At 43.1% G+C, this 122,425-nt stretch overlaps 2 protein-coding genes across 3 annotated transcripts; both read right to left on the bottom strand.

The window, feature by feature from the left end:
- Positions 1 to 18,574: 18,574 nt before the first annotated feature.
- stx3b (syntaxin 3b) lies at positions 18,575 to 108,212 on the bottom strand. 2 transcript variants are annotated; one of them, XM_060927331.1, is made up of 11 exons: positions 107,841 to 108,212; positions 67,620 to 67,694; positions 67,429 to 67,528; positions 49,620 to 49,694; positions 49,327 to 49,397; positions 49,097 to 49,205; positions 48,046 to 48,119; positions 37,320 to 37,454; positions 30,901 to 31,011; positions 26,766 to 26,868; positions 19,443 to 19,529 (listed from the first exon to the last, which is right to left on the bottom strand). In XM_060927331.1, exons 1-10 carry the CDS (start codon positions 107,868 to 107,870, stop codon positions 26,779 to 26,781), a joined length of 870 nt encoding a protein of 289 aa, XP_060783314.1. In that variant the 5' UTR covers positions 107,871 to 108,212; the 3' UTR covers positions 19,443 to 19,529; positions 26,766 to 26,778. The 2 variants fall into 2 exon arrangements, with proteins under 2 accessions (XP_060783315.1, XP_060783314.1); XM_060927332.1 differs by lacking the exon at positions 26,766 to 26,868 and having other exon boundaries at positions 18,575 to 19,529.
- Positions 108,213 to 117,142: 8,930 nt separating this feature from the next.
- Positions 117,143 to 120,936, bottom strand: ran (RAN, member RAS oncogene family). Its single transcript, XM_060927330.1, has 7 exons — positions 120,828 to 120,936; positions 119,932 to 120,009; positions 119,481 to 119,565; positions 119,068 to 119,193; positions 118,781 to 118,968; positions 118,184 to 118,354; positions 117,143 to 118,066 (listed from the first exon to the last, which is right to left on the bottom strand). Exons 2-7 carry the CDS (start codon positions 119,962 to 119,964, stop codon positions 118,022 to 118,024), a joined length of 648 nt encoding a protein of 215 aa, XP_060783313.1. The 5' UTR covers positions 119,965 to 120,009; positions 120,828 to 120,936; the 3' UTR covers positions 117,143 to 118,021.
- Positions 120,937 to 122,425: the final 1,489 nt, after the last annotated feature.

Below are 122,425 nucleotides of genomic sequence, written 5' to 3'. Positions count from 1 at the left end.
CGCGACTCAGCTCGCTTCAGCCCTACTCAGCACCCAAAACTCGCACGGTTTTGGAGTAGGGCTGAAGCGAGCCGAGTGGGGCTAGGGGCGTGAGGAGACACTCCCCTGTGCACTGATTGGTGAGGAGGAGTGTCCTCACATGCCCACACACGCCCCGCGAGCACGCTGGGATCTGTAAACACCGTAAACCCGGAAGAAGAATAATTACGAATTACGAGAATTATGAAGCCTTATGCGCCTCGCCTCATCTATACGCTCTTGCCAGTATCTGTTGGCGTTGTCGGTGACAACAAGCCACAGCACCAAGACCAGCAACACTAACGACTCCATGTCCTCCATGTTTATTGTTTACTATCCGGGTCGTGAGACTACCGGTTAAAAGGTCACTGATGTCACTGTTTGCGCCGCCTAACGACATCACGTGACGTCCACCCACTTTCGCTAACTCCACCCAATGTGTCCACCCACTTCCAGCCAGCACGGTTCAGCGCAGTTGTAGTCGAAATGCAACGCCAACAGCCCCGCTCAGCCCGACTCAGCACCGCACGGCTCAGCCCAACTCAGCCGCGTTGGTAGTGGAAAAGCGGCATTTGTAATCTCATCTCATCTCATCATCTCTAGCCGCTTTATCCTGTTCTACAGGGTCGCAGGCAAGCTGGAGCCTATCCCAGCTGACTACAGGCGAAAGGCGGGGTACACCCTGGACAAGTCGCCAGGTCATCACAGGGCTGACACTTATGCTGTGTTCACACTTATACCGGTACGAAAGTGGTATAACTGTATTGATACAATGTATACCGGTACAGTTTAGTGCATGTGTCCACACTAGCGAGAAATGTTTGCGGTTTTCTTTCACGGTAGTTGAAATGCGCGTGCGCGAAATGTTTCCGTGGTTACCGAGTAACTTCCTTCCGAGAATATATGGCGGATGAAACAACGCATGTGTGCTTTTTGTTGTCAATGTACAGTCTGTATTTCTGGTGGTCATTTATTCAGTCGAATCATATAAAATGCGCGAGGCAGTTGAGAAAGAAACAAACGAATCTCCGTTCTTCACTATTTTATTCAGCGAAGACATCGATTGAGGTGTGTGACTTTGCGCATGCGCATTATGTTTGTATCGATACAGAGCCGCTTCATCTGTCCACACTACAGCGAAGCGCTACAGTACCGATACTGTACCGGTACGAAACCCATACATTTGTGGGTTTCATACTGATACAGTTATACCGCTACAGTACCGGTATAGTTGCTAGTGTGGACAGGTGTTGCGGTACGAAAGTAGTTTCGGATCGGTACAAAATCCCTAGTGTGGACAGAGTAATAGAGACACACAACCATTCACACTCACACCTACGGTCAATTTAGAGTCACCAGTTAACCTAACCTGCATGTCTTTGGACTGTGGGGGAAACCGGAGCACCCGGAGGAAACCCACGCAGACACGGGGAGAACATGCAAACTCCACACAGAAAGGCCCTCGCCGGCTACAGGGCTCGAACCCAGACCTTCTTGCTGTGAAGCGACAGAGCTAACCACTACACCTAAACATACAATTTTCATGTTAAAATCAGAGAAGATAAAAGATTAAAGGCGTACTCACAAAAGGACCTTGTATCACTCCCCCTGCTGCGGTCATACTGGGTTTCATGTTCCATTTCCGAGTATGCTTACATCTTCACGATACAGCTTTACTCGCCGACGACAGTTCACGTTCATCAATAAGGTGAGACCCAGACCCGTTATTAACCCAGATATTCTCCAATGAATTTGAGGATGGAGCTGCCAGGCACACGAAAACGAGGAAGGCCAAAGAGGAGATACATGGATGTGGTGAGAAAGGACATGAAAGTGGCAGGTGTGGTAGAGGACAATGCGCAAGACAGGGAGCAATGGAGATGAAAGATCCACTGTGGCGACCCCTAATCGGGAGCAGCCAGAAGAAGAAGAAGAATCCTCCAGTGAATTCAAAAGTGTACTGTAGCGTTCAAGGTCCACATGGCTAGTGATTATACTGTACACGAGCCCGACTGAACCGCGTCCGAGCACACCTCTTCTAAACAGATCAAATAAACCTCACCCAAGCAATACAGTACAATACAATACACCTTTATTAATTCTCCCAAATGGGTTTTTCAGAATTAATTTACAAGAAGCTTAATATTAAAATATAAAAAGAAAATTACATTCTTAATTACAATAATAATATATATATACACATACATTATATAGTACTAGAATAAATAATATAAAATAATATCTGCATATATACAAAATTAAAATCAAAACGTCTTTTCAGTTCTTGTCTTGCTTGCCTCTTGAAGGAAGCGAGTGTTGTTGCGTTCCTTACTTCCGATGATAATTCATTAAAATAATTTACGGCTCTGAAGACAAAAGCGCGCTGCGCTGTTGGAGTGCGGCACTTACAGTAGGTACATTTAAGAAATCCTTGCGTCTGGTATTATACCTATGAACGTCAGAACGTTTGGTAAGCCTTGTACTTAAGTAGTTAGGTGCCAAGTTATTTGCAAAGCATGCAGCAATCACACTAGTCATACAAACCTGATTTTGGGGATCAAACTTGCTCAGGTGCGGTACGGATCGCTTCGTGCGAGTGCACCCCAATTCAAAGGCCCATGGGTGGGGTCTAGCCTGGGCCCGCCCATCCTAAGTGTGACGCAACATGAGGGCCTGTTGCGAGCTTAGTCTGGCAAGGCAAGCTATCTACAGCTCTTCCAAGCTCCCGAAAAATCGGGAGCCAATCAACTTTGAGCATCTCCAATGGCCCTGGGTAGAGGCGTGTTCAAGGCACTGACGTAGTAGAACTGCGACCGGAAGCCATAGATTGTTAACAGAATCTATGCCGGAAGCGCTTCATTCACTAGAAACATTACAAACATGGAGCAAGTTCTCATTGAAAACGGAGCAAAGAGCAGCCCTGGAGGTATTTATTGAAAGGAAGGACGTTTTCGCCTTGCTCCCGACCAGCTTCGGTAAGAGTTTAATCTACCAGTTAGCCCCGTCGCGTCACATACGTCAGAGGAAAGAGTGATGTGATTGGTTTAAGCTTCGTCACAGCCTTTTCTGGCTTCGACCAGTAGCAAACTGAGGCATTTCAGGGAGACGGGTCAACCACGCACTTTGGGAAACGGTTGGGCTTAATATCTTTGCCAGACCAAATGCTCACAGAGCTTTGAAGTCGCGTTAGCCAGACTAGGTGGGGTCGGTTGTAACATCTAAATTCATTAAGCGTGTGGGAGTTGTCAGTATATTTTTCTTTTATTTTATGCAGTAATGAACTCTTCTAGGGCGGCACGGTGGTGTAGTGGTTAGCGCTGTCACCTCACAGCAAGAAGGTCCGGGTTCAAGCCCTGTCGCCAGCGAGGGCCTTTCTGTGCGGAGTTTGCATGTTCTCCCCGTGTCCGTGTGGGTTTCCTCCGGGTGCTCCGGTTTCCCCCACAGTCCAAAGACATGCAGGTTAGGTTAACTGGTGACTCTAAATTGACCGTAGGTGTGAATGTGAATGTGAATGGTTGTCTGTGTCTATGTGTCAGCCCTGTGATGACCTGGCGACTTGTCCAGGGTGTACCCCGCCTTTCGCCCGTAGTCAGCTGGGATAGGCTCCAGCTTGCCTGCGACCCTGTAGAAGGATAAAGCAGCTAGAGATAATGAGATGAGATGAGATGAACTCTTCTGGTGTTGTACAATGTTTGTCCTAGATTAACACATTTTATCAAAAACCTAACTTCTTAATTGTGTGCATGAATGCTGGCCAACACATGATGCACAAATACATCAATCATATGAATAAGAGTTGATGGTATCTCAGGGCTTTACGCCGCAAAGTTTTCCAGCAAAGGAAACCATTTTCCAAGTAAATTTTGTTTATACACACAACCAGTCAAAAGTTTGGACACACCTTCTATTTCAATGGTTTTTCTTTATTTTTATGAATTAAAGTCACTTCATGTCTTAAAGTAAAGTAATGATGGATGACATTTCTCTTTACTTAGTTGAGCAGTTCTTGACGCAATATGGATTACTACAGTTGCGGAATAGGGATATTTACTGTATTTTTATTATTTACTATTTACTGTTCGATCTCAAACGCATTAAGAAGGCAACAAATTCCACTAATTAACTTTTGACGAGGCACACCTGTTAATTGGAAAGCATTCCAGGTGACTCCCTCATGAAGCCGGTTAAGATGGTGAAATTTTCAAAATGTGCATCCAAAATGAACGCAGTTCCAAATGTTCTCCAGATAAAAAAAAATATATATATTTTCATACCACAAAATCAGACTTTCGCTGAAGAATTCTTTAAAGCTGTGAGATGCTGTACTTCTGCAGGCAGGTGTAGGATGCAACTGAATATTTACAGAATGATACTGCATCAAATTAAAGTTCGTAACTCAGAATTTCCAGCCTCCAACTGTAGGAATAAAACAAAACAAAGCACTCAACTCAGAATTCCTACTTGGAAACTCTGGATGGTCTCCTCAACCCAGAACATGATGTCAGATCATCCTGGCTAGCCTGGGCCCGCCCATCCTAAGCGTGATGCAACACAAGGGCCTGTTGCGAGCTTAGTCTGGCCAGGCAAGCTATCTACAGCTCTTCCAAGCTCCCGAAAAATCAGGAGCCAATCAACTTTGAGCATCTCCAACGGCCCCGGGTAGAGGTGTGTTCAAGGCAGTGACGTAGTAGAACTGCGACCGGAAGCCATAGATTGTTTACAGAATCTATGCCGGAAGCGCTTCATTCACGCTTCCGCATCTATTATGCATAGATGCTGTATTGAAAGCATTCAACGGGAAGTTCTCATTGAAAACGGAGCAAAGAGCAGCCCTGGAGGTATTTATTGAAAGGAAGGACGTTTTCGCCTTGCTCCCGACCGGCTTCGGTAAGAGTTTAATCTACCAGTTAGCCCCGTCGCGTCACATACGTCAGAGGAAAGAGTGATGTGATTGGTTTAAGCTTCGTCACAGCCTTTTCTGGCTTCGACCAGTAGCAAACTGAGGCATTTCAGGGAGGCGGGTCAACCACGCACTTTGGGAAACAGTTGGGCTTAATATCTTGGCCAGACCAATAGCTCGGAGAGCTTTGAAGTCGCATTAGCCAGACTACATCCTGGCCACTCACAGCATCAACGGTAAAGAAAGTAGCACTTACTTATTTTTTATTCTGCTAGTATTTGCTTTAGATCAATCAACATGCAGATATATTCACTTGTTAAATCTAAAACATTGATGATACAGTTAGTTGTTCCGAGGAAGTAGATATACATCAATCCTCAGACTTAGCTAGTTGGTGTTACTAATATGGAGTGTCCAGGTTTTTTTAGGGGAGGTTGCCCACTTCGTAGATTGAACATACAGTGATCAAAAATGAAGTCATTCAGAGTTCCTACTTCTCAGGGTTACCCAATGTTCACACCAAACACGGCGAGAACGTCGATACAACCGAAAGTCCTCCATTTTCTATAAGAGCCAGTGTCTCTCAGTGGCCAGCAGCAGCATGAACATTTGTGGCGCATCTTGGGTGGTAAGGGCGTCAGAATAAAGTTGAAGTCCGGGCAACTTCATTGTAACAAGTTATGACATGGTTCGGTAGCAAACAATTGGAATTTAAAAGTGCTCCCATCTAAAGAATCCTAGAGAACACAGAGGTGTAAATTTTGGTTCTGTTCAAACTGCTCCCAAACACATCCATCCATTATCTGTAGCCGCTTATCCTGTTCTACAGGGTTGCAGGCAAGCTGGAGCCTATCCCAGCTGACTACGGGCGAAAGGTGGGGTACACCCTGGACAAGTCGCCAGGTCATCACAGGGCTGACACAGAGACAAGCAACCATTCACACTCACACCTACGGTCAATTTAGAGCTACCAATTAACCTAACCTGCATGTCTTTGGACTGTGGGGGAAATGAGAGCACCCAGAGGAAACCCACGTGGACACGGGGAGAACATGCAAACTCCGCACAGAAAGGCCCTTGCTGGCTTCCCAAACACAATGGAGGAGAAATTAAGAATTGTGATGGCTGATTTCCCCATCATTTATGATGCGTCTGTTTGCATACAGCAGACCTGGACATTTTACGGCCCACGGGCCGCATCCGGCCCTTTGGTTCATTCTGACCGGCCCGCGTAAGGTTAATTAGAAATTACAAAATAAACGTATTTTCTAATTTTACCTCATGCATGGACTGAATGTGCATTGCTTTTATTTTGAAGTTGTGTTCAACAAAAACACAATGCGCGCGACATGAACATGACATGAAATCCCACGAAACCTAATCCCGTGATAACTACTTCCGTAATTTGTCCAGACCAACCACAAACTTGTACGTCATCCTTCAAACGGTCCAGCCAATCACATAGTGTGACGTCACCAGCAGGCGCCGGAGCTCGAGCCGATCTGTAGATCTGATACCTACACCGAGTCGACGTTGTTGGGAGCAGATCACAAGAAGACTTTAGTCCCCAAAATGTCCGCAAAAAGAAGAAAGGTAGATGCCGAATGCAGGGCTTTCAACAAAACATGGACTGCTAAGTATTTATTTACTGAAGTCAGAGATAAAGCCGTGTGTTTAGTTTGCGGACAGCAGATCGCCGTGTTCAAAGACTACACTTTGAGTCTGCATTACCAGACGAAGCACGCTGAGAAATACCGAAACTTGACTGATGCTGAAATAGCATGGACATCGGAAACTTTGCTGGCTAAGCTAGAAAAGCAGCAAGGCTTTTTTACCATGCGTCACACATCCAGAGATGCAGCAACCAAGACCAGCTTTGTGCTTTCCCACAAAATCGCTAAAACAGTAAGCCATTCTCGGAGGGGGAATTTGTGAAAGAGTGCTTGGTGGACTTGGTGCTTGATATTTGGAGTAGAAAGACAATATTGTGATGTCTTTATTGTGTTTTGGGGTGAATGTGACTAAAAAAAAAGGGTACAAACGTTCACATTTTGTTAACCATTGTTTTGGGAAATTTGATTGAATAAATGACATTTTTTGTAAGGCAACCTCATTTTTTTTATACTCTTACCAGTCTTAGCAGCTTGTAAAAACAATGTTATTTATTGCTTTATATAAAGAAATACAATTAATCTCATCTCATCTCATTATCTCTAGCCGCTTTATCCTTCTACAGGGTCGCAGGCAAGCTGGAGCCTATCCCAGCTGACTACGGGCGAAAGGCGGGGTACACCCTGGACAAGTCGCCAGGTCATCACAGGGCTGACACATAGACACAGACAACCATTCACACTCACATTCACACCTACGGTCAATTTAGAGTCACCAGTTAACCTAACCTGCATGTCTTTGGACTGTGGGGGAAACCGGAGCACCCGGAGGAAACCCACGCGGACACGGGGAGAACATGCAAACTCCACACAGAAAGGCCCTCGCCGGCCCCGGGGCTCGAACCCAGGACCTTCTTGCTGTGAGGCGACAGCGCTAACCACTACACCACCGTGCCGCCCGAAATACAATTAATATTATGCAGAATTTTAGTTCAGCCTTTTGGTCTGGCCCGACACAAAATTTTCTGTTTCTCATGTGGCCCCATGGAAAAAATAAATTGCCCACCCCTGGCATACAGAGACGTACGTACATACAAATAAACAATGAATAAACTGCATGTTGAAATTTGACTTAGGCCTTAGCATCAACACAAAAGTCACACCACCCAAATGGCTTTGAATTAATTTGTTTGTTTATTTTCTCATCAAATATGTAATCACAATCATTCATTATTTTCCTTCAGCAATCACATTTAAACTTTTTTTTTAGGTTAATTTATACCTGTGGCAGCATGGGCGTGGCTGAGCATCAGTCTGTGAATGGAGGGCGGAGTCAGGGAAGGTGAGTGGTCGTATCGCTACACCTGTTGTCAATTAACATGTGTTTGTGTGTCTCCTCCAGTGACCGTGCCCTATAAAAGGAGAGTGAGAAGAGGAGGTCAGAGCCGAGGGCTTGATAGTAGCCTGTGTGGGTGTGAGAGAGTGTTTGAGTTGTGTGCTGAAAAGCAACAAAGATAATAAGTAAGACGCAAACAACCACCTGCCGTGCTCCACCCACATCAGGGTCTCTCTACAGTGGTGCTGAAACCCGGGGATGTTCCCTTCTGCACTCTCCCAGGTTTCAGCACCACTGTAGAGAGACCCTGATGTGGGTGGAGCACAGAAGCATGGCAGGCGGTTGTTTGCGTCTTACTTATTATCTTTATTGTTGCTTTTCAGCACACAACTCAAACTCTCTCTCGCGCACGCACAGGCTACTATCAAGCCCTCGGCACCGACCTCCCCTTCTCACTTTCCTTTTATAGGGTGCGGTCACTGGAGGGGACACACAAGCACACGTTAATTGACAAAAGGTGTAGCGATACGACCACTCACCTTCCCTGACTCCGCCCTCCATTCACAGACTGATGCTCGGCCACACCCCCACTGGTATCTTTTGTGCCAACTGACCACAAGTAGGGTATTGACCCTACTTGTGGTCAGTTGGCACAAAAGATACCAGTTGACATGCTTGCTTGCTTGCTTTATGGCCCCTTTCAATCAAGTTTTCAAGACGAAGTATTCCAAATGAACATCACAGTGTTGGCAATAACTTCGCCTGAGCAAATTTTAACACTCAGCGTTGTGAATGTACCATTAGGGTCAAATGCAGCACGAATATCACCACCAGGTTGTTGCTGATTGGAGTGAGCAATAGTGTTACAACTTACCCTACTCTCCCCTACTGAGGAGGAAGATACAGTGGGGCAAAAACAGTATTTAGTCAGACACCAATTGTGCAAGTTCTCCCACTTAAAAAGATGAGAGAGGCCTGTAATTTTCATCATCGGTACACTTCAAGTATTGCCTCGGTCACAACCGGCCGTATGTGCTCCTACGGCTGGTCTACATGCAAAAAACGCAAGAAACGCACGGAGGGCGCGCGTGTGACATGCTGATTTTCGAGCCGTAGACTGGCTGCAGAGGTTCTTTGTCATGTCAAACAAACTCTACGGGCGCTTACATTTTTTTCAGGTTGCAAGACAAACTTGCGGCCAACGTGCATCTTTCTCCATGAACAAAAAAATCCGCAGCGATTTGGGAAACGCCAAAAATCGCATGGCCAAAAAAATCGTATGTCTGGTTGTGACCTAGGCTTACCGGTATGAGACACAGAATGGGGGGAAAGAACACAGGAAATCACATTGTAGGATTTTTAATGAATTAATTGGTAAATTCTTCGGTAAAATAAGTATTTGGTCACCTACAAACAAGCAAGATTTCTGGCTCTCACAGACCTGTAACTTCTTCTTTAAAGAGGCTCCTCTGTCCTCCACTCGTTACCTGTATTAATGGCACCTGTTTGAACTCGTTATCAGTATAAAAGACACCTGTCCACAACCTCAAACAGTCACACTCCAAACTCCACTATGGCCAAGACCAAAGAGCTGTCAAAGGACACCAGAAACAAAATTGTAAACCTGCAGCAGGCTAGGAAGACTGAATCTTGGTTTGAAGAAATCAACTGTGGGAGCAATTATTAGAAAATGGAAGACATACAAGACCACTGATAATCTCCCTTAATCTGGGGCTCCATGCAAGATCTCACCCCGTGGGGTCAAAATGATCACAAGAACGGTGAGCAAAAATCCCAGAACCACACGGGGGGACCTAGTGAATGACCTGCAGAGAGCTGGGACCAAAGTAACAAAGGCTACCATCAGTAACACACTACGCCGCCAGGGACTCAAATCCTGCAGTGCCAGACGTGTCCCCCTGCTTAAGCCAGTACATGTCCAGGCCCGTCTGAAGTTTGCTAGAGAGCATTTGGATGATCCAGAAGAGGATTCGGAGAATGTCATATGGTCAGATGAAACCAAAATAGAACTTTTTGGTAAAAACTCAACTTGTCGTGTTTGGAGGAGAAAGAATGCTGAGTTGCATCCAAAGAACACCATACCTACTGTGAAGCATGGGGGTGGAAACATCATGCTTTGGGGGCTGTTTTTCTGCAAAGGGACCAGGACGACTGATCCGTGTAAAGGAAAGAATGAATGGGGCCATGTATCGTGAGATTTTGAGTGAAAACCTCCTTCCATCAGCAAGGGCATTGAAGAAGAAACGTGGCTGGGTCTTTCAGCATGACAATGATCCCAAACACACCGCCCGGGCAACGAAGGAGTGGCTTCGTAAGAAGCATTTCAAGGTCCTGGAGTGGCCTAGCCAGTCTCCAGATCTCAACCCCATAGAAAATCTTTGGAGGGAGTTGAAAGTCCGTGTTGCCCAGCGACAGCCCCAAAACATCACTGCTCTAGAGGAGATCTGCATGGAGGAATGGGCCAAAATACCAACAACAGTGTGTGAAAACCTTGTGAAGACTTACAGAAAACGTTTGACCTCTGTCATCACCAACAAAGGGTATATAACAAAGTATTGAGATGAACTTTTGTTATTGACCAAATACTTATTTTCCACCATAATTTGTAAATAAATTCTTTAAAAATCAGACAATGTGATTTTCTGGATTTTTTTTCCCCTCATTCTGTCTCTCATAGTTGAAGTGTACCTATGATAAATTACAGGCCTCTCTCATCTTTTTAAGTGGGAGAACTTGCACAATTGGTGACTGACTAAATACTTTTTTGCCCCACTGTATAAACTTGAGTTTATATTCATGCAAATTTAATAAAAAGTTTCATAATGCACAGAAATGGACAACACACACGCCAAAAACATAGCAACCACATTTGGAGAAAGAACTTCTATATCAGAATAGCCAACAGTTACACATATAAATATACACATTCTAACAACACACACAAGCACATTTTACCAAAAAACATAAAAACTAGCACAACTATTCTTTATGAGAGAGTAGTGGTGTTCTGTTGGATTTATCTTGACTGTCAATTATCATCAAATGCCAATTTTCATTTTGATTATTATTACAGACTGAGACACTTGACTGATACAAGGTTTGATGATGAAAAGGACATTTATACACAAAGCCCAAAGGAGGTGAATAAGGAAGGGAGGAGAAAAACCAAGGAAAAAACAATGTGGGACAGCCTTCCGGTGGAAATCCTGTGATCCTGGGGGGAAAGAAAGAAAGAAAAATAATAATTATAGTGTGTGAACAATGACTCGTACATGTTGTCAATACAAGTGTTATCTAATTAATTCCAAAAAGACATTTGGAAAAAATTATATGCATTTTTAATGTGTGTAGAGGTGAAGATAAATTTGACAGATACAGTATATGATAGTTTTTTGTGCTTTTTTAAAAATTATTATTGATTTCCACTCATTTTGTATTGAACCTATAAAAGAAAATCGTTTTAAAATGGAGTAATTTCTTTTAGGATCCCTATAAAAGGTTATTATGTACATTCACGGTACATTTGTACGGTACATATGGGCTGCAAGCACTGACAGCATTTTACCTGATTCCAAACTTACTAGAAGAAGCTGTAGAGATAGGAAAAGACAACTATCCCCAGGATGATACAACACAACATGATCATCATTTTCTTCTACAAAAGGAAAGCGGATGATTGGAAGAGCCAAAAAGAAGACACAGAGGCAGTGAACAGAAAAATCATGTCGAAAATAAGAATAATTATTCTATCTACATTCACTGGATATGAGCAATCGCGTGCTCTGATTGGTTATTCTACTACTAGGATATCAGCTTATATACCATGGTGGAGCGTGTTGCTGAACCAATCGAGGACGAAATAAAAACACGACTCGAAAACAAAACCCCAAACAATACAAAAAAAAAAAAGCAACAAAACATAGAATGAAAGTACTCCATGGTAAGAACGTATTATTATTCATCCATCCATTATCTGTAGCCGCCTATCCTGTCCTACAGGGTCGCAGGCAAGCCGGAGCCTATCCCAGCTGACTACGGGCGAAAGGCGGGGTACACCCTGGACAAGTCACCAGGTCATCACAGGGCTGACACAGAGACAAACAACCATTCACACTCACATTCACACCTACGGTCAATTTAGGCCAAGTTTACATTAGACCGTATCTGTCTCGTTTTCTTTGCGGATGCACTGTCCGTTTACATTAAAACGCCTGGAAATGCCGGGAAACGGGAATCCACCAGGGTCCACGTATTCAATCCAGATCGTGTCTGGTCCGGTGCTGTGTAAACATTGAGAATACGCGGATACGTTGTGCTGAGCTCTAGCTGGCGTCGTCATTGGACAACGTCACTGTGACATCCACCTTGCTGATTCGCTGGCGTTGGTCATGTGACGCGACTGCCGAAAAACGGCGCGGACTTCCGCCTTGTATCACCTTTCATTAAAGAGTATAAAAGTATGAAAATACTGCAAATACTGATGCAAATACTGCCCATTGTGTAGTTATGATTGTCTTTAGGCTTGCCATCCTTCCACTTGCAAGTGGTAAGTGACGCGCATGCCCGACATGCACTGAGATCACACACACAGCGGCTCAGTCCCGAATCACTGCCCGTGCGCTTCACTCGCGCGCTCTGTGAGCTGCGCAGGGCCGGAGTGCGCACCCTCCAGAGGGCACTCGCTGTTCAGGGCGGAGTGATTTGGAGCGCAGGATGCCTGCGGAGAGCGTATCCGTGTATTGGCGTTGCTGTGTGCACGCTAATCGTTTTAAAAACGTTAATCTGATGATCCGCTGATACGGTCTAATGTAAACCCCACCTTAGTCACCAGTTAACCTAACCTGCATGTCTTTGGACTGTGGGGGAAACCGGAGCACCCGGAGGAAACCCACGCGGACATGGGGAGAACATGCAAACTCCGCACAGAAAGGCCCTCACCAGCCATGGGGCTCGAACCCGGACCTTCTTGCTGTGAGGTGACAGCGCTAACCACTACACCACCGTGCCGCTCACTTATTATTATTATTATTATAGCATTTTTCACAAATTGCTACTGTCATTTCACCAGTTTGTTTACATTGTAAGTAGAAATGATTTTGTCGGACGTTTTGCATAAAAGAATTTGCAAAAAATAAAAATGCTCCGTTTCTCAAAATCCAGTGAATGTGGATAGAATGAAACAGTTATTCCATTCAATCTCGTCGTACACGGCTTAAAGCCGACTCGCTGCTCCGCACCTCGTCGGCTATCAGCTCACGTACAACTTGATTTCACGGAATAACTTAAATATTTACATGTACATGCAATCTGATATAATCTGTTACTTTATCTGGATTCATTTGGAGGTACTGGGAGTAAAGGAAAGGAAGAAAACTGGAGCGCCAACACAAGGGCTGTGTATGTGTGTATAGAAAAAGAACGACAGCAGGAAACACAAACACTTACCTATGGATTAACTGTATTAATGTACATGATCTTACTGGATTTTCTTCCCTGTAATAAGCAAATCAGTGACTATAGTAGGGACAAGAGTCGAGCTTATCGTGCATAATGAGACTCCAGTTCCAACGAAACTACGAAAGGTTTCCATCCTGCTCACACGAGGTGTGTGTCTTGAAAATACCGGGTTTTCCAGGTGTTGAGCAGTGGTGTCGTCTTGCAAACCACACACACTTTGTGCTTTTTTGAACTTGTCTCTGCGACAACACAGCTGCGTCATCTGTTTGTTTAATGGAGTCACTCAAAAACGGCTCAAAATGTGGTCACTTTTCACTTATAAATCATTACTCATCAATTCCGAATGCTGTATGACTTTACAGCAGGGTTTTAGTCACACCCATTACGAACAACAAAAAAAAATACCAGTTTGGAGAAATCTGTTACAGTTGTTTTCCAAAGACTTGTAACCTTCATCCCGTCAGGTCAAGTGTAATGTTGCATTTGACTAGTTGAGTTCGACATCGTAACTCATATAATTCCTAACCTCTGATCAGGAAACCCCCCCCCAAAAAAAAAACGTCCCTCAACTCAGAATTTCTATCCAAGTTCAACAAATGACATCAAATCCGACATATTCGTGCACAGCATCAAACAAAGTAGCATTTCTTTATTTTAAATCCGTGCATCTCAAAAAAACATTTTGAAGATCGTGAAAAAGTTCATTTTTTCCACAATTTAATTCAAAACTGTAAACTTTCACATGTTCTATATTCATTACATAAAATGAAATATTTAAAGCCTTTTTTGTTTTAATTTTGATGATTATGGTTTATAGCTCATGAAAATCAGAAATCCAGTATCTCAAATTATTAGAATATTTCCTAAGATCAATCAAAAAAGTATTTACAATGCAGAAAATGTCCAACTTCTGAAAAGTAATGTTCATTTATACATGCAATACTTGGTTGGGGCTCCTTTATCATGAATTACTGCATCAGTGCGGCATGGTATGGAGGCAATCAGCCTGTGGCACTGCTGAGGTGTTATTGAAGCCTAGCTTGCTTTGATAGCGGTCTTCAGCTCGTCTGTTTTTGGGTCAGGTGTTTCTCATCTTCTTGACAATACTTCATAGATTCTCTCTGGGGTTCAGGTCAGGTGAATTGGGCGGCCAATCAAGCACAGTAATATCATGGTCAGCAAAGCATTTGGTAGTAGTTTTGGCATTGTGGGCAGGTACTAAATCCTGCTGGAAAAGGAAATCAGCATCTCCATAAAGCTGGTCAACAGATGGATATACAGTGGTGCTTGAAAGTTTGTGAACCTTTTAGAAATTTCTATATTTCTGCATAAATATGACCTAAAACATCATCAGGTTTTCACACAAGTCCTAAAAGTAGATAAATACCCCTTTTCCACCAAATCAGTTCCAGGGCTGGTGCTGGTTCACAACTTGTTCAACTTGCAAACCAGCTGAGAATCAGTTTGCTTTTCCATAGCTCAGGGTGCTAAGGGGAGCCACGTCATTACATCACTGTATACGTCAGTTACGTCGCTGTGTTTGCATAAACCTTGGCGCGAACATCGAAGCAACAACAACACGGAGAAGAAGAAGAAAAAGCAGCAACAACAACAATAATGGATGACTGCTGCTTTACTGCATCCATGATATCTTGTCGCTTATTTAAAAATGGCGCTCTCTCGCGGTCTTGCTATTGTTGTTGATCTAAACAACTCCGCCCCCCTGCTGACGTAAGCACTTCTTTCCTCTAGCCCAGCAAAGAGCTGATGCTAGCCTGGAACCGGTTTTTCTGGCCCAGAGCCAGTTCTTTGTCAGTGGAAACAGAAAACCCGGTTCCAAACTAAGCACTGGCCCCGAACCAGCCCTGGAACTGATTTGGTGGAAAAGGAGTAAAAGAGAACCCAGTTAAACAAATGAAACAAAAATATTATACTTGGTAATTTATTTATTGAGGAAAATGATCCAATATTATATCACTGTGAGTGGCAAAAGTATGTGAACCTTTGCTTTCAGTATCTGGTGTGACCCCCGTGTGCAGCAATAACTGCAACTAAACGTTTCCAGTAACTGTTGATCAGTCCTGCACACTGGCTTGGAGGAATTTTAGCCCATTCCTCCGTACAGAACAGCTTCAACTCTGGGATGTTGGTGGGTTTCCTCACATGAACTGCTTGCTTCAGGTCCTTCCACAACATTTCCATTGGATTAAAGGTCAGGACTTTGACTTGGCCATTCCAAAACATTAACTTTATTCTTCTTTAACCATTCTTTGGTAGAACGACTTGTGTGCTTGGGGTCGTTGTCTTGCTGCATGACCCACCTTCTCTTGAGATTCAGTTCATGGACAGATGTCCTGACATTTTCCTTTAGAATTCGCTGGTATAATTCAGAATTCATTGTTCCATCAATGATGGCAAGCCGTCCTGGCCCAGATGCAGCAAAACAGGCCCAAACCATGATAATACCACCACCATGTTTCACAGATGGGATAAGGTTCTTATGCTGGAATGCAGAGTTTTCCTTTCTCCAAACATAACGCTGCTCATTTAAACCAAAAAGTTCTATTTTGGTCTCATGCGTCCACAAAACATTTTTCCAATAGCCTTCTGGCTTGTCCATGTGATCTTTAGCAAACTGCAGATGAGCAGCAATGTTCTTTTTGGAGAGCAGTGGCTTTCTCCTTGCAACCCTGCCATGCACACCATTGTTGTTCAGTGTTCCCCTGATGGTGGACTCATGAATATTAACATTAGCCAATGTGAGAGAGGCCTTCAGTTGCTTAGAAGTTACCCTGGGGTCCTTTGTGACCTCGCCGACTATTACACGCCTTGCTCTTGGAGTGATCTTTGTTGGTCCACCACTGCTGGGGAGGGGAACAATGGTCTTGAATTTCCTCCATTTGTACACAATCTGTGACTGTGGATTGGTGGAGTCCAAACTCTTTTTAGAGATTGTTTTGTAACCTTTTCCAGCCTGATGAGCATCAACAACGCTTTTTCTGAGGTCCTCAGAAATCTCCTTTGTTCGTGCCATGATGCACTTCCACAAACGTGTTGTGAAGATCAGACTTTGATAGATCCTTGTTCTTTAAATAAAACAGGGTGCCCACTCACACCTGATTGTCATCCCATTGATTGAAAACACCTGACTCTAATTTCACCTTCAAATTAACTGCTAATCCTAAAGGTTCACATACTTTTGCCACTCACAGATATGTAATATTGGCTCATTTTCCTCAATAAATAAATGAACAAGAATAATATTTTTGTCTCATTTGTTTAACTGGGTTCTCTTTATCTACTTTTAGGAATTGTGTGAAAACCTGATGTTTTAGGTCATATTTATGCAGAAGTATAGAAAATTCTAAAGGGTTCACAAACTTTCAAGCACCACTGTATGAAGTGCTCTAAAATCTCCTGGTAGATGCTGAGCTGACTTTGGACTTGATAAAATACAGTGGACCAACACCAGCAGATGACATGGCACCCCAGATCATCACAGACTGTGGGAACTTCACACTGGACCTCAAACATCTTGGATTCTGTGCCTCTCCACTCTTCCTCCAGACTCTAGGACCTTGATTTCCAAATGAAATGCAAAATTTACTTTCATCTGAAGAGAACTTTGGACCACTGAGCTGAGCAACAGTTCAGTTCTTTCTCTCCTTAGTCCAAATAAGATGCTTCTGACATTGTCTCTTGTTCAGGAGTGGCTTGATATTAGGAATGCGATAGTTGGAGCCCCTTTCCTGAAGACGTCTGTGCGTGGAGCTCTTGATGCACTGACACCAGCCTCAGTCCACTCCTTGTGAAGATCTCCCAAGTTCTTGAATCAACTTTTCTTGACAATCCTCTCAAGGCTGTAATCATCCCTGTTGCTTGTGCACCTTTTCCAGCCAACCTTTTCAGCAGTGACCTTCTGTGGCTTACTCTCCTTGTGGAGGGTGTCGATGATCGTCTCTTTTGGACAACTGTCAAGTCAGCAGTCTTCCCCATGATTGTTGTTGCATGAACTGAATTCGATCGAGAGATACATGGTATTTATACGGTTTTACCGAAACTCGAAACGAAATCTGACATTTTGAATTAAAAAAAGTACATTTTCACTGGAGGCCATAATTATTAAAATTAAAATAGAAAAACGCTTGAAACATTTTAGTTTACAGGTAATGAGCCTAGAATATATTAAATTTTCACTTTCTTAAATAACTGATGGAAAATATTGAACTTCTTCACAATATCTGAATTGTTTGAGATAGACGAGTATATACACAAGTATTTGCTTTTGATCAAATCAACATACATATTCACTTCATTCTATAAGTATACAATGCGCTGTTTGAGGATGAAAATATAGGTCACTCATTACATTCAAATAGGAAGTACATCAAGGAGTGTGTGTGTGTGTGTGTGTGTGCGCGTGCGTGCGCGTGTGTGTACACACAGATCCCCCCTCCCCCAAAAAAGTGTACACACTACCGTTCAAAAGTTTGGGGTCACCCAGACAATTTTGTTTTCTCCATGAAAAGTCACACTTTTATTTACCACCATAAGTTGTAAAATGAATAGAAAATATAGTCAAGACGTTTTTCTGGCCATTTTGAGCATTTAATCGACCCCACAAATGTGATGCTCCAGAAACTCAATCTGCTCAAAGGAAGGTCAGTTTTATAGCTTCTCTAAAGAGCTCAACTGTTTTCAGCTGTGCTAACATGATTGTACAAGGGTTTTCTAATCCTCCATTAGCCTTCTGAGGCAATGAGCAAACACATTGTACCATTAGAACACTGGAGTGAGAGTTGCTGGAAATGGGCCTCTATACACCTATGGAGATATTGCACCAAAAACCAGACATTTGCAGCTAGAATAGTCATTTACCACATTAGCAATGTATAGAGTGGATTTCTGATTAGTTTAAAGAGATCTTCATTAAAAAGAACAGTGCTTTTTTTTTTCAAATATAAGGAAATTTCAAAGTGACCCCAAACTTTTGAACGGTAGTGTAGGTCAAAATGTCCTGTGATGAGCTCAGACTTCCCATGTTCAAGGCCACTTTGGATTAAAAAAAAAACAAACAAACCACCACCACTGGTCACAAAAAAAAAAAATCAAATTTTGCAATTTTCCTTATGATCACAGAATGAAAGGCAAAAACCATTTGCCTTTAGTGCATCATACAACTCCACCCATTCACTTACTCACTCGCTTATTCATTTACTCCTCCTCCAGCAGTTAAAAATATAAAATCATTTATTACCTCAAGTGACTTTTGTTTTACAGGAAAGTGTGAATATTTAAAAACAAAACTTAATTGCACTTTATCCTTCCCAGTTGTGGGTCTGTTGAAGACTGTACACCCAACCTCACCAACACTCATTAAATTGCTTGTACGTTTCATTATTAAATTCCAGTGAAATGAGACATTCATGATAGTGCAAATTATTAAACATCAGCTACGGACCTTGATCAAAACATGGGACCTTATGAGAGAAATTATCAGGTGAGAAGTGTTGCCAAAACTCTATAAATGACCGCTGTTTCCTGAAAACAAATGTACATCTGGTAAGTACTGCCCCAACTGTGGATTTCCATTCATCATGAGTCAGGGAATCAGGAAGTCACTTTCCAGGCAGGTCATTTTTCACAGAGGTATACGAAATGGCACACATGAAATGGCAAGTTGACTGGATGATGTAAAGATGTTGAAGGAAGAAATAGAAAATAATAAATTATAACATACAGTAAAACCACTTTTGGTTCCATGGATGATTAGTAGAGTCTTTGCTGTCGGGCACACTATCAGAAATGTTAAGGCAAGAAAGTGGAGGTCTATTTCTCTGTACAAGCCATACTTCAACAAAATAGTCCTGCCCATTTATGCAAAACAGATTTGCTTTGCAGGCGGCCCAGCAGTCGAAGTGCTTTACCCGAAAGCACGTTTTCAAACAGCCGTGGTGAGGAATCGTCCAACCGTCAGTGGAGGGCACCGTGACAGACGAGATCTTCTGTCTTACCTCTTGAGCAGGGATGAGAGAGAAAAGAGGGACCAGGAATGCCACGGATGGATTAAATGACTAGAGTGGGAGGGGTCACAGAAATGAGTGTAGTCTCAGAGCGTCTGTGTGAGTATGATGATAATGATGATGACCAAAACCACAGCACAGATCACACCCAAGATGATCATTTTCTACCAGAGAGAGAAGAACAGAGTACAGTCAGTTTTGGCAACTATAATAAAATCACTCTACAACAAATAAAGATTCGAGCAGGTAACCCGTCAAAGCCATAGCAAAGGAAAGGAAGATGCTAATGCAGGAGACAATGCGTGAATTAGGCTTGGGTAATGTCAGTCATTAGTGTAATGAGTAATATAAGGCAGGGGTGTCAAGCATACGGCCGGTTCAAATCCGGCACACAATGGGGAACCCATGTTCTAAATTAAACCTTTTGTGGACCGTAATATTGAAAGATTTGAGAAAAAAAAAAAGGAGCTAGTCTGTAGTTATTCCACTAGGGGGCAAAATAGAGCAATTAACTCCAGACCATAAATTCAACTAATGACAAAATTTGCTGATGGGAAATTTGAAAATCTAAAAATTTGCTGTAATCCAGATTAAAAGCCGTTTCCCAATGTCATATATAAAATCCCAATCCGAAGTCGACTTCAGTTCTGGGCTTTAACGCGATTAAAGGTGGAGACAATATATAGCAAACTAGATAGAACTCGACGCCAATGGCGTCGATGGGGATGCCTCCACCTGGTAGACTACACGCCTTATTAAGCTGTGATTTGGGGATGGACATTTGACCTCACAGTAATCTTGACCTGGTGAAATTACTTGTATCAGCCTTGGAGATATTGTGTTCACAAGGTTTTCGGGCAGACATTTGACCTCACAGTGACCTTGCCCTTAGACCTTTTGATCTCAAAATCTAAGCAGTATATCCTTGTCCCCAAATGCACAAATGGTGAAAGTCTGGTGAAATTCCTTTCATTCGCCTTGGAGATAGTGTTCACAAGGTTTTCAGACAGACATTTGACCTCACAGTGACCTTGACCTTAGACCTTTTGATCTCAAAATCTAAAATCAGTTAATGTTTGTCCCAAAGCGCACAAATGGTGAAAGTTTGGTGAAATTCCTTTCATTAGCCTTTGAGATATCGCGTTCACAAGGTTTCGGGACGGACGCACGTGGACAGACATTTGACCTCACAGTGACCTTGACCTTAGACCTTGTGATCTCGAAATCTAATCAGTTTATCTGTGTCCCCAAATGCACAAATGGTGAAAGTTTGGTGAAATTCCTTTCATTCGCCTTGGAGATATTGTGTTCACAAGGTTTGCGGACAGACATTTGACCTCACAGTGACCTTGACCTTAGACCTTTTGATCTCAAAATCTAATCAGTTCATGTTTGTCCCAAAGCGCACAAATGGTGAAAGTTTGGTGAAATTCCTTTCATTAGCCTTTGAGATATCGCGTTCACAAGGTTTCGGGACGGACACACGGATGGACAACCCGAAAACATAATGCCTCCTACACCTTACGGTGGCGGAGGCATAACCAATGCTTGAAAAACCTCATGTCCGATCGTCCCAGACGACTAAAGTCTGTCCAAGGACGAGTAAAACTTTAATGGTAATCGTCCGATCGGACGACAAAAGTTAGTGCTGGCAACCTAAGCAACATAGGCGCCAAGACAGCAGGGAACCAGTCTAAAGTAGTTCGTCTCGTTTCGCGGGAAATGCATTAAAAAGTTCTATTCATCAACGGAATATAGAAAGTACAAAAAATATTTTGAGGAAATCATTAGAATTTCCTTGGTTTTGGTTATAATTCGTTGAAGTATGCGTGTGTTCGAGTGTACTGGAAAAGCTCGGCTCAGAGGGGTCCACGTAATGATGTTAACTATACCAACTGACTAAGGGCGACGAGGGTCAAGGACATCGCGTGCCAGCAGCGCGGTTGAAGCGGGCAGGTGTCAAATATGGAACTTTTATATCACAATTGGAGTTAATAATAAACAATATCACTGAGTAAATGTTCCTTACCTCTAACCAGTGTGTGTGTGAAACCATTTTGTAATTGTTTTTGATGGTTTCATATATTTTGTAATGATGTAATTTTTATTTTCTAAATATTTATCAACATGCCGCCATTGTGGCACAGGAACCTGTGATTTGGTGGACAGCCGACAAAGGGTGTCTCCCATTGGTTGTAAATCGTGACATAAAAATCGTAAGCACATACAGGACCCGCTGATTGGCTGTTCGCATACTGACGCCAAGTGGAGATGTCCGGCGTCTGTTGTTGTTCTCCGAAGAAAACTACAGCTAAAAAAGCTCTACTCCCGGATTCCTTGGACAGTCTTAGTCAGGAAGAAGCGAAGGATAGATATACGCGGAAATTAGAGTTTATTAGCGGTTATGATCAGTGCAAAATCCCTTGAAACGACTGGAGTGACGGTGCAGATTTGTGGCCTAGCGTTAGCTACATGTTGGAATATACCTTCTTTTTCCCGAAAAGTCCCGACACAGAAGAACAGTTTTAAAAGAAACTACAGAAGCAAGAAACACTTCTTTGTGTAAAGACTTTTTCCCGACATCAGCTTTTGGGAACAGAAAGCATTTACTCTCAAAGGGCTCTGACCTAAACTGTAGGCTAGAGCTTATTCCCACTCGTCCATGTCTCATCAACCCCAAGGACATGTAATTACACAGTTATCTGCACTCTATCATTTATACAGTGATGCTTATTATTGCTAAAACAATATCTGAAGTGTTATTATTTGTAAAACAACAAAATATCTTGCTCTAGACTTTCAAACAATATTGTAACCTTTTATTTTAATTTTATCTAATAGCGGATGGTACAATAATTACAAACACTAACAGAATCAGCACATCCCAGTTGTAGCTGTAGTCATATAGTAACCATAATCACCCTTGTAATAATAATTTCAATAAACGGTTAATGTTCAGTTCCCTTTTCATTTATTCTCGATTCAGAGGCACAGCCGAGTCACACAGGTTGATCAGTGTGTAAAGGACAATAACAATTTTATCCAAAATTGTTTTTCCTGCCTTAGTCGATTTATTTCTTTAGTTCAGTGTGTTTGTGTAGAACTCTCTTGAACTGTAGGCTTATTTCTACAATCTGGTTCCACAGTGACACTTTGCACAGGACTGTGCTCCTTTGATAACAGAAACAAAGCTCCAGCGTTATTATTATACTCATTCAAAACTCTACAGCTTAATCTACCCTAAATTATTCATTCCTTTACTACTAGAACTTTTCTTTCTGAATGTGTGTGCATATATTGGTATTATGGTTTTGTGGATTTATGATAATTATGCTGCTTCACCTATTTAAAAAAAATAAAAAATCAACAGCGTTCTGTCTTCTCCAAAATAAAATAAAGCTCTGGGCAAGTGGAATTGTTTTTCGGGCAAGTATGTTTTGGGTGCTGCTTACCCAAGTAAGGTTGGGAGATTTTTTTTGAGGACCACAAATCCATAAATGTGGGGAAAAACTACTTTCTTAGTAAGGAATTATACATTTAATCAATTTTTGCTTTAAATGTGGACGAATAATAAACACATTTAAGAGGAGCTGACGTTTTATTGGTCTATTAAATTTAACTGTACCATGGCCTGGTCACGAAAACGAGTTGGACACTCCTGATATCATGTAACATGGGCTGCGTTCGAATATGCATACTTCCATACTATCACGATGCAAAAAGCAGTATACAGAGCGTCTGAGTACTCAGCAGGTATGTAACAGCAGTCGAACGGTACCCGGATGATCTACTACATCTGTAGCATGCAAAAGTACCACACTACGCAATCCCATAATTCAGCTGGAGTTTCCAAATAACTGGAGAAGAATTATTCCCTTAGGAAAGAAGATGGCTGTCCTTTGAGAAGCTGGTTGATGCAGCGGTGTATAAATGTATCAGGGATTGTTTAAATTGCAGAAATATATACTAGCATATGTTATTTACCAGCTGGGAGGTCCGTATGGTGAAATACCGTGACCGAGGTCTTGAAAGTACTGACCTAGGCCCTCTGGGCCGAGGTCAGTATTCAAGGCCGAGGTCAAGGTATTTCACCATACGGACCGACCTTAAACTGGTAAATAATATTATTTTATTCTTTACCAAATTCTAACAGAAAACGAGAGCGCCCGAAAGGGAAAACCGAGCCGAGCCGCCATTTTGAATCCTCATTCATGGCTGTAAGGCAAATTGCTTCCTCCTCGGTATACAAGTGCACTTCCATGGCAGGAAAAAAAACTACATTTTGCCGCCTATGTAGTCCCCTATTTATACAAAACAGTCATTCAGGATTCAGCCTTGTTTTTGCTCAGCGTTAGCAACAGTTACAGATTTTTAGCTTTCTCCTGAAATGTTTTCATTTATTTCTTCTTCCTCAGGGTAGTAAAACTCGCTTTCGCTGTGAAGACTGTCGTTATCGCGATCCATGATGTAAAATTAATGCTATTCTCCTGAGAAATGCTGGCAAAAATGTATAAGATTTTTGATAATCTCATAAATAAATCTTATAAAAAAATAAGAGAAATGTTGACAAAAAATTCTACTAAGTTTGTTGTTGCTGTGAACGAGCGAGTCGCCAGAGGTCCGTACCTGCTCGCCAGCCAATCAGAGTGCAGGATTTGATGGAAACTGCACCACGAAAAAAATGTTATTTACCAGCTGGGAGGTCCGTATCATGAAATACCGTGACCGAGGTCTTGCAAGTACTGAGTGAGGCCCTCTGGGCCGAGGTCAGGGTATTTCACCGTATGGACCGACCTTAAGCTGGTAAATAATATTTTTATTTTTGTCTTTACCAAATTCTAACAGAAAACGAGAGTGCCCGAAAGGAAAAACCGAGCCGAGCCGTCATTTTGAATCCTCATTCACGGCTGTAATGCAAATTGCTTCCTCCTCGGTATACAAGTGCACTTCCATGGCAGGAAAAAAACTACATTTTGCCGCCTATGTAGTCCCCTATTTATACAAAATTGAGTCATTCAGGATTCAGCCATGTTCTTGATTGGTATTGGCAGCAGTTACAGGTTTTCGACTTTCTCCTGAAATATTTTTTTATTTCTTCTTCCTCAGGGTAGTAAAACTCGCTTTCGCTATGAACACTGTCGTTATCGCTATCCATGCTGTAAAATTAATGCTATTCTCCTGAGAAATGCGAAAATAAATGTTGACAAAAATTGCTACTATGTTTGTTGTTGCTGTGAACGAGCGAGTTGCCAGAGGTCCGTAACCGGGGTCCGTACCGTAGGATACGGACCCGCTCGCCAGCCAATCAGAGCGCAGGATTTGATGGAAACCAGACCGTGAAAAAAATAAATACATTTAACGTCACAGCATATGTAGGTATACGTCATCTGTGAACATCCGGGTCAGAGGACAGGTAACATGGCGACGGGGTATGTCCAAATTGTCTCCTTACTAATGAAATCACTCGCGTACTAATAGAACGCACTACAGTTACGGTTGGGTAGTAGGTACGTAACCATTAGTATGTACCAAGTATTCGGATGCAGCCATAGTCTTTACGAGTTACATGAACAGTGCTGTTCCAGTTTGCATTTAGCAATAAGTGGGATCATGGGGCTTCATTTATAAAAGGTTAATCATTTACAGCTGCAAAAATGCAAGTGATAACAGGAACTAATCTGTCTCACGGAAGCAGCAAAATATTAAACACAACTATAAATAGATAAACTCTATCACGCTGTTTGTACAAGTGATATAAAAATGCTCATCATTAGCAAATTGCTGTGGAATAAAACACTTCAGTGCATGCTGTTAAGGGAAAATAATAGTAACTCCGTGTTACATCAGTGGGCATCACACCACATCAGCGCTGATTATTTTACTCAAACGGCCCAGCTGGGTCATATTAAACTCCTTATATAATTCATTACTTAACCAGCTAACCAGCATTTAACACTTGTACTATCCGTGTCCCATGATATAAGAATATTTCAGGACACTCAGCGTCAGTAATTCATGGGTTGTGATTAATAAAGGGGAAATATTTAAGCACTTATTAGAAAAGAAGCAATTTTCAAGGTGTTGTATGCGCACACACACTAAACAGACTTGATGTTTTAACCGATGGTGTGTGCGCTAATGAACAGTTACCCAAGCCTTTTAGGCTACATCCACACGACAACGGCAACGAGATGTTATTAAAAAAATATCGCGTCCACATGGGCAACGGATCAGTAAAATATCAGGTACACATGGCAACGCAACGCTCGCTGAAAACGATGCAATACCCATGCCACACCTCTAGGGGTGCTGTAAGACGGTCCCATCGGAGACACTGGAACAATAGAAGTAGTAAGGACGCATGCGCATAAACTATTATGCGCGAGACTTCATATTAGCCACAAAGTCAGAAAAATCTGTTCGTAAAATTACGTTATAATGACCAAATACAATGAAAAGTATTTTTCCAGTCTCACCTGTGAAAGGTAATCCCATGTGATCTCGTTTGGACGGCAAACCTGTTGGTACAGTTAAACGCAGCTAATCTTTATTCTCCGCTTTGACCTATCCAATATGGCGGCGAGGATGACGTATGATTCTACGCGGAAGGCGGCGTCTTTAATGGTCCGGAATAAATTGAATGCTACACGTTGATGGATTAATTTGTTCTTCTACGCCCTTTTTGAGGAATGTATTGTAGGACTTAAACCAACATCTGAAGAGGTGAGATCGCTCCTTTTTTTTCCCTATTTTTGCTGGTGGGATTGACTCTGCCCTAAGGGATATTCTCTCTCTCTCTGCACCATTACACAATAAATATTCACAGTGAAAATATTTTGTAAGCGTGTTTCATGAACCAAGTTATAGGATTTGTTGACAACTCTCATCGAGTTCGTTACACTTCTACCCGGCGTGAAGCACATGTGGTTGTGACGTCATCATAAACAAATCCGTTCTACTCATCCAGACGACTTCGCAACGGCGCCGTTGCCAGATCTTTCCACTCTGGAACCCGTTCTCAAAAGATTTCGTTTTGGGGCACCCAAAACGCCGGTGCCGTGTGGACGCCAGGCCGAAACGATAAACAATTTTATCGGATTCACCTGAATCCGTTGCCGTGTGGACAGGGCCTAAACAGACTTGATGTTTTAACCGATGGTGTGTGCGCTAATGAACAGTTACCCAAGCCTTTTAGAATGCAAGTATGCAGGAAGAAAGCTAGAAAACTAAACACCATCATCTAAAACCTCACTTAATGCAGTAAAACCCTTAAACCCTACCCCCACACACACAAACAAAATCTGCACTACAGCCCACACCCCATTTTTATCTCTCTCTCCCTCACTCACACACACACACACACACACACACACACACACACCTTTCCTATACTTACTCACCAGCTATAGTAACTTACGCCCGTGTAAGTCCTACAGACAGCCCTATTACCAAAGCAACAATGGCAAGAAGTACCAATACAATACACACTATAATCACCACTTTCTGTGAAAACACAAAGAGTTGGGATTAGTTTCATATCCTCTAATTAGTATTATAACTCGTCTCAGGTTGACCACAAAAATGCACATTTCTGACATTTGAACAAAAACAGCATACAAGAGTACGTACAGAGCATGCACACAAGCAAGTCATAATAAAGCACAGTTCGACAAATATGGACACAAAAGCTGCAGATGCTGAAATTCGTAGTTAAAAAGAGTGAAATGTGGAAAGAGAAAAGAATCAGTGTGTGTATGTGTGAATATACTAGTGCATCTCAAAAAATTAGAATACCATGAAAAAGTTCCTTTTTTTTCATAATTTAATTCAAAAAGGTAAACTTTCATATATTCTATATTCATTACATGGAAAGTGAAATATTTAAAGCCTTTTTTGTTTTAATTTTGATGATTATGGCTTATAGCTCATGAAAATCAGAAATCCAGTATCTCAAATTATTAGAATATTCCCTAAGATCAATCAAAAAAAGATTTACAATACAGAAATGTCCAACTTCTGAAAAGTATATTCATTTATACACCCAATACTTGGTTGGGGCTCCTTTACCATGAATTACTGTATCAATGTGGTGTGGCATGGAGGTGATCAGTCTGTGGCACTGCTGAGGTGTTACTGAAGCCCAGGTTGCTTTGATAGTGGCCTTCAGCGTATCTGTATTGTTGGGTCGGGTGTTTCTCATCTTCCTCTTGACAATACCCCATAGATTCTCTATGGGGTTCAGGTCAGGCAAGTTGGCTGGCCAAACACACACAGTAATATCATGGTCAGCAAACCATTTGGTAGTAGTTTTGGCACTGTGGGTAGGTGCTAAGTCCTGCTGGAAAAGGAAATCAGCATCTCCAAAAAGCTCGTCAGCAGATGGAAGCATGAAGTGCTCTAAAATCTCCTGGTAGATGGCTGTGTTGACTTTGGACTTGATAAAATACAGTGAACCAACACCAGCAGATGACATGGCACCCCAAATCATCACAGACTGTGGAAACTTCACACTGGGCTTCAAACACCTTGGATTCTGTGCCTCTCCACTCTTCCTCCAGACTCTAGAACCGTGATTTCCAAATTAAATGCAAAATGTACTTTCATCTGAAAAGAGGACTTTGGACCACTGAGCAACAGTCCATTTCTTTCTCTCCTTAGCCCAGATAAGACACTTCTGACATTGTCTCTGGCTCAGGAGTAGCTTGATATTAGGAATGCGAAAGTTGTATCCCCTTTCTTGAAGATGTCGTCTGTTCGTGATGGGTCTTGATACACTGACACCAGCCTCAGTCCACTCCTTGTGAAGCTCTCCCAAGTTCTTGAATCAACTTTTCTTGACAATCCTCTCAAGACTGCGGCCATCCCTGTTGCTTGTGCACCTTTTCCAGCCGCCCTTTTCAGCAATGACCTTTTGTGGCTTACCCTCCTTGTGGAGGGCATCAGTGATCATCTTCTGGACAACAGTCAAGTCAGCAGTCTTCCCCATGATTGTGGCTGTGTGTACTGAACTAGACCGAGAGATACACTGTGTTCATACTGTTTTACTCAAACTCGAAATGAAATATTCTAATATTTTGAGATTTTTTTATGTTTTTGTACTGTATGCCATACTGATTAAAATTAAAATAGAAAAATGCTTGAAACATTTTAGTTTGTGTAATGAGTCTATAATATATAACATTTTCACTTTCTTAAATAACTGATGGAAAATATTGAACTTTTTCACAATATTCAAATTTTTTGAGCTGCACTAGTATATTTTTTAAGAAGCGTGTAGAGGTTTCTATTTAATTAATTTTTCAATTAAATTTGTTTATTAAATAGCCCAAGTAATCATGTTGCATCATAAACAATATATTACATTAGAGGCACTTGGTAGACACTCTTATCCAGAGCGACGTACAACATACCCAGAGCAGCCTGTGGAGCAGTTGGGGGTTAGGTGTCTTGGCTCCACCTCCTAAAAACTTCTAATTATATATGAAGAGTTTGGTTCCAAAATGCTATATATCCAATTCCATTGTTTCGGGAAAAATCACTTTTTCTGATTACGGGAAGTGATAAAAGGAAAAGCACTGGATCCTGTTTTAAAATGTATTGACGAACTCCTTAATGATAATAAACTTCAAAAATGAAATCCAGAACTAATTAACAGCTTTTAACTGAACCAAGTAACGGTTTTTTTGTCAAGTCGCTACATATCCACGCCACTTTCCCCCAAAATGCTACATATCCCTTTCTATTTAAAGTGCATTTAACCCTGTTATTTCATGACAGATTTTATTTTATAGATTTTTTTTCTATTATTTTATCGAAATTATTCATAATTCAGCATGAAATTGTCCAATAAATGAGAGAAGTGACGAAGCAATTTCCTACTTCATGGGTGCAGCCATCTTAGAAAACTTCACGCCAACGGTGGCCTCTGATTGGCCAAATGGATGTATCTGGTTTTGAGAAAAATCGGTGATGGCGCTTGTCGCGTTTTGGAATGAAAGGCCGTAATTCAGTGTGTAAATCAATGGCGGATATTGTATTTTGGCGAAAACTGAATACGGTACGAGTAAGACATGATAATTGTTGATGGTTTGGTGGCGGGAGTTTCAATTTTTCAAATTTGGCGTTTACCGCATTTTGGAACCAAACTCTTCTTATATTTGTTTGAACTGATGATGTTGGAATCTGCAGTTGTTTCAAAATGGCTCCAAAAGACATTCCTGAGTGTGTAAATCTATGATCCTCTTCCTCAGATCTGCACTGAGCTCCTTGGACTTTCCCACTGTACTGTGTGTTGGTCAATCCAATGAGTGTCAAACAAACTCTTTTTGTTGGCACAGAGAAGCTGCCAGCTGTAATCAATCATGATCACCAACAGGAAGTTCAGAGGCCTTGGCAAGTTCAAAGACATTTTGGAACTTTCAGCACCACTGAATTAACAATCCAAGTGGGCGTATGCAGATTTTTGACACTGTACGTCAAAAAAAAAAAACAAAAAAAACAACAAACTAAAATCAACATGTTAATACAGTAAATGTCGTTAATTAGCTTATTTCTATCATACACAAATATCTGCACTGGAGCGAAACGCAATCTCACTGGTCAAAAAGAATTAAAAGTGAAATATATTAATACACGCTCTGTATTGCTTTTTTTTTTTTTTTAAATCAGTGACGTATTGAAAATTGAAGGACTGAAACTGCAAACTGCGCCCTCTCTGCTTTCTATTTGTAAGAACATTTCATAACATGGGTTGTGCTGCATCATTCTCCACCCTGTGACTCTCACGCCAACTCTATAAACATACAGAAAGAACTCATGACTGTGTCCTAAACAACATCCGGCACACTAAATAGAATGGCTGGATTAAGTTCATAAAATAAGTCGGTACTGAGGGGGTCCGTGAACATGTCCGTGGCTACAGAATATTTCAGAGCCACTTGCTTTTGTAAAAAAAAAAAAAATGTTAGCTTATTTACAGAAAACCTTCATACTGATTCTTGTGTGTGGTCGAGCTGTTGTGAGTTTTAACCACAGGAAGGCGTGCTCCTCTCACTAAACACACTCTGTGTGTTATATTTCTATAGCAACAGTACTCAATGTGCGAACAGGTTTTGACAGAAGGAGTGGGTGGAGAAACGTGCATGTCATTTTAAAGAGCTGTAACAATGTGAGGCTTGGTTCAAACACAATATCATGGTGTTTATTCGCAAAACACGAAGGGATGAGGAGTTTGAGGAACGGCCAGGACAGAGGGGGCGGGGTCAGGTATTTCTCAGCCACTCACGCGCCGCGCCTCCTGCTGAAATTTGGCGGCTTTTTTAGTGTCAGCTACTGCGCGCTCCACAAAGCCTACCGACTGGTCCATGTTGCTCTCAATCCTGTCAATCATTCCACCCTGACAGGTGACGGGCCAAAAATGGAGGAGAGACAGACAGAGAGAGAGAGAGAGAGAGAAGGGGGAGGGGAAAAAATACGAAGAAAGAGACAGCAGGAGCAGTGATGTTATTGTGTGAAAAAGGTGTGTTTGTTCCATACCTTCCGTGCTTTGCTCTGATACCTGACTGCTTTCTTAGTTTCAACCTTTGCTGCTGCAACATGATCCTCTGCTTTTGATACATTTGCCTCAATGTTATCAATGATGTCCCCCTGAAATACAAACACACACGATCAGGAAGAACCACACACACACACTCAACAAAATATATTATTTACCAGCTGGGAGGTCTGTATTGTGAAATACCACGACCGAGGTCTTGAAAGTACCGACCGAGGCCGAGGTCACGGTATTTCACCGTACGGACCGACCTTAAGCTGGTAAATAATATTTTTATTTTTTCTTTACCAAATTCTAACAGAAAACGAGAGCGCCCGAAAGGGAAAACCGAGCCGAGGCGAGCTGCAATTTTGAATCCTCATTCACGGCTGTAATGCAAATGGATTCCTCCTCGGTATACAAGTGCACTTCCATGGCAGGAAAAAAAACTACATTTTGCTGCCCATGTAGTCCGCTATTTATACAAAATTGAGTCATTCAGGATTCAGCCATGTTTTTGCTCGGGGATTAGCAAGTTAGAGGTTTTTAGCTTTCTCCTGAAATGTTTTCTTTTATTTCTTCTTCCTCAGGGTAGTAAAACTCACTTTCGCTGTGAACACTGTCGTTATCGCGATCCATGCTGTAAAATTCATGCTATTTTGAATCCTCATTCACGGCTGTAATGCAAATTGCTTCCTCCTCGGTATACAAGTGCACTTCCATGGCAGGAAAAAAAACTACATTTTGCTGCCTATGTAGTCCCCTATTTATACAAAATTGAGTCATTCAGGATTCAGCCATGTTTTTGCTCGGCGTTAGCAACAGTTACAGGTTTTTAGCTTTCTCCTGAAATGTTTTCTTTTATTTCTTCTTCCTCAGGGTAGTAAAACTCGCTTTTGCTGTGAACACTGTCGTTATCGCCATCAATGCTGTAAAATTAATGCTATTCTCCTGAGAAATGTGAAAATAAATGTTGACGACAAATTGCTACTATGTTTGTTGTTGTTGTGAATGAGCGAGTCACCAGAGGTCCGTATCCGGGGTCCGTAACTGGGGTCCGTACCGTAGGATATGGACCCGCTCGCCAGCCAATCAGAGCGCAGGATTTGGACAGCGAAAAAAATAATATGCATCATCGCTCAATTATTTTTACGCCATTTTGATTGGCTGTGCAAACTGCAAATAACTGCGTACACTGCAAAAAACCAATATCTTAGCAAGTGAAAATATCTTGAAAATAGTTGAAACGATCTAGCATTTCCTATTAGAAGAATACAAGACACCAATTCTGAGATTATTAAACCTAGTTCTAGATTGCAACCGACTTATTCCAAGATGTCTCATCAAATAAAATTATCTGTCCATGCAGCAAGATAATTTCACTAGTATTAAGTAAGTTTCTCCTCAAATTCAGTTTTAAGTTTTTTGCAGTGTACAAACAATGCTCTGCTCTACTCATGCACAGTTACTCTGCACTTTTATCAACGTGGCTCGCTTCCCTAAATTGACAAACAATGAGCTGGCTTCTTGAACTGAAAATAAAAACAGTGAACTTTATCACCAGCATTTAAAAAAAAAAAAATAATTTGAATGATAAAACAATTATTGAACCCCGTTTTCACAAAATGTCATGATTTGATAGTGTGTCTGCCTTCAGCATCGGCAAATAATTGCTTGTTCGCTACGAACAAAATCACGATATTTTTGTTCCACCTTGTCTAATAATTGCTTATTATTCGACATTATTAATATACAACTCTCCCCTTGTGGCTCGGTTCACGTTCAGGCTTTTTCCACTGCACAAAATAGCAGAACATATGGCACCACAAAGCAGTGATTCAGTACCGAAGGTTTCAGTGGTATGTTTTTTCCGTTGCTGCTGAAAGTATAATCAGGAACTAAAGGGACACAAGGCGGTCCTTGTTGCTAACTGGCTACACAGACAGAATAAGAGATCAAACACAATGAAAAATACTGAAAAAAAAAAATCTGGTTCACTGGTGCTAGATTTAGGTTATTAAAATCAAAAGTTCTCCAATTTTAATTCATTAACAACTGACGTCTAATACCTTTAACCATTTCTGGTTATATGTAACGTTGCGGAAATTATAAGGACTGACAAAATCACTGTAGTATATATATATAAGAGGAATACAACACTTCAGACAACACTACCAGGAATTCTGCTTCACTCTATTTGCTGAAGTCATGGATTCCCTGTTTGCACCTTGACACCACCATATGCTCATATTCATTTTGGTTTCCACAATCATTGACTTGTTACCTGAGTGTGATCGCCTGTTCAGTGCTTAATTCTGATTAGTTTGTTTGCTAGTTACACCCTGTTGTGTCAACATCTTGGGGTGCCTTATTTTCCTACCGTAGTTTCTTAGTTCGCATTTCTTGTAACTTTGAGCCTGTTAGTTTGGTGATCATGCACGTGTCTATGATAGCCCTGTCTATCCTCTTTTATTCTATCCACATTCACTGGATATGAGCAATCTAGCGCGCCGATTAGCTACTCTACTACTAGGCTATCACATACATGTCAACCTATATGAAATGTCCGTATTTTATACGGATTTGATTCAATAAATGTAGTATACAGGCGTATAAATAAAGTTATACGGATTCTTTAAAAAAAACTTCAATATTTATTGAGAGCTATAATCAATTCCCACGATGATAAAAGAGCGCATAACATTTACAAACGTACTGTACACCACAGAAAGCACAAACAGCCAGTAAAGAGTCTTATGAAATCGCGCGTTATCTTGTGGTAGCGAGACTTCGTTCCACTTTTGATCATGCGCACACCACATTGCGAGAATCCCGCCAACCGTGAAGTCATAGACATATAAACATAGATGCTGCCTTCTGCGTAGAATCATACGTCATCCTCGCCGCCATATTGGATGTGGCAAAGTGGAGATTCTTCAACCGTCTCTGGTATAGCGTCTAGACGGTAGCCGAGAATAAAGATGCCTCATTCATGTGCTGCGTTTAACTGTACCAACAGGTTTACCGTCCAAACGAGATCACATGGGATTACCTTTCACAGGTGAGACTGGAAAAATACTTTTCATTGTATTTGGTCATTATAACGTAATTTTACAAACAAATTTTCCTGACTTTGTGGCTAATATGAAGTCTCGCGCATAATAGCTGTGCGGTGAAACCTGTCTCCAAACAACGAAGTATTTCCTTCGTAACTACGCTGATAACACTTTGTGTTTTTGTCAAACATTGGAGCTTTGTATTCATTCTGAAGGTTTATTGTTATTAATATTGAATAAAAAGTAACTGGGATATATCATTGTTAATTATCATTCAAATTTTAGGTAAATTATTTTAATTTGCATCTTATACGGATTTTATAAGGGAAATACGGATTTTGGAGGTTGGTTATACAGGTTTGATTGACCAAAGGTTGACATGTATGCTATCAGTTCATATACTGTTAGTCGAAAAAAACAAAATGGCAGAGTGGGTTGCTCAACCAACCGAGGACGAAATAAAAACTACTCGAAAACAAAATCCCAAAAAATTATCAAGTATTTAAAAGAAAGAGAAATAGCTAAAAGAATATTGTTCTCCCCCAAATAGTGCCTGTTACACACTCCAGCCCAGTCGGTGGCAGTAATAAACCTTTAAGTTGGTTTGTCAACTGCCAAAAAAACCCTAAAGAAGAAGCCCCCCCCCCAAAAAAAAAAAAATTTAAATACAAGCAACAAAATATGGAATAAAAGTATTTGACGGTAAGAACGTATCTTTTTTTATTTTCAAGAATTATTACTATTATAGCATTTTTCACAAATTGCTCCTGTCATTTCACCAGTTTGTTTACATTCCAAGCAGAAATTATTTTGTCGGACGTTTGGTCTAAAGCTCATCAAATTTGAAAAAAATAAAATTAAATAAAAATGCTCCGTTTCTGAAAATCCAGTGAACGTGGATAGAATAAAACAGTTATTCCACTCAATCTCATCGTACAAGGCTTATAGCCAACTCATGTATGACTCAATTTCGTGGAATAACTGTTAAGTGATCCCTATACTCTTCTCCGATTATGATACTTGCATTTCCCTTAATAAAGGCCACACTGAGTTTACACACTTGTGCAGGCGTTATGTGCTGTAAAATAAAAAGTTCCTAAAGTCCCACTAGTTCTCTTTTAAGCCTAGGGCTTGTTTTTGAATGTGAAATGGAAACACACTATTCGAAACTCACACATTTGACATTCACAAACTGAACAGGATATGGCACGTGTCAAAAATACAACCACTTACCTCTCAGGTTTTTTTCCCCCTCAGACAGCATTTAATAAGCAAAATAAAACAACTTCATCAACACTATTTTACTGTGTAATAGATTCTAAACAAATCGACTGAGTGCTAATGGTTATTCTATATGTACTACCTCTGGGTGGTAATGAATGTGTTAATACATGCATGTGAGGAATGAAATGAAAAGAAAATGAGAAAAAGGCCATGCGAAAGTCAGGGAAAGGGATCTGGAAAACTCACATTTGGAAAGAAGCTGTATTTCTGGACAGTGGATCAGCGTTAAAGAGCAGGTGACCAATCACAGTGAGGAGCCAGAGAGAAAAGGAAAACTGGGACAAAAAAAAAAACAAAAAAAACAACACACAACCTGGAAGTAGATAAAATGTCCGAGAAGAGGAAAGACAGGAAAAGAAGAGGAGGTAGAAAATGAAAAATAGACATAAAGTCTTTCTGAGGCGGCTGATGAAAGGACGCGTGCATGACTGATACCCCTTTTCCACCAAATCAGTTCCAGGGCTGGTTCGGGGCCAGGGCTGGTGCTGGTTCACAACTCGTTCAACTTACGAACCAGCTGAGAACCAGTTTGCTTTTCCATAGCTCGCGGTGCTAAGGAAAGCCACGTCATTACGTCACTGTATACGTCAGTTACGTCGCTACGTTTGCATAAACCTTGGCGCGAATATTGAAGCAAAAACAACACGGAAGCAGCAGCAACAACAATAATAATAATGGATGACTTCGCGTTTGGCGGCACGGTGGTGTAGTGGTTAGCGCTGTTGCCTCACAGCAAGAAGGTCTGGGTTCAAGCCCCGTGGCCGGCGAGGGCCTTTCTGTGCGGAGTTTGCATGTTCTCCCTGTGTCCATGTGGGTTTCCTCCGGGTGCTCCGGTTTCCCCCACAGTCCAAAGACATGCAGGTTAGGTTAACTGGTGACTCTAAATTGACCGTAGGTGTGAATGTGAGTGTGAATGGTCGTCTGTGTCTATTGCCGCTTTTCCACTACAAACGCGGCTGAGTCGGGCTGAGCCGTGCCGTGCTGAGTCGGGCTGAGCGGGGCTGTTGGAGTTGCATTTCGACTACAACCGCGCTGAACCGTGCTGGCTGGAAGTGGGTGGACACATTGGGTGGAGTTAGCGAAAGTGGGTGGACGTCAGGTGATGTCGTTAAGCAGCGCAAACAGTGACATCAGTGATCTTTTAAGCGGTAGTCTCACGACCCGGAGAGTAAACAATAAACATGGAGGACATGGAGTCGTTAGTGTTGCTGGTCTTGGTGCTGTGGCTTGTTGTCACCGACAACGCGGACAGATACTGGCAAGAGCGTATAGATGAGGCGAGGCGCATAAGGCTTCAGAAATTCTCGTAATTCGTAATTATTCTCCTTCCGGGTTTGCGGTGTTTACAGATCCCAGCGCGCTCGCGGGGCGTGTGTGGGCATGTGAGGACACTCCTCCTCACCAATCAGTGCACAGGGGAGTGTCTGCTCACGCCCCCAACCTCACTTGGCACGGCTTGGCTCGCTTCAGCCCCACTCCAAAACGGTGCGAGTTTTAGGGGCTAAGCAGGGCTGAAGCGAGCTGAGTCGTGCTGGTTTTTGGTAGTCGAAACGCGAGCCGTGTCGGGCTGAAGTGAGCTGAAGCGAGCTGAAGTGAGCTGAAAAAGGGTAGTGGAAAAGGGCCATATGTGTCAGCCCTGTGATGACCTGGCGACTTGTCCAGGGTGTACCCCGCCTTTCGCCCGTAGTCAGCTGGGATAGGCTCCAGCTTGCCTGCGACCCTGTAGAAGGATAAAGCGGCTAGAGATAATGAGATGAGATGAGACTTCGCGTTTGTACAGCTGCTGCTTCTCGTCACTTAAAAATGGCGATCTTTCGCGGTCTTGTTATTGTTGTTGGTTTTAACAACTCCGCCCCCCGCTGACGTAAGCGGTTCTTTCCTCTGGCCCAGCGGAGAGTTGGTGCTAGCCTGGAACCGGTTTTTCTGGCCCCAGAGCCAGTTCTTTGTCAGTGGAAACAGAAAACCCGGTTCCAAACTAAGCACTGGCCCCGAACCAGCCCTGGAACTGCTTTGGTGGAAAAGGGGCAAGAGTAATGTATGAAAAAGGAGTGCATGATGGAGCGATGAACGGAGGAATGTACCTGATTCTCCACGAGCATAGCGATGTCCACGAACATGTCGTGTAGTTCCTTGATGCTGCTCTCCAGCCTCACGATGTCTTTGTGACGAGATTCGATCTCGTTCAGTGCCTGCTTAGAGATTCCCGAGTCTATGATCTAAAACACACATACGGAGCAAAGATTTTAATCTGAAGGTCAGGCTCGTTTTTAATCCAGTTCTGAATTAAAGATGAAAAAAAATTTTTCAAGTGGAAGTATTTTAAATATCTTATGATTCTGATTATAAAACAAAATTATGTGCAAAAATATGATGCAATCGCAATCAAAACTAAATAAATTCGATTATGCTTAAGATATTTTCACTTGCCTCGAGGCTAACATATTTGTTAAATATTTTGAAACCATAGCATTGTTGAAATGTCAAATCTGATTGGTCAGAAGCTGGTTCTTTTTCTGTAACAGCAGCTCTAACCCTAGTTCTGGCTGTAATTCAAATTACAGGATTATCTTAATGCGCTTTCTCAAATACTTCATTTCTATAGTAACAGCTTATTCAAAATGGACGCTGTACATAATGCAAGCCTAATAATAAACACTGATGTTGTTAAAGGTGAAATGCATCACTGATATGCTGAAGATTTCAGTATGGTGATTTTTTTTTTAAAAAACATATCAGAATCACTTTTATTTCCAGGTTATGTGGGGACACACGAGGAATTTGACTCCTGTTTCACTTAGCTCTCATAGTACAAAACAGATAAAAAGCGTATACACAAAACAAACAGAAAAAAAATAGTGCAATAGGTGCATAGTGCAAAGTAATCCAAGTAAGTCAAGTATGGAATAGATAAATATAAAGTATACAGTGTGCACAGAATGACAGTATGACTGTGCAGATATTTTGCAAGTGATATTACTGATATATGAATCTGGATTTTAGCTGTTCATCACAGAGACAGCCTGAGGGAAAAAACTATTCTTGTGTCTGGTTGTTTTTGCATACAGTGATCTATATCGCCTCCCTGAGGGGAAAAAATTAAACAGATTGTGACCAGGGTGTGATGGGTCCGCAGAGATGTTACCTGCCCGTTTCCTGACTCTGGACAGGTACAGGTCTTGGATGGAGGGCAGGTTGACACCAGTAATTTTCTCTGCAGACCTTATTGTCCATTGCAGTCTGTTCTTCTCCTGCTTGGTGACCGATCCAAACCAAACAGTGATGGAAGAGCAAAGAACAGACTGAATGATGGCAGAGTAGAATTGTGTCAGCAGCTCCTTAGGCAGGTTGAGCTTCCCGAGCTGGCGCAGAAAATACAACCTCTGCTGGGCCTTTTTGATGATAGTGACTGTGTTGGTCTCCCACTTCAGGTCCCGGGAGATTGTGGAACCCAGAAACCTGAAGGTTTCAACAGCAGTCACAATGTTATTGGTGATGGGCAGCAGAGTGGGGGGGCTCCTCCTAAAGTCCACTGTCATCTCCACAGTTTTGAGCATGTTCAGTTCCAGATTGTTCTGACCGCACCACCAGACCAGCCGTTCAACCTCCCGTCTGTATGCAGGCTCGTCACCATCTCGGATGAGGCCGATGACCGTTGTATCGTCCGCAAATTTCAGGAGTTTAACAGACGGGTCTCTTGAGGTGCAGTCGTTGGTATAAAGGGAGAAGAGCAGTGGGGAGAGCACACACCCTTGGGGGGCGCCAGTGCTGATAGACCGAGTGCTGGATATGATGCTCCCCATCCTCACCTGCTGCTTCCTGTCAGTCAGGAAGTTTGTAATCCACTGACAGGTGGAGGAGGGCACAGTGAGCTGGGTGAGCTTGGTGTGGAGGATGTCTGGAATAATGGTGTTGAATGCCGAACTGAAGTCCACAAACAGGATCCTGGCATACGTCCCTGCAGTGTCAAGGTGTTGCAGGATGTAGTGTAGACCCATATTTATTGCATCATCTGCTGACCTGTTTGCCCGGTAGGCAAACTGCAGGGGGTCCAGCAGGGGGTCTGTGATGTCCTTCAGGTATGACAACACCAGTCTCTCAAAGGACTTCATGACTACAGATGTGAGGGCAACAGGCCTGTAGTCATTCAGTCCTGTGATATTTGTTTTCTTAGAAACCGGGATTATTGTGGAGCGTTTGAAGCATGAAGGGACTTCACACAGCTCCAGGGATCTATTAAAGATCTGGGTGAAGATGGGAGCCAGCTGGTCAGCACAGACCTTCAGACAAGAGAGTGACACACCATCTGGGCCAGGTGCCTTCCTGATCTTCTGTCTGTGTAAAAGCTGACAGACATCCTCTTCACAGATCTTGAGTGCTGGTGGGGGGTCAGAGGCGGGGGGTGGCAGAATGGCAGGGGGTGTAAATGGGTCTTTAATGACTGAAGGGGGAGAGGTGTGAATGTGTCGAATCTGCAGTAAAACACATTCAGCTCGTCAGCCAGTTGATGGTTCACTGCAGTGTTGGTGGATGGTCTCCTATAGTTAGTAATGTTCTGCAGGCTTCTCCACACTGACGTCGGATCGTTTGCTGAAAGGCTGTTTTTAATCTTATCAGCGTAGCTCCTCTTAGCTGCTTTCACCTCCATTGTCAGTGTTTTTCTGGTCTGATTACACAGAACTCTGTCTCCACTTTTGTAGGCCTCTTCTTTGTTCTGATGAAGTTGCCTGAGTTTTGCAGTGAACCAGGGTTTATTGTTGTATATGCGGAAGGTTTTGGTAGGCACGCACATATCCTCACAAAAACTGATGTAAGATGTCACAGAATCAGTTAGTTCATGCAGGTCTGAGGCTGCAGCCTCAAAAACACTCCAATCAGTGCAGTCAAAGCAGGCTTGTAGTTCCACTTTGGCCTCATCGGACCATCTCCTCACCGTCTTAGGCTACGTTTACATTAGACCGTATCTGTCTCGTTTTCTTCGCGGATGCACTGTCCGTTTACATTAAACCGCCTGAAACGCCGGGAAACGGGAATCCGCCAGCGTCCACGTATTCAATCCAGATCGTGTCCGGTCCAGTGCTGTGTAAACATTCAGAATACGTGGATACGCTGTGCTGAGCTCTAGCTGGTGTCTCATTGGACAACGTCACTGTGACATCCACCTTCCTGATTCGCTGGCGTTGGTCATGTGACGCGACTGCTGAAAAACGCCGCGGACTTCCGCCTTGTATCACCTTTCATTAAAGAGTATAAAAGTATGAAAATACTGCAAATGCTGATGCAAATACTGCCCATTGTGTAGTTATGATTGTCTTTAGGCTTGCCATCCTTCCACTTGCAAGTGGTAAGTGATATGCACTGGGATCACACACACAGCGGCTCAGTCCCGAAAACACTGCTAGTGTGCTTCACTCGCGCGCTCTGTGAGCTGCGCAGGGCCGGAGTGCGCACCCTCCAGAGGGCACTCGCTGTTCAGGGCGGAGTGATTTGGAGCGCAGGATGCCTGCGGAGCCGAGCGTATCCGTGTATTGGTATTGTTGTGTGCACGCAAATCGTGTATTGGTGTTGCTGTGTGCACGCTAATCGTTTTAAAAACGTTAATCTGATGATCCGCTGATAAGGTCTAATGTAAACATGGGCTTAACTACAGGCTTAGCAGATTTCAGCTTCTGCCTGTAGGTTGGGATAAGATGAACCATACAGTGATCAGATGGTCCCAAGGCTGCACGGGGGACAGAGTGGTACGAGTCCTTTAAAACAGTGTAACAATGGTCCAGAGTGTTAGAGTCCCTGGTGGGACACTTAGGCCAAGTTTACATTAGACCGTATCTGTCTCGTTTTCTTCGCGGATGCACTGTCCGTTTACATTAAAACGCCTGGAAACACCGGGAAACGGGAATCCGCCAGGGTCCACGTATTCAGTCTAGATCGTGTCTGGTCCGGTGCCGTGTAAACATTGAGAATACGCGGATACGCTGTGCTGAGCTCTAGCTGGCGTCGTCATTGGACAACGTCACTGTGACATCCACCTTCCTGATTCGCTGGCGTTGGTCATGTGACACGACTGCTGAAAAACGGCGCGGACTTCCGCCTTGTATCACCTTTCATTAAAGAGTATAAAAGTATGAAAATACTGCAAATACTGATGCAAATACTGCCCACTGTGTAGTTATGATTGCCTTTAGACTTGCCATCCTTCCACTTGCAAGTGGTAAGTGATGTGCGCTGGGATCACACACACAGCGGCTCAGTCCCAAATCACTGCTTGTGCACTTCACTCGCGCGCTCTGTGAGCTGCGCAGGGCCGGAGTGCGCACCCTCCAGAGGGCACTCGCTGTTCAGGGCGGAGTGATTTGGAGCGCAGGATGCCTGCGGAGCCGAGCGTATCCGTGTATTGGTGTTGCTGTGTGCACGCGAATTGTGTATTGGTGTTGCTGTGTGCACACTAATCGTTTTAAAAACGTTAATCTGATGATCCGCTGATACGGTCTAATGTAAACCCCACCTTAATGTGCTGTTTATATTTTGGCAGTTCATGGCTGAGGTTTGTTCTGTCCCCCAAAACAATGAGCCAAGAGTCCGGGTGTTTTTTCTCCACATTGTTTATCTGGTCAGCCAGGTGTTGTAACGCCTCATTAATACACGCCTGAGGGGGGATGTAAACTCCAACCAGAATAAACGAGGAAAACTCTCACGGAGCATAAAACGGTTTGCAGTTTATGAATAATGTCGCCAGATGAGGACTGCACGATTTGTTTAGAACCGTGACATCAATACACCAACCTTCGTTAATATAAAAGCAGATTCCGCCTCTCCTCGTTTTCCCCGTGAGCTCCGTTTCGTGGTCCACTCAGTGCAGGTGAAATCCAGGCAGGTGGAGAGAAGAGTCTGGGATGTGCTCACCGAGCCAGGTTTCGGTGAAGCACAAGGCAGCAGATCTGTTAAAATCCGTGTTGATTGTGTTGAGGAGCAGCAGTTCGTCCATCTTGTTGGCCAGAGAGTGGACGTTAGCCAGATGAATAGACGGGAGTGCAGTGCGAAACCCCCGCTGCCTCAGTCTGACGAGCACGCCGGCTTGCTTCCCCCGGTGTCTCCGGCGTCCTCGGCGTAATCCATAGAGAGCTGCTGCTCCTCCAACAAGTAGCTCTGGAAAACTTGCTGGATCGATGAAAACCGATGAAAAAAAACTTGACTGGTGGTTATTCCAACGTTTATAAGTTCTTCTCTGGAGTACGTGACCAGCGAAGGAGCACAAAAAACACAAATACACAAAAACATAGAAAGTACGAGAGAGTGAAGTACCGAGGCAACCATCCGCGGCGCCATTTATGGAAGGAGTCTCCAGCGTCAACACTTTGAAACAGTCAGAAGTTAAATATCGTGAGCTTTACATTACATGGACTCGCTCCGACATACTTAGAGGAACTGTTGTATGTATATTCCAACGCTCATGTTCTGAGGTCGAATGGGAAGAAGCTCCTGGCTGCTCCAAGGACCAACACCAAAAGTTACGGTGATGGAGCATTTTCATCAGCTGGACCAAGACTGTGGAATAAGCTTTCATTGTCCCTTCATAAAGCTGACTCATATGAAACCTTCAAGACTGGTCTAAAGATATTACTTTTTGAACGATATTATTAATTATGAACATTATGACTTTATTATATTTTTTTTATTATTATAACTTACGATTTGAATACTAGTCTTCATTTTAATTCGTTTTCATGATCATTTTTTAATACATGTAAACACTAATATACAAGTTTTTCTTGTTAGAATTTATTATTTGTCCATATCATTATTATTAGAGCATTGAGACTCTGAAATGCTTTGAAATCATTACGAGTACACTACATTAGGTATTTAGCAGACGCTCTTATCCAGAGCGACATACAACATACCCCGAGCAGCCTGGGGAGCACTTGGGGGTTAGGTGCCTTGCTCAAGGGCACTTCAGCCGTTCCTGCTGATCCAGGGAATTGAACCGGCGACCTTTTGGTCCCAAAGCTGCTTCTCTGACCTTTAGGCTATGGCTTCCCCATAATATCTAATTCCCACTGCTGCGATAACAGGGCTAATATTAAACTTTGTCATTACGAAACCATGGCCTAACGGTTAGAGAAACAGCTTTGGGACCAAAAGGTTGCTGGCTTGATTCCCTGGATCAGCAGGAATAGATAGTTTTCACATGACGTCACAGAGTCGGCGATTCCCTGGTGGCGGCCATCTTGGAGGGCAAGCTTACCGTACGGGTCACTGAGCACACATTGTAGCGCGCGAGTTACATTCATTTATATATTATTTACATTTATTTAAAGCTAGCAATGGTGCAAACTTGTTGTATTCACGGCTGTCGTAATAGGTCAGATGATGAAGTCAAGCGGAGCTTTTATGGAATTCCCACTGTACGGGAGCACGAAGGCGAGCAAACAAAGAAACTCAGCATACAAAGGAGAAATCTACGGCTTGCGAGAATCAACCGCAAGGATTATCAGCCTTCCAAACACAGCAAAGTCTGCTCCGATCATTTTATAAGTGGTAAGTTGTTTAAATAAACAATCAATTGTGCTTAAGTTTGTTTTTGGAAACCAAAACATCATGTGAACAATCTCTGGAGAATGCCTAACTGGAACCACTGAGTGTACGTTTACATTGTAATGTACACTTAATATCGCTCGCTTGTCACGTTTCTATTTGAAACTTGTCACTTCACTCACGCAAGGGTCATTTTTGAAAAACATTTTAGGTCTATTCTGTAGTCCTGAGCGGTGTGCAGGACTGCGCAAATGTGCGCAGCTTCCCGATTTAAACTGTTTTTTTCTCATCCTTATACTTCCTGTTTCATGGACTGTAACGGATTTGCTTATTTAGTAATTTTAATACAGAATTTACTTTGAAATTATAATCAGACACTCCAAACCCCCCCCCCCAAAAAAAATCGGATCTGCGTGATTCAGGCGGCATCCGCCAAAAGGCGCGCTGTGAATATATAAAGTTGTATATATCAGACAGCCTTTAAAGTTTGATGAAGTCAGTTTCAGGCTTTGGAGCAGGCTTTGGCAGTTTCAGGCTTTGGCAGCCCTGCATAGTCACTTGAAAATGCATCTTTGTCCACTTCATAGGGGTCAATTCCCCCAATCAAGGCCAGTTTGGCTGCATACCGTGAGATGTGTATCTATATACTTCTGTTTGCTTGAGTTTGCCGACATTGATCTTTATTTTAGAAAACTGACTATATAACTTCATAAATTCGTCCGAGATAATGTAGCCAATAGTGGCGATGGTCTGTTTTGTTTGCCCTCCAAGATGGCGGCTGGGGGGCGTTCCCCGGAATGCCGTGACGTCAGTGAAAACTATCTATAGACCCTTCCCACTGACGTCACCGGAAACCGGAAGTAAACAAACCCTGCGCCATATTGGAAGACCAACAAACTCGTGATTAGGGGGAAATAACGGCAGCGCGCGGAATTTAAACCCACGAGGCACTTGGTTCATCATAAACCTACAATGGTAAACTTTTGTGCTGTGTTAGGGTGTTCTAACAAAGCTGATGGAAAAGGTGAAAAGAAGTCTTTCTACAGAATACCAGCTGTGATTGAGACACAAGCAAACCAAGGAGCTTTCTGCCAGGAGACAGAGAATAAGTGCATTATTGAGTGTCTGTGAGCAAAGGAGAGCCTGAACGTTGCAACCTCCCTATTGGCTGTTTATTGGCTGTTTATAAAAATGTATCAATTGTTGCCCTTCATCGCGGACTCGAGAGACGAGACCTGACGAGTTAGTTCGTTGGTAGCAGAACAAAATGTCTGGACACAAATCGGGTTTTCAGAAAAGGAAAGAAAATAAACGCAGGGTCGAAAATACAAAAAAGGAGGCAGAAAAAGCAAAACGAGTTTTAAGGTAGGACAAATGGTTACTTTTCTGAGGCAGCCCGCCGTGGCTGCCTGCAGGCTTATTTATTATAGCCCATTTAGTTAAAATAGTTGATATAAAATGTTTATAGTTATAGTTATGTGATGGTTGTCCTCAGTGTTCGAACTATGCCGATATTTTCGGGGGTCCCTTTTTTTCCCTGGGGGGTGCTTGCGCTTGTCTCGGAGCGCGGATCTCCAAACATGAGAAGCCTATCTTACGCACATATCACGCGGACTCCACACCTCCACACACGCATCGCGTCTGAAGTCATAACTCATCAGGGGAAATCGTGTCCGCATTGGCATGTTCAAAAAACAACCTCGCGTCAACAATGATACCACACGCAAGAAAAAAAAAAAAAAAAAACAGTCAGGCTACTCAACAACCAACCTGGCAGCAGCAGTCGTCATATCGGTTTATTTTATCTTTGATGTAAACACAACACTTCGGATATGCAAATGCTTCCCGTTACACACGATTGCTATGTCAATAAACATCATTTTGCCAATATTTTAGAGACCCCCCCAACATTTCCCAAATCATGTTTTCAAGGGATCTCATGTCTGTTTTAGGGGATCTCGGATCCCCCGAGTACCCCCGTAGTTCGAACACTGGTTGTCCTGATTTAGACTGGTGTGTTTTTTTTTTTTTTTGGGGGGGTTGCGCGATGTTGCACCCGGGTCCAGATTAGGGCAGAACCGGTCCTGGCTACATTTCAGGTGTAGTTTGTTTTATGTATGTATGTACTTGCATAGATGTGTACTTGGTCTTCCAATATGGCGACTATTGAAATCTCGCGGCGCGGTGACGTCATCCTCTATAGCTGAAGCCCCTTTGGGCAAGGCACCCAACCCCCAACTGCTCCCCGGGCTGCTCTGCTGTACGTCGCTGTGGATAAGGGTGTCTGCTAAATGCCATTAATGTAATGTATAGAACTTGTTACAAAAACAATGTCTGAAAAGGTTTACAGACCTGCAGTGCATTATGGGAATTCCTCAGTGAGTATGAAAGCTTTAAAATAGCGACTATAAAAAGTTTTGTTAAAACAATTTCTGTGTTTTAATGTCCAGGGTAATTTATCGAGCGATGCTTCCGAGGTCTCTGTCCTCAGGTGCTTTTAATGCTCTCTCTGCACACTTGGTAAAGCTTTATTTTTACCTTTTTCCAGTCGCCATATTCCTGACCAATACCTGAAAGAGCTTAATAAGGAAGTTTGCAGCCCTATATGCCTCTCAGCCAGCTTTTTCCCCCTTTCTGACTCACAATAATATCTAAAGAGAAAACAAACCAAACCAACCAGGAAACAGACAGTATCAAATTTCACTCTGATTCAGAAATCAACTTATCAATCTGACTAAAAGGTGTGAAAAATCCTTAAAGGAGAACTGAAGTCATTTTTAAACTTGCTTTATTTCTTAATTAACGTGTTATTCAATTACGTTTTCGGTTTTATTAACCTCATATTGTGACTCGTATTGGCACATTATATTACACTTATCAGCCTTTTCGGTTTTTAGCCATGTTGAATGTAGTTCATATGGTCCACGGCAGGCGTCGCTTATCCGCACGATCTTCACCAGACTTGTGTGAGACTTCAAACGTGAAGTGTCGGCGCCGCCATTTTGAAAACTGTTTACCCAGCGGCCAGATCGCCGTATCATTCCACTTTAGATTAGTTTCAAGATTTGCCAGCTTCATCAGTGATGGAGATTATTCCATACGTCTTCGAACCATTGGTTAAATAAAAAAAATGCTTTCGGACACTAGTCCGCCGTGCTGGTGTTTACGTCATTACTGTCGCACAATTAAAACGTGCCGGATCAGGTGGCTGGTGGGTTTTCAAAATAATAAATACATGCGTGTATTTTTGTGATAAATCCATATTATACTGAGCGCATTTCCCACATTAATCAATACAAAGTACCTGCATCTTTCAGTTCTTTTTTAAAATCAAGGCTGAATGCTTTCTTCTTTGCCGCTGCCTTTTATTAAATCAAATTTGAGACTTTTAAATTTGATTTCTTTCAGCGCGACCGCAATGCATGATGGGATATATTGCTTTGGTTAGTGATCATCGGTTGTACACGACTTTTCGTGATGCATTGTGGGATACTTTGAGTGCACTATATAGGGTGTAAATAATCCTCACTAAGGTTTCGGACAGCACTACAAAATGGCGTCCGCACCATATAGTGGAGAGGCGAAGTGGCCAAGTGGTTAGAGCGCTTGACCGCTAAGCGAACGGTCCCCGGTTCGAGCCTCGCCTCGGACGGTGATCTGGGGCTCGCCTCCTGTGCACCCAGTAGCGAATGGGGACCTGGTGGAAACACTGGGGAAGTTAAAGGCGGTGAGGAAAGGAACTGGCCACCCTACCTCACCATGCCGACGGCCTAGACAGAGTGTGCTCTCTAACAGGCACTCCCCAACGTACGTACGAAAACGTATATGGGACTCTTTGACTTGACTGACTATATAGTGAGTAGGGAGCGATTTCAGACACAGGGAAAACTTCTGGCTTGATTGCATCAGCATTTGAAGGCGGGCACGTGCGTCTTTTGACAACGTTGGCAGATCTTGGTCACTTTGATTTCCGCTGTACGTTTTACTTCCGTCCTATGATGTCTCGCACAGGTCTCAGCGAATCTCGTTTACGGCCATTGCTTTGACATATGGACTGATGTATTACTGAGCATATTTCAAACACTCATAACTTGCTATAGCAGTGACAAAATAGCGATCAAAAATGCATTCCTGTATTTAATAAAATGAGAGAAATAGAATTTTGATAATAAAAAATTTGCCTTCAGTTCCCCTTTAACTCAGTTTCACTGCTAGCGTATCAAACACGCACATGGCAACATATACACACAAAAAAACAAAAACCACACAGTTTACCCCGGCGGTGAAGACCGCTGCATTGCCCCCCTCCAACATTTCCTCCAGCTCCTCATCAGTGGTGACTTTACCAGCTAAAGAGACAGGGAGAGACAGGACAGTGTTCCGTTTCAACTGATAAATGATATTAGCACCATACTTAATTATAAATAAATATGAATGGCATGGACTACTATTATAATGGTGATGTAAAACTAGGGAGGCTAGAAAAATAAATAAAATAGGTGCTGTCAGTTTGACACACTGAAACCACAAAATATGCGAGAGGAAGCAGTTTGAGGTCGTGTAGAAAGCAGTTATGGTTGAGTCATGGCGCTGAAACGGAAAGCTGAAATCACTCCGCGATCTCAACCATACTGCTTAAACACATTCAAAATTAAATTATTTAAATGGCTTCGTATTCTAATACATTGAAATAATCAAGCGCCTATCATTTTGCACAAGTGTATATTTATATCCATATGAGGACAATTTTAATTCTAAGACTAAATACAGATTGTAATTTTGCACTATTATGTACATTTTATATTGTTTTTAGGTGCTTGGTACATTATCAAACCCCTCAGTGTTTCAGAGTAGTTCAGATTCATTCATTCATCATCTCTAGCCGCTTTATCCTTCTACAGGGTCGCAGGCAAGCTGGAGCCTATCCCAGCTGACTACGGGCGAAAGGCGGGGTACACCCTGGACAAGTCGCCAGGTCATCACAGGGCTGCACATAGACACAGACAACCATTCACACTCACATTCACACCTACGGTCAATTTAGAGTCACCAGTTAACCTAACCTGCATGTCTTTGGACTGTGGGGGAAACCAGAGCACCCGGAGGAAACCCACGCGGACACGGGGAGAACATGCAAACTCCGCACAGAAAGGCTCTCGCCGGCCACGGGGCTCGAACCCGGACCTTCTTGCTGTGAGGCGACAGCGCTAACCACTACACCACCGTGCCGCCCCTTTGAATAGTGTTTGAGTTGGGAAATAAATTTGACAACTGTAGCTGTGTGGGCGTTTTAAAGTGTGTGTTTAAGTGTGGGTGTGTGTCTCACTGATCTCTAACTGTCTCTGGATGCGTCCTTTGCTCTTATCTCTGAAGTCCACCTGGGCTTCGTTGTATTTTGTCATTACGTCCACAAACTTCCTGGAGAGAACTGCATGCTGGGAGGAGAAAAAAAAAAAAAGAAAGATGATATTCAGTTGCGTGTGTGTATAATCTGTCTAATCTAATCACACACACACACACGAGTGCATGTTGCGTGGTGGAAGGACTTTCACCAACCTGTGATTTGCGTATTCTCATGTCAGCTGACACTCTTTCCCCTTCGCTTGTTTCAAACTCCCTCTCAATGGCTGAGGGCAAACACACACACACACACACACACACACACACACACAGTTTACTGACATTTGTACCAAGCTTAAGCAGCAGCTCGGTTTCAGCTGCCACATGGATACAAAGCTCTTGTTGTTCTGAATCTATATTGACACACAAAGTGATTTCATATATACATTTCACTTCTGACATTCATCCTGATAAGACACCTCCAGCATGCTGATGGAGCTCAGACTTACTCTTCAGCTTGTTGCGTGCATTGTTGGCCATTTTCTTAATGTCATTGGTAAGAGCCTCCAGGTCATCTTGTGTTTCTGAAACAAAATGAGATCAAATTAAAAGACGAAAACACATTGCAGGAGTCTGCGCAGGTGAGGGGGAGTGAAATACACTTAGCACTGGGCCAGGATGGACACGGTTATGTCCTGTTTTGCTCAAGATTCTTTCTGATTAGGCCCGAGTTACCAAGGTAACAGCTCCCTGTGACAGGGCACCCCCATTATTTAAAAAAAAAAACAAAAAAAAAACACACATTTGTTCATTTATTGATTTATTTCATACAAAACAAGCTACTCATATTTTCATCCACGAACACACTGGGGTGATGTGAATGTGATGTCCTGAATTAATACCACGTGTTGGAGCTAGCATAGATGATAGCTTGAGGGGGCAGGACACTGGGTGCCGTTGCAGTAGGCAGACATCATGATAGAAAAAGCATCCTATAGGTCATAATTAGTCAAAGTCTAAGAGTATGAAGCAAGTATGAAACTTTTTTTTTTTGTGCTCAGAACTACAAGATGTTAGATTACTGAGAACAGCACAGGACGAGCTGTTACAAGAAAACAATCAACAAAGGGTGGTGCCAAAAAAGTGCCATTACGTCACACATACAGTAGAGGAGCATTTTCTTCTTCCTCTTCCTTTTTTTTTTTATTCTTAACAATGACACATTGTGCTTTTACCCATTTTCTAGTTACATGCGGTAGGATGTCTGCGAAAGAAGTTAGTTCCTGTTATCACTTATTTTATTGCTACGATGAAGTTAAAGGGGAACTGAAGGAAAATTTTATCATCATCAAAATTCTATTTCTCATTTTATTAAATATAGTGTAAGACCAAAGCAGGTGGGTGGAGCACAGAAGCACGGCAGGCCAGAACTGAGTTCTCAAAAATTTTTATTTTCCGTGGTATATTTGGCTTTTCAGCTCATTCACACTCTCACACACATGCATTCTGGTCCAGAGAGAGCTCCCTTTCTCTGCTCCCTCACTCCTTTTATAGGGCGCGGTCACTGGGGAAGACACACAAACACAGGTTAATTCGCATCAGGTGCAGTGATTCTGCCACTTACCTTCCCTGACTCCGCCCTCCATTCACAGACCGACGCTTGACCACGCCCCCCCGCTGCCACATACCCCCACCGCCCGACTCAGGCCGGGGAGCCGTCCGGCCTGCAGCTGACTCCCCCCCTTGACAGGAGAGGAAATCCGCCACGACCATCTGCGCCCCCGGCCTGTGGACCACCTTGAACTTAAACGGCTGGAGTGCCAGATACCAACGGGTGATCCACGCGTTGGCATCCTTCATGCGGTGGAGCCACTGGAGGGGTGCGTGGTCCGAACAGAGGGTGAAAGGGCATCCCAGTAGGTAGTAGCGGAGAGCGAGGACCGCCCACTTGATGGCGAGGCACTTCTTTTCTATGGTACTGTACCGGTCCTCACGCACCGACAGCTTCCGGCTGATGTACAGCACTGGACGGTCCTCCCCCTCCCCCTCCTGGGACAGAACAGCCCCCAGCCCTCTGTCCGATGCGTCCGTCTGCAAAACAAAGGGGAGAGAAAAGTCAGGGGAGTGTAACAGTGGCCCCCCACACAGTGCAGCCTTTACCTCAGAGAAAGCCCGCTGGCATTGCTCCGTCCACTTGACCGGATCTGGTGCCCCCTTTTTAGTGAGATCAGTCAGCGGGCTGGTGACGTCCGAATAATTAGGTATAAACCTACGATAGTAGCCAGCGAACCCCAGGAACTGTCTCACCCCCTTTCTGGTCTTGGGCCTCGGGCAGGCTGCAATCGCTGCTGTCTTATTAATTTGGGGACGCACCTGCCCACTGCCCAAGTGGAAGCCCAGATACCGTACTTCCACCCGCCCAATCGCACACTTCTTCGGGTTGGCTGCGAGACCCGCTCGCCTCAGCGACCTAAGGACGGCCCTTAGGTGTCGTGGCTAGTCATTACTATAAATAATGATGTCGTCCAAGTATGCGGCCGTGTAGGTGGCGTGGGGGCGGAGGACCCTATCCATAAGCCCCAAACAGCCGAAAAGGAAGTGTGACGAACTGGTGTAAGCCAAACGGTGTGGAAAAGGCCGTTTTCTCTTAGGATAATGGAGTCAAGGGGATCTGCCAATATCCCTTTGTTTTTTAAGATTTTTTGGGGGGGGCTTTTTTCACCTTTTTTATTATTGGATAGGACAGTGTAGAGACAGGAAATGAGTGGGAAATTGAGAGACGGGGAGGGATCGGGAAATGACCTCGGGCCGGAATCGAACCCGGGTCCCCGGATTTATGGTATGGCGCCTTAGGCTGCTGGGCCATAGAAGGTTCACACTGCACGCTGCATGCTGCACGCTACACGCGTGTAAAGAAAAGTGGACAAACGTAGCATGACTTGCTCTGGGCCATAGAACGGCGTTCACGTTGCACGCTGCACACTTCACGCGTGAAGCGTGAAATGAACATGCATACTTTTTTCTAGGCGTGAAGACGGAAATTCCAGTCAATGCATGCGGTCACCGCCGCGCCAGCCAATCAGAACGGGTCTAGGGAGATAACGCTATGCTTTCAGGGGAAAACTTCAGAAAAAATATAATTGAATGGTATAATTGAAAAATAGTTCTTCATCGGGATTGTCAAGCAGATTATAGAATGTTCGGTGAAATTCACCACGGGTTTCTCTCAGAAGGAAGTGTTCTCGGCTCCAAATTCTGTTCCTTTTTCTCTTCCTCGGTCTCAGTAAAAGCAGAATGAGGCAATCGTCGTCATCCGAAGAGTCCATATTGTTGGTTACTCGGTCAAAGTAGAACAGACGCAACACGTGAACATCCAAGCATGAAGTTTAATGGCCCAGGGTCCGGTTCTTCACGTGAACGTGTAGCGTGCAGCATGCAGCGTGAACCTTCTATGGCCCAGCAGCCTTATCCACCTGAGCCACGACGCCCCCACCAAGAAACCTTTGTCAAATCCAGTGTCGAATAAAAACAAGCCGTGCCTAGTCGATCAAGCAACTCGTCAATATGAGGCATTGGGTACGCATCGAATTTAGACACCGCGTTGACTTTTCTATAGTCCACACAGAACCGGACCGACCCGTCAGCCTTGGGAACCAAGACCACTGGGCTGCTCCAGTCACTGTGGGACTCCTCGACGATGCACATTTCGAGCATGGCCTAGAGTTCTTCCTGAACCACCTTTTTTTTGTGTTCGGGCAGTCTGTAAGGGTGGCTGCGCACTACCATCCCCGGGGGCGTCTCAATGTGGTGTTCTATGAGGTGGGTGTGGCCGGGCAGGGGCGAGAATACATCAGAAAATTCTGTCTGCAACTGGGCGACCTCTGCGAGTTGGGTCGGGGAGAGGTGGTCTCCCCAATGCCTCGTCTTGCACCAGGCTTTGGTGGATTGAGGTCTGATTACAGCTGGAGTCCACCAAAGCCTGATACGTACCCCCTTGGATACTCACCGGTATGAGATACGCTCCGGCCCGATCGAGGGCGGTCCCTGGCGCGTCAGAGATCCGGACCACCGCACCCACCTCCATCGCTGAGCACTGATGCTGGAGGTGCCCCGGCTCCCCGCAGCGCCAGCATACCGGCCCAGGCTCTCCCTCTGCACCGGTGTTTTGGAGCTCACTCACCTGGGGGGGGGGGGGGGGGGACACAGACATGGAAGTAGGAAACAGAAGGGCACCGCAGGTGCAGTGGGCCGGCTGGGGTGGAGCCGGCCCCCGCCTCCACGGTGGGGGAATGGGGCGAGGACGAGAAACTGGGGGGGGGGGGGGGGGGGGAAGAGGAGACACGCTGTCCTGCCGTCAGAACAGCCACCATATGGTCCTCCACCAGCTCGATGGCCTGATCCAGCGACACCGGGCGATGGCACTGGACCCACTCCGCTGTTCCTTCCGAAAGTCGGGCGATGAATTGTTCCAGCGCCACCAGGTCGATGATTCCCTCGGTGTCGCGGTTGTCGGCCCTCAGCCACCGCCGGCAGGCGTCCCGGAGTTGCTGGCCAAATGCGAACAGCTGGCCGATCTCCTCCAGGCGCAGAAATCAAATTAAAAGTCTCAAATCAAATTTGAGACTTGTAATTTGATTTCTTTCAGCGTGACCGCAATGCATGATGGGATATATTGCTTTGGTTAGTGACCATCGTTGTACGCTACTTTTCGTGATGCACTGTGGGATACTTTGAGTGCACTATATAGGGTGTAAATAATCCTCACTAAGGTTTCGGACAGCACTACAAAATGGCATCCACACTATATAGTGCCCTATATAGTGAATTGGGAGCAATTTCGGACACAGGGGTCGTCAAAAGATGTGCGCGCTCTCTTTCGAATGCTGATGTAATCAAGCCGGAAGTTTTGTTTGTTTTGATGGCAATCAGGAAAGTTTGAAAAAAGTAGGCAGTAATAGTCATTTAAACTCGTTTTTGTGCAAGATTTCGTTTGGAAAACAGTTTTCAAAATGGCGGCACTGACACCTGGCTGACACATCACGATTCGAAGTCTCGCACAAGTCTCGTGAAGATCGCGCGGATAAGCGACGCCTGCCGTGGACGAAACGAACTAAATTCAACACGGCTAAAAACCGAATAGGCCGATAAGTATAATATTTAATTGCAATTAGTTGCCAGTACGAGTCGCGATAGAAGGTTACTAAAACCGAAAACGTAATTGAATAACACGTTAATTAAGAAATAAAGCAAGTTGAAAAATGACTTCGGTTCTCCTTTAATAAGAAGTTACTAAGGGGGGAGGGGAATGTTTTCCACCACACGAAAGTCTTTGTTGCAAAGCACTGACACTGGAGACTCCTTCCATAATTTTGAAATAAACGTGTCAAAAAAACGTCACCATATCAATTATTACTGTCCACATTTTTGTTCAGTAACAATGCAAACACTTGTCTGTGTTCGGCACGTAAAATTCAAAACAGTCACTACAGTAGAGTTAGTAACCTCAGTGGACACGGCAAACAATACATTTTTCATGAATATGACCTTTGATTTAAAATAAAATCTCATCAGATGAACATGAAAAGGAAAAGCCAATTTCACTGGAGGCACCTTTAATGGGAATGCACAAATCAACATGAGCTAACTTAGTACAGCCTGAGCGATAAATCGGTGTGCTGATATTATCGGCCAATATGAGCTAACTGCAGATAAACTGGTATCGGCGTTTGTAACGGATGATAAATGAGGACTAAAAAAAAAAAAGCAATGGAGAGACGGAAGATCCTTCAGCCATGTTGTCATTGTATAGTTTGTCAACCAGAGGGCACATGCAACTCCAATGTTGACAATACACACATACTGGAACCAGATATGACAATCAAACAAGTTTACTTTTAAACTGCACTAAGTCATGTCATCTCAGTTTGGGTGAGGACTCTTAAATAACCGCACATAACAAATGTTAGCAAAAATCTTGAACGGGTGTTTGCGGGGAGGAGGAAAAAAAAAGCAGACAATATATCATTATCGGATTTTTATAGTCTCAAATATCAAAGTTGTATTGATCTAGCCAGCTACCTGAAGTGCTATAAACTAAGCGTGGTTTCTTTGGGATCCATTTTCACAAACTGAGCAAATAAAACATTTGGCCACATTGTGTCCGAAATGTCACTTACTCGATATTAATTTCTTATTTATTTATAGAACTGTTGTGTAAAGCTAGCCGCACACTACGCCGATTTTCAGCGTACCGAGCCAACTGAAGTCGCGAGTCAGGCGTAAAGACTAGTTTTCGATGGTACCGACTCATCTCACAGCCGATTCGAAAAACTAATCGGGAGCCAGACTGATCGGCGAGAGTCGCTAGCAATAGCCAATCATATCTTTCGCATATAACACGTGATATTTCGTGATCATGTGACTTCTATCTTTTCGAAAAATGAATGGACTGACAATAATGTCAAACTGAACCGTTGATCAAGGGAGATCTGCGCCCCAACATGCGGTGTGCGCGCGCACTCGGCGCATGCTCAGTTGCGTGAATGTGTCATGCACCGAAAATAAGAGATTTACAAGCCAGGAACGCCTCATGATGCAATACGCAAGAAAAGAAAGAAGATTTACTGCCATTTTACTTTGTATTTGAGTAAAGTGAATAAATAAATGGTCTGTGGAAAATACACTTAATCCTGGGAACTGCGTGCACAGGAGTTTATTTTGTGTTTACTCCCCCCCCAGCTGGCTACTTATTTGTCATGGCTGGCTAGTATGAGCCTTAGTGGAAAGCCCTGGGAATGCAGAAATGTCAAGTTCGATTTTAGATTTACGAACCCGAAAAAAAATGTCGAAAAACCGGCATTAAAAAAATTTCACTCGCACAAACGGCACTCACCCGGCCGGTGGACCGGAAACAGAACATTTTTTAATAATGGCCCAAGATATTAAACTCTGCTTTCTTTCAGTCGTGAGTTAGTCGAGGATATGTGCGTGCCCTGTCGAGAGTCAGCTCTGAAATGGGTCGGTTCGGTACCGCGTGGATCGGCGTAGTGTGCGGCTAGCTTAAAAGGATAGTTCGGGATTTTTGACATGAATCTGTATGGCATCCCCATCAATAGTGTCGTGCAAACACACTGACTTACCCCTGACAGCATCCTGCGAGTCCAGTTCTTGTCCAGTTTTGGTCCAGACGAAAGTAGTCCTGCAAGTTTGTTGGGGTCACGAAAGTAAAACGTTTTTCGTCTCAAAACAGTATGTGTTCAAAAGAGTGATATATTTGCATCACAAAACCGTTGCCAAATAAAGTCAGACCTCGAAATCACTTGGCACTATTTTCTCTCCCTTATTATCACTGCGCGCTGCCGCCAGGTGACAGCCACGGCTGTTTCATTCATTGTTTACTAGTGATGGGAATTTCGGCTCTTTTTCGGGAGCCGGCTCTTTTGGCTCTTCTTACTATAAGGAGCCGGCTCTTTCGGCTCCCAAACGGCTCCTGAGATTTTATTTTTGATTTAAAGGAATACGCCACCCCCAGGTGAAATTGAGTCAGTCCCTGCAGTCCCTAGAGTTGGATGAGTGAGCCAAAGCGTTTTGTAGCCGACCCAGCCATTGTCCTGCTCTATAAACGCCCAGGTTAGCTTAGTTTAGCGTAGTCGCTGTAATCCGGCGTGTCCAGCTAGCATTGTCGTTGCAAAAGTGAATTAAATAACTCAAGATTTTTTATAATTATTTCTCATGACCTGTACATTCACATCGAGTACACAACAATGCAAATTAACACGAAGGGATTTACTAGACCAATTTATATCTGGAACTATTTTCAGCCACAGCACAGGCAAAGCACCGCTGCAGGCGCAAAGACACCGCGCAGCGCCTGAAAACGGGTGCGCAGCGCCTGAAAACCCGTTTTCAGGCGCTGCGCGGTGTCTTTGCGCCTTCCTTTTCCTACCTATTCCTTTAATTGCTGCAATTAACTAGTTAATTCTGATTCTATTTCTCCTCTCAGTTATAATCTGTCCTGCTTTTGAAAAAATCCTCTCTGGGGGGACAGATGCTGCCACTATACACATCCTCCGTGCCATCACGTGTGTAAGCCGTGGATAGAGTGCAGCCTTGGTCTCCCACCAGCTTAGTGGGTCTGCGTTTCGCTGTCACCTGGCGGCAGCGCGCAGTGATAAGAAGGGAGAGAAAATAGTGCCAAGCGATTTCGAGGTCTGACTTTTTATTTGGCAACGGTTTTGTGATGCAAATATATCACTCTTTTGAACACATACTGTTTTGAGACGAAAAACGTTTTACTTTCGTGACCCCAACAAACTTGCCGGACTACTTTCGTCTGGACCAAAACTGGACAAGAACTGGACTCGCAGGATGCTGTCAGGGGTAAGTCAGTGTGTTTGCACGACACTATTGATGGGGATGCCATACAGATTCATGTCAAAAATCCCGAACTATCCCTTTAAAAGCAAAATCGCTCACAATGGTGACGTTATACTGAATATCGGCACATGTACTGAATAACCGCACTCTTGCTCATGTGATACTGTTTGATCAACTAGACTTGCGTGTGATTAAATCATGATGAACTATTTTGATCCACAAAAAAATCCACACACAGTGTACACTCTAAGGTTTTGCACAATAAATTAAAGGAGCAGTGAAGTGAAACTAGGAATGTGAGCTGCTCGGCAAGCAGAGCTATCAGATTTCTAATCAAACAAGACTGTTCAGGAACTGATAATACTGATTGTGAGAAACTGAAAAACTATACTGATATCTGAAAAGAGGCAGCTATTCTGAGAAAAGATGAACACTAAGACCAAAATCAACTGTGAATGATGGCCTGCAGTTCTCACACTGATATGAACTGTTCTATTATTATCATCCCTTGCTACTATTATTATTTCAAGCGACGCTTCTTCCTCCAGTATTGTATTATTCATAGTTTGACAGTATACGGTCATTCATAGTCCTGGGTATGACTTTAAACTGCAACCAGTGGTGAGTCTGAGGTCCAGGAGGACTTGAGTATTAGGGAAAGTGGAGTTATCCTTTAATCACCATTGCTCCCAGGTCCGCTCTGACCCAGAGTGGTAGCACCTGCCTGGGTTCCAGCTATGGGTTAAATAGTATACATCACCAATAAGGCGCTGGCAGCAGGGCGCTTTTCGGTGCAATGTGGCAGATGAACCCAACAGAGTCAATGGTACACCACCACTGGCATGCGGAAGAGCCACTCAAATGGCCAACGGATGGCGTCACTCACTCGGCAAGTCAGTTGTCACTGCGGGGCAACTTCCATACCCGTCAGGTCTGTGGCATTTTTGTGCACCACTTGGCATCACGTCTGGAGGTCCAGAGAGACAACATGATGGGGACACGACATCGTTTGTCTTATCTTTCTGCGCAAGGCGCTTCATTAGGAAAGGAGAATAAGTCTGGTGTGGGCCTCGCGGCCCATCTCCGTTTCTGCACATCCTAATGAAGCAGTCATCGTCGCTCGCGATGGACAGCCGCCGCCGCCAATTCACAGTTTGACTGACTGCTTTGAACTATTATCAGTTTCTAATCTACCATCAAATAAACATGATGTTTATACCATGACTTTTCTACTGACATCGCGTTGAACAGTGTGTTCTCAAACGACTGGACGGTGTGTTGACTGTAAATATCAGCACGGTTGACCAACCGCAGTGGTAACAGTCTGACGAATCGGCTGTGACCTTGCGTGCTCCTTCAGCAACTAGCAGAGCTTTGGATAGCTAAAGTAAACAAGATGTTAGAGTTTTATACCTGACTGAGATGTGTTTCCTTGTCCAAAACCTATATTTACATTTATAATGTTACAAAATAAATAGATTGTCATGGTAATTTCAATCGAGTCAAGTGCATGACATTGTCCTTAAATGCAAATGAGTTTGGTAAAGAATGCACTTTAACAAGAAGACAGAGTCATCTATATCCCCCGCCCTATATACCAACTATATACCAAGTTTCAAGATATTATTTGTCACATTTTTCAAGTTCAGCTGCAGGAAACCAACCCTACCTCTTTACACTGACCCCAGCAGATCATGGCTTAAGCCCACCGGACCTTTGGTCCAGGTGAGCTAAAAATTAAAATTTCTTACATTTCTTAGTATCAAAAGGTACATATACATTACTCAATCAACACATATACCAACTTTCAAGACCATACCACTCAGTTTTCAAGTTCTGCTCTGAAAACAAAACCTACCCCTAAGACCAATCTGATGCCCCTTTTCCACCAAAGCAGTTCCAGGGCTGGTTCGGGCCCAGTGCTTAGTTTGGAACCGGGTTTTCTGTTTCCACTGACAAAGAACTGGCTCTGGGGTCAGAAAAACCGGTTCCAGGCTAGCACCAACTCTCTGCTGGGCCAGAGGAAAGAACCGCTTACGTCAGCGGGGGGGCGGAGTTGTTAAGACCAACAACAATAACAAGACCGCGAAAGATCGCCATTTTTAAGCGACAAGAAGCAGCAGCTGTACAAACGCAAAGTCATCCATTATTATTATTATTGTTGTTGTTGTTGCTGCTGCTTCTTCCATGTTGTTTTTGCTTCGATATTCGCGCCAAGGTTTATGCAAACGTAGTGACGTAACTGACGTATACAGCAACGTAATGACGTGTCTTCCCGAGCTATGGAAAAGTAAACTGGTTCTCAGCTGGCTCGCGAGTTGAACGAGTTGTGAACCAGCACTGGCCCTGAACCAGCCCTGGAACTGATCTGGTGGAAAAGAGGCATGATAGACCAAGTCTGAAATTGTTTCCATGGAAACATGAAAAATTAAAACTTCTCAAATTTCTTCGTATGAAAAGGCACATCTACATCACCTTGTTAACATGTATGCCAAGTTTCAAATCCGTATCATGAATAGTTTTGGATATACGCTCCAGAAACGAACATTGCTCTTAGAAAGTAAATCAAAATCTATTTATGTAAAAATTTGAAAAATATTTTTTTCAAAAATCCAAAATAGCTAAATGCAGCAGTTCACATGTTGATTGATATGTATACAAAATTTCATGAAGATATCTTCGGTAGTTTTAAAGATATGGCCCGGAAACAAAAACGTGACCGGACGGAACCTGTTTCTTTATCCCACGCCAAACTTCATTTGGGCAGGGGATAATAAAAGACAATTGGTGATTAATTCAGTCAGTCAATGAGTTTGCACACACTTGGTAATCTGTTAACGATAAGGAAACTAGCACAAGTCACATTAATCAGTTGATCATTGCATATATTTTTTAACCAGTTTAATTAAAATTACAGTGGTAATATTTCAACTAGCCCTGTGATGACCTGGCGACTTGTCCAGGGTGTACCCCGCCTTTCGCCCGTAGTCAGCTGGGATAGGCTCCAGCTTGCCTGCGACCCTGTAGAACAGGATAAAGCGGCTAGAGATAATGAGATGAGATGAGATGAATATTCCAACTAAATTAAGTGAGGATTTAACTATTCTGGTGGCCGAGTCATGATACATTCATTCATTCATTTTTTAAAATGTACACAATGTGTCCGCCTATTAGTGCATTCCACTTATCCTGGGAAGGCAGGATTCCCAAGTCCCCAAACAGAAATGCCAACTTGAACGTCCCTGAACTCAGATTTCTGACTCGGCGAGTTGAGAGACTCCTCACCAACCCCGACTTCAAAATCCAAGATGGCTGCTCAGTGTATCAACAGTGTGAAAGCTGTAGGAATACACTGTTTATTAGCACTTCTGTCTTATCTGTATCTCATTACTTCGCCAGGGACGGAGTCCACCAGGGGGCGAGGTATTGTTTTCGGTCGGGTTTCTTTGTTAACGATATTACAGGAAAACGGCTGAATCAATCTTCATATACCTTTCAGGATAGATGGGCATTGGTCTCAAATAGAACCTCCAACATTTTGAGAGTCATCCGGTCAAGGTCACCAAAAAAGGTCAAAATCATTTTTGTTGTGGCTACTGCCTCATATAGAGGCACTAGCCACTATGTCATCGTGCTGTAAGAATGTAAGCGTGTAACAGTCGCGCAGTGCGTATTAAAATGGCCGGTGAGTGTATACAATTCGGTTCGCCATTCGAAATAAATGGACTAGACTAAAGAAATCGCTTGCAGACATGTTTATGCTTATTAAGGAGGGAAAGTGTGTTCCACTGAGCTCTAGCACCGGGCCATTTCCGGGAAATAAGAGTTTGGGTCATGGCGACAGCATGTGTATGTCAGCCTCGGTTCAGAGGTTTCAGTATCGAAAACTGTAAGAGGTAAGAGTAGAATAATATAAAGTACAGACACTTGGTATATTTTACTTCTGTGATTTTTAAATTGTTCATTTTTGGATTTCGCTTCATTTTTGTGGCTATTGCCTCATAGAGTAAATATATATGCTATATTTACTGTATGGACATGGGATCAGAAGTCGTCACATGTACCCATAAGGTACCTATTTTTTTCGTGATATTTTCCTTCATATTCATCATAAGTGCTACCGGGCGAGGTTTGTTTTGCCTGGCAACACTTGTTAAATCAGTAGTACCAACAGTACTGTCCAACTTCTATCACCATGTTACTACAGTGTTCGTATGCGCAAAACATCAACTGGTATTGTATAACAATGGCTAACCTGACTACAGCATGCTACTTGCTTGTATTGGTTTTCTGACTTGTACTGGAACGCGGTTAACTCGGGTGTGACATCATTCCCAGTCCCAAATTCCGAGGTAAATTGAACACAGCATATGGGTCTGGGAAGTTGCTATAGCCAAATTCTAGCAAAGAGCCAAAATGATGAAAAATCATGGCAATATATTTGACAAAAATTAGTGTTTTCTGTTTATGGTGTACTTTGACACCTCTACTGTTAAAGGGGACATATTATTAAAAAACAAAAAAAACATTAACTTTTTCAGTGCTTGTGCACATACAGTGGGGCAAAAAAGTAGTCAGTCAGTCACCAATTGTGCAAGTTCTCCCACTTAAAAAGATGAGAGGCCTGTAATTTTCATCATAGGTACACTTCAACTATGAGAGACAAAATGAGAAGAAAAATCCAGAAAATCATGTCTGATTTTTAAAGAATTTATTTGCAAATTATGGTGGAAAATAAGTATTTGGTCAATAACAAAAGTTCATCTCAATACTTTGTTATATACCCTTTGTTGGCGATGACAGAGGTCAAACGTTTTCTGTAAGTCTTCACAAGGTTTTCACACACTGTTGCTGGTATTTTGGCCCATTCCTCTATGCAGATCTCCTCTAGAGCAGTGATGTTTTGGGGCTGTCGCTGGGCAACACGGACTTTCAACTCCCTCCAAAGATTTTCTATGGGGTTGAGATCTGGAGACTGGCTAGGCCACTCCAGGACCTTGAAATGCTTCTTACGAAGCCACTCCTTCGTTGCCCGGGCGGTGTGTTTGGGATCACTGTCATGCTGAAAGACCCAGCCACGTTTCATCTTCAATGCCCTTGCTGATGGAAGGAGGTTTTCACTCAAAATCTCACGATACATGGCCCCATTCATTCTTTCCTTTACATGGATCAGTCGTCCTGGTCCCTTTGCAGAAAAACACCCCCAAAGCATGATGTTTCCACCCCCATGCGTCACAGTAGGTATGGTGTTCTTTGGTTGCAACTCGGCATTCTTTCTCCTCCAAACACGACAAGTTGAGTTTTTACCAAAAAGTTCTATTTTGGTTTCATCTGACCATATGACATTCTCCCAATCCTCTTCTGGATCATCCAAATGCTCTCTAGCAAACTTCAGACGGGCCTGGACATATAACTGGCTTAAGCAGGGGGACACGTCTGGCACTGCAGGATTTGAGTCCCTGGCGGCGTAGTGTGTTACTGATGGCCTTTGTTACTTTGGTCCCAGCTCTCTGCAGGTCATTCACTAGGTCCCCCCGTGTGGTTCTGGGATTTTTGCTCACCGTTCTTGTGATCATTTTGACCCCACGGGGTGAGATCTTGCGTGGAGCCCCAGATCGAGGGAGATTATCAGTGGTCTTGTATGTCTTCCATTTTCTAATAACTGCTCCCACAGTTGATTTCTTCACACCAAGCCGCTTACCTATTGCAGATTCAGTCTTCCCAGCCTGGTGCAGGTCTACAATTTTGTTTCTGGTGTCCTTTGACAGCTCTTTGGTCTTGGCCATAGTGGAGTTTGGAGTGTGACTGTTTGAGGTTGTGGACAGGTGTCTTTTATACTGATAACGAGTTCAAACAGGTGCCATTAATACAGGTAACAAGTGGAGGACAGAGGAGCCTCTTAAAGAAGTTGTTACAGGTCTGTGAGAGCCAGAAATCTTGCTTGTTTGTAGGTGACCAAATACTTATTTTACCGAGGAATTTACCAATTAATTCATTAAAAATCCTACAATGTGATTTCCTGGATTCTTTCCCCCCATTCTGTCTCTCATAGTTGAAGTGTACCTATGATGAAAATTACAGGCCTCTCTCATCTTTTTAAGTGGGAGAACTTGCACAATTGGTGGCTGACTAAATACTTTTTTGCCCCACTGTATATTTGGGTATCTGAAACCTACCAACCCACAACCTCTGAAATGAGACACCCAGTCAGTTTCTTTTGTGCTGCCTATTTCAGAAAATTGTGTTTCAACACGCTGTTCGGATTTGGCTCCGCTTTCTATGTCACAAGTGGAGCTCATTAGAATGATCCCGCCCCCTCACCTGAGCATCTCCACTCATGGCTTTAGAACTGCCTTTGCAAATGAATTCATGAGGAAAGTGCTACCTGATTGGCTGATGGAAGAGAGGGTGGAGTGAGCAGCGGCTCATTATCATTTAAAGGAACAGGCCGTTCCTCAAACCGGCCATTTTGAACAGGGCTATTTAGACAGTGAAAGCTGTGGGACTTTATCCTTGTGGTATTTTGAGCAAAACATGTCACAGACATTTCATTAAAGGGCACATCTTGGGTAAATTCAGGAGCAAGATCAATGTAATTCTCCTATTTTATATTAAACTCTGGTCAAATATGTGTCACATTTTGCATTTTGTGCAATTTTTTTTACCTTGCGCAATACCAGAAATATCCAGTTGAAATCAAGCCATTTGAGGCGAATAAACTTGCCATTTGGATTTCCCGGCAAACGTTGATTTTCGTGACGTCACGTGCGGGACGCCTCCTTCTGAATCCTACGTCAGCGCTGGTTTGTTTATGAGAAAACGACCTGGTGGTTTTCTGCAAATTTCTTCAACGTTATCACGTAATTATTAAAATGGTTAACAGATGTACCGTAGGAGGGTGTAGCAACACCAATCATGATGGGATTAGTACTCATCGTTTTCCAGAAGACCGGACAATGAGAGAGAAATGGGAGTGCTTGGTCTACACAGGCTGTGCACTGAAACCGTGCAAAGCTTACGCAGCCTGCTGGCACTTCCGCAGATAGCGTCACGAATCTGGCTCCAGACTCCCTTTGGATTTTTCCAGACGCGTTTTGTTATTTTATTTTTTTCTGCTGTAGACAGATGGCCTTGTGCAAAATTACCCTTCTGGATGAGTGTGTAAAGGGAAAGACTTTCATATAAAAAAAACCCCCACTAAATTGGTCCAGGATATGCCCTTTAAGACCTCAGGGAGCTGTGTCGACTTGAGAAAAAGAGGTATAATATGTCTTCTTTAAGACGCTATACATATTAAAATTTGCAGAACTTTTAAAAATTAATCAATTTCCTTAATTACTGTATTTTATTTACTTTAGTCTTGCGGAGGCTATCTTCCTGCAAAGATCTCGCTGTGTAAGGAGCCAGATTAACTAGCATGCTGGTAAGAGTCATTCTTCTTAAAGATGAATAAATCCTTACTAGTTAAGTGTGATTTTCCTCACACGGGGGAAAAAATACAGGGCATAAACACGTTCTGTAAATTCAAAGAATAATTAAACCAACTTTTTTTATTTAAAAAAAAAAGTCAGAAATTTAGCATTTTCAGATGAAAAAAAAAAAAAGTCAGAAAAGAGTTAAATAAATATACTTCGGAATGAAATCTTTATATGCAATTTTCTTCCTTTTTAATTTTTGGGTTTAACCAGATTTTTAAAATGCTAGTGGTGGATAAAAATGCAAAAAAGATACACAGGTTTCAGTTCAGGGAAACCTGTAGGTTTTCAAAATCATACTTGTATATCAAACTTTCACCATGTGAAGGGATTTCCTGTATTGCTACACATACAGAACTGAATATACCGGTACAGTGGTGCTTGAAAGTTTGTGAACCCTTTAGAATTGTCTATATTTCTGCATAAATATGACCTAAAACATCATCAGATTTTCACACAAGTCCTAAAAGTAGATAAACAGAACCCAGTTAAACAAATGAGACAAAAATATGATACTTGGTCATTTATTTATTGAGGAAAATGATCAAATATTACATATCTGTGAGTGGCAAAAGTATGTGAAGCTTTGCTTTCAGTATCTGGTGTGACCCCCTTGTGCAGCAATAACTGCAACTAAACGTTTCCAGTAACTGTTGATCAGTCCTGCACACCGGCTTGGAGGAATTTTAGCCCGTTCCTCCGTACAGAACAGCTTCAACTCTGGGATGTTGGTGGGTTTCCTCACATGAACTGCTCACTTCAGTTCCTTCCACAACATTTCGGTTGGATTAAGGTCAGGACTTTGACTTGGCCATTCCAAAACATTAACTTTATTCTTCTTTAACCATTCTTTGGTAGAACGACTTGTGTGCTTAGGGTCGTTGTCTTGCTGCATGACCCACCTTCTCTTGAGATTCAGTTCATGGACAGATGTCCTGACATTTTCCTTTAGAATTCACTGGTATAATTCAGAATTCATTGTTCCATCAATGATGGCAAGCCGTCCTGGCCCAGATGCAGCAAAACAGGCCCAAACCATGATACTACCACCACCATGTTTCACAGATGGGATAAGGTTCTTATGCTGGAATGCAGTGTTTTCCTTTCTCCAAACATAACGCTTCTCATTTAAACCAAAAAGTTCTATTTTGGTCTCATCCATTCACAAAACATTTTTCCAATAGCCTTCAGGCTTGTCCACGTGATCTTTAGCAAACTGCAGACGAGCAGCAATGTTCTTTTTGGACAGCAGTGGCTTTCTCCTTGCAACCCTGCCATGCACACCATGGTTGTTCAGTGTTCTCCTGATGATGGACTCATGAACATTAACATTAGCCAATGTGAGAGAGGCCTTCAGTTGCTTAGAAGTTACCCTGGGGTCCTTTGTGACCTCGCCGACTATTACATCCCTTGCTCTTGGAGTGATCTTTGTTGGTCGACCACTGCTGGGGAGGGTAACAATGGTCTTGAATTTCCTCCATTTGTACACAATCTGTCTGACTGCGAATTGGTGGAGTTCAAACTCTTTAGAGATGGTTTTGTAACCTTTTCCAGCCTGATGAGCATCAACAACGCTTTTTCTGAGGTCCTCAGAAATCTCTTTTGTTCGTGCCATGATACACTTCCACAAACGTGTTGTGAAGATCAGACTTTGATAGATGCCTGTTCTTTAAATAAAACAGGGTGCCCACTCACACCTGATTGTCATCCCATTGATTGAAAACACCTGACTCTAATTTCACCTTCAAATTAACTGCTAATCCTAGAGGTTCACATACTTTTGCCACTCACAGATATGTAATATTGGATCATTTTCCTCAATAAATAAATGAACAAGGATAATATTTTTGTCTCATTTGTTTAACTGGGTTCTCTTTATCTACTTTTAGGACTTGTGTGAAAATCTGATGATGTTTTAGGTCATATTTATGCAGAAATATAGAAAATTCTAAAGGGTTCACAAACTTTCAAGCACCACTGTATTTCTACACTTATGTATTCCTTGTCAATTAGTGAGAAGCACACTTCAGAAGTTAGGGTCCACAGGGAGTCAGCTCTCAAACTGCTTTACTGGTGATATGTTATTTGGATTATTGTGTAATTTCCATTTCAACATCATGCTGGTGTAGAAAAATAAGACACCAGATGAACAGCGTGCCTTCACTGTATCTCCAACTTCCTGAAGATACTGTACTTTGATGTTTACATGATCTCTTAAATAATCTGCTAACTGCTGAAACCCGATGCTGGAACTTTTTGTGAGACACGAAGCTGCAAAACAAAGTGGGCTGAATTTCCGCACTTGTACATGCATTTAAAGTGGTGGACAAAAGAGCAAAATATCAGGAACGAGATTAAAAAAAAAAGGGAACTAAATCAGAAAAGCTATTTGAATATTTGTAACGGAAATGTCACTGAATTACTCTGAAACTGCATTCTGATTCATAGTTCCGTGTGTGTGTCTTACTCTGATCAGATGTCGGCGCAGACAGAATAACGGAATAAAGTTTCTTCACTTCAGCTACGTTTTCATCAATCTTATCGATGCTGTTTCGGATTTCTTCAATCTGAAAAAAAATAAATAAATTACACATCCAGAACAAATGTAGTAAAAACAGACTCTGACCGAAGACGTACTTAAAATGGTCATGACTTTACCTGGGAAAAAAAGTCATCCATGAATGCTGCATTATCCACAGCGATCTCAACATCCTCGTCGTCATGGTCACAAGTCTATAAAAAAGGAAATAGAGGTACACAGGTTTGGTCCATGAGAGATGGTTCATGCTGTCCCCCTGGGATTTTCACTTGCAACAGACTCTCGAGTTTACACAGAGGAGAATGGACAGAGTGGTTCAAAGGTTACTATGGTAACACAAACTCACTCTTTACGACCGTAGTGTGCAGAAAAGCATCTCAGAACACACAACATGCTGGAACCTAGAAGATGATGGGCCACGATAGCTGGCCATGACAACAAATTCCAATCCCTTTAGCCAAAAACAGGAATCTGAGGCTAGACTAGAGAGGACTCGCAGGGATCGAAACGAGAATTTGGGAGCACTGGTCCATTTGGACCAGTGCCTCTCATGCCCTTTTTCCACCAAAGCAGTTCCAGGGCTGGTTCGGGGCCAGTGCTTAGTTTGGAACCGGGTTTTCTGTTTCCACTGACAAAGAACTGGCTCTGGGGCCAGAAAAACCGGTTCCAGGCTAGCACCAACTCTTTGCTGGGCCAGAGGAAAGAACCGCTTACGTCAGCAGGGGGGCGGAGTTGTTAAGACCAACAACAATAACAAGACCGCGAAAGATCGCCATTTTTAAGCGACGAGAAGCAGCAGCTGTACAAACGCGAAGTCATCCATTATAACTGTTGTTGTTGTTGCTGCTTCTTCCGCATTGTTTTTGCTTCGATATTCGCGCAAAGGTTGATGCAAACGTGGCGACGTAACTGACGTATACAGCGACGTAATGACGTGGCTTCCCTTAACCGCGAGCTATGGAAAAGCAAACTGGTTCTCAGCTGGCTCGCAAGTTGAACGAGTTGTGAACCAGCACCGGCCCCGAACCAGCCCTGGAACTGATTTGGTGGAAAAGGGGCATCAGAGGTACTGGTCCGAATGGAGTAGCACTGGTCCGTATTTATAATTAGAAATTTCAAGCCGATTTTATATATTTATTCATATAATACAACCATATTATACATGAGTGATCAATTTCAACTGTCTATAAACTTCTTCCTCAGTCATCTCATTATCATCACAATCTTCGAAACTAAGCATGCACCGATACTGGCATCGGCCCCGATACTCCACTAATATACTCATACTTGTCAAACAGTTGCCGATACCATGAACCGATACCAGTGCCGATCCCATGCGCCGATACCAATGTTCCAATGCTTTTTGTTCCATTCGAGAGAGAAAAAAAAAAACTGAAGCATTGTTGAGCTCAGGCTTGAGCATAATATGATAGGCTATACCATGCGCCGATAGTGTTCCGTGAAGCGCCTTTTGCCAGCGTCTGTTCGAGGAAAAAAAGCCTCTCCCAGGAAAAAAAATTGTAAATTTCAAGCATTGAGCGTAGGCTAATTTCGTCAGAAGACAAAAAAAATTGTTCGACAACAACCCATTTTTCCATGACGAAGATGTGTTTGCGTAGTCATGAAACAGTGCCGTCACAACATCTTTCCCCAACACTGTCATTTTAAACATCTCTCCACACTCCACTCCCTTTCACTGCCATACGCAGATAGGCCTACGCTAAGATCCCCAACGTTGTCCTTTTTTAATGTTGGCTATTCGCCTAGGTAAGGGTTTTGTAGGACAGGCTACTCACTAACAAGCAAATGAAAATCGGATTTTTGTATAGGTGAATCCAACCGGCAGAGTTTTTAAGTACGAGTCCAACCGGGAGAGTTTAAGAGTGAAGAGTGAGAGAGAGAGCTTTAAGAAATGGCTGATTGAGTTTTCCAACTTGTTTCAGTTGAGGGCAACGCTAAGACCAAGGAAATTGACGTCCCATCTACAGGTATGGAGCTCCACGAGCACGGGACGCGATGTTGCGAATGGACAGCAACAGCGTCTGCCTAACAAGTTCTGCGACTGAACAAGAGCGTGCTCGAGGCATTCAACTCTCCTGCAGCACACAGCAGGATGTGCGCACATGCACATGAGAGGAGGGGGGGGGCATATTTTAGTCTGAATTACTGGCGATGGAAATTAAATAATACATCGTCGCCGGCCGCCACTGTTATCTTGTGCGCTCTCTGTGATGTTGCGATGGTCACTGCTCCTCCCTTTCACGCCCTTGTCTTGTTGCTAAATGTAATTGGAGTAGTTTAAGCGCACCACCAGAACAACCCTTAAGTCAACCAAGACCGCAATGTTGCGGAAGGCCGATGATAGAGGGGGTAAGTGACCAGCGGAGTGAAATGATCACGCTGCATGTGGTAACTCACTGCTCTCTCCTCCCTTCATCAACAATCGGTCTTACATGTTGCAAGAGTGCAAGTCTTTCTTGACTTCGAAAGTTGGACATTGTAATCTAATCCAAATAAATAGCAGCCTTTTTCAGAAATTGCAGCAGCTAAATATTTAATTCTTTGTGTAGGCTATTTGCAATGAGTGTAGTTTTCTGGGAGTGAATGTTGCGCGACAATCGAGAGAGGTTGCACACGGAAGCGCAGATAGCCTTGTAGTCCACGTTACACTGCCAGCAGACAGCGCCTCTTCATTTCACGGTAGCGCTTCTTTTGCAACATTGTTATGTAGGCCTAGTAGGCATAGCACATCAGCGTTTAGGTTTTGCAACATTATTGTAACAATGTTGCAAAAGATAAGCGCTACCGTGAAGAGGCGCTGTCTGGCTGTGTGACGTGGACTCAAGGCTACTCTGCGCTTCTGGAGCAGCGGAGATTGTCAATGTGAACCCGTGTGCATGATCACTCCAGTTAGAAAACAACATTCACAGGAAATAGATAAAGTAGGCCTATTAAATATTCAAATGCTGCAATATTTGAAAAATTATATTTTAATAACATCAACAGTATCGGTATCGGTAGTACTTGGTATCGGCAAGTACTGAAATGATAGTACTCATACTCGTATCGGTTTTCACAAATGTGGTATCGGTGCATCTCTATTCGAAACCCTCATCCAGATCATCATCATCAATCGGGTCATACACCACATCATGCTGCGCCTCCTCATCTTCCACCTCCTCATTCTGTCTCTCCTGGGGCTCTACATCTCCTGCCACATACTCCCTCTCATCACCTGCAGGCTGCTCTGGCTCATCATACTTGTTGAGCGATATCTGTTTGTTTTGATAGCTGTCAGAAATGTCAAGCCAAGGACTTTTAAACTTCGCAGGGGTCTAATCTATCTGACCAATAGCGGTTCAAGTTACATTTGTCTTCACGGGCAGCAACGGGAAGAAATGAAACTTCGCGCAGCCATGCTGCATGTAGCGGTGTATACTGCGTAGGGTTGGGCGGTATTACGGTAAGAAGGTATCCCGAGGTATCCAAAAGTACCAACGGTATCGGTCTCATTACCATCATTTTAAAAAAATATATAATATCTAAATAAATATGGAGTACATGAGGTCATAATATAAAATAATAAATTGAAGATCATCCCGAATAACTGTGTGATCGTATTTTCACTAATTCTATCAATTTCCTAAAGAAGTTTTCATCGCGTGCAGGGTTGTTTATGTCGTTACCATGGCAACCCTGCGTGACATTTTGGAGTCTGACAGAAAGCTTCGCAAGAGACCGAGACCGGGGGTGTCATGGCTCAGATGGCTAAGGCACCGTACCATAAATCCGGGGACCCGGGTTCGATTCCGACCCGAGGTTATTTCCCGATCCCGTCTCTCTCTCCCCCGCTCATTTCCTGTCTCTCTATACTGTCCTATCTAAAAAAAAAAAAAAAAAAAAAGAGACTGAGACCGCGGTTGAAAGATGGCAAGTCAAGATAACGAGTTAGTGGCAAAAAAAAAATACAACATCGGCAGTGTGGCAGTATTTTGGTTTCAAACCAAACGAAAAATCTAATATGTCCCCTAAGGCACACCATAGCCTGGGGTACTCCACTTCCACGAGATCTCTCCAATGAGTTGTGTTTTGAGCAGGTTACATGAGTAACAACAAGGTAAAATAATATAACGTATGACATTTGGGATGTGGGTAATAAACGTTTGAAATGTCATCTACTGAAGAAACGGAAGAAAACATCGTAGCGTAAACTGTTAGGTTTCTGGTGGGAATTAGCAATGCGCTTGCTATCTTTGTTGGGTGTGTTAAACCGTATGGATTTAAGTGGAATAATTGTAAGGAGTTATGTGATCAAGACAACGTTTTAAGCAAGGTAAGGCCATTTGATTATTAATTTCCCCGCCATGGCATGACGTGGGCCCATATGATTTTGCCTTGTGCAGCTATCACGCATTTGAATTAGGTTCGCCTCATTTGCGCTGAAGAATGTGGTTTATCGCGCAGTCTAAACGGACTTGGGTGTTGGTTGATTCTTTTTCTTTTTTTATTTCCCATGCTTGAAAGGGTATGATCCTGCTCATCGTGTACTTTTTTTTTGATGGAGTAGGTGAAATAGTGCTGCAAATGGCGTTTCAACGCACACATGTGTAAACGACAGTTGAATGCTATTTTCAAGATGAAGGAAGAGTTGCGTGATGCTTTGAAATATCTCTTAATCCATTCATCAATGCACAAAATTCGCTTTGCTGCTTAATCCATACCACAATGCACACAATTCGCTATGCTGCTTTTAAATAGTACATTTGAGGCATAGGCGCACGTTACACAGTAGACCGAAACAAAATATTTTTTTCTCGGTAATACCGTATACCCCGGGAAAACACAGAGACGGTTTAAAGGTATCAAAATTTGGATACCGCCCAACCCTAATACTGCGCACGCAAACAATATGGCGGCGCCCACGTCTATGCCAACTTGACAAATGTCTCACAAAATCTATTGAAATTATTGTAAAAAACGGTAAAATAGACCAAGTTCTGCTTAAAATGGGCGAGAACCGTTGATAGAAACCATCGAGGCAGTGAGTAGTTTGATATATACAGTTGTGCTCATAAGTTTACATCCCCTGGCAGAATCTATGATTCTTTGACCATTTTTCAGAGAATATGAATGATAACACAAAAACATCTTTTCCACTTATGCTTAGTGGTTGGGTGAAACCATTTATTGTCAAACGACTGTTTTCTCTCTTTTTAAATCATAATGACAACAGAAACTACCCAAATGACCCTGATCAAAAGTTCACATACCCTGGTGATTTTGGCCTGATAACATGCACAGAAGTTGACACAAATGGGTTTGAATGGCTACTAAAGGTAACGTCCTCACCTGTGATCTGTTTGCTTGTAATCAGTGTGTGTGCATAAAAGCTGAGTGAGTTTCTGGGATCCAGACAGACTCCTGCATCTTTCATCCAGCCACTGATGGTTCTGGATTGAGTCATGGGGAAAGCAAAAGAATCATCAACGGATCTACGGGAAAAGGTAGTTGAACTGTATAAAACAGGAAAGGGATACAAAAAAGATATCCACGGAATTGATAATGCCAGTCAGCAGTGTTCAAACTGTGATTAACAAATGGAAAATCAGGGGTTCTGTTAAAACCAAACCACGGTCAAGTAGACCAACAAAAATTTACGCCAAACAGCACAGAGACAACTCTCAAAACTTCTGGAACAAGGTCATTTGGAGTGATGAGACCAAAATTGAACTTTTTGGCCACAACCATAAGCGTTACATTTGGAGAGGTGTCAACAAGGCCTATGATGAAAGGAACACCATTCCTACTGTAAAGCACGGAGGTGGATCGCTGATGTTTTGGGGATGTGTGAGCTACAAAGGCACAGGAAACTTGGTCAAAGTTGAAGGAAAGATGAATGCAGCACGTTATCAACAAATACTGGAGGCAAATTTGCACTCATCAGCCTGGAAGCTGCGCATGGGACGTACTTGGACATTCCAACATGACAATGATCCAAAACACAAAGCCAAGTCGACCTGTCATTGGCTACAGCAGAACAAAGTGAAGGTTCTGGAGTGGCCATCTCAGTCTCCTGACCTCAATATCATTGAGCCACTCTGGGAAGATCTCAAGCGCACAGTTCATGCAAGACAGCCCAGGAATTTACAGGAACTGGAGGCTTTTTGCCAAGAAGAATGGGCAGCTTTACCATCTGAGAAAATAAAGAGCCTCATACACAACTACCACAAAAGACTTCAGGCTGTCATTGATGTTAGAGGGGGCAATACACGGTATTAAGAACTGGGGTATGTAAACTTTTGATCAGGGTCATTTGGATGTTTTTTGTTGTCATTATGATTTAAAAATAGAAAACACAGTTGTTTATCAATAAATGGCTTCACCCAACCACTAACCATGAGTGGGGAAAAAAGTTTGTGTTATCATTCATATTCTCTGAAAAAAGGCCAAGAAAGCAAAAATTCTGCCAGGGTATGTAAACTTATGAGCACAACTGTATAGCGTGGCGAGCCAGTTGCCCACTCGGTCGAGTACATGTCACTAGTCGCCCGTACCCTTTCCAACTCGCCCGTTTCGATCCCTGGACTCGGACAATAATACTTATTTCATCTCATCTCATTATCAGTAGCCGCTTTATCCTGTTCTACAGGGTCGCAGGCAAGCTGGAGCCTATCCCAGCTGACTACGGGCGAAAGGCGGGGTACACCCTGGACAAGTCGCCAGGTCATCACAGGGCTGACACATAGACACAGACAACCATTCACACTCACATTCACACCTACGCTCAATTTAGAGTCACCAGTTAACCTAACCTGCATGTCTTTGGACTGTGGGGGAAACCGGAGCACCCGGAGGAAACCCACGCGGACACGGGGAGAACATGCAAACTCCACACAGAAAGGCCCTCGCCGGCCCCGGGGCTCGAACCCAGGACCTTCTTGCTGTGAGGCGACAGCGCTAACCACTACACCACCGTGCCGCCCCCAATAATACTCATCATTCAAATAATTTTTTACGCCGTTTTGATTGGCTGAGCGAACTGCAGATAACTGCCTACAAATAATGGTCTGCTCATGCGCAGTTACTTCGAGTAACCACGAGATGAGTTATGAGCTGTAAATAAAACCGTGACTGCACCCGATTTCTTTGTTATACTGACTCGACACACGAACTTTATAAATCAGTATTTCAAAAAAATAATTTGAATGATGAAAATAATTGAACTCCGTTTTCAGAGACGATCGCGATTCGTTAGTGCTTCGCAAGCAATTATTCGCCGATGCCTAATTGCTGCTTGCTCACCACTAACAAAACATCTCTTGTTCAACCTCGTCTAATAATTGCTTATTATTAGATAACCGGTGCATTGGTGGCTTTCATTGGAATTGAGGAAAAAACTGGCAAAGTAAACTGATTTTAAAATTTTCATCTTTGGGTGCAAAACAGTTCTTTTTTTCCCCCTCTGTACTTCTTTTCTTCAGTTGAGGAGTTTTCCGTGAGGTGTAGTGATTGTGATAATTGAGATGCAGTTCATTGCTTATTGTTCTCTGTGTAAAAGCTGCTTTCAGGCTGTCCTGCAACTCTTTTCCAGTGGCTTCTCTCTTCGCGTCATCATTTGTCTGAGAACATGTTTTGAAATCTTGTCTCGTCAACCTGTCTGTGGCAGTGTGGCTGAAGTGCCCTTGAGCAAGGCACCTACTGCTCCCTGGGTGCTGTAGCATACCGTAGCTGCCCACTGCTCTGGGTATGTATTGCCGCTTTTCCACTACAAACGCGGCTGAGTCGGGCTGAGCCGTGCCGTGCTGAGTCGGGCTGAGCGGGGCTGTTGGAGTTGCATTTCGACTACAACCGCGCTGAACCGTGCTGGCTGGAAGTGGGTGGACACATTGGGTGGAGTTAGCGAAAGTGGGTGGACGTCAGGTGATGTCGTTAAGCAGCGCAAACAGTGACATCAGTGAGCTTTTAAGCGGTAGTCTCACAACCCGAATAGTAAACAATAAACATGGAGGACATGGAGTCGTTAGTGTTGCTGGTCTTGGTGCTGTGGCTTGTTGTCACCGACAACGCCAACAGATACTGGCAAGAGCGTATAGATGAGGCGAGGCGCATAAGGCTTCAGAAATTCTCGTAATTCGTAATTATTCTTCTTCCGGGTTTGCGGTGTTTACAGATCCCAGCGCGCTCGCGGGGCGTGTGTGGGCATGTGAGGACACTCCTCCTCACCAATCAGTGCACAGGGGAGTGTCTGCTCACGCCCCCAGCCTCACTCGGCTCGCTTTGGCTCGCTTCAGCCCCACTCCAAAACGGTGCGAGTTTTAGGGGCTAAGCAGGGCTGAAGCGAGCTGAGTCGTGCTGGTTTTTGGTAGTCGAAACGCGAGCCGTGTCGGGCTGAAGTGAGCTGAAGCGAGCTGAAGTGAGCTGAAAAAGGGTAGTGGAAAAGGGCCATATGTGTGCTCATTGCTCACGTGTGTGCGCATGGTATTTTACTGCTTCAGATGGGTGAAATGCAGAGAGGAATTTCACTGTGCTTGAGTGTACATGCGACGAATAAAGTTGTTCTAATTTTGACAAGAATTTTAAATTTAGTTTCGGTCACTTACTGAAAACTGTAGTTGGTTTTAGTCACATTTTAGTCTTTTTTTTTTGTTCTGGTCAAGATTTAGTCAGTGGAACTTGGTTTTAATTTTAGTCAATGTTTTAGTCATAATTTTGTCAGACATTTTCATGATCCTGTAATCAAGGATTTTGCTGAAGGATATTCCTCCTGGCTGTAAAAATTCCCTTAAGACATAATCATACCTTGAACTGTGCGTTCAGTCAGAATTGTTTTACTGACTGGGACATTTTAAGAGACTCATGGTGTTCAGTATAGGTTTGCTTTTTCTTTTAATTTAGTAATTTGTTAAAAGGTTCTGACTAGGGATGGCGAAAACTAAAAAAAATCTTGACCGACCACCGATCCTCATTAGCCGGTTAAAGTCGGTTAACCTAGGAGTTTAAACAGGGATGCAAACGTCGCGCCTTTTGGCGGATGCCGCCTTTTTCACGGCTGAATTGTGCAGATTCGATTTTTTTTTTTAGGGGGGGCGTTGGAGTGTCTGAATGATTTCATCAGAGTAAATTCTGTATTAAAATTACTAAGTGGGCAGGTGCCGTTGCGGTCCATGAGGCATGGGAGGTGTGTGGGGCAGTGGGTCAGAGGGCTGTGCACATTTTCGCGGAAGCTGTGCAGGTGTGCGTGGCTTTCTGATTTGCTGTTTTTTTCTCGTGCTTCCTGTGTTTCGTGGACTGTGGCGGCGTTTGCTTGTTTAGTAATTTTAATATAGAATTAAAACTTTAAAAAAAACACTTAAAAATTAAAAAAACACAAACAAATTTCACACTCTGCGTCTCTGCTCGCAGCGCATGGATGGGAGAGGGGCTGCTCGCTCTCACACACACACACACACACACACACGAGGGAGGGGCTGCTCCCTCTCTCACACACACACACACACGAGGGAGGGGCTGCTCCCTCTCAGAGAGACACATTCACACAGTTCAGTGCAGCTCCTGCTATAGCAACTGCTACGCGCACTGCATCACTCTCACAATTTCCCACAGGGGAATTGTCTCTAGTTTAACCGACAACCAAAAAAAATTAACCTGTTGACGTTGATTCGGTCAACCATCGGTCAAACGGTCATCGGTTAACATCCCTAGTTCTGACTGCAAAGTTGAATTCTGGGCAGAATGTTCTTTTGCTGTTGGAGTTTCGAGATGTTTCACTGCTGCACACACACCGTGTATCCTGTGTGTAAACATTTTGCAGAGATAAAAAGAGCGTCCTGCATTTTACGATTCCGGAGATTGCTGAAGCAAGCGAGCAACAATATCACGTGACCACTGTGGGGCATTTGGCCTACTTTTAACCCAAACAAGTCAGCATGGGCAAACATGGTGGACTCGGCTCTCCCTCCAGCTAAAAGCCAGCGGAAAAGAAAAGGAAAGCCTGCCTTGTGAGTGCAACTGCAAGATCGAGCAAGGTTACATGACATGTCATTTATCTAGATGGATTAACTAAATCATTCTAGCTAGCGCTTAGCTATCTTAGCCTTAGAGTGCATGGGCTCGACTCCATGGTAGTGAGTATGGAGTTATTATTTTGATCTTACAGAGAAAGAAACGAGAACACAAAAGCAGTAACAGGGAAAAGATATAGTCATCTTTTGTTTCACGGATCTATTCATGAATGTTGACCACAAATTACATCCCTGTGACTCAAAACTCTCCGACATCGATGCAGCGTCATGTTTTCTTGGTGGCGTCGCCATCTTGGTGTGACGCAGTTCCATAGTTATGCTCATTAGTTAAAGCTTCTTGTGTTCGGCTGTTTCCGTAGGGCCATACTGTTTACCTCAAGAGGGAGGAAAACGATCCCAAAATGGAGAAAAGCGACCCTCAGTGCATCAAAAATGACCACGTCGTCCACACGATATTGTTTTTGCGAGACAGGGAAATGCCATGCACAATAAACAAATAAAAAATTTCAGATGACTTTCCAGTCAGCACCTTCAAATATTAATATAATGTTTGGCTCTGATAGGTATGTATTGCTGTTACTCTCCTAAATCAGTGGTTTTGCTTGTATAAAATATCCCCCTGTCTGATATTGTACTGAAGCATCCACTTTCATCATGATGGCTATTTATCGGGTGAAATCATCAACATCTTGTATCATGACATCAAATGCAATTTGCCAAGGAACTTTTTTGCAGCATTTATATCTAGAACTTGATTTACGTACGTTGTTGATATTGTGCTTGAATACTTCGTTCCCTATTCGTTCTTTTTTATTAAACACATAAACGTTACTCCGTTACAAGTTGCAACCTCACCTCGAACGCAGCATTCAGCATTAGACAACGATTTCATCCAGAAAAGCTTGAAGCTTTCAGAACTACACTTGGTGGAAAATAAGTTATACAGAATACAAAAGGATATCGGAAACTAGCCGTCTGATCCCGTCTGACAGAACCTGCCCTTTCACTCAGTGCGTTTACATGCACATCCAAATCGAGCTGCTGTCGGTAATCGAGCTAAGGGTCCCAGCAGGGGTGCCAGAGAAATCAAATCCTACATGCACACAAGGAAATCGAGCTATTGTGTGAGGTACATTGTGCACCCGAGCCACAGGTGGCGCTACACGCCCCATCGTGTTGGTACACTTCTGGTTGTCGTCATGAAGAAGAGCTATTCAAGAGTATAAACAAAGTTATCAGTTCCGTGTTCACAAGAAGAACGACGACGAGGACAGCAACATCGATATATATTTTAGTGCTGTCAAGCGATTAAAATATTTAATCGCGATTAATGTCGCGACTGTCATAGTTAACTCGCGATTAATCGCACATTTTTGTCACATGAAAAACCACTGTAATTCTCTTATCAGCATAAAAAAGTGAATGGGTTTGCTTACCGTTCGAACTACGGGGGTACTCGGGGGATCCGAGATCCCCTGAAACAGACATGAGATCCCTTGAAAACATGATTTGGGAAATGTTGGGGGGTCTCTAAAATATTGGCAAAATGATGTTTATTGACACAGCAATCGTGTGTAACGGGAAGCATTTGCATATCCGAAGTGAGCGCGCGATGGAGAGCCGCGCTCTGAGACAAGCGCAAGCACCCCCCCAAGGGAAAAAAGGGACCCCCCGAAAATATCGGCATAGTTCAAACACTGGTTGTACCAAAGTTTTTTTTTTTATTGCAGAGCATAACACGTCTTGTCACAGCCACTGCAAAGTCGGGCTGGAGCCGCCGATGGGAAAACGAAACCTAAGCCGAGCACCGTGGCTCTTCGGGGGAGGGCAGAGGACTCTGGCTGTGTGGGGCGTGGCATTACAGTCTAGCTGCTATCGTTTTTCTAAGCAAAGTCTCTGTTCCAAGTTCCTGGCAGTTTCAAAAGCTTATGAAAAACCTACATCATGTCACAGAGCGTTAATCTCGCGATAAAAAAATTATCGCCGTTAAAATTGAGTCAAGTTAATGCGTTAATAACACATTTTTGACAGCACTAATATATATTCAACTCCTTAAGCTGAATGAGCATGAACTCTATCTCCTCATTGCTCCAGAAGTGCACGTTTCTACTACTGTTGTCATGCCGACCGAGGCTGTTGTGTTTCCCGCTTGTGGTCTCGTCACTTCCGGAAGGGGCAGTGCTGAAGTAAGTAGCTCGACTACGTAGCTCAATAGGGTTTACATACACTAAGTAGCTCGGCTACAATCGCATAATCTAGGTCGCGTAGCTCGATTACGAGAAATCCAGTTCGGTTCGATTTCAGCTGACCTAAGGTGTTTCCATGGCATTTAGAACTTCGATTTCAGTCGAGCTACGGCAGAAATTAAATTTTCTCTATGTGCATGTAAACGCACTGACTGTCTTTTCTTATCCTTAACACACCTGACTCAAATATTTACAGGCTCCTAGAGACCTTGATGAGCTGGATTAGGTGTGTTATAAGTGCTGGTTGTGTGGTTCGGTATAATAAAGGATGGAGATGTACTGTTTGTGTGATGACATCATGTTACGCAAGTGGCTGCTTGTTTGCACTTCCAGTAATTACATATAATAGGACAGAACAGCGGGACTAATCAGTAGCCTGGGACAAAGTTCTTGAGTTTTATTATTCTTGGTCCGTAAGAATGCAGATAGCTAGCGTACCAGCTTGCCATACATTATTACATTACATTAGCAATCACTTTTTTAATTCAGTTAAGTGTCTGGAAAACCAACCAAAACATGAAACTGGGCAACACACAGGAGCGCTTTCTTAAAATTTATACAAATTTGTAGTTTACCAGAATGGCATTAAGATTTTCGAGGTTGATTCTAAGGTTACTAATACTCACAAAGTGACCTCAGCTTTCAGCTCAACAAATACACTTTGTCTTGAGGTGCTTACTGTATGATCTGAATTAAAATCATTAAATCGCAGCAGTATTCACACTTTCATTCAAAAGAATTTCACACAAACATACAAGTAAGCAGTTATTGGTTAAAGATGTCTTTCTGTACAAATATGCATTTAATTGTAGGCATACAAATTTTAATGAAGCAAAAATTAATTGCGATTATCAATATCGGGTTGAGTAATTTCGTTTTTCCTCGCTGTAACCGCATCGTTTAGACGGCAGACTAATACATGCAATAAATGTACAACAGCAAGCATACTACATAGCCTAATGGTTAGAGAAGCAGCTTTGGGAACAGAAGGTCACTGGTTTGAGTCCCTGGACCAGTAGGAATGGCTGGAGTACCCTTAAGCAAGACACCTATCCCTCAACTGCTCCACGTATGCTGTACATCACTTTGGATCAGAGCATCTGCTAACTGCCTGTAATATAATAAATACATGTGACTTTATTCTCAGTGGAAGTAACGCAGCTCTAATGCTGCGAAATACAGATCAAATCCATTTAACAAGAAACCGGAGCTCTCGTTTTACAGACTGCTGAAGGCAAACGAAAAGGGAAGAAAAATGGAGGCAGCACAAACTGGACACACTGTGACTTACAGTACCAGTCAAAAGTTTGTACACCCCTACTCGACTCATTCATAGGGTTTTTTCTGTATTAGAACAATACTGAAGACGTCAAAAATACAAAGTAACATATGGAACACGTAAAGAATTATATGGTAAAGAAAAAAAAGTGTTTAAAAAAGCAATAGGTTTCATGTTTTAGATTCTTCAAAGTAGCCAGCATTTACCTTGATGATGCTTTGCCACTATTTAGCATTATTGTAACCAGCTTCATGAGGTAGTCACCTGGAATGCTTTTCAATTAACAGGTGTGTCTCGTCATTATTTTTTTGCCATCTTAATGTATTTGAGACCAAATAGTAAATAATAAAAAAAAAAAATAAAAAAATAAAAAAACCACTATAAATAGCACTATTCAACACCACAACTGTAGTAATCCATAGATCAAGAACTGCTCAACTAAATAAAGAGAAACGACATCTATCATTACTTTAAGACATGAAGTGACTTAAATAATACAAGATAAAGAAAAAAAATTAATTCAAAGGTACGTCCAAACTTTTGACGAATAACCCAGTTGAACACAGGTAACCACTGTTGTACCAGGCTTTCTGGGTGTGACCTTTCTACCCTGTCATCATTCATATCTATAAATCTAGTGTTTACGATTAAATTACTAGCCCTGCGATGACCTGGCGACTTGTCCAGTGTGTACCCCGCCTCTCGCCCATAGTCAGCTGGGATAGGCTCCAGTTTGCCTGCGACCCTGTTGGACAGGATAAGCGGCTACAGATAATGGATGGATGGATGGATGGATGGATGGATGATTAAATTACTAAAGCACAATATTATGCATAGATCTAAACTCTCAATTTTATTCTCAAAGTGCACCAGATTGCTGCATTTAGTCTCACAAAATCCTGTGGGAAACACTGGGGTAGGGATACACCAAACAGTAAACGACTCCGTTTTTGGCCAAAAGGATAAAATGTGAAATAGGGCTACAACAAAAATGTCATTAGTGTCATCATTAGGGCTGTGCGATATGGGGAAAAAATGAATATCCCGATACATTTTCTCCATTTCACGATATACGATATATATCTCGATATATTTAAATCTCCTTTAAAGGACCCCATGAAATCTAACTTTTACTCTTTACTGTTTTCACTACAGTCCCTGCAGATTAAATAACATTCTTGGTTAACTTTACAGGTGGTTTTCAACAACACATTTTACATTTTCATGTTGGTGATTAATCGCAATTGAATTGAAATAAGTATTTTTATTCAACAAAGATGTGGCACAAACTGCAAAAACAATCTTGAAAATTGCAACAAAGGGGCAACACAATACAGAGCTGCTCAGAGCTCAAACCAATAAAGCGCAAGCTCAACACTGAGAAAGACATTTAGCCTAAATAAGAAAAGTGCTCACTCATTAAATTATTTAAAAAAAATAGATCTCCAAGCTATTAACCTGACTACTGAGAACCACTGGAACATTCACAATAGAGAGAGATCTACAAAACAATTTTCCTCTTTGCACACTTTTGAACTGAATGTTTTCTGGCTCTGCCTCTCAGATGTGTATAATTCCGGTATTGCCTTCTCTGTAAAATGTCTGCGACCAGGCAACTCATATTTGGGATCGAGTGTGTTTAGTAATTTTTGGAAGCCTGGTTTTTCCACTATACTAATTGGGATCATGTCTTCGGCAATGAAGTCAGTGATTGCATCCGTTATCTCTCCATCTCGGACTCGTTTTCCCATATGGGATGGCTTTGGAGAACGAGGCAGCTATGGTCATTTGTTTAGCTTGGGTTAGCTCGTGGGCAAGTAGTTCGGAGTTTAAGAGACTCTGCATACTGTACCGGGTGAGTTTTCAGGTGATGGAACATATTTGTAGTGCTGCTGCCTTTCGTGATGACAGGTTTTTTTGCACACTTTACAAACTGGCATTTGCTGTTCCACGTCCTCCTCGCGATATCCAAAAAAATGCCAGATGACTGACCCCTTACTAGTTCTTTTAGGAACCAATTCGTCCGCTTCCATTTTTAATTTGTTGCTGAAATTGACAGAGCTTACACGGTAGCCTACGCAACACCAGCGATTGCACGAACTGAGTCAGCGCTGTAAACCGAAACTAGAAAATCTTCCCGCAAGTTCCTTTCAGCACTGAGATGTCGCCCGGGATTGGTTGGCGAGTGCGTGACATTATTGTTGTTTTTTTTTTTTTTTTACCCTTAGGCAGCCTCTCACATTACTGCCTGAGGGACAGGGAGAAAACCACCGGAAAATGTTTTAAACAAACGCAACAAACACGAAACAAACGCAAGTTGGAAGATGACCATAAATAACTTTATGTATCTCACACAGAATTTTCGGAGATATATCGAGTATATTCGATATATCGCACAGCCCTAGTCATCATTAATGTTTTTCTTTTTAACCAGCACTCTCTTCTCTTGCTCATCACTGCGAGCAGCATTAACAAAAAGTGTCAGCCATGTGAACATCAGCTCTCCGACTGGTAAAAGGATTTTATTGAATTTTTTTAACGCTATTTACTGCACTTTACGCTCTTAAAATCCACCATCCAGTTAAAAATATTACACCTCCTGTACTCTCCATAAATTTGAAAATGATAGACGTGCTCATTACTTTCTTGTATTTATTTTTTAGCAGCTTTGGACAATTAAAATACTTATCTTGATATTTTAAAATGAAAAATCTCAATCGGGGGGGAAAGAAGCAGTATCGCTCAAGCCTAGTCCGAAGCGTCCATCATTCTATGACTGCTGTTTTTCCTTGATACAGACGACTTAGTACAGAAAATACACGAGATTAGAAACCCACGTCTCATTGATCAAGATTCCTGCCTCTTTATTTCTGTCCCCAGCCCTTTAAAAAAAAAAAATTACACCCAGAGTTCTAGAAGGTCAGGTATGAAATCTTTCCTGTATAAATATTCAGCATCCTTTTTGTTTATTTTTCTCTTTGGTAAGGAAAATCCTTGCACATCTCATGTCAGAGTTGCACTCGGTCTTACTGGGATTCAGCTTCAGTTATTTATCTGCCATCTTGGACCTCCTGTCTGCTATACACGCTGAGATTTGGGGAGCAGTCCGAGCATAAGATAAGTGGCATGGACTTTCAGGAAAATCCTGGAAAGTTTATTTAAAACATCATTTATGACTGAGCAACAAACTGGAGGTCAGGAGCGCTGAAGAAACTCTGTGGGGAATATCGTTTTCATGACACGCACACTGCAAGTCACAAGTTGTCAAGCCCAAAGTCCAAGTAAAACAACACCCAAAGTTAAGTGTTTTTCTTGGCGTCAGCGCATTGGTGGCTGTACAGCACTACCACAGACGGCTGGCACAAACACACACAGTCCAAAAAATAAAAAATGCATCCATCTATAGAACCTTTTCTTCTCCATTTTTTTAAACTATTTTAAAAGAATAACAAAGAGATTAACCCTTATACATTTCCATACCTGTGCCCTTGAATACTCCGGCATTTCCATTTATGGACTTAGACACTCCCACCTTTCTACATATATGCTGCGTTCATGTGTTATGGGAAGATGATATTTTCCAGTTGGGAAATGGTATTTACCAGTGTGCTGTGTTCACATGCTTTTGTTGTTGTTGACAAATTAAAGATGGTGGACCAGATTCAGAATCGGGCCTGTTATTTGGCTAAAACAATTATAGATTGCCTTGTTCATCAGCTGCAGCAGGAATATGAGTTATCAAAAGTCAAAAGGTAAATAATGCTGAATATTTCCTGATCATGACAAGTAGAGATTTTCTTAACACATTGAATGCCACGCAGTTTTTGGAAATTTGGCTGTAGCCACAATGAGAGTAGCCAGTATCTAGATCATTGTTGGCGTTCTTTGGACAGCTAAAGAATATTTTGTATTAGGCTATAATATACATATTATAATAATATAATATACATAACATGACTCGTTTAAAAGGTGAGAGTCAGCTTTCCGTAGGTGAAAACCACTTCTTTCTTGGTTCATAAGCTAGTCTTGTACCGCTCGCCGCCATGTTGAAAAGGTTAAAGTTCATCTCATCTCGGCAACTCGTGTATCAAAATTTTCTACGAGTTGCCCAGTGGAAAATACCACAAGAGGGGGCGTTCATGTGTGCTTTCCATGTCGGCGTTTGGTATTTACCATAATTCCCATAGCACATGAACGCAGCACTAGACTTAAAGGGATCCTCCAGCAGATTTAAATAAAAGTATTTGTAGATTTCAAAAATCTAGCTTTCATTTTCAGAGACCAAAGAGTGTTCAAGAAAAATAAATTTTTCTTTAAAATGCCAGATGGGCTTCCTGTGGTGGTGACGTATGCGATGACGTCAGGTAGTGGTTGCTTGCAACAACTTCAGTCGCTTCAGTGTGCTTTTTGTACGAAATGTCGCCTATGTTTATGGCTGTACCGTTCCAGTTTGAACCAGAATATCATGAAGATCAGATAGTGGATTACGAGAGTGACTTCAGTGGAGAGAATAACGACGAAACAGAGCTCAACTACGAAGATAGAGTGTCCAAAGAAGTTTCAGCGTGGTGGTGTTATGGCCAATGTCAAACTATGGAAACCAGTGTTGTGGTAGAGTCACGAAACCTTGAGTCTGAGTACAGTCTCGAGTCCCCAGTGTTCAAGTCCATCCATTATCCATAACCGCTTATCCTGTGCCGGGTCGCGAGCAAGCTGGAGCCTATCCCAGCTGACTCTGGGCGAGAGGCGGGGTACACCCTGGACAAGTCGCCAGGTCATCGCAGGGCTGACACACAACCATTCACACCTACGGTCAATTTAGAGCCACCAATTAGCCTAACCTGCATATCTTTGGACTGTGGGGGAAACCGGAGGACCTGGAGGAAACCCACACAGACACGGGGACAGCATGCAAACTCCACACAGAAAGGCTCTGGGCTCGAACCCAGGACCTTCTTGCTGTGAGGCAACAGTGCTAACCACTACACCACCGTGCCACCTCTGTCGCACATTGACTTCCTGTTTACCGACTGAATGTATTTACGAAACATATCGCCTGGATTTACAAAATTTGTGTCACACTTTTCTCAGCAACTACAGTGCTGAGCGTAAATGAGTACACCCCCTTTGAAAAGTAACATTTTAAATTAAAGCCGCAAGCGGCCTCGACGGGCCCTCGCGCCAGCGGCCAAGGGGGGCGGGGGCATGCGTCCCCGCGAAATACCTTCCACAGCTTCTTTGGCAAGAGACATTACTCCCACAATGGTGACAAAGCACAGAATTGGACACAGAGTACACGGTGCGCTGAGATGTTGTCATGGACAGAACATTCTATGCCATGGCTTCCCAACCAAATTAATGTATTTACCTCATCAGTCACCAAGCTATAGCTACATAGGATTGTCTTCTGTTAGACATCTATTAGTCTGTATGTAACGCTACAACACTTGCTCCCGACTGCCTACCCATTCCCCACAAGTCATGTGTGTTTAAGGCAACCAAAACAACATACTCCTGGTGCCTCATGATTGTAAACACCTCTCCTGCAACTGCTACAGTGCAATGAGCGCCCCCAGTAGTCCACAAGTCATGTGTGTTTAAGGCAACCAAAACAACATACTCCTGGTGCCTCATGATTGTAAACACCTCTCCTGCAACTGCTACAGCGCAATGAGCGCCCCCAGTGGTGAAAGTTCACCAAATTTGGTATACATGTCAAGGGACCTATGAAGAGTTGTTTTGTAAAGTTTGATCAAGTTTGACCAATCAGAAGCCGAGATATAAATTGTTGCCTGAAAACAGCGCCCCCAGTGGCAAAAGTTCACAAAATTTGGCACATATGTCAGGTGACCTGTTAAGAGTGTGCGTATCAAGTTTGATCAAGATTGAGAAAATAGAAGATGAGATATTGATTTTTGAAGAATAAATTTTTTGGTTTCTCCCATGTCAGTAGGTGGCGCTATGCTACAACACTTGCTCCCGACTGCCTACCCATTCCCCACAAGTCATGTGTGTTTAAGGCAACCAAAACAACATACTCCTGGTGCCTCATGATTGTAAACACCTCTCCTGCAACTGCTACAGTGCAATGAGCGCCCCCAGTGGTCCACAAGTCATGTGTGTTTAAGGCAACCAAAACAACATACTCCTGGTGCCTCATGATTGTAAACACCTCTCCTGCAACTGCTACAGAGCAATGAGCGCCCCCAGTGGTGAAAGTTCACCAAATTTGGTATACATGTCAAGGGACCTATGAAGAGTTGTTTTGTAAAGTTTGATCAAGTTTGACCAATCAGAAGCCGAGATATAAATTGTTGCCTGAAAACAGCGCCCCCAGTGGCAAAAGTTCACAAAATTTGGCACATATGTCAGGTGACCTGTTTAGAGTGTGCCTATCAAGTTTGATCAAGATTGAGAAAATAGAAGATGAGATATTGATTTTTGAAGAATAAATTTTTTGGTTTCTCCCATGTCAGTTGGTGGCGCTATGCTGCACATGAGCGATTATGAGTTGGAAAAATAAGTGTCTACAACAGCAACGTACTATCACAAGGTAGTGGTGTGAAGGAGAAGCATTATGGAATTATTTACCAAAAACCTGTTTTGGAGCAATTGCGTTGGCCAAAAACAGCGCCACCCATGGACGAAAATTCCCAAAATGAGGTGTACATGACATGGGAGGTAGTAAGAGGGTGGCCGTGAAGTTTGACCAAATTTGAGGAAAGATTGGATTTTTTGCCCAAAAATAGCGCCCCCAGTGGCGAAATATCACAGAAATTGGGTAACATGTCAGATGCCCAATGAGTGATTTGCGTGTGAAGTATGAGCAGTTTTGAGCAATTTGAAGATATGTTATGAATTTTTAAGCATGTAAAATTTTGCATTGAAAATTGATTGACGTATAACTTCTGAACGGTTTATTCTACGTGAAACGTATTTAGGAACTTTTGTCAGCCATGTCTGTAGATGATGTGTATCAATTTTGGTGACATTCCTATGAACGGTCTAGGAGGAGTTGCGCCGTTTTCGTGGCCATGCATTTCGCACAAAAGTGAAATTACCTTACTTCCTGTTGGACGTGGCTAATGCATTGGCATTACATTTTTGTCCGGCTTAGTGAGATACATATGCGTACCAAATGGCATGCCACTACTACAAACTACATGGCAACCAGGCACCTTAATGCGGGAGGCCAAAATCACAATGAGTTAGGGGGCGCTATAGAGGCCCTGAGGCCCGCCTGGATCTGGGCTTCTGGTTCTCAGTAGCGGTGGGAGTCTAAGAAAAAGGAGCCAAATTTCGTGTGTTGTCGACCATGGCAAGCGCCCCAAAAAGGGTCTTGTAAAGAGTTTGCTTGCCAAGTTTGACAAATCAGAAGCTGCAATATCATTTCTGCCATAACCCGCACCCCCATGGGCGAAAGTGCACAAAATTTGGCCTACATGTCAGGTGAGCTATGAAGAGTTTGCGTATGAAGTTTGATGACAATTGAGTAAACAGAAGATGAGATATAGATTTTTGAAGAATAAATTTTTTGGTTTTTCCCATGTCAGTAGGTGGCGCTATGCTGTACATGAGTGATTATGAGATGGAAAAATAAGTGTCCACAACAGCAACGCACTATCACAAGGTAGTGGTGTAAAGGAAAAGCATTATGGAATAATTTACCAAAAACCCGTTTTGGAGAAATTGCGTCGGCCAAAAACAGCGCCCCCCATGGACGAAAATTCCCAAAATGTGGTATACATGACATGGGAGGTAGTAAGAGGGTGGCCGTGAAGTTTGACCAAATTTGAGGAAAGATTGGATTTTTTGCCCAAAAATAGCGCCCCCAGTGGCGAAATATCACAGAAATTGGGTAACATGTCAGAAGCCCAATGAGTGATTAGCGTGTGAAGGATGAGCAGTGTTGAGCAATTAGAAGATTTGTTATGAATTTTTTAGCATGTAAAATTTTGAAGTGAAAATTGATTGACGTATAACTTCTGAACGGTTTATCCTACGTGAAACGTATTTAGTAACTTTTGTCAGCCATGTCTGTAGATGATGTGTATCAATTTTGGTGACATTCCTATGAACGGTCTAGGAGGAGTTGCGCCGTCTTCGTGGCCATGCATTTCACACAAAAGTGAAATTACCTCACTTCCTGTTGGGCGTGGCTAATGCATTGGCATTACATTTTTGTCCGGCTTAGTGAGATACATATGCATACCAAATGGCATGCCACTACAACAAACTATATGGCAACCAGGCACCTTAATGCGGGAGGCCAAAATCACAACGACTTAGGGGGCGCTATAGAGGCCCTGAGCCCCGGCCAAGTGTGGGCTTTTGGTTCTGAGTAGCGGTGGCAATTCTCGGAAGTGGCGCCAAATTTCGCGCGTTTTCGCCCATGGCAAGCGCCCCGAAAATGGCCCAACAGCGGAGAAAAATAAAGAAGAATAATAATAGTGAACTCTTACAAGAACAATAGGGCCTTCGCCCTATAGGGCTCGGGCCCTAATAATAGTGAACTCTTACAAGAACAATAGGGCCTTCGCCCTATAGGGCTCGGGCCCTAATAAAGCCGCAAGCGGCCTCGACGGGCCCTCGCGCCAGCGGCCAAGGGGGGCGGGGGCATGCGTCCCCGCGAAATACCTTCCACAGCTTCTTCGGCAAGAGACATTACTCCCACAATGGCGACAAACCACAGAAATGGACACATGGCAACAATAGGGTCTCGCACTGAACGGTGCACGGGGGGCGCTATAGAGGCCCTGAGGCCCGCCTGGATCTGGGCTTCTGGTTCTCAGTAGCGGTGGCAGTCTAAGAAAAAGGAGCCAAAGTTCGTGCGTTGTCGACCATGGCAAGCGCCCCAATAAGGGTCTTGCAAAGAGTTTGCTTGCCAAGTTTGACAAATCAGAAGCTGCAATATCATTTTTGCCATAACCAGCACCCCCAGGGGCGAAACTGCACAAAATTTGGCGTATATGTCAGGTGAGCTATGAAGAGTTTGTGTATGAAGTTTGATGACAATTGAGTAAATAGAAGATGAGATATAGATTTTTGAAGAATAAATTTTTTGGTTTTTCCCATGTCAGTAGGTGGCGCTATGCTGTACATGAGCGATTATGGGTTGGAAAAATAAGTGTCTACAACAGCAACGTACTTTCACAAGGTAGTGGTGTGAAGGAAAAGCATAATGGAATTATTTACCAAAAACCCGTTTTGGAGCAATTGCGTCGGCCAAAAACAGCGCCCCCCATGGACGAAAATTCCCAAAATGTGGTATACATGACATGGGAGATGGGAAGAGGGTGGCCGTGAAGTTTGACCAAATTTGAGGCAAGATTGGATTTTTTGCCCAAAAAAAGCGCCCCCAGTGGCGAAAGTGCACAAAATTTGGCATATATGTCAAGTGAGCTATGAAGAGTTTGCCTATGAAGTTTGATGACAATTGAGTAAATAGAAGATGAGATATAGATTTTTGAAGAATAAATTTTTTGGTTTTTCCCATGTCAGTAGGTGGCGCTATGCTGTACATGAGCGATGATGAGTTGGAAAAATAAGTGTCTACAACAGCAACGTACTATCACAAGGTAGTGGTGTGAAGGAAAAGCATTATGGAATAATTTACCAAAAACCCGTTTTGGAGCAATTGCGTCGGCCAAAAACAGCGCCCCCCATGGACGAAAATTTCCAAAACGTGGTACACATGACATGGGACGTGGTAAGAGGGTGGCCGTGAAGTTTGACCAAATTTGAGGAAAGATTGGAAATTTTGCCCAAAAATAGCGCCCCCAGTGGCGAAATATCACAGAAATTGGGTAACATGTCAGAAGCCCAATGACTGATTTGCGTGTGAAGTATGAGCAGTTTTGAGCAATCAGAAGATTTATGAATTTTTAAGCATGTAAAATTTTGCATCGAAAATTGATTGACGTATAACTTCTGAACGGTTTATCCTACGTGAAACGTATTTAGTAACTTTTGTCAGCCATGTCTGTAGATGATGTGTATCAATTTTGGTGACATTCCTATGAACGGTCTAGGAGGAGTTGCGCCGTGTTCGTGGCCATGCATTTCGCACAAAAGTGAAATTACCTCACTTCCTATTGGGCGTGGCTAATGCATTGGCATGACATTTTTGTCCGGCTTAGTGAGATACATATGCGCACCAAATGGCATGCCACTACTACAAACTACATGGCACCCAGGCACCGTAATGCGGGAGGCCAAAATCACAACGACTTAGGGGGCGCTATAGAGGCCCTGAGCCCCGGCCAAGTTTGGGCTTCTGGTTCTGAGTAGCGGTGGCAATTCTCGGAACTGGTGCCAAATTTCGTGCGTTTTCGCCCATGGCAAGCGCCCCGAAAATGGCCCAACAGCGGAGAAAAATAAAGAAGAAGAAGAAGACGGAAGAAGAAGAAGAAGAAGACGGAAGAATAATAATAGTGAACTCTTACAAGAACAATAGGGCCTTCGCCCATAGGGCTCGGGCCCTAACAACATCTCAATGAACACAAAATTTCCAAAATGTTGAAAAGACAAAGTTTAATATAACATCTGTTTAACTTATAACGTGAAAGTAAGGTTAATAATATAAACTTAGATTACACATTTTTCAGTTTTACTCAAATTAGGGTGGTGCAAAAATGAGTACACCCCACAACAAAAACTACTACATCTAGTACTTTGTATGGCCTCCATGATTTTTAATGACAGCACCAAGTCTTCTAGGCATGGAATGAACAAGTTGGCGACATTTTGCAACATCAGTCTTTTTCCATTCTTCAACAATGACCTCTTTTAGTGACTGGATGGAGAGTGATGCTCAACTTGTCTCTTCAGAATTTCCCAAAGAAAATAATTTCTTTACACCACAAAGGTGAAGGCTACAAGAAGATCAGCAAAGCTTTACTTATCAGTCAGAATACTGTAGCAAAAGTGGTACAAAAATTTAAGAAAGATGGAACTACAACCATCTCACAGAGACGTCCAGGTCGTCCACGGAAGTTAACACCTCGACAGGAGCGTCTTCTGATGAGAAGGGTTGAAGAAAATCAGCATGCAAGTTCACTGCAGTTATCTAAAGAAGTAGAAAGCCAAACTGGGGTGACTATTTCCCGTGACACAATACGGCGTACGCTGCAGAGGAATGGCATGCATGGAAAGAAGCCTCTCCTAAAGCCCAGGTGCAATAAAGCCCGCCTAGAGTTTGCCAAGGCCCATGCTGACAATGATGAAGACTACTGGGACTCTATACTCTGGAGTGATGAGACCAAGATAAATGTTTTTGGAACTGATTGCTTCAAAACTGTATGGCGTCGCAAAGGTGAGGAATACAAAGAAAAATGCATGGTGCCTACAGTGAAACATGGTGGTGGCAGTGTCCTTATGTGGGGCTGCATGAGTGCTGCTGGTGTCGGGAAGCTGCATTTCATTGATGGCATCATGAAGTCACAGATGTATTGCTCTATACTGAAAGAGAAGATGCTACCATCACTCCGTGCCCTTGGTCGTTGTGCACTTTTCCAACATGACTAAACACACATCTAAGGCCACTGTTGGATTTCTGAAGAAGAACAGGGTGAAAGTGATTCAGTGGCCAAGTATGTCTCCTGATTTGAACCCAGTCGAACACCTATGGGGAATTCTGAAGAGACAAGTTGAGCATCACTCTCCATCCAGCATCCAGTCACTAAAAGAGGTCATTGTTGAAGAATGGAAAAAGATTGATGTTGCAAAATGTCCCCAACTTGTTCATTCCATGCCTAGAAGACTTGGTGCGGTCATTAAAAATCATGGAGGTCATACAAAGTACTAGATGTAGTAGTTTTTGTTGTGGGGTGTACTCATTTTTGCACCACCCTAATTTGAGTAAAACTGAAAAATGTGTAATCTAAGTTTATATTATTAACCTTACTTTCACGTTATAAGTTAAACAGATGTTATATTAAACTTTGTCTTTTCAACATTTTGGAAATTGTTTGTGATCATGGAGATATTGTTTAAAAGGTTACTTTTCGAAGGGGGTGCACTCATTTACGCTGAGCACTGTACAAATCACAACTGCTTGATATTTGGTACTGAGATTCAGCTTAGGGTTCTACTATACTGTGTTTACCGTTTTCAGGTCTGTTGCACATCGACTTCCTGTTTACCGACTGAATGCATTTACGAAACATATGGGGTGGATTTCGACGCTATTTCAAGAAGCAGAATGCTATTTCAGAATGACAGTTTACCAGGATGCTATTTGAAACCCCTGGGGAGAGACACTGCTCTTTACTTACTCGTTTCAGGGTTAATTATTTGTTGAAGTCAACATTCATAATAAGTGTCCTATTCCTTCAATTGCTTGCATTCTGATAAAAGCGAGAGTGGGGGGATAGGCAAGTGAGCAGTAGCTCACAGTTGAGCTTGTTATTTATAAGGCAGTTCTTGGACTTCTTCCTTCTTATCTACAGATTTCCATACAACAAAAAAAAAGTATGGAGAGTTATTCTCTTCGCTCCCGGGATTTATTCCTTCTTAAGGTCCCCAAAGTCCATACTGAACTGGGGAAAAGGGGCTTGAAATACGCTGATCCCTCCGCTTGGAACCAGCTGCAGAATCACTTCAACCTTCAGGAGCTGGTCTCACTGAACATGGGGATTTTAAAGGACTTGGCTATCACTACATTTGGCTGGAGATGTTTAAAAAAAAAAACAAAGGAATGTTTATTTTTAAGTTTTTAATTTGTAAATGTTTTATGTTTTTGTCTGAAACTGTTGTGTGTCAAGGGATGCCGTCAAGCTGAAAAAGGAGTCCTATCGGGCCATGTTGACCTCCGGGACTCCTGAGGCAGCTGACAGGTATCGGCAGGCCAGGCGTGCCGCAGCTCGGGCAGTTGCGGAAGCAAAAACTCGGAACTGGGAGGAGTTCGGGGAGGCCATGGAGAAGGACTATCGGTCGGCCTCAAAGAAATTCTGGCAAACCGTCCGATGCCTCAGGAGGGGGAAGCAGTCCTCTGCCAACATTGTTTACAGTGCGGGTGGGGAGCTGTTGACTTCGACTGGGGACATTGTCGGGTGGTGGAAGGAATACTTCGAGGATCTCCTCAATCCCACCGTCACATCTTCCATTGAGGAGGCGGAGGCTGAGGACTCAGAGGTGGACTCGTCCATTACCCAAGCCGAAGTCACTGAGGTGGTTTGCAAGCTCCTCGGTGGCAAGGCACCGGGGGGTGGATAAGATCCGCCCTGAGTATCTCAAGTCTCTGGATGTTGTGGGGCTGTCTTGGCTGACACGCCTCTGCAACATCGCGTGGCGGTCGGGGACAGTGCCTCTGGAGTGGCAGACTGGGGTGGTGGGTCCCTCTTTTTAAGAAAGGGGACCAGAGAGTGTGCTCCAATTATAGGGGAATCACACTTCTCAGCCTCCCAGGGAAGGTTTACTCCAGGGTACTGGAGAGGAGAATTTGGCCGATAGTCGAACCTCGGATCCAGGAAGAACAATGCGGTTTTTGTCCTGGTCGCGGAACACTGGACCAGCTCTATACCCTTCATAGGGTGCTCGAGGGTTCATGGGAGTTTGCCCAACCAGTCCACATGTGCTTTGTGGATCTGGAGAAGGCATTCGACCGTGTCCCTCATGGTATTCTGTGGGAGGTGCTTCGGGAGTATGGGGTTCGGGGCTCTTTGCTAAGGGCTGTCCAGTCCCTGTACGAACGGAGCAGGAGTCTGGTTCACATTGCCGGCAGTAAGTCAGACATGTTCCCAGTGCATGTTGGACTCCGGCAGGGCTGCCCTTTGTCACCAGTTCTGTTCATAATTTTTATGGACAGAATTTCTAGGCGCAGCCAGGGGCCGGAAGGAATCCTGTTTGGGAACCACAGGATTTCATCTCTGCTTTTTGCGGATGATGATGTCCTGTTGGCTTCTTCAAACCAGGACCTTCAGCATGCACTGGGGCGGCTGGGATGAGAATCAGCACCTCCAAGTCCGAGGCCATGGTTCTCGACCGGAAAAGGGTGGCTTGCCCTCTCCAGGTTGGTGGAGAAGTCCTGCCTCAAGTGGAGGAGTTTAAGTATCTCGGGATCTTGTTCACGAGTGAGGGAAGGACAGAGTGTGAGGTCAACAGGCGGATCGGTGCAGCCTCTGCAGTGATGCGGTCGCTTTACCGGTCCGTTGTGGTGAAGAAGGAGCTGAGCCAAAAGGTGAAGCTCTCGATTTACCAGTTGATCTACATTCCGACTCTCACCTATGGTCATGAGCTTTGGGTAATGACCGAAAGAACAAGACCGCAGATACAAGCGGCCGAAATGAGTTTCCTTCGCAGGGTGGCTGGGAGCTCCCTTAGAGATAGGGTGAGAAGCACAGTCACTCGGGAGGAGCTCGGAGTAGAGCCGCTGCTCCTCCACATCGAGAGGAATCAGCTGAGGTGGCTCGGGTATCTCTTTCGGATGCCTCCTGGACGCCTCCCCAGAGTAGGTGTTCCAGGCATGTCCCCGGGGAAGACCCAGGACACGCTGGAGGGACTATGTCTCTTGGCTGGCCTGGGAACACCTCGCTGTTCTTCCCGAGGAGCTGGCCGAGGTGTCTGGGGAAAGGGAAGTTTGGGCTTCCATGCTCAGACTGCTGCCTCCGCGACCCAGCCCCGGATAAGCGGATGAAGACGAGACGAGACTGTTGTGTGTGCTGCTGTCTTGGCCAGGACACTCTTGGAAAAGAGATTTTTTTATCTCAAGGAGTCTCTTACACCTGATTAAATAAAACTGACTGACTAATCAGTCAATCAGTCAACCAGGGCTTAATGCTAGTCTGACTGGACGGGACAACTAAATGTTCGGTCCAGACAAGTCAAATCCGCATCTCTTTGTCTGACGGAACAAGTTGACTTATTCCCAACTCTCCCAAAAGTTCCAGGAGTCTCCTGCATATTGATATCGGAGCATGAGCGCATGCTGATTGCTTGGTCTTGCTAAGTAGACCAATCCGTGTTCTGTATGGACGGGCTTAAACGTCTTCTCTCCCAGACCGAGAGTCCATCAGTTCAGTGTATCCAGGAGCGTCATGGCAGAGTGCCTCAAAAAACGAAATACAAAACCCACTTCACCTCAGACTACACGAACGTTTTTACCCAATAGGGGTAAAAATAATGCCGGTGTTGTGCGCTGTACTGTTTGTAACAGTGACTTTAGCATTGCCCATGGTGGATTAAACGATTGTAAAAGATGTATTGAGGTGAGTTTAACAGTGTCATGTGCAGATTATTTATACTCACTGGCTCATTGCTAAGACCAAAAGACTTGCTTAAAGTTGCAATACAACATAAAACACGAGTTAAATAATAGTAATAAGCAGTTTACATTAATAATATAAGTAGTCTACACATTTTATTGTCACCTTTTCTACATATAGGCCAATCTAATTTGGTTTCCTGATTACAGAAAATTACTCTGAGTATTACATATAACCAGCCCTGTGATGACCTGGCGACTTGTCCAGGGTGTACCCCGCCTTTCGCCCGTAGTCAGCTGGGATAGGCTCCAGCTTGCCTGCGACCCTGTAGAAGGATAAAGCGGCTAGAGATAATGAGATGAGATGAGATTACATATAACCGCTCCAGACAATATAGTAATGATACCTTCTGCTTTTATATCTTTTAGGGATTGCTGAAAATCACCCCCAAAAAATTTTATAGTAATTATTCAAGAGTTATACCAATAAAGTTCCAACAAAACTAGTTCAGTCCTGTCAGTGATCCGGCTGTGTGATTGTTTACGAAATTCTGGGGAAGCCGAGTACAGCACGTGGTTATTTTTACACACTCACGTCGTAATATCTAGATTATTAGACTCCGAATTCACTGAAATGGCAATCAACTACCTCAATAAGATAAATATCTTTCATTCGGACATTTATTGTATTTTTCTTTTTTACAGTTCACATTAACACATTATGGGAAAATATTTTGGGAGAGTTTTACGACAGCCCCAAACTTGCTCACGGTTTGTTTTCATTCACGGCGTGATTCTGTCCCCCTTATCATGTCCGACTTGTTTTCTTTTAGTTTCATTTCTTTAAATTAATTTATACTGCATGTTTTACTGGATTAATTAAGATTTAACTTCATTTCCTCCAGAAGCTTTGAATGTGGGCGAGTCTGACTCTTAAAACTGCAGATCAGGTAATGGGTTACAACACACACAAAACACACACACACACGCACACAATAATGGGGCACTGGATAGTTTCTGTTTACTGTTACAGTTAAAGTTTTACTGAACTATTATAAATCATTAAAGCATAATGATTATCATAACAATACCTGCTTTTGGATAAACTTCGTTAACCACTGTCAGTAAGTGCAGGCTAGATTGGAGAGGAGACGGATGCATGTGCACGAAGAGTGTCTTTATTATAAAAGAAACAAACAGGCATATCATCCAAAATGGCAGGCTGAATCAATAATGATAAACAGGTAAAAAGGATTGAGCAGGGCACAGACAGACTAAACTGGGCAGGACAAGAACGGAAACCAAAACACAGGAACCAAGAAAACAATACAGTAACGACAGTTCGGTAATGGTTATGAACAACGCAATACTTCGCACAGTGTAGGTGTTGGCAGCGTCCTTTCATGCGCGTACTGATTGCACTTAATCCAGGGCAGGTGCTGGTCATCAGAGTGTGCGTCAGTGGAAGTCCGTTGCGTGCCAGGTGTGACAACCACTTTCCTTTGATCGAACTAGTAAATACATAGTAATAAAAATGTTACATATGGTCAGGACGAGTGAAAAATCTTGCTGCTTGTCCGACTGGACAAATGGATTAAAAAGTTAATATTGAACCCTGTCAACTGCAGTGAAAGCAAGAGGATCACCAAATCTGCCTTGTATCCAGACTTAGACGATCTGTTGAGACGTTTTCTGTGTTTTAACATCATCATCTTTCATAATATTGATCCAGGCCTAGTTTAGACACAGCCTTCTAAAATTATTCATCTAAAGTGTTAAAAAAAAAAAACACACCTTTTAAATTCCAGTTGAAAATCCTTTCTGAACACTTCCATGTTATAATAATTAGTACACGATCTTCAACCTCATTCTATAATGAAACAGACTTGTGTTGACTTTTTTTTCTTTCAGTCCATGTTCATTTTCTTGAATAGTTTCCTTGAAGAGAATGATGCAGCGGCGCTTTAGTCCGTCCTGCTCCCTCACCTCTTCAACTATACGGTATGAACAAAAACGGTCACGCCATCATCATCATCATCATCATCATCTCCGCTCGTCATCTCGTAGACCGCCGAGTTGCTGAGACGAGTCTGTGCTGTAACTCGGCGCAAATCCATCAGCGTCGTTCTACCTGCACTGCATTCTGGGATTCTCGTTCCAAGGGAATATCATGAATGAGAAAAGAAACTCTTGTGCTTTGGGGTTTTTTTTTTCAGTGTTAACAGTGAAATCTGTGTTTTTGGAATGAAGGAAATGCAGAATCACTAAAAATACAACACGTTTCGATATAAAGACACTCCTTTAGTAACGACTCAACAGAGAGAAGGAATACACGAATGTGTGACGAGTTATAAAGCTGAGAACACAATGTGCTTGTGTGAAGGTCAAAAAGACAGAGAGAAACACACACAGAGCATGCACTGGAAAAGCTGAGGCAGGGAGATAAGGCTACATGAGACTTCCTGAAGAGAGACTCTGTGTGTGTGTGTGTGTGTGTGTGTGTGTGTGTGTGTGTGTGTGTGTGTGTGTGTGTGCGCGAGCGAGAGAGAGCAAGCGAGAAACATGTCAGTTTAACACTAGCTCAGCACAAATCTCTCCCACCCGGGTAACAAGACCCAGAACAAGTGTGTGTGTGTGTGTGTGCGTGTGTGTGCTGACTGAGAATAAAAACATACCCTAACAGTAGTGTGTGATGGCGTTAAGCAGGAAAGCAATGTGTTTAAATGTTTTAAGTGAAGAGGAGTTCACCCAGGTTTCCTGGAAATCCACAGGAGAAGCTAATAAACAAACACGCGCGCACACACTTCAGCTGTTGAGCGTCCCACGGTTGACTCAAAGCCTGCCAGAGGACGTGCTTGTGCGTGTGTGTATGTGGTGTTCATTCAAAATAAGCCTGTGCACACATAAGAGAAGAACAACACAGCCCCACCAACAAAGTAAACATCAGAGACAGATCTCTGAAAATGGAGACCTGCCGTAAAACATCCATGACGCAACACCACACGCTCCTCTTCCTTGTCTCCTGTTAGCTGTTGTATAAACTCTCCTGGACTTTCACAAACCACAAAGAGAGCTTTCTTTGCATCTCTGTGCAAAAATCTGCTCTGAAACTTTTCTATAAATAAGGCTCCATCGTGAACATAAATGTGCACAAGCAAACACTCGCACAACCACCTCCTCCGCCGTGCGCTTCTTTAGTCATGGATTTCTGCCAGGAGACTTCAGGTAACATAGACGCTGAGGAAAATATTTGACTGACAAACATCGTCATGGCAACAAATCCTGCTTCAGTCTGCCGAGCTGTCCGTCTTTCACTCTGTGTGAAACCGGTCTTTCTTTTCTTCTCGCTGTCTGTATCTCTGTCCATCGGTCATTCGGTATTTCTGTCTGTCGTTCTGTGATTCGGTCTGACCTTTCACCTGCTTATCTATCTGTAGGTCGGTCTGTGTGTTTGTCAATCTGTAGTTCTATCTATTAATTGGTTTGTCTTTTGGCCTGTGTGTGTGTGTGTGTGTGTGTGTGTGTGTGTGTGTGTGTGTGTGTGTGTGTGTGTCTGACATCGACACGTTTCTCATTCAGGAATTCATTTGGTCTGTCTGCGTTTGTTGGTCTGTCAGTCTGGCTGATTTCAGTCTTTTTGTCTGACATTGCCCTGTCTCTCTGACAGTCACGCCATCAGTCTCTCTCTCTCGCTCACACATTTATTCTAATGCCGGGATCAGATTACATGGATTCAGCCCCGAGTTTGAAACAATTTTGTCATAGTTGACAAAAGCGTCAGGCCCAAACATGAACCTCAGGAATGACACATAGGCTTTGGAGTGTGACATAACCGCAACACAGCAACATGACATCTGGGACGCCCCACATCGAAAAGTCCAGTATGTCAGAATTTGTCTTTTCTCACGTCATAATTGATCAATGCACCAATTTTCTTTTCCAAATTTGATGCCTTTTTAGGTGGGATATATCCAGTACATGTTTATTTATTGACGCTGTTTATGATCTCTTTTGATCAGGGCTTTGAACCAGAATTTTTTTCCTATTGGTTCGTTCCGAACAGAAACGGAATTTTAACGTTTCCGGTTTTGGGTTCCACCATTAAATAGACGTTCCCGAACCGGTTAGAACAAAAAAAATTTCGTTCCCGGAACGGTTAATTACGTTCCCTGTCAGCTGTTTAACAAATGGCTATAAAATTATGTCTCTGTCTCATCCAGCTTAAGCCAAATGTAGGCTAATTCTATTACAACCTTCATTAAATAAGACGAGAAATAATTCAAAACAATTATTATTTCAAATGTTGGCGATTTGGATTCTCAGTATGTCTTCCCATCTACACAAACAGAAAAAGTGCCAAAAATGAAAGATAATTCGTTTAGTGTGTTACCAAAGGCTAGTCAGGCCCTATGGAGGGCTACCGCATGACGTCACCGCGCCGCGAGATTTTGTTAAGCGCCATATTGGAAGACCAAGTACACATCTATGCAAGTACATACATACATAAAACAAACTACACCTGAAATGTAGCCAGGGCCGGTTCTGCCCTAATCTGGACCCGGGTGCAACATCGCGCAACCCTCCCCCCCCAAAAAAACACCAGTCTAAATCAGGACAACCATCACATAACTATAACTATAAACATTTTATATCAACTATTTTAACTAAATGGGCTATAATAAATAAGCCTGCAGGCAGCCACGGCGGGCTGCCTCAGAAAAGTAACCATTTGTCCTACCTTAAAACTCGTTTTGCATTTTCTGCCTCCTTTTTTGTATTTTCGACCCTCCGTTTATTTTCTTTCCTTTTCTGAAAACCCGATTTGTGTCCAGACATTTTGTTCTGCTACCAACGAACTAACTCGTCAGGTCTCGTCTCTCGAGCCCGCGATGATTCCCGTGGGAAGGGCAACAATTGATACATTTTTACAAACAGCCAATAGGGAGGTTGCATCGTTCAGACTCTTCTTTGCTCAGACACTCAGTAATGCACTTACTCACTTATTATCACGTGGAGACTAGGGCTGTAACGATACACCCAACTCACGATTCGATTCGTATCGCGATTTTTGACCCATGATTCGATACGCCCACGATTTTTTTTTAATGTTTTTTTAAAGTAGTAAATTTGACTTATTAACATTTACTTACTTACATTAACTATTTAATAACAAATAATTCAGACCACTGCAGAGAATGAGTAATATGTATGCAAAAATGAACAACTGTATATCCAAAGATTGTTTTATTTCTCAAAATAATACTGTTGAGCTGGAAGCTCTGTTTTTTTCGGTTCTGAAAAAGTCATTTTTCCAAATCGTGTAAATCCGTTAAGATTTTTTTGGGGGGGTGGCTCTCTCACTGTCTCACTCTCATAGGGCCAATGATTTTCTGTGATCGCGGAAAACAGATGGAAATTACGGAATTTTTATGGTGAAACATTGCTCGTGTGTCAAAATGTAACTGCCGCAGAAGGCTTCCGCCCAAGCAGACATGCCTTCAGTGTTGCCAGATATTGCTAACGTTTTCCACCCCAAAATATGTTCAAAACCAGCCAAAAAGCACCTAAACCTGCCCAATCTGGCAACACTGCATGCCTTTCCGGTCAAGTGATTGTGATTGGCTTGTGGCACACCTAGCCAGCCAATGAGCTGCTTGTTTACAGATTCGCTCCCCGCGTCGCAACCAGAATACGACCGCTTAAAAGAAATGAATGCTCTGCCAGTGGCGAGTGTGGACGTTGCGTGACTCGCAGAAGATTGTCGCAGGTCGGCGAAAAAACGACTTACTAATAGATATAAAAAAATAAAAGTAATTTAAGTAAGTTTAAAATGTAATTTAAATAAAAAGTAAAAGTATTCATAAATTGAAGTTTGGAAGCGCCTCTGTTTTTGGGCTGAGGAGAAGTTTGAAAGGGTGTACCGCGATTCTGCCTTCTTGTATCGCGATACGGATCGTGGCTCTGCGTATCGCGATTTCGATACGCATATCGTTACAGCCCTAGTGGAGACGTGATAGTAGTCCACCCTCCCGCTCTCTCCATTCAGTCAGCGAACGTCACACAGGAAGTGAACCCCAGCGGGTCACAGAAACTTGCGCAGGAGAAGAATGACTTTTTTATTTGTAGGCTACGGAAACTTTGAGGAACGAAATAAAAACCGGTATTAACCGGTTACCATTATTTTTAATAAGCGCTTCTGTTCCGGAACATAAAAAATAATAAAGTTTCTGGTTTCGTTTCTGTTCCATGTGAAATAGAAAAAGTTCCCGGTTTTCGTTTTCGTTCCTTGAACCGGTTCAAAGCCCTGCTTTTGATAATATTAATTTCCTATGTCTAAACATGTTTCATCCATAAATTAATGCATATAGCTTAATCTCCGGCTTAAATATGGATATATTCAACCTACGCAGGCTCCAGACAGGTGTGTGCGCCCACGGCACAGTGTCTGAAACATACTTTTGTTTTGATAGTTCAAGGGCTTTCCCCAAAACACTGGTTCCTCATTGGCTCGGAAGAAGAAATACCAGCACATGACTGGGGATACCCTAGTGCATTGTGGGATGTGTTCGTATGCAGATTTCAAACCATATATACTACAGCTTATCAATATTCAGACCATACAGTTGAACCATCGGCAAGTCTCATGACCTTGTCACCAATTTTCCAAGCAAGTTGCGTGATCTGCACAAAAAAAGGATACGTAGCTAGATAGATTGCTCTCTTGTTCCCAATATGGTGCTTTCATTTCGATTATTTAAGCTGAGGAGCAGGTGTTTTGCCGCTTCTGAACACCAGAATCATCAGTTATATGCAAATGAGGTTAAAATATGCTAATATGCATATTTCCTTCATGGTGTTTATAGCCACGTTTTAAATGACTGCCAGAAGCAATGATTTGGCTACTGAAAGCACTTTCAGCCAAACTGACTGACAGAATATAAGACTTTTTACATTATTTCGGCCTAATGAATGCACGTAAATTAGCTAGTTGAGATACTTTAAAGCTGTTCATGTCCCACAGAAACATATCTGTGAAGAATCTCAGTCATCCAGGTACATAGTAATCTGTGGTTGGTTGAAGAGAGCAACTGGACTTGCTTGAAGATTCTTGAAGACGTTTCGCCTCTCATCCTAAAGGCATCCTTGTCATAGAATCCGAATCAGAATGCTGATGGCTGCACTGTACAGTAGGTGGCTGATAAAAGATGTCATAGACCCCCACCTCTGTTCAATGATGGTTGTTCCAGGTTGACAAAAATGAACGATCCTCTCTGGCTAAGATGTCTGCCAGTTTTCTGGAAGTCCTCTCATACTCCCGCACCAGTCGAAGGGATCTCATCCCAAAGTGCGTAGAAACATTAGTCTGGCTAACGCGACTTCAAAGCTCTCCGAGCTATTGGTCTGGCCAAGATATTAAGCCCAACCGTTTCCCAGAGCCCGTGGTTGACCCGCCTCCCTGAAATGCCTCAGTTTGCTACTGGTCGAAGCCAGAAAAGGCTGTGACGAAGCTTAAACCAATCACATCACTCTTTCCTCTGACGTATGCGACGCGACGGGGCTAACTGGTAGATTAAACTCTTACCGAAGCTGGTCGGGAGCAAGGCGAAAACGTCCTTCCTTTCAATAAATACCTCCAGGGCTGCTCTTTGCTCCGTTTTCAATGAGAACTTCCCGTTGAATGCTTTCAATACAGCATCTATGCGTAATAGATGCGGAAGCGTGAATGAAGCGCTTCCGGCATAGATTCTGTAAACAATCTACGGCTTCCGGTCGCAGTTCTACTACGTCAGTGCCTTGAACACGCCTCTACCCAGGGCCGTTGGAGATGCTCAAAGTTGATTGGTTCCTGATTTTTCGGGAGCTTGGAAGAGCTGTAGATAGTTTGCCTGGCCAGACTAAGCTCGCAACAGGCCCTCGTGTTGCGTCATGCTTAGGATGGGCGGGCCCAGGCTATAGAAACATATCTGTGAAGAATCTCAGTCATCCAGGTACATAGTAATCTGTGGTTGGTTGAAGAGAGCAACTGGACTTGCTTCCAGAAAACTGGCAGACATCTTAGCCAGAGAGGATCGTTCATTTTTGTCAACCTGGAACGACCATCATTGAACAGAGGTGGGTGTCTATGACATCTTTTATCAGCCACCTACAATGCAGCCATCAGCATTCTGATTCGGATTCTATGATGATCCATGAGAAGATAAAATACTGGATACTCCCTATTAGTCAGACAGAACTGAGGAAGCCTTTAGGATGAGGGGCGAAACATTTTCAAGAATCTTCAAGCAAGTCCAGTTGCTCTCTTCAACCAGCCACAGAGTCCCACAGAAACTTCCAGATATTATTCAAGCAATAAAATAAAAAGAAAACCTATCAATAAGACCATCATCCTCATAAACAGTATGTAAATTATATATTTTTATGCTAAAATTAGTCTCATTAATTATGCATGAAGGTAAAAAAAAAAAACTGGATTCTGCAAGGAAAAACAATGTAGCACAAATAATTGTCAAATTTGGCCATTTAGTAACAAAAATACACAGCTTTATTCCCAGGATTAGAATTTTTTTTTTCCCTTAAAAACATTTTTTAAAAATTAAAAAAAGCCACCATTGTACCTTCCTAATTGCCAATTATTTTATACAGGTCCATTTCTCTGAAAAGGGCAATATCCGAGCCCTAAAAATGTCCATAAAAACTGAACCACTGGACCGAGTTGATTTAATTAATCAGCATATTTCAAAGATGAATGATTTTACATCTCTTGGCCATACTTCAAATTTCCGTCTGAACTCCCCAGCCTTGACATCACGATTGGCCAAGACGTGGAAACAATTTATGGCACTCTGACTGGCACAGTGACCATCGTGAAAGACAAAAAATCTTGTCCTCTGATCTCGGTATAACTGGATCTTTCGACATCACATTTTCTTTTTAGAAGCAGCAGCCTTTATTTGTCACGTGTACTCAAGCACAGTGAAATTCCTCCTCTGCACTGAACCCATCTGAAGCCACGAACACACAAGTGAGCAATGATCTCACACACATACTCGGAGCGGTGGGCAGCTATGCTACAGCACCCGGGGAGCAGTTGGGGGTTCGATACCTTGCTCAAGGGCACTTCAGCCATGATACAGAGGAGGGGAAAGTACTGTTCATTCACTCAACTCCCCTCACATTATTCCTGTTGGTCCTGGGAATTGAACCAGCGACCATTTGGGCCCAAAGCTTCTTCTCTAACCTTCAGGCCATGACTTATTTCTCAATTAGAACACGCATTTAGATGGTTTAATTAATAAAATCAGATGGACAGTGGATGGTCAAGTTGCTCTTTCTCCCATGACACCAGGTCAGCTGATCACATCATCTGCTCCTTAAATCACACATTCATTACATCATGCTCCTGTAACTTTTGCACCATCAGACCTTATTAGTCACTTTACACCATTAGAGTTTATTTGTTCATTTGTCTTCTGTTCAATAACGCCACTTTTGCACTTTTTATCTTCTTTTATCACAATTCTTGTTTTCAGCACTATTAATGCACACTCATGTACAAAGCACATGTATTTAACAGTTATTCCATGAAATCAAGTCGTACATGAGCTGATAAGGCCAATTTATGCTGACAACACAGTCCTCGCAGATGGCGTCGCAGATGGCGTCTGCGTAGCCCCCCCTTCGCAGATGCTCTGCGCGCACCTCCCAAAAATTGTGACCACCGCAGAAGCCTCGCAGACAAGAGGGCTCTGATTGGTCCACTCTACATCTGCTGTACACGCACTTCCGCTTCCCTACTTTCCCGGTTTGGTTTGTTTTCACTACCACCATTTTTAAAAACACGAGCGAAGATGGAGCAGCACGAAGAGCGGTTGATCGAGGAAGTGAGGAAGTACGGACATCTATACGACTCCAGTTCTAGTCATTATAAGTAACCGGAGGATAAACACTCCACTAACCACACCCACCAACTACTCCTAGCGATTTCGTGACTTTGTGCCCCCTTGCGTTGTGGCGGTGAATAACATCGCGCACGCCTATTAATCCCTGCTCAACGATAAATTACAACTGTCTGCGAAAAGCTATCTGCGAAAGCCTTGTCGCAAGAGCATGCAGAGGCCCATAGCCGACGAGGCGTGTAGCACCGAGCTGGCTATAAACCATGTACAATGAGATTGTGGATATAATAAAACAGTTATTACACTCATATCATCTCTAGCCGCTTTATCCTGTTCTACAGGGTCGCAGGCAAGCTGGAGCCTATCCCAGCTGACTACGGACGAAAGGCGGGGTACACCCTGGACAAGTCGCCAGGTCATCACAGGGCTGACACATAGACACAGACAACCATTCACACCTACGGTCAATTTAGAGTCACCAGTTAACCTAACCTGCATGTCTTTGGACTGTGGGGGAAACCGGAGCACCCGGAGGAAACCCACGCGGACACGGGGAGAACATGCAAACTCCACACAGAAAGGCCCTCGCCGGCCCCGGGGCTCGAACCCAGGACCTTCTTGCTGTGAGGCGACAGCGCTAACCACTACACCACCGTGCCGCCGTCATTACACTCATTCACTTAATTTTGAGAAACATAACTTTTTTTTATTTTTTTGCAAATTTGATAACTTTATACAAAACGTCTGAGAAAACCATTTCCGCTTAGAACGTAAACAAGCTGGTGAAATGACAGTAGCAATTTTTGAAAATTAAAAAAGAGAGACATGTTCTTAACATCAAATACTTTTATTCCATATTTTGTTGGTATTTTTTGGGGTTTTGTTTTCGAGTAGAGTTTTTATTTCGTCCTCGGTTGGTTCAGCAACACGCTCCGTCATTTTGTTTTTCTGTACTTACGGTATATGAGCTGATATCCTAGTAGTAGAGTAGCCAATCAGAGTGTGTGGTTGCTCATATCCAGTAAACATGGATATATATTTTTATCATTACATTATTTCTGTATGTTATATAGTCAACTTGTTCTTGGGATCTTTTTCCCCTCTAAATTCTATATTTTATGTCGTACAGTGTCTCTTTTTCTTTTTGTATGTTTGATAAATTGCTGCTGTAACAATTTCCCAGTTTGGGATCAATAAAGTAAATCTCTCCGTCTGTCCATCCATCCGTCCATCCATCCATCCATCCATCTTCAAACATGTCCAATAACAAACTTATCACTCTATTCATGATAGTTTTTCCATCATCTCAAACATCTTTCTTGGCATCATCATCATCATCATCATCATGTATTATTCACCTTTGTATCAAAATGGCCTACCTGGAAATGACCCAGATTAAGGCTCGGCTCCTTTTATGTAAAGTCATGGCTCCTACATCCGAGTGCACTGGCTACAAGTCCAGCCTACTGTATTTGGGATGCAGCCAATGACGAGGTGAAATAAAGTATTATTTAAAGGATTTTCCTCTCTTTAGTGTGATATTACATCCCTGTACTGCTTCTTTAAACCCTCCACAAGTCTAAAGAGCGCCTCAACTCAACAGTTTCACTCGACAAACAGCTTCTTTTTTTTTTTTTTTTAATGAATAAATATCTCCTGAGATTGAATCTGAAGCCCACTGACTCACTCACTCACCGCCTTCAGCTGCTCCAGTCGGTCCTTCATGCTCGTGTTTGTGCTGTTTAAATCAGCCCTGAGGTGAAATAAGTGAATAAACACTCAGAGAGTCCGGGGAGGGAAACGGGCAGTCAGCAGCTGGGAAGTGAAAAACCCGAGGTGAAAGAAAAGTTGTCCTGTTTTCTCCCTCAGCTTGCTGTCTTCCTCCTCCAAGTCCACTTTTCCCACAAACGGTCCATAAAAATGGCTGCTGTGCTCCAGAGCGGCGGCGCTTTGGGTCCGAGTGTCTCAGAGGATTAACCAGCACCACCGCGAACCCTTAATCTCTCTCTCTCTCGAGCGCGCGCTCGCTCTTTCTCATCAAATCTGTCTAAGTCCTGTCTCTCCGCGCATGCGCACTAACACACCTATGCAAACCGCTCGGTCAGGGTGGACACGCCCTGTTTGTGATCGCTTACCTGTGTTTGTGTGCGCGTGACGGTATTCGCTCGAACAGGTGACACACGGATGGAAATTTGCTTCCCTTTTTTTTAAATAAAGATCAACTTGCTTTGTGTGTGTTGGAGCTACTGACACATTCATTACTGACCTGTGTGTGTGTGTTGGAGCCACTGACACATTCATTACTGACCTGTGTGTGTGTGTGTGTGTGTGTGTGTGTGTGTGTGTGTGTGTGTGTGTGTGTTGGAGCTACTGACACATTCATTACTGACCTGTGTGTGTGTGTGTGTGTGTGTGTGTGTGTGTGTGTGTGTGTGTGTGTGTGTGTGTGTGTTGGAGCCACTGACACATTCATTACTGACCTGTGTGTGTGTGTGTGTGTGTGTGTGTGTGTGTGTGTGTGTGTGTTGGAGCTACTGACACATTCATTACTGACCTGTGTGTGTGTGTTGGAGCCACTGACACATTCATTACTGACCTGTGTGTGTGTGTTGGAGCCACTGACACATTCATTACTGACCTGTGTGTGTGTGTGTGTGTGTGTGTGTGTGTGTGTGTGTGTGTTGGAGCTACTGACACATTCATTACTGACCTGTGTGTGTGTGTGTGTGTGTGTGTGTGTGTGTGTGTGTGTGTGTGTGTGTGTGTTGGAGCCACTGACACATTCATTACTGACCTGTGTGTGTGTGTGTGTGTGTGTGTGTGTGTGTGTGTGTGTGTGTGTGTGTGTTGGAGCCACTGACACATTCATTACTGACCTGTGTGTGTGTGTGTGTGTGTGTGTGTGTGTGTGTGTTGGAGCCACTGACACATTCATTACTGACCTGTGTGTGTGTGTGTGTGTGTGTGTGTGTGTGTGTGTGTGTGTGTGTGTGTGTTGGAGCCACTGACACATTCATTACTGACCTGTGTGTGTGTGTGTGTGTGTGTGTTGGAGCCACTGACACATTCATTACTGACCTGTGTGTGTGTGTGTGTGTGTGTGTGTGTGTGTGTGTGTGTGTGTGTGTGTGTGTGTGTGTGTGTTGGAGCCACTGACACATTCATTACTGACCTGTGTGTGTGTGTGTGTGTGTGTGTGTGTGTGTGTGTTGGAGCTACTGACACATTCATTACTGACCTCTGTGTGTGTGTGTGTGTGTGTGTGTGTGTGTGTGTGTGTGTGTGTGTGTGTGTGTGTGTGTGTGTTGGAGCCACTGACACATTCATTACTGACTCTCTCTCTCTCTCTCTCTCTGTAAGTGTGTGTTGGAGCTACTGACATTCATTACTGACTCTCTCTCTCTCTCTCTCTGTAAGTGTGTGTTGGAGCTACTGACACATTCATTACTGACTCTTTGTGAGTGAGTGAGTGAGTGAGTGAGTGAGTGAGTGAGTGTGTTAGAGCTGTTGACACATTCATTACTGACCTGTGTGTGTGTGTGTGTGTGTGTGTGTGTGTGTGTGTGTGTGTGTGTGTGTGTGTGTGTGTTAGAGCTGTTGACACATTCATTACTGACCTGTGTGTGTGTGTGTTGGAGCTACTGGCACATTCATTACTGACCTCTCTGTGTGTGTGTGTGTGTGTGTGTGTGTGTGTGTGTGTGTGTGTGTGTGTTGGAGCTGCTGACACATTCATTACTGACTCTGTGTGTGTTGGAACTATTGACACATTCACTACTGATCTCTCTCTTGCGCTCTCTCTCTCTCTCTCTCTCTCTCTGTGTTTTTTTCCTCAAACAGTAACCAGAGTGGTGTCTCCATCTTGGATCTCAGTGTAAAGCCATTACAATAACTCACCACCTCTGAGGCCTGCTAGAGAGAGCTGCTATTCATTAACACCCTGAGACCACACAACATTAGTTTATTAAGGTGTGTGTGAGTGAGAGAGAGAGAGAGAGAGAGAGAGAGAGAGAGAGAGAGAGACTAACATGAAAACCTGTTCACACTTCATATAATTGTCATAAAAGAAAGACTAAAGTTGAATACAGAAGTCAATTTATGTGACATCATGCTGTACTCACAACAAACACTGTTCAACACAAATGCGTCACAATTCAGCCACCGGAACCGTGGACCGGAAAAACGAGTTAATCATTTATAATTATTCCCAACTGGATTAAGCTAAATGTCCTGATACTAAGGCAGAATTTGAATTCTGTCACTGTAAACTCATTTGTTTGTTTTTGAGGGGTGTGTCATTCATTTTTCATATTCATATTTTTCATTTTCATTCTTCATCCACCAGGCTGTCAGGATGCTGAACTCTGTCCACTACCTACCCCCTGCCCCCGGGCTGTAACACATTCATTCACACAAGAAACTCTATCTCATCCGTTTGCCCATCACACTACAGTCATTTGCATCACTGTTGTATTTGCTGCTATTGCTCATTTGCACTGCTGCTCATATACACGTCATAAGCTGCTCTTCTAAGCACCTTCTCTGTTACAGATTTTGTACATTGTTTGATTTTAGTGTATTTTTTTACCTATATTCTCTCTCTCTCTCTCATATATTTATAAAATTAGTTTTTCTGAATATAAATATTTTTCATCTGTTTTTACAAGTAAGCTGAGAGAGAAACGGCATTTCGATTCTCCTATATGTGCTGGATATATAGTGAATAGACAGTAAAAAAATCTTTGAATCTTTGAATATGAACACAAGTTACAAGTACAACATAAGATATGGATGGGGAATTCTCAGATGATGGTACCATTTGTGTCCAAATTATACAACCCCGATTCCAAAAAAGCTGGGACAAAGTACAAATTGTACATAAAAACGGAATGCAATGATGCGGAAGTTTCAAAATTCCATATTTTATTCAGAATAGAACATAGATGACATATCAAATGTTTAAACTGAGAAAATGTATCATTTAAAGAGAAAAATTAGGTGATTTTAAATTTCATGACAACAACACATCTTAAAAAAGTTGGGACAAGGCCATGTTTACCACTGTGAGACATCCCCTTTTCTCTTTACAGCAGTCTGTAAATGTCTGGGGACTGAGGAGACAAGTTGCTCAAGTTTAGGGATAGGAATGTTAACCCATTCTTGTCTAATGTAGGATTCTAGTTGCTCAACTGTCTTAAGGTCTTTTTTGTCGTATCTTCCGTTTTATGATGCGCCAAATGTTTTCTACGGGTGAAAGATCTGGACTGCAGGCTGGCCAGTTCAGTACCCGGACCCTTCTTCTACGCAGCCATGATGCTGTAATTGATGCAGTATGTGGTTTGGCATTGTCATGTTGGAAAATGCAAGGTCTTCCCTGAAAGAGACGTCGTCTGGATGGGAGCATATGTTGCTCTAGAACCTGGATATACCTTTCAGCATTGATGGTGTCGTTCCAGATGTGTAAGCTGCCCATGCCACACGCACTAATGCAACCCCATACCATCAGAGATGCAGGCTTCTGAACTGAGCGCTGATAACAACTTGGGTCGTCCTTCTCCTCTTTAGTCCGAATGACACGGCGTCCCTGATTTCCATAAAGAACTTCAAATTTTGATTCGTCTGACCACAGAACAGTTTTCCACTTTGCCACAGTCCATTTTAAATGAGCCTTGGCCCAGAGAAGACGTCTGCGCTTCTGGATCATGTTTAGATACGGCTTCTTCTTTGAACTATAGAGTTTTAGCTGGCAACGGCGGATGGCACGGTGAATTGTGTTCACAGATAATGTTCTCTGGAAATATTCCTGAGCCCATTTTGTGATTTCCAATACAGAAGCATGCCTGTATGTGATGCAGTGCCGTCTAAGGGCCCGAAGATCACGGGCACCCAGTATGGTTTTCCGGCCTTGACCCTTACGCACAGAGATTCTTCCAGATTCTCTGAATCTTTTGATGATATTATGCACTGTAGATGATGATATGTTCAAACTCTTTGCAATTTTACACTGTCGAACTCCTTTCTGATATTGCTCCACTATATGTCGGTGCAGAATTAGGGGGATTGGTGATCCTCTTCCCATCTTTACTTCTGAGAGCCGCTGCCACTCCAAGATGCTCTTTTTATCCCCAGTCATGTTAATGACCTATTGCCAATTGACCTAATGAGTTGCAATTTGGTCCTCCAGCTGTTCCTTTTTTGTACCTTTAACTTTTCCAGCCTCTTATTGCCCCTGTCCCAACTTTTTTTGAGATGTGTTGCTGTCATGAAATTTCAAAAGGTCTCACTTTCGACATTTGATATGTTGTCTATGTTCTATTGTGAATACAATATCAGTTTTTGAGATTTGTAAAGTATTGCATTTCGTTTTTATTTACAATTTGTACTTTGTCCCAACTTTTTTGGAATCAGGGTTGTAGTACATTTATAAATATGTACATGAACATTGAAAACATCCTAAACACAGCATTTTAAAAAATACTTCTTTTAAATATGTATAATGTTCCACAATTCATGTGTTCGACAGAAAATTGTGTCATCTGAATTTCCTGAAGATCATGGGAAGAAGAAAATTGAGATTTCATTCCTTTGAAAAACAGTACAAAACAGTTATTGGAAATTATAGACTGAATATTAATTATTAATAACAAAAAAATCACTCCAAGGTCCTTAATGTTTTTATGCCATTTTTGCTTGGATGCTAGTTAACTACATTTTATGTATTTGTTAATTTTATGCAACAAAACTCTTACAAGTTATTTAAGGACAAAATGCAGCCATTGCTAGCAAAAAAAAAAACTTGTAAAAATGCAAGTAGTTTTAAAAATAATTTTTGAAATAAAGGATACAAAGGATAAAAGGTCCGCTAATCATGGAATCACGTGACAGTTAAGTACAACACGAAGTTTCTTTCTTTCTCAAAACAAGAGTTTGTCGCCCCCGTGTGGCCAAAACTCTCACACCAGTTGACATTGACATTTATATTATTAGCATTTAGCAAGCACTCTGACACAGAAGTGCTTTTTAGTGTCTATCCAAACCATTTCCTCATGCTAGTATACAAAACGAGTGTGCAAGTCATGGATTTTAAGGGTACAAGCACCAAGGGTACAAAGAACCCTCTTGTTTTTGTATATTATTCAAAACATTGGTCATTTCTGGGGTGCTTGGAATCCTTGAAAAACTATCAACACTTTGTGCAAACTTCAGAAATGTTGGTCATCTGGTGCTTCAAAAGCTTGGGGTTCAGTCTGACATCCATCCATTACTCCAGGGGAAACCGGAGCAAACCCACGCAGACCATCCATACAAACTCCACACAGAAAGGCCCTCGCCAGCCGCTGGACTCGAACCCAGGACCTTCTTACTGTGAGGCGACAGTGCTAACCACTACACCGCCCTCAATCTGACATTTGTTTCTTAATTATGGACATCCAGTTTCATTTTAGTGGGCATTATGGACCTCCTGAAGACAAAATTGCCAGTCACATCTATTAACTCCACCCAACAGGACGTTGGCCATTTTGGATTTTGTGCATTTTGACAGAAATCAACTCCCCCCCCCCCCCCCCTGCAGGGATTCATCAGATTCAAACAAAATTTGGTAGGCGTGATGAAAAAATGTCCGCAATGCTAAACCGCAAACGAATTTCTGCTCTCTTGGGCTCGCCATTTGCTGTTTGCAGCTACGTATATTTTTATGTAGGCTGCTGGTGGTGGTTTGTTTAAGTTACACAGCTGTTCTGGTCTACCAGATGGGTTCCAGGACATGGACTAGTCTTAATGCGTTTCTTCCATGTGTCGAGACCAGGTGTCAAGTCGGGCTATGCTTTGAAGGGAGCATGATACGGAATGTTTGGCTTATTAGGGGAGCGTTAGAGTTTTGAATCTGATCCAACCAAATACAGGGAACTAGTGGAGGAATAAGATATTGTAGGAGAAGCTGTTCAGCCATGCAGCAGGACTGTGGATCAGTTACAGCAGACTATTGAAAGGTTCTTGAAATGAGCATCTGATGTCCATGGAGAGAAAATTCTGGGGTTCCCTGATAATGTAAAGAAGAGACTGAGAAGAAGAAGAAGAAGAAGCAGCAGCATGTACATGGTCACATGTACACTCAAGCACAGCAAAATTCCTCCTCAGCATTTCACCCATCTGAAGCAGTGAACACACACACAGCAGTGGGCAGCTATACTACAGCACCCAGGGGTTAGGTGCCTTGCTCAAGGGCACAGCCATGACACAGAGGGAGAGGAAAGTGCTTCATTCACTCAACTCCCCTCACATTTTTCCTGCCAGTCCCAGGAATCAAACCAGCGACCTTTTGCTCCCAAGGTCACATCTCTAACCTTCAGGCCATGGCTACCCCATGGGGGATAGAATGAGTTGTTAACCATCAGCATAAGAGTGGTATAAAAAGCCAAGTCACCTTACAGAACGGGTATAAAAGGAAAAAAAAAAGAGGACCTAGTATTGACTCTTGTGGGGCTATAGTTGAGCATTAATACAACCATCACTGTGGGTATGATTTAAATTACTAATTGTTGGTCCAATGATTAAAAACATTATTTAAAAACATAACCTATCTTCAGACACTGATCACTTGAGTCTACTTTCCTTTCACACAAATGAGTCATATCGCTCCCCTCAGAGGATTTGTTTGTTGGATGGTAAATAATCATGTTTTACCAGAATAACTGGTGTACTATAACTATGAAGTCACAATGTGAATAGGTTTGTGTGTTAGCTATCAAATTACCTACTGACAAAGCTAGCTAATTAGGTTATCATGTTAAACAGCTTCGAGTTACGCACTAGACCTGGGAAAAAAAATTTTTTACGACTTGTCTAGCCATATTGCAAGTCAAAAGATTTGGGACATTAAAAGACAAGACGTTGAGACGAGTCAGAATGTCGAGGGCACAGTTTTGACATACTACTGCTGCTGCAAAAAAGAATTATACGATTAAAAAAAACACATTACAAATGGGCTTCTGTTGCTAGTGAAGACATTTCTAATGTGTTTCAAAGTATGAAATAGATCACCTGATTCATCAGAAAAACAGACAACAGAATAGTTAGCAATCAGGTAAGACATGATTCTTTCTGTGTGGAGTTTGCATGTTCTCCCCATGGGTTTCCTTCCACACTCCAAAGAGGTTAGGCTAATCAGCAGCTCTAAATTGTCCGTAGGTGTGAATAGTTGGGAGAAGAAAACCTCTATAAGGAGCCCAGTAGAAGGCAATGGGAAACCACTACTGTAATGTTCAAGACACTTTGATGGCTGAAGCCATCAGAGCGGCCATGTCACTGTGGCGATATGCCAAAATGGATGGAGAATATTCCAAGGAGATTGAGGTTCTTCTCCCTCAACCAAGAATGATTCCATGGTAATTCTGAGACTTTCACTTTATTTGTAGCAATTGCACCCAACATTTAACCAATAAGCTACCGCTACCATATATTTTTCTATCCACATTCACTGGATATGAGCAATTGCACACTGATTGGCTACTCTACTACTAGGCTGTCAGCTCATATACCATTGGAGAAAAAAAAAAGGTAAAAAATCTTGATAAGAAAATCTTAGATTTTTGTGGGTGGTAGAAATGGGCAACTGGACTTGCTTGAAGATTCTTGAAAACGTTTCACCTCTCATCCAAAAGGCTTCCTCAGTTCTGTCTGACTAATATCAGATATTTATCCTCTCCTGGATCAGAATCAGAATTCTGATGACCAGAATTCTGTTTTCAGTGACTCACAGGAGGACAGAGAGTCAGATTGCTAACGGACAATCCTTTGATCACCCTAATGACTCGCCGTTCACACCCAGCCTCCAGTGATCCACACCAACATGATGCCTTAATGACACCTTAGATGAGCTGGTCATCAGAATTCTGATTCAGGAGAGGATAAATATCTGATACTCCCTATTAGACAGAACTGAGGAAGCCTTCTGGACGAGAGGTGAAACGTTTTCAAGAATCTTCAAGCAAGTCCAGTTGCCCATTTCTACCACCCACAGTTTACTATGACCTGGATGATTGAGAATCTTCAGACATCTTGTAGATTTTTCACAAATTGCTGTCATTTTGCCAGTTTATTTACATCCTAAGCTGAAACGATCATGTTTTGTATAAAGTTATCAAACTTGCAAAAAAAATTTGAATGCAGTTTCTCAAAACCCAGTGAACATGGATAATAAATAACTTAATCCACTCAAATCTCACCCTACATGGTTTATAGCTAACCCAACTCATGTACAACTCGATTTCGTGGAATAACTTGCATGAGACATTTACTTCATATGTGCAAAAACATCACACACCCTCTAGGTGTTGCTACTCATGCTACATACTGAATGCCTGCATTTCTAATTTGCACAAGCTCTGCGGTTACTCTTGTAGTATCATCTCTAGCCAGTGTGATACTCCAGTGCCCTCCATGGTTCAGTTTCCAACGAGCCACAGTTAACCGAAGAGTAAGCTTTGAAGAGCAACCTTATCACACGTACACTTGTGAAATTCCTCTCTGCATTCAACCCACCTGAAGCAGCGATCACATACATGCGCACACTACAATGCCCAGGGAGCAGTTTGGGGAGGGGGTGCCTTGCTCAAGGCCGCCCCACGTTAACCTACCCGCATGGCTTTGAACTCGCACCGTGAAGGAAACCCATACAGACATGAGGAAAACATACAAACTCCACACAGAAAGCCCCCCCATCAGCCACTGGGCTCGAACCCAGAACCTTCTATGAATTCACAGTGCCAACCTGTGGCACCTGTTTTGCAGATGAACCACATCCCTTCCCATGAAACGGCACTTAAAACCCCTCTCAAAGCACACGTTCCCACTAATATACACAAAGCAACAGCTACTCCTCGGTCAACAGAAATCCAGTAAAACCTTAACACTTGAACAATTAATTAAGATACAAAGCAATGTCAATGTCTTGCACTTAAAAGCTTGTTTGGAAGAAAGAGGATCCAGCCACAATGTATACGGAGAATGTTTTTATTCAAAGTTGTTCTCAAAGTGCTTAAAGCCACACATACCCCTTTTCCACCAAATCTGTTCCAGGGCTGGTTGGGGGCCAGTGCTTAGTTTGGAACTGGGTTTTCTGTTTCCACTGACAAAGAACTGGCTCTGGGCCAGAAAAACCAGTTCCAGGGTAGCACCAGCTCTTTGCTGGGCTAGAGGAAAGAACTGCTTACATCAGCGCGGGGGGGGGCAGCGGAGTTGTTAAGACCAACAATAGCAAGACCACGAGAGGGTGCTAAATTTAAATAAGTGATGAGATCATGGATGCAGTAAAGCAGCAGTCGTCCATTATTGTTGTTGCTGCTTCTTCTTCTTCTCCTCAGTGTTGTTGCTGCTTCGATGTTCACGCAAACGCAGTGACGTAACTGACACATACAGTGACGTAATGACATTGCTCCCCTTAGCACCCCAAGCTATGGAAAAGCAAACTGGTTCTCAAGTTGTGAACCAGCGCCGGCCCCAAACCAGCCCTGGAACGGATTTGGTGGAAAAGGGGTAACAGAGGGAGTATAAGCACTGGTGCACTCAATCTCACGCCCATGAGTGTGTACACACGTCTAAATGAACGCAAATGTGTCCTAGAGTGAGTTTGAATGGTGGCGTCAATATGAGCATGTCTACGATTCAATAATCACTGTACTGTTTATTCAGTCTGAAGACACAAAATGAAAACAATTTGAAAAATAAAATATCTGAGCAAGAGGGAGGGGGTTTACAGTAAAAGGGGAATTGAGGAAGAGAAAGGGGGAGGGGGGGGCAAACTCCAACTGCTGAGGAAACCCAGCAACACCACAAGAGGAAAGGGGAAAAAAACAAAAAAGTCAACTGGTAACAGGTTAGAGGTCATCATCCTCATCTGGCAGAGCTGTTTCTGATGCCACCTAAAAGATGAGGGGGAGAAATGAAGTTAAATTATGTGCTAAATAAAGCGTTATTGGATTCAAAGGTTGTAACATCACACCGTCTAGTCCAGTACTACTTCAAAAGGGTGTACGTACTTTAAGGTCATGCTCGTACTGTGCAGCAAGTGATGGGTCCATGGCGATTTCGGGTGGGGCGAGAGCAGGCATCTCCACAAACTCCAAGTTGGGATCTCCGATCAGCTTTCGTGCAAGCCACAGGAATGGCTTCTCAAAGTTATAATTACTCTTGGCGGAGATGTCGTAGTACTGAAATGGAACAGAGATGACAGCCTACCGTTTATAAAAAAAAAAAGCACCAGACTTCCAGTGATTCAAAAACAATCGACTCCAGCTTCACACAGTAATGAATGGAAACCTTATTCTACAGCTCCAAATAGAACAATTTGGATCCGTGTTTATTATACAATATCTGTAATATAACACTTGTGTACATTACATGTAGCTATACTAGTTATAGATTGCATATTTGTTACTGTATAATCTATACTGCCCATATTGTACATTACAGATACATAATCTCATTAAATATGTACACTTTCTCCCCATATCACTAGACACACCGCTGCTGGAACCAAATCCCTCATGTGTCAACATACTTGGCCAATAAACAGGATTCTGAAAACAGAATAAAAAAGATAAGGGAGGGGAGGGACTGCGCTGTATGCACTATACCTGTAAGTTCTTCTTGCGGTGGAACACAATGCTCTTAGCTTTCACCTTCCTGTCCTTGATGTCCACTTTGTTGCCACACAGCACTATGGGAATATTCTCACACACACGCACCAGGTCACGATGCCAGTTGGGAACATTCTTGTAAGTCACTCGTGAGGTCACGTCAAACATGATGATTGCACACTGAGCTGGAGACAGGAAGGGAGAAAGAAGAGAACGGTTGTTACGATGCATACGTCTGAACACAAGAAGAATTCTCAAAACCTACATCGCTTACAGAAACGTACCCTGAATGTAGTATCCATCTCGCAGGCCTCCGAATTTCTCCTGTCCAGCTGTGTCCCACACGTTGTATTTGATGGCGCCTCTGTTAGTGTGGAAGACCAAGGGATGCACTTCAACACCCAGAGTTGCTGCAGGAAGACAGGGTTTAGTTTAGTTATAATGGCTTTTGAACAACATGTCAAACACCAATAACAAACAGCTTGGAGAAACATAACATCTAAAAGAAATACCCTCGTAATTTAAGGCACTTCATAACTGGTGTTTAACATGAAGTAAAATGCATAAAATCAGAAATTAACACATGTAGATGTAACAGTTTAGTAAACTAAAAGGAAAAGCTTCTAGAAGTCACAAGGTCCTGACTACCGCTCACTATCCAATGACTTCACGTTCTTGCAACACTTCACACACATACCAACGTATCTCTTTTCAAACTCTCCTGTCAAGTGTCTCTTCACAAAGGTAGTCTTTCCCGTGCCACCATCTCCCACGAGAACCAGCTGCGGATAGATAGATAGATGGGAGAAACAGTTACACAAACAGCACCAAGGGTATATCACAGATCAATAAGGTTCCCACTAAGTCAAGGGAAAACATATACATGTTATTTGACCTTGTGTTGGTGCAGAGTACAAAGAATAAGTCAAGATTTCAGAGTCAGGGACTGTATTATTGAGATCAATTAGTCTATAACACAAACTTTTGTATTTTAACCTGGTGCAAAAACAAGATTTCAGAGTCAGACATGAAACTTAACAAGCTGTGATGCTCAAGTGGGCCCCCCCCCCCCTACACACAAGCTGACCATTAGAGCAGGATGCAAAATTGCTTATATTAATAATAAGAGACAGAAATGTTAAGTTTACCTTAAACTGAACCTGTGGGTCGTTCTCTGCCATAGTTGATTGAGAGAGAGAGTTAAATTGTGACTCAGCAGCGGGACTCTGTGTGAGAGAGAGAGAGAGAGAGAGAGAGAGAGAGAGAGATGGCGGGATGGTTATAAAGAGCACACAAAAGGGCCGGAACACAAAATCCGCACTCAGATCTTTTTAAAAACTCCTGATAGATCAGAAAAAAAAATAGATCGAGAGAGAAAAAAAAAATAAAAAAGGGCTAAAATGGACAGCGCACACACACGAGTTAAAGAAATGCGTGTTAAAGTCAGGAAACATGCCGGATTCCCTCTCACAGGCCTTCACAGCTCAAACATCTCCTCGAAAACAACATCTCAGTATTATAAAGAGTTTAACCCGCTGTCTTGTTCACACCAACGCCTTACTGCAGTACTTTTCTAGTTTCAACTGGAACAAAACCTGTTTCCCTGAGGCTAATGATGCTAACATCGACGCTAATAACGATGCTAATGCTAACAGGCGCTGCCCTAAAAAAAAAAAAAAAACAACTAGGCCTCAAACGCTTCTGTTCGTCCTGAGGGAAAAAAAAGCATAAACATTTTTTTTTAAAAGTTAATATCTCAAATTTATGATCTGAAATCAGACCCGAGGTTAAAACAAGAACCAAAACCCCACCGTAGTCCATTTTCTAAAAGCTGCTAAGCTAGAGCTATACATGCTAACATGATGCTAAAAGCTCCTAGCACATACAACGCCTAGATTAGCTAAAAATACAAGCAAGCAAACAACTAAAACACACAGTTAGGGTAATATAATTCCTCAGCTATTAGACTGTTAAGGTAAATATGAGAGATTTAAAAAAAACCAAGTTTTGTGCTAAAAGTAAATTAAAACCAGGCCAGTCTTACATCTCAGCACTTTGTGTTCGGCGCGACGCGCTATGAAGAAAAGAGCAAATGGCAGCGCCCGCGCGGGATTCAGCAGCGTGCGCCGGTCACATAAACGCTTCCGCTGGCACCACGTGACACGGGGAGAGAAAACCCGCGCGCGCACACGCGCTTAATATAATGTAATGTAATATAATATTAATATCGCCGCGCTGTGGCGCGTGCTTTTAATGCGACAAGCGCTTCATACAGGCCGGATTATTATTAATATTATTATTACTGAGAATATTTCACATCTGGCAGGGGAAAGTCTGTCATGCATGCTACAAGTCACCGGATGATGTCATCTCATCTTATTATCTCTAGCCGCTTTATCCTGTTCTACAGGGTCGCAGGCAAGCTGGAGCCTATCCCAGCTGACTACGGGCGAAAGGCGGGGTACACCCTGGACAAGTCGCCAGGTCATCACAGGGCTGACACATAGACACAGACAACCATTCACACTCACATTCACACCTACGGTCAATTTAGAGTCACCAGTTAACCTAACCTGCATGTCTTTGGACTGTGGGGGAAACCGGAGCACCCGGAGGAAACCCATGCGGACACGGGGAGAACATGCAAACTCCGCACAGAAAGGCCCTCGCCGGCCCCGGGGCTCGAACCCAGGACCTTCTTGCTGTGAGGCGACAGCGCTAACCACTACACCACCGTGCCGCCCTAGTTATCATATCATCGTGATCATTTGCATATCCAAACACATTATTTCCCAAAGGCAAGGTGAATATCTGTGAATAATAGCAGCGGCAATGTCAGGGTAGCAGTAGTGGTTAGCACTGTCACCTCATAATAATCTCATCTCATCTCATTATCTCTAGCCACTTTATCCTGTTCTACAGGGTCGCAGGCAAGCTGGAGCCTATCCCAGCTGACTACGGGCGAAAGGCGGGGTACACTCTGGACAAGTCGCCAGGTCATCACAGGGCTGACACATAGACACAGACAACCATTCACACCTACGGTCAATTTAGAGTCACCAGTTAACCTAACCTGCATGTCTTTGGACTGTCGGGGAAACCAGAACACCCGGAGGAAACCCATGCGGACACGGGGAGAACATGCAAACTCCGCACAGAAAGGCCCTCGCCGGCCCCGGGGCTCGAACCCAGGACCTTCTTGCTGTGAGGCGACAGCGCTAACCACTACACCACCGTGCCGCCCTAGTTATCATATCATCGTGATCATTTGCATATCCAAACACATTATTTCCCAAAGGCAAGGTGAATATCTGTGAATAATAGCAGCGGCAATGTCAGGGTAGCAGTAGTGGTTAGCACTGTCACCTCATAATAATCTCATCTCATCTCATTATGTCTAGCCGCTTTATCCTGTTCTACAGGGTTGCAGGCAAGCTGGAGCCTATCCCAGCTGACTACGAGCGAAAGGCGGGGTACACCCTGGACAAGTCGCCAGGTCATCACAGGGCTGACACATAGACACAGACAACCATTCACACTCACATTCACACCTACGGTCAATTTAGAGTCACCAGTTAACCTAACCTGCATGTCTTTGGACTGTGGGGGAAACCCACGCAGACACGGGGAGAACATGCAAAC

This window comes from Neoarius graeffei, chromosome 8 (assembly GCF_027579695.1).
Source record: "Neoarius graeffei isolate fNeoGra1 chromosome 8, fNeoGra1.pri, whole genome shotgun sequence".
Classification (NCBI taxonomy): domain Eukaryota; kingdom Metazoa; phylum Chordata; class Actinopteri; order Siluriformes; family Ariidae; genus Neoarius; species Neoarius graeffei.
Note: the sequence above shows the minus strand (reverse complement) of the source record. Positions and strands in the feature narration are given on the sequence as shown.

Excerpts from the sequence above, each read along its gene's own strand:
- stx3b (XM_060927331.1), bottom strand. The coding sequence starts at position 107,870 with ATGAAGGACCGACTGGAGCAGCTGAAGGCG. Across the intron at positions 49,695-67,428 it reads TGCGCCGACATCTGATCAGA|AAACACAAGATGACCTGGAG; the intron begins GTAAGACACACA and ends ATTTTGTTTCAG. Across the intron at positions 48,120-49,096 it reads CCAGAGACAGTTAGAGATCA|CTGGTAAAGTCACCACTGAT; the intron begins GTGAGACACACA and ends CTGTCTCTTTAG.
- ran (XM_060927330.1), bottom strand. The coding sequence starts at position 119,964 with ATGGCAGAGAACGACCCACAGGTTCAGTTTAAG. Across the intron at positions 119,566-119,931 it reads ACCCACAGGTTCAGTTTAAG|CTGGTTCTCGTGGGAGATGG; the intron begins GTAAACTTAACA and ends ATCTATCCGCAG. Across the intron at positions 119,194-119,480 it reads GTTTGAAAAGAGATACGTTG|CAACTCTGGGTGTTGAAGTG; the intron begins GTATGTGTGTGA and ends GTCTTCCTGCAG.